Source organism: Coregonus clupeaformis, chromosome 37, assembly GCF_020615455.1.
Source record: "Coregonus clupeaformis isolate EN_2021a chromosome 37, ASM2061545v1, whole genome shotgun sequence".
Classification (NCBI taxonomy): Eukaryota; Metazoa; Chordata; class Actinopteri; order Salmoniformes; family Salmonidae; genus Coregonus; species Coregonus clupeaformis.
The window spans coordinates 22,161,966-22,306,144 of record NC_059228.1 but is presented as its reverse complement, the minus strand read 5'-3'; the positions used below and the strand labels follow the sequence as shown (position 1 = coordinate 22,306,144).

The following is a 144,179-nucleotide window of genomic DNA, read 5'->3' as shown; positions in this document are numbered from 1 at the left end:
AGGGGAACCGGCCCGGCAGAGACAGCAAGGGCTGTTCGTTGCTCCAGCCTTTCCGTTCACCTTCACACTCCTGGGCCAGACTACACTCAATCATATGACCTACTGAAGAGATAAGTCTTCAGTAAAGACTTAAAGGTTGAGACCGAGTCTGCGTCTCTCACATGGGTAGGCAGACTGTTCCATAAAAATGGAGATCTATAGGAGAAAGCCCTGCCTCCCGCTGTTTGCTTAGAAATTCTAGGGACAATTAGGAGGCCTGCGTCTTGTGACCGTAGCGTACGTATTGGTATGTACGGCAGGACCAACTCGGAAAGATAGGTAGGAGCAAGCCCATGTAACGCTTTATAGGTTAACAGTAAAACCTTGAAATCAGCCCTTGCCTTAACAGGAAGCCAGTGTAGGGAAGCTAGCACTGGAGTAATATGATCAAATTTCTTGGTTCTAGTCAGGATTCTAGCAGCCGTATTTAGCACTAACTGAAGTTTATTTAGTGCTTTATTTGCTGTGCTCACTTGAACAGGAAGGTGGCGCAGCGGTCCTACCTGTGGGCAAATTCTGTCATGAAACTTTGTCATCAAAGTCTGGCATTCTCTAGATTTATGGTGCTTTCAAGACAACTGGGAACTCTGAAAAAAACAAGGTTGAATCATGACGTCAGTGATCTTCAGGTCAGCGCTCTAGAAAGAGGCCAGAGTTCCCGACTTGGAATTTGGAGTTGGATTACCGTTCAAAACGTATTTTCCCAGTCGGAGCTCGTTTTGTCTTGGACTCACTGAAGTCTGAGATTTCCCAGTTCAGAGTTTCCAGTTGTTTTGAACATGGCAGAAATCATGCTGGATTGACAGCATGGCCAATGTATTAAACATTTTCTGGCCCATGGTGTTGAGTGTGAATGTTGATACTTTTAAGCTTAGAAAAATGACCCTTAAACCCAGACTTTGACCACACACCCTCTCCACCAAATACCAGGCAGGGGAAGAAAAATTGTGATTGCTTTGCAACGCTTGCAGTTATCCAGGGATTCCTTCCAAACCACTCATTGTTGAATTTGCGATTTCCAACTTGTTGTGTAATGTTTATGTCCAATGGCCGATGAACCCTGATTCGTTTTAGCTATAATTTCTCTTCATATGACAAGAATTGAAAGGGATTTGCCAGTAGATTGTCGACGTGATTACCACTGAAAACACTGCTACTCCTACTGCTCTCTCCTTGTCTGACCATGTGTTCTCGCATACCCCGAGAGATTCTGGTCAGCGGGGTGGTGGCACAGGAATCCTCATCTCTCCCAAGTGGACATTCCCTCTTTTTCCCCTGACCCATCTGTCTATCTCCTCATTTGAATTCCATGCTGTCACAGTCACTAGCCCATTCAAGCTTAACATCCTTGTCATTTATCGCCCTCCAGGTTCCCTTGGAGAATTCATCAATGAGCTTGACGCCTTGATAAGTTCCTTTCCTGAGGATGGCTCACCCCTCACAGTTCTGGGTGACTTCATCTCCCTACGTCTACCTTTGACTCATTTCTCTCTGCCTCCTGCTTTCCACTCCTCTCCTCTTTTGACCTCACCCTCTCACCGTCCCCCCCTACTCACAAGGCAGGCAATACGCTTGACCTCATCTTTACTAGATGCTGTTCTTCTACTAATCTCACTGCAACTCCCCTCCATGTCTCCGACCACTACTTTGTATCCTTTTCTCTCTCGCTCTCCTCCAACACTACTCACTCTGCCCCTACTCAGATGGTAATGCGCCATCGCAACCTTCGCTCTCTCTCTCCCGCTACTCTCTCCTCTTCCATCCTATCATCTCTTCCCTCTACTCAATCCTTCTCCCTCCAATCTCCTGATTCTGCCTCCTCAACCCTCCTCTCCTCCCTTTCTGCATCCTTTGACTCTCTATGTCCCCTATCCTCCCGGCCGGCTCGGTCCTCCCCTCCTGCTCCGTGACTTGATGACTCATTGCGAGCTCACAGAACAGGGCTCCGGGCAGCCGAGCGGAAATGGAGGAAAACTAGACTCCCTGCAGACCTGGCATCTTTTTACTCCCTCCTCTCTACATTTTCTTCATCTGTTTCTGCTGCTAAAGCCACTTTCTACCACTCTAAATTCCAAGCATCTGCCTCTAACCCTAGGAAGCTCTTTGCCACCTTCTCCTCCCTGCTGAATCTTCCTCCCCCTCCCCCCTCCCCCCTCTCTGTGGATGACTTCGTCAACCATTTTGAAAAGAAGGTTGACGACATCCGATCCTCATTTGTTAAGTCAAATGACACTGCTGGTCCTGCTCACATTGCCCTACCCTATGCTTTGACTTATTTCTCCCCTCTCTCTCCAGATAAAATCTTGCGACTTGTGATGGCCGGCCGCCCAACAACCTGCCCGCTTGACCCTATCCCCTCCTCTCTTCTCAAGACTATCTCCGGTGACTTTCTCCCTTACCTCACCTCGCTCATCAATTCATCCTTGACCGCTGGCTATGTCCCTTCCGTCTTCAAGAGAGCGAGAGTTGCACCCCTTCTCAAAAAAACAACACTCGATCCCTCTGATGTCAACAACTACAGACCAGTATCCCTTCTTTCTTTTCTCTCCAAAACTCTTGAGCGTGTCGTCTTTAGCCAACTCTCTTGCTATCTCTCTCAGAATTACCTTCTTGATCCAAACCAGTCAGGTTTCAAGACTGGTCATTCAACTGAGACTGTTCTTCTCTGTGTCACGGAGGCTCTCCGCACTGCTAAAGCTAACTCTCTCTCCTCTGCTCTTGTCCTTCTAGACCTGTCTGCTGCCTTTGATACTGTGAACCATCAGATCCTCCTCTCCACCCTCTCCGAGCTGGGCATCTCCGATGCGGCTCACTCTTGGATTGCGTCCTACCTGACCGGTCGCTCCTACCAAGTGGCGTGGCAAGAATCTGTCTCCGCACCACGTGCTCTCACCACTGGTGTCCCCCAGGGCTCAGTTCTAGGCTCTCTCCTATTCTCGCTATACACCAACTCACTTGGCTCTGTCATATTCTCACATGGCCTCTCCTATCATTGCTACGCAGACGACATACAACTAATCTTCTCCTTTCCCCCTTCTGATAACCAGGTGGCGAATCGCATCTCTGCATGTCTGGCAGACATATCAGTGTGGATGACGGATCACCACCTCAAGCTGAACCTTGGCAAGACGGAGCTGCTCTTCCTTCCGGGGAAGGACTGCCCGTTCCATGATCTCGCCATCACGGTTGACAACTCCGTTGTGTCCTCCTCCCAGAGTGCGAAGAGCCTTGGCATGACCCTGGACAACACCCTGTCATTCTCCGCTAACATCAAGGCGGTGACCCGATCCTGTACGTTCATGCTCTACAACATTCGGAGAGTACGACCCTGCCTTACACAGAAAGTGTTACAGGTCCTAATCCAGGCACTTGTCATCTCCCGTCTGGATTACGGCAACTCGCTGTTGGCTGGGCTCCCTGCCTGTGCCATTAAACCCCTACAACTCATCCAGAATGCCGCAGCCCATCTGGTGTTCAACCTTCCCAACTTCTCTCACGTCACCCCGCTCCTCCGCACACTCCACTGGCTTCCAGTTGAAGCTCGCATCTGCTACAAGACAATGGTGCTTGCCTACGGAGCTGTGAGGGGAACGGCACCTCCGTACCTTCAGGCTCTGATCAGTCCCTACACCCAAACGAGGGCATTGCGTTCATCCACCTCTGGCCTGCTGGCCCCCCTACCTCTGCGGAAGCACAGTTCCCGCTCAGCCCAGTCAAAACTGTTCGCTGCTCTGGCACCCCAATGGTGGAATAAGCTTCCTCACGACGCCAGGACAGTGGAGTCACTCACCACCTTCCGGAGACACTTGAAACCCCACTTCTTTAAGGAATACCTGGGATAGGATAAAGTAATCCTTCTAACCCCCCCTTACCCCCCCAAAAAAAAACTTTACAAAAAAAAACTTTTAAAAATAATAAATATATACATATTGTAAAGTGGTTATCCCACTGGCTATAAGGTGAATGCACCAATTTGTAAGTCGCTCTGGATAAGAGCGTCTGCTAAATGACGTAAATGTAAATGTAAATGTAAATGTGATTCATGATGATGACTGCTTGCTAGCTAAGATTTTGAAAGTATGATGTTGACATGATCAGTCCAATCAAAGTTACGGGAGATATAACATGATTTGACATAATTGTATCTGTGGCCAATGACATTGAGCCTTCTTGGATGGGCAATTCTAATGTAAATCTATGGCAGCACCCAACGGGGCTTGAACTTTCTAGCTCTCCCTGTAGATTTTGCGGTGATGTAGTGTCCCCATGAGTGACAGAACACTGAGCCAATCACAGCACAACTAAAGATTACCAACTTTGAGTGGAAATGTTCCCACGCATGGTTTACGCACAGATTTGTGCCTACGCATGATTCATAAATGAGGCCCCAGGGCTTTCTTGATCAGAGGATCTTTAGGGCAACCTTCAGGCTGATGTGCTTCGTCGAGCCCCTGCTGCTTCAGTTGGATGGTAAGGTTGTCAAACTGGGCATGGGTAACTGAGATGTCTCCAGAAGGTGTGGTCATCCGTTTGCAGCAAGACTATGCTGTCCCAGTTTTCAGTACCTGTGGAATGCTAGATCTCAGTTGGAAGGCTATTGCATTCCTAAGGGTAATTAAAGGGCAGTTTCAGTGAAGACATGCATTTTGAGACTGGTTTTTAGGCTTTAAAATGTATGAATTTGAATTGTTTAGTAATTACAAGTACATGTATCATGTCAGAGAATGACAGTAATCATGACATAGGCCAATTGGATGAAATATAAATGATACAGATGTAGCCTAATCCTATTAATAAAATGTCACTGCAGTAGGCCCAGAAGTGGCTGCAATAGAGGCAGCCCCAAGGGCCAGCAGAGGGCGCTATTATTCCTATTACGTCAAGCATTCCGTTCCCATAAGCATTATTTGGCGATTGGCTGTGTAGGCTATTTGGCGCGCATTCAGTTAAGCCCTAAAGTTTAGGTTTATCCACTAATACCAGATAGCCTAAATGAATGAAACCTCAATGTAGCCAATATAAATTGCACAATAATTATACATTTATGGATTTATAAGGTATTGTTTCTCTTTATACAACCCGCACTTCAAAAATATAAACGCAGCCATTTCAAAAACTTTAATGAGTTACAGAACATAAAAGGAAATCAGTAAATTGAAATAAATTAATTAGGCAATAATCTATGGATTTCACATGACTGGAAATACAGATATGCATCTGTTGGTCAAAGATACCTTAAAAAAAGGTAGGGGCGTGGATCCGAATACCGGTCAGTATCTGGTGTGACCATCATTTGCCTCATGCAGGGCGACACATCTCCTTCGCATAGAGTTGATCAGGCTGTTGATGGTGGCATGTGGAATGTTGTCCCACTCCTCTTCAATGGCTATGCGAAGTTGCTGGATATTGGCGGGAACTGGAACACGCTGTCGTACACGTTGATCCAGAACATCCCTAACATGTCAATGGGTGACATGTCTGGTGAGTATGCAGGTGGTGGAAGAACTCGGACATTTTCAGCTTCCAGGAATTGTGTACAGATCCTTGCAACATGGGGCCGTACATTATCATGCTGAAACATGAGGTGATGGCTGCGGATGAATGGCAGGACAATAGCCCTCAGGATCTCGTCATGGTATCTCTGTGCTTTCAAATTGCCATTGTTGTCCGTAGCTTATGCCTGCCTATAACATAACCCCACCGCCACCATGGGGCACTCTATTCACAAACTGCTCGCCCACATGATACATACATGTGGTCCTCTGTAGCTCAATTGGTAGAGCATGGCGCTTGTAACACCAGGGTAGTGGGTTCGATCCCCGGGACCACCCATACGTAAAAATGTATGCACACATGACTGTAAGTCGTTTGGATAAAAGCATCTGCTAAATGGCATATTATTATTATTATCATTATTATGCTGTCTGCCATCTGCCCGGTACAGTTGAAACCAGGATGCATCCGTGAAGTGCACACTTCTCCAGCATGGCAGTGGCCATCGAAGGTGAGCATTTGCCCACTGAAGTCAGTTACAATGCTGAAGTGCAGTCAGGTGAAGACCCTGGTGAGGACGATGAGCACGTAGATGAGCTTCCCTGAGACGGTTTCTGACAGTTCGTGCAGAAATTATTCGGTTGTGCAAACCTACAGTTTCATCAGCTGTCTGGCTGGCACGTCTCAGACGATCCCACAGGTGAAGAAGCCGGATGTGGAGGTCCTGGGCTGGTGTGGTTACATGTGGTCTGTGGTTGTCAGGCCGGTTGGAAGTACTGCCAAATTCTCTAAAACGACTTTGGAGGTGGCTTATGGTAGAGAAATTAACATTCAGTTATCTGGCAACAGCTATGTAGACATTCCTGCAGTGGGAATATTTTGCGCCCCTGCCTTTGACAAAGTGGGCACTGAGTATCACAGGGCGGCATCAGCGCACACCTAAAAAGCCCATATGCCACTGGTTGAGAGAAATTGTCATTGTTTTGGGGCAGAATTATGTGAGGTTTTATGTGTTGTTGTTGGAGGTGCGTCCTGGTCAGTTTAGCTCAGAAAATGCCGCCCTAATCCTGCCTAATGAGCGGGCCGGCCCTGGTTGTACTGACCCATTTGATCAGTGAACTGTATTGCTGTGCCAAAATACTACATGTAGACAGTGAAAAGTGTACCTCATACCGGCAACTTTTTATCACTATTACAGAGTCCCTGACACACCTGTTCACATGGTGAGGAAGTACATTGTGTACGAAGACTGTCTGCTGCAGCTTTTCCCCTCCTGTCCGGTTTGCACCAGAACATGCAACGTCACAAAGTGGTTCAAAGGCACCCTGATTGTCATTTTCCAGATACAGTGCCTTCAGAAAGTATTCAGACCCCTTGACTTTTCCACATTTTGTTATGTTACAGCCTTATTCTAAAATGGATTAAATAGTTTTTCACATCAATCTACACACAATATCCCATAATGACAAAGACATTTTTTGAAATGTATAGTAAAAAAAAAAGCAAAAGCTAAAACACTGAAATATTACATTTACATAAGTATTCAGACCCTTTACTCAGTACTTTGTTGAAGCACATTTAGCAACGATTACAGCCTCGAGTCTTCTTGGGTATGACGCTACAAGCTTGGCACACCTGTATTTAGTGAGTTTCTCCCATTATTCTCTGCACATCCTCTCAAGCTCTGTCAGGTTGGATGGGGAGCGTCGCTGCACAGCTATTTTCAGGTCTCTCCAGAGATCGGGTTCAAGTCCGGGCTCTGGCCGGGCCACTCAAGGACATTCAGAGACTTGTCCTGAAGCCACTCCTGCATTGTCACCGGCTGTGTGCTTAGGGTTGTTGTCCTGTTGGAAGGTGTACGTTCGCCCCAGTCTGAGGTCCTGGGCACTCTGGAGCAGGTTTTCATCAAGGATCTCTCTGTACTTTGATCCGTTCATCTTTTCCTCGATCCTGACTAGTCTCCCAGTCCCTGCCGCTGAAAAACATCCCCACAGCATGATGCTGCCGCCACCATGCTTCACCGTAGGGATGGTGCCAGGTTTCCTCCTGACGTGACGCTTGGCATTCAGGCCAAAGAGTTCAATCTTGGTTTCATCAGACCAGAGAATCTTGTTTCTCATGGTCTGAGAACCTTTTGGCAAACTCCAAGCGGGCTGTCATGTGCCTTTTACTGAGGAGTGGCTTCCGTCTGACCACTCTACCATAAAGGCCTGATTGGTGGAGTGTTGCAGAGATGGTTGTCCTTCTGGAAGGTTCTCCCATCTCCACAGAGGAACTCTGGAGCTCTGTCAGAGTGACCATCAGGTTCTTGGTCACCTCCTTGACCAAGACCCTTCTCCCCCTGATTGCTCAGTTTGGCCGGGCGGCCAGCTCTAGGAAGAATTGGTGGTTCCATACAACTTCCATTTAAGAATAATGGAGGCCACTGTGTTCTTGGGGACCTTCAATGCTGCAGAAATTTTTTGGTACCCTTCCCCAGATCTGTGCCTTGACACAATCCTGTCTCTGAGCTCTACGGACAATTCTTTCGACCTCATGGCTTGGTTTTTGTTCTGACATGCATTGTCAACTGTGGGACCTTATATAGACAGATGTGTGCCTTTCCAAATCATGTCCAATCAATTGAATTTACCACAGGTGGACTCCAATCAAGTTGTAGAAACATCTCAAGGATGATCAATGGAAACAGGATGCACCTGAGCTCAATTTCGAGTCTCATAGCAAAAGGTCTGAATACTTATGTAAATAAGGTATTTCAGTTTTTTATGTTTTATAAATTAGCACACATTTCTAAAAACCTGTTTTCATTTTGTAATTATAGGGTATTGTGTGGAGATTGTGTGGTCCTCTGTAGCTCAGCTGGTAGAGCACGGCACTTGTAACGCCAAGGTAGTGGGTTCGATCCCCGGGACCACCCATACACAAAAAAAATGTATGCACGCATGACTGTAAGTCGCTTTGGATAAAAGCGTCTGCTAAATGGCATATTATTATTATTATTATTATTATTTATTATTAGATTGATGAGGAAAAAAATAGAATTTAATCAATTTTAGAATAAGGCTGTAACGTAACAAAATGTGGAAAAAGTCAAGGGGTCTGAATACTTTCCGAAGGCACTGTATGTCCTCACTGCGACCACACCAAGACGTGGAAGGGTCAGCCGTATGTGTCGAAAACCCCTGCAGACAACCTCCACCAGACTGCAGCTATTGCTTTCACCCGGCTCGTATGTTGTCTGATCAAAAGATGTTATAGTGTTATCTAAAACCTTTTAAATGTAAGTGCATAATGCTGAACTACTTTTTTTGTGCTTCATTTCTGTTTGTTCTTGAATGCACTAAAAGTGCAGACACTGTCTGAATCGACCTTCTACAGTCATCAGAAAACAGTCCTGCTTCCAACCATATACTGGGAGTGGAAGTCAGAGCAGAGTCGTTCTCCAGCGGTCTGTCGGGAACCTGTGGATCTTTGAGGGGATATGAGAGCAGACACGCCTGGCCACTGTGCAAAATTTGCTTCCTAAAATGTATTTGCATTCTGTTCACTTTTGAATTCCATGTGGAGAAAGGCCCACATGCTTGCAAATTTGACCATACCCATGCCAGTGGTTGTCACTGCCGTTTAAGATGAGGGAGGATGATAATTTTTTGTTGAGCAGCTCAATGTATCATCGTTAAGTTTAGGCTACTTTATTATACTCAAATTTTCCCTGCACCCATCATGAGATTTCTACAACCTAGCCTATGAATGAAAGTTTACAACGTAGAGAATTTTTAGTAATCAAGGTGACAGACAGTGACACATTCAATACTGCCTTGTACACTTTTACCTGCATCTAGCTGATCTAGGGAGTAATCAGTAGTCCAACAGTTGCAAATGGAATTTCTGTTGGACAAATTCAGGTATTTTTATCTTCGTTTCATTCCGTTTGCTTCCGTTTATGAAACGTTTTTCAACAGAATCTGCAGAATGAATACATCCCTGGTCACACACAAGCACAGTTCACTTTCATAGCAGCCACATAAAAACAGATTGATCAATTTGCTTGTTGTATATGTAATTCCTTCTTGCAACTACAGTGCCTTGCAAAAGTATTCATCCCCCTTGGCGTTTTTCTATTTTTTTTGCATTACAACCTGTAATTTAGTGAATAGTTATGCACCCTCAAGCTTTCTGTTTTTTTGTCTTATTCCTTGTTTGATTCACCCTAAAAAATATTTTGCATCTTCAAAGTGATAGGCATGTTGTGTAAATCAAATGAATCAAACACCCAAAAAATCCATTTTAATTCCAGGTTGTAAGGCAACAAAATAGGAAAAATGCCAAGGGGGGTGAATACTTTCGCAAGCCACTGTATATACGCGCTCTCATCCTCTCACCTTTTCCCTTCGCTTGTGGACTTCAGGGCACGACACATCAGTCTGTGACCAGCCGAAAAAACCTTTCCAAGCCAAACCTTCACATCATGACCGCTAACCACACACAGCCTACATCGTTGTCACGTCATAGTCAACATAGCTACTAGAACTAACGCATTAGTAAACCCGCTAGCTACAATCATACAGTGTACAGTCAGAAAGCAGTTTAGCAGTTACACCGGTGGCAATAGATTAATTAAACCAAAAGCTTACCTTGACTTAGAAGAGTTCCAGTGTTGGATAGCCATAGCCAGCTAGCTAACATAGCATCCCTCTCTGTTTGAGCCAGGTGTTTGAGTAGGCTAAACTAGCTAGCTGCATGTTCTAGCTAAATGAAAGTTTTTTTAAAAGCTAGCTCTCCATCTCTTGCATCTCCTTAATTTTGGAAGAAATTAATTTGTTCAAAACTGTTCATATATTGTTTTTCTCTCTCTTTGAGTCAACTACTCACCACATATTATGCACTGCAGTGCTAGCTAGCTGTAGCTTATCCTTTCAGTAATAGATTCATTCTCTGATATTTTGATTGGGTGGACAACATATCAGTTCATGCTGCAAGAGCTCTGATAGGTTGGAGGACGTCCTCTGGAAGTTGTTATAATTACTGTGTAAGTCTATGGAAGGGGGTGAGAACCATGAGCCTCCTAGGTTTTGTATTGAAGTCAATGTACCCAGAGGAGGACAGAAGCTAGCTGTCCTCCAGCTACACCATGGTGCTAACCTACAGAGTGCTGATGAGGCTACTGTAGAACTTCATTGCAAAACAGTGTTATTTGGTGACGTGAATATATTTAGTATAGTTTTATCTAAAAAGGATAACTTTTTTAATGTTTCACTATTTTTATGAAATTCACAGAGGACAATGCCAGTAGAAATGCCAGCAGAAACAATGCCAGTAGAAATCTTGAGGTGCCATTAAAAAAGAGTGGATTGAGATTGAATAAATTATATGTGCCTGATAGTGAGGTTTGTTATCCATGGCAGCAGATAATTATCTGAATATGCTTCACCTCATGCTCTTAACTACCAACTTCTAGAGCTGTCATTAATTGTGACTCCAATGTTGGCTAATAATTTACTGAATACTTTAACTCCACAGATACGCTACATCTCATTCCAAAATCATAGGCATTAATATGGCGTTGGTACCTCCTTTGCTGCTATAACAGCCTCCACTCTTCTGGGAAGGCTTTCCACTAGATGTTGGAACATTGCTGCGGGGACTTGCTTCCATTCAGCCACAAGAGCATTAGTGAGGTCAGGCACTGATGTTGGGCAATTAGGCCTGGCTCGCAGTCGGCGTTCCAATTCAACCCAAAGGTGTTCGATGGGGTTGAGGTCAGGGTTCTGTGCAGGGCAGTCAAGTTCTTCCACACCGATCTCGACAAACCATTTCTGTATGGACTTCGCTTTGTGCACGGGGGCATTGTCATGCTGAAACAGGAAAGGGCCTTCCCCAAACTGTTACCACAAAGTTGGAAGCACAGAATCGTCTAGAATGTCATTATATGCTGTAGCGTTAAGATTTCCCTTCACTGGAACTAAGGGGCCTAGCCCGAACCATGATAAACAGCCCCAGACCATTATTCCTCCTCCACCAAACTTTACAGTTGGCACTATGCATTGGGGCAGGTAGCGTTCTCCTGGGGTCCGCCAAACTCAGATTCGTCCGTCTGACTGCCAGATGGTGAAGTGTGATTCATCACTCCAGAGAACGCATTTCCACTGCTCCAGAGTCCAATGGCGTCAAACTTTACATCACTCCTGCCGACGCTTGGCATTGCGCATGGTGATTTTAGGCTTGTGCTTTGCCATGGGAACCCATTTTATGAAGCTCCCGACGAACAGTTCTGGTGCTGACGTTGCTCCCAGAGGCAGTTTGGAACTCGGTACTGAGTGTTGCAACTGAGGACAGATGATTTTTACTCGCTTCAAATGTTTGCCCAAATTTGTTTACATCCCTGTTATTGAGCATTTCTCCTTTGCCAAGATAATCCATCTACCTGACAGGTGTGGCATATTAAGAAGCTGATTAAACAGCATTATCGTTACACAGATGCACCTTGTGCTGGGGACAATAAAAGGCCACTCTAAAATGTGCCGTTTTTTCACACAACACAATGCCACGTCTCAAGTTTTGAAGGAGCGTGCAATTAGCAGCAATGTCCACCAGAGCTGTTGCCAGAAAATGTAATGTTTTTCTCTACTCGTTTTAGAGAATTTGGCAGTACGTCCAACCGGCCTCACAACCGCAGACCACGTGTAACCACACCAGCCCAGGACCTCCACATCCGGCTTCTTCATCTGTGGGATCATCTGAGACCAGCCACCTGGACAGCTGATGAAACTGAGGAGTATTTCTGTCTGTAATAAAGCCCTTTTGTGGGGAAAACTCATTCTGATTGGCAGGTCCTAGCTCCTCAGTGGCTGCACCCCTGCCCAGTCAAATCAAATCAAATTTTATTTGCCACATGCACCGAATACAACAGGTGTAGACCTTACAGTGAAATGCTTACTTACAGCCCTTAACCAACAATATAGTTTAAGAAAATAAAAAAAGTGTTAAGTAAAAAATAGAAATAAGTAAAAAATAAAGAGCAGCAGTAAAATAAAATAACAGTAGGGAAGCTATATACAGGGGGGTACCGGTACACAGTCAATGTTATGACTGGGTTCATAAAGGTGGTGTGTATACCCCCTTCAAATAAAGTCTTAACTTAAAATGAATAAATAATATCTACCTGTTAACATGTATTACAAGCTTGACCAGCAGAGCAGCTTAGAACGAAACATGCAGCTATGAGAGAACATCCGATTTTATTATGTTAAAAGAAACAGACATTGAATTAATGGCCCATTTATCTGTAACAGTCTGGATAACGTAAGTATAATGTGATTTGGTCAATAAAGGTGGATGTAATAACTGCTATCACTTCAGAAATGAGGTATGTAGTATCATAATTATAATGTACTCAACCCTTTTTACCAGTCCCAAGAGCACCCAATGAAAGAACAATACGACTGATTTGTCACTGATGCATCAATGTCCTAAGTGATGCTAAACCAGGCCTGAAAGTTTCCTATGCTTAATTTTCACAAGATTCGTTTAACTTACTTTCTATGCCAGTAACCCATTTTTAGTCCCCAATTCAACTGCCTGCGGCCATGTAACAAAACACCTCCTTTCCTAACTATTTGCACTGATCTGAGATCACAAAGATAGTCCCTCAGCCAGTTTTTTCCTTGACTGCCTTTAGTCCTGTCCTTCTCTTCAGATTGGTGAAGAGTAGCAAAAAGTTAACCACATAAGTTGAGACGCAGACCACGCAGAAATCTCCCAGAATGAAGGCAAGCACTCCGGCTAGGTAGAGCGATCCAGCCATGGACACCCAGGAGGACAAGACCAGAAGGAATGCTGCCCTACTGGACACAGACTGACCTGCAAGCAAAAGAGACAGTATGTGTCCCAAATGGTAGCCTATTCTCTATATAGTGCACCATTTTTGACCAGAGCCCTATGGGCCCCCATAGGCCTTTGGTCAAAAGTAGTGCAAAACGGGAATAGGGTGCCATTTGGGATGCACCCAGTGAGTAAGGAGACAGTATAGCATCCCTGCATAACATAAAATAATCCGAATGGGGAACTGTCATGGGTGTCTGAAATGTTGTATAATCGTATATGCCAGGGCTGGGGTTAATTCCACTAATTCAATTCTAATTCAATTCCCTGTAAATTCCATTTAAATTCCAGGTCAGTCTTTGAATTCAGAGATAATAAAATTCCTCTCAACTCCAACGTTAGGTAAACTCCTGAAATTAAATTCCACAAATTCAAATTCAATTCCCCCGGGCTTTCAGGCTGATCATGTCACTGTTCAGACAGCCTAGTTATACTGGAAATACAAGTTGAAAGAATTTATTACAAATCCTTCAGTCCATTTTTTTTATACTAAGTGCAATAATTCCATTCAATGGGAAATGTACAAATATTGATTTCCAATAAAATTCCAAATACTCTTTTTTTTTTTTTACAAATTAAATTCCAATTCTATCAGTCTAAGCAGATTAAATTCCAATTCCATCATTTGAAGATTCTAGAAATTCTAATTGAACTCAACGTAAATTCTCTGCTTAATGAGCAAATTCAAGAATTGAATTGGAATTGACCCCAACCCTGGTATATGCATACTAGATAGCACTTGATAAGAATTTATCACGTACGGCCTAGTGATAATTCCATATAATCAACCACTATAGAATATATATGGACACCAACCCAGGCAGATTAGCCCAGTAAAATTAGTTGTCATCATGGTGTCAGCTAATCCAAATAAAGATCAGATGATATAACAGTAGAGGGTAGTGTTAAGGGGGGTGACAATAGGTCAGTTGAGCTGTATTGTGTTGGTCAAAAGATAGTCTAAACTGATCAGAAAACAGACATAGAGTATTTGACCTACCCAGAGCCAGTTGCAATGTGTAGAAAATGATCCCCAACAGACTGTTTGGTTGATTCAATGCACTGTCTTTAGCAACGAAGAATTGCACAAGCCCAAACCCACGTCCCCATCTGACAAAAAAAAGAGGCAAAACAACGCTTTGTCATGCATTATGTGATTATAAGTATGATACAAGCATGTCATTATGTGGCATCAGTACGGCTTTTAAATTAAAATGTATTGTTGTGACCGTGTAGGCCTATATTTATAAATACTATAATGCACTGTATCCTATCTGTCATGTGTGAATTATTTGTCTAATCTGAATGCCACAATTTAATTCAAGATGATACCAAAGACACATTCTATAACCACACACCCAGGCTATAGAATAGAATAACTATGCCATAAAAATGATAGGAAAATGGACTGTCTTTGGTATCGTCTTGACTAAGATCCACCTAACAAAAATAAACATGTTAATCATTTAAAAGACAGAACGTGTTGCAGGTCATCAAAATAAATACAAACTAAAAAACTGATAAGGACCTGTGCAGTGCAGTCAGTGCTTCTCAGATTGTTTTAGGCTGTACGTGGCATTGAGAGGGGGTAGAGATTCTAGAAGAGAGGCGAAGCGAGAGGTTTTACTCCGGCCAAAATCTGTCCACGAAAATAACCACGAGCTGAGGAACTTTTGTATGGATGTTAGTATGGATGAGTGTCGAATTTAGTAAACAACTCATGTAATTGCTAATTTGCTACGTGAGGCTTATTTTATCGAATAGAAGGTTCGTAATGGTTAGGTTGTTACGAATGCACTGATAAGTGGACGCACGTGGCATTTCGGCAACTTAAAACATCTACTTTATATCAGAGTTGTGCCTGTTGTTCACACACGTATCTGCACTCTCATTGGCTAGAATGGTCCCGCCTGATCTCTCCTCCCAACTGCCTTCCATCTTTGAGGACATGTATTTCTATTGTTAGAGTGGTCACTCGACTATCTTTGAAATATAATAGATCATCTTTACCTAGGAATTCTAGGAACAACGTTGTCTATTCGTATGCAACGGAACATTTCATTTAGGCTACAGCAATAATTCAGTTTAGTAAACTGGTTGGGTTATAGAAGTGCGTTAATTGCCCAACAGGCCTAGGCTACTAATACATCTGGAAACGGCTTCAAAGCACAGCAATAAACTATAGGCCTATGTATGAAGAAAATACATTCTCCACTATTTTACCTTGAGGTGAAAACTTTAGAGCAGCTCACAGAATCTCCCAGGTCACACATCGCCCGATACTCTGGGTCCTTCTCTCGCGAAATCTCAACGTGCAGAGCATAGAATGACAAAAACAAACCGAAGATACAAAGAAACAAACGTGTTCTTCTTTCCCATTTGGGAACTCCACTGCAACTATTCAATGCCATATTCTATTGTCTTTCAATTAAGTTATTATAGCCTAATACGGACAACCTTTTCAATCCCGCCTGGTCGCCAGTCACAGAGTCGACGTGTGTGTCGTGAACAACATTCGTGTGAGCAACAATATTGGAGACGGCGGTTCGCCTTCAAAATAAATATCCTCCATTGAAACTGATGTAAACGGATAATAGTAGAATCATGCCACAATTGGACTTGATAAATCCTAAACAATGTTGTAATGCTGTTATATATAAAAAATAAATAAAAAATACAATTATTAGTTAATTAGACCAAGACAATCTGTTGAAATCGCACGGTGGATAGGTCGTTAACAGCTATGCTAGTCCATCATTGTTTACATTGTGTCTTTGAAGCAGTTGGATTTTCAACTAAAGTATACTATGGAATGGCATTTTATTTCACACTGGAAACAAACAGGATAAGCAAAAAAAAAAAGTGTTAAGGTGTTTTTCCAACTGATATTCAACACAATTGTACATTCATTAAAATTCCTTCAATAAGATCTAGCTATGGTGCTAATATTTGTGTAAACTCTATAAACACTGAACCAAAATATAAACGCAACATGTAAAGTGTTGATCCCATGTTTCATGAGCTGAACTAAAAGATCCCAGAAATGTAAAATGTAAATGTTCCATACGCACAACAAGCTTATTTCTCTCAAATGTTATGCACACATTTGTTTACTTCTCTGTTAGTGAGCATTTCTCCTTTACCAAGATAATCTATCCACCTGACAGGTGTGGCATATCAAGAAGCTGATTAAACAGCATGATCGTTACACATGTGCACGTTGTGCTAGGGACAATAAAAGGCCACTCTAAAATACCACAGATGCCTCAAGTTTTGAGGGAGCGTGCAATTGGCATGCTGACTGCAGGAATGTCCACCAGGGCTGTTGCCAGAGTATTTAATTTTAATTTCTCTAGCATAAGCCGCCTCCAACGTCATTTTAGAGAATTTGGCAGTACGTCCAACCTGCCTCACAACCGCAGACCAAGAGTATGGTGTAGTGTGGGCGAGCGGTTTTCTGATTTCAACGTTGTGAACAGAGTGCCCCATGGTGTGGTCCTCTGTAGCTCAGCTGGTAGAGCACGGCGCTTGTAACGCCAAGGTAGTGGGTTCGATCCCCGGGACCACCCATACACAAAAATGTATGCACGCATGACTGTAAGTCGCTTTGGATAAAAGCGTCTGCTAAATGGCATATTATATTATTATTATGGTGGTGGTGGGGTTATGGTATGGGCAGGCATAAGCTACGGACAACAAACACAATTGCATTTTACCGTGATGAGATCCTGAGGCCCATTGTCAGGCCCATTTTTTTAATAGTATCTGTGACCAACAGATGCATATCTGTATTTCCCAGTAATGTGTAATCCATAGATTAGGGCCTAATTTATTTATTTAAATTGACTGATTTCCTCATATGAACTGTAACTCAGTCAAATCAATGAAATTGTTGCATGTTGCGTTTATATTTTTGTTCAGTATAGTTGTGTTCTGTGGGTGTCACTGATACCCCATTTCATGGATACACAATCTATATGTTGGGCTGTATTGTGAATATAAGTATGCCCCCAATGCAATTCTGACTTCACATATACTGAACAAAAATATAAACACAACATGCAACAATTTCAAAGATTTTACTGAGTTTCAGTTCACATAAGGAAATCAGTCAATTGAAATAAATAAATTAGGCCGTAATCTATGGATTTCACGACTGGAAATACAGATATGCATCTGCTGGTCACAGATGCCTTTAACAAAAAGGTAGGGGCGTGGATCAGAAAACCAGTCAGTATCTGGTGTGACCACCATTTGCATCATGAACCGAGACACATCTCCTTTACATAGTGTTGATCAGGCTGTTGATTGTGGCCTGTGGAATGTTGTCCCACTCCTCTTCAATGGCTGTGCGAAGTTGCTGGATATTGGCGGGAACTGGAACATGCTGTTGTACACGTCAATCCAAAGCATTCCCAACATGCTCAATGGGTGACATGTCTGGTGAGTATGCAGGCGATGGAAGAACTGGGAAATGTTTTGCTTCCAGGAATTGTGTACAGATCCTTGCGACATGGGGCCGTGCATTATCATGCTGAAACATGAGGTGATGGCGGTGGATGAATGGCAAGAAAATGGGCCTCAGGCTCTCATCACGGTCTCTGTGCATTCAAATTGCCATCGATAAAATGAAATTGTGTTCGTTGTCCGTAGCTTATGCCTGCCCATACCATAACTCCACCGCCACCATGGGGCACTTTGTTCACAACGTTGGCATCAGCAAATTGCTCGCCCACACGACAACATACACATGGTCTGCGGTTGTGAGGCCAGTTGGACGTACTGCCAAATTCTCTAAAACGACGTTGGAGGCAACTTATGGTATAGAAATGAACATTACATTCTCTGGCAACAGCTCTGGTGGACATTCCTGCAGTCAACATGCCAATTGCATGCTTCCTCAAAACTTCAGACATCTGTGGAATTGTGTTGTGTGACAAAAGTGCTAATTTTAGAGTGGCCTTTTATTGTCCCCAGCACAAGGTGCACCTGTGTAATGATCATGCTGTTTAATCAGATTCTTGATATGCCACACCAGTCAGGTGGATGGATTATCTTGGCAAAGGAGAAATGCTCACTAACAGGGATGTAAACAAATTTGTGCACAAAATCTGAGAAAAATCAGCTTTTTGTGCATATGGAACATTTTTGGGATCTTTTATTTCAGCTCATGAAACATGGGACCAACACTTTACATGTTGTGTTTATATTTTTGTTCAGTGTATTTGTGTAAACTCTACATAGTTGTGTTCTGTGGGTGTCACTGAGTAGGCTGATATCCCGATTCATGGGTGCACAATCCATAGGGCAGCTGTCTAGGCCCCTTACTTTTTTCAATCTTTACTAACGACATGCCACTCACTGGCTTTGAGTAAAGCCAGTGTGTCTATGTATGCGGATGACTCAACACTATACACGTCAGCTACTACAGCGACTGAAATTACTGCAACACTTAACAAAGAGCTGCAGTTAGTTTCAGAATGGGTGGCAAGGAATAAGTTAGTCCTAAATATTTAAAAAACTAAAAGCATTGTATTTGGGACAAATCATTCACAAAACACTAAACCTCAACTAAATATTGTAATAAATAATGTGGAAATTGAGCAAGTTGAGGTGACTAAACTGCTTGGAGTAACCCTGGATTGTAAACTGTCAGGGTCAAAACATATTGATACAACAGTAGCTAAAATGGGGAGAAGTCTAGCCATAATAAAGCACTGCTCTACCTTCTTAACAGCACTATCAACAAGGCAAGTCCTACAGGCTCTAGTTTTGTCGCACCTGGACTACTGTTCAGTTGTGTGGTTAGGTGCCACAAAGAGGGACTTAGGACAATTGCAATTGTCTCAGAACGGGGCAGCACGGCTGGCCCTTAGATGTACACAGAGAGCAAACATTAATAATATTCATGTCAATCTCTCCTGGCTCAAAGTGGAGGAGAGATTGACTTCATCATTAGTTGTATTTGTGAGAGGTATTGACATGTTGAAAGCACCGAGCTGTCTGTTTAAACGACTAGCACACAGCTCAGACACCCATGCATACCCCACAAGACATGCCACCAGAGGTCTCTACACAGTCCCCAAGTCCAGAACAGACTATGGGAGGCGCACAGTACTACATAGAGTCATGACTACATGGAACTCTATTCCACATCAGGTAACTGATGCAAGCAGTAGAATCAGATTTAAAAAACATAAAAATACACCTTATGGAACAGCGGGGACTGTGAAGCAACACAAACATAGGCACAGACACATGCATACACACACATGATAACATACGCTCTATACACACACGTACACATGGATTTTGTGTTGTAGATATGTGGTAGTGGAGTAGGGGCCTGAGGGCACACACTTAGTGTGTTGTCAAATCTGTTATGAATGTATTGTAATGTTTTTAAAATTGTATAACTGCCTTAATTTTGCCAGACCCCAGGAAGAGTAGCTGCTGACTTGGCAGCAGCTAATGGGGATCCATAATAAATACAAATATGTTAGGCTGTACATTGCAATATGAATGTTCAATATACAGGTTGACTGGTAAGCTTAATGTTGCTCATTTCAGTGATTTTAGAGTCCCAAAATCAGAGCTAAGGCGCTAATATTTGTGTAAACTCTACACAGTTTTGTTCTGTGAGTGTCACTGAGTAGGCTGACACCCCATTTCATGGGTGCACAATCCATAGGTTAGGCTGTACAGCCTGTAAGTATGCCCCCAATGCAATTCTGTGCGATTTCAACTGATTTTTACTTTTTGGGGGGTCAAATTAACTAATATTTGTCTTGTTGAATTGATATAACATCTAGTCCAATTGTGGCATGATTATGCTATTATTATCCGTTTGCATCAGTTTCAATGGGGACTTTTATTTTAAAGGCGAACCGCCGATTCCACTATTGTTGCTCATGCTAATGTGTTCACAACACACTGGTCGATTGGACGGCTATGCAGATGATACGCCAGATGTTACGCCAGAGGTGGTACATAATTCCACGAAGAAAAAAACACATTCGCATGCCATTGATTCCAGGATGCGGACTTTGATAGCTGTAGCAGAGATGGGGGGGGTTGCGTATGAGTGGACACAGCAATGCCTGCTCTTTTTTTCAGGCACAAAATCATTGAATGGCTATTTCGACCTTTTGTTTTCATGTGATTGATCACACTAGTGAGTAAATAAGCTTTAGCCTACTATGCCAATGCGCTGTTTATTGTGAGCCCAAGATAGCCGAGTGCGCATTTTTGTGGAAGTGATGATGCTGCCTCAGAGGTAGAAAGAGAGTTGTGCCTGTGTTGTATATGGCATGATATACTGTGTCTGTAGTTGACGCAGTAGCAGCGGTGCATGGGTAAAATCACTGAGGAAGCCAAACCAGGAAAAAAAGCCTTATTACAACCTGTGTTGTGATAATTACATTGTTTGCGCTATAACCTGTTAGTTCATATGCCTTGACACCGTGATATATAGGCCTAAGGCCGAGACAATAAGAAGACACAGTGGCAGAATAAATTCAACCACAGCTTTGTTTCTTCACAAAACTGGAGAGCAACATCTGTCGGTGAAGTCCACAAGACATATTTAATGTAACAAACAGTTTACATGACCTCAGTGGCGACCCTACATTCAGGGCAGATAGGGCTGAGCCCCACCTGTTTTGAACCCCCACATTTTTAGCGACAAAAAAAACTAAAACCAATATATATATATATATATATATATATATATATATATATATATATATATATATATATATATATATATATATATATAAGTGGGGAGAACAAGTATTTGATACACTGCCGATTTTGCAGGTTTTCCTACTTACAAAGCATGTAGAGGTCTGTAATTTTTATCATAGGTACACTTCAACTGTGAGATACGGAATCTAAAACAAAAATCCAGAAAGTCACATTGTATGATTTTTCAGTAATTAATTTGCATTTTATTGAAAGAAAAACTAACAGGTCTGTGAGAGCCAGAATTCTTACTGGTTGGTAGGTGATAAAAATCATACAATGTGATTTTCTGGATTTTTGTTTTAGATTCCGCCTCTCACAGTTGAAGTGTACATATGATAAAAATTACAGACCTCTACATGCTTTGTAAGTAGGAAAACCTGCAAAATCGGCAGTGTATCAAATACTTGTTCTCCCCACTGTATATACACTACCCGTCAAAAGTTTTAGAACACCTACTCATTCAAGGGTTTTTCTTTATTTTAACTATTTTCTACATTGTAGAATAATAGTGAAGACATCAAAACTATGAAATAACACATATGGAATCATGTAGTAACCAAAAAGTGTTAAACAAATCAAAATATATTTTATATTTGAGATTCTTCAAATAGCCACCTTTTGCCATGATGACAGCTTTGCACACTCTTGGCATTCTCTCAACCAGCTTCACCTGGAATGCTTTTCCAACAGTCTTGAAGGAGTTCCCACAAATGCTGAGCACTTGTTGGCTACTTTTCCTTCACTCTGCGGTTCGACACATCCCAAACCATCTCAATTTGGTTGAGGTCGGGGGATTGTGGAGGTCAGGGGATTGTGGAGGCCAGGTCATCTGATGCAGCACTCCATCACTCCCCTTCTAAGTAAAATAGCCCTTACACAGCCTGGAGGTGTGTTGGGTCATTGTCCTGTTGAAAAACAAATTATAGTCCCACTAAGCCCAAACCAGATGGGATGGCGTATCGCTGCAGAATGCCATTTACCCACACCGCATCTCACAAAGACACGGCGGTTGGAACCAAAAATCTCAAATTTGGACTCCAGATCAAAGGACACATTTCCACCGGTCTGTTTCTTGGCCCAAGCAAGTCTCTTCTTCTTATTGGTGTCCTTTAGTAGTGGTTTCTTTGCAGCAATTCGACCATGAAGGCCTGATTCACACAGTCTCCTCTGAACAGTTGATGTTGAGATGTGTTTGTTACTTGAACTCTGTGAAGCTTTTATTTCGGCTGCAATTTCTGAGGCTGGTAACTCAAATGAACTTATCCTCTGCAGCAGAGGTAACTCTGGGTCTTCCATTCCTGTGGCGGTCCTCATGAGAGACAGTTTCATCATAGCACTTGATGGTTTTTGCGACTGCACTTGAAGAAACTTTCAAAGTTCTTGAAATGTTCCGTATTGACTGTCATTTCTCTTTGGTTATTTGTGCTGTTCATGCCATAATATGGACTTGGTCTTTTACCAAATAGGGCTATCTTCTTCTTCTAGTTGCGCCGTGATTAGCTCAGTGTTCTGTCACTCGTGGGGACAGTAGTCACCACCAAGTCTAAGGGTAGAGCTTGAAAATTCAAGCCCCTTGGGTGCTGCCATAGAGTTACATTAGAAGTCCCCATCCAAGAAGGCTCAAGGTCATTGGCCACAGATAAAATTATGTCAAATCACGTTACATCTACAGTAGCTTTGATTGGACTGATCATGTCAACATCATACTTTCAAAATCTTAACTAGCAGTCATCATCACGAATCAAGTCGACAATCTACTGGCAAATCCTTTATAATCCTTGTCATATGAAGAGAAATTATAGATAAAACGTATCGGTGCTCATCGGCCATTGGACATAAACATTACACAACAAGTAGGAAATCGCAAATTCAACAATGAGTGGTTTGGAAGGAATCAGTGGCTAACTGCAAGCATTGCAAAGCAACCACTAGCCTGCTATTCAGTGGAGTGGCTGTGTGTTAACAAATCAAGTTTAAAATGATAAACATTCAACATTGGCCATGCTGTCAATGAAGCATGATTGGTGCAGCGCTCAAAACAACTGTTGACTCGGAACTGCGAAAACTTGACTTCAGTGAGTTCAAGACAACTTGGGAACTCGGGGAAAAAACGAGCTCCGACTGGGAAAATATGTTTTGAACAGTCACCCAATTCGGAATTGTAAATCTGGAACTCGGGCCTCTTTCTAGAGCTATGACCTGAAGATCAATGACGTCATCATGATTCGAGCTTGTTTTTTTCAGAGTTCCCAGTTGTCTTGAAAGCACCATAAATCCAGAGAACACCAGACTTTGATGACAAAATTTACAGACAAAGGACCGCCGCGCCACCTTCCTGTTCAAGTGAGCACAGCACAACAAATGTATTTTATGCTGCTGCATAAATGATGTGATATGCCAGGGATATATATATACTGTAGCTAGGAAAGTAATACTAAGTGTATGTTGTGTAGTAAGCTGTTAGTAGCCCATGTGCCTCACCCTAATAATTGTGTTTATTTTCCAGTCTTAATTTCGCCTACTGTTCTGACTTGGTGGTGCACATGTAGCCTGTAACCTGTTTTAGAGAAATGTAATCATCGAATATTGTAAGAGCTTTCATTGCCTGCTCATATGCCCCCTTTATTTATCCTACGGTTCTGACATGGTGTACAGGGAGAATACTGTAAGAACGGCACATGTTCTGAATTCTGTCGCTGTACATTTCAAGAGTGCTAAACAAATAGTTATATTGACTGAACTGTTTGATATGATATGAAAGATACATTATTTTATGTTATTTTTCTTGGTAATTTTTTTGGGCCATTCATGAATACACGCCACTGAGTTGGTGTGACGATAATTAGGTCAGGCAAGTTTGTCAAAGGAGCTGCGAGCGTCGTTTAGCGGGAAATTATGCTGAAGGTTTGACCATTGATATAAAGTGTTTCGCTTTGCAAAAAATAAACGCTTTTCTGATTTTGGCCGCTAGATGGGGTATAAAATCCATGTTTAACATACAGTAGCAGCCTAAGTTTAGTATGCTAGCTACGTCTGTTACACAGGGAGGGAACTCAACCAACCCCAGCACGAGGATATACACTGAATCAATGAGCTCCTGCGTGAAGACGAATTGAGTAAGTTGCATTGGTTGCAAGCCGCCAAATATACATGTAAAATTTATTCGAGACTGAAGTATTGGTAGCTAGCTAGCTATAGTAAAAGCCTCGACGTGAAGCTGGCTAACATTTGAAGTGCGTTTTGAACGTCCCATATGTTGTTAGCTAACGTTTACCTCTTCTTATCCGTAGCAGTTAGCGTCTCTGAATGAGTAACGTTAGCTATGTAAATTGACTAACTAGATCTAGCTGTCAGAGCTCATTCTGTGCCAGGCTAGTAACATTAACTTTTAATAAACGTTTAATCAATCTCTGTGTTCAACAAATTTACCAACTTTTTAGTTTTGTCCTCACTCATCTTTTTTCGTTAAACTTTTTCACCCCGGACGTTTTATCCCGAGACAGAAGAGTCATTTTCCTGTGCGTTTTAGCTGCCAACTTTACTTTATTTTCCTTTTTTCCATCGCAACTTTTTTCCCTTATTCAACTTTTTCACTCCGGACGCTTTATCTGGACATGGTTCGTCAACATCTTCAACAGCCGAAGCTAAGTAGTAACATTAACATGATGTCTTCTAATTGCAGTCGCTGTACTCATAATATACAGGAGAACGATCGCCTTACGGCGAGAATAGCTGTGCTACAAGCCCAGCTTCAGACGCAATCGTTAGGCAAGGGTAATTTCAGTGTAGGAAAGGAAGAAACAGCGTCTGTGCCACCAGTAAGTACAGACAGTAACGTTAGTATAAATCCCCCGCACAGTCCCCCGCAGCCGGACAACTTTCTCATGGCTTCTGGAGGGAAATACTGTTGGAATGCTCAACCGGTGTCGCTCATTCAGCCGACAGAAACCTTCAACCGGTTTTCCCCATTATGTAGCGAGTCGGAGTCTGAGTCTGAGTCTTCTCTTGTCTCTACTCCTCCCGTTACGGGGTCTGAGACGCCGAAGGCTCCCACCATTAGCTCTGACAAATTGAAAACCCTAGTCATTGGCGACTCCATTACCCGCAGTATTAGACTTAAAACGAATCACCCAGCGATCATACACTGTTTACCAGGGGGCAGGGCTACCGACGTTAAGGCTAATCTAAAGATGGTGCTGGCTAAAGCTAAAACTGGCGAGTGTAGAGAGTATAGAGATATTGTTATCCACGTCGGCACCAACGATGTTAGGATGAAACAGTCAGAGGTCACCAAGTGCAACATAGCTTCAGCGTGTAAATCGGCTAGAAAGATGTGTCGGCATCGAGTAATTGTCTCTGGCCCCCTCCCAGTTAGGGGAAGTGACGAGCTCTACAGCAGAGTCTCAGCACTCAATCGCTGGTTGAAAACTGTTTTCTGCCCCTCCCAAAAGATAACATTTGTGGATAATTGGCCCTCTTTCTGGGACTCACCCACAAACAGGACCAAGCCTGACCTGCTGAGGAGTGACGGACTCCATCCTAGCTGGAGGGGTGCTCTCCTCTTACCTACCAACATAGATAGGGCTCTAACTCCTCTAGCCCCACAGTGAAATAGGGTGCAGGCCAGGCAGCAGGCTGTTAGCCAACCTGCCAGCTTAGTGGAGTCTGCCAATAGCATAGTCAGTGTAGTCAGCTCAGCCATACCCATTGAGACTGTGTCTGTGCCTCGACCTAGGTTGGGCAAAACTAAACATGGCGGTGTTCACCCTAGCAATCTTATTAGGATAAAGACCTCCTCCATTCCTGCCATTATTGAAAGAGATCGTGATACCTCACATCTCAAAATAGGGTTACTTAATGTTAGATCCCTCACTTCAAAGGCAGTCATAGTCAATGAACTAATCACTGATCATAATCTTGATGTGATTGGCCTGACTGAAACATGGCTTAAGCCTGATGAATTTGCTGTGTTAAATGAGGCCTCACCTCCTGGTTACACTAGTGACCATATTCCCCGTGCATCCCGCAAAGGCGGAGGTGTTGCTAACATTTACGATAGCAAATTTCAATTTACAAAAAAAAAAATGGCGTTTTCATCTTTTGAGCTTCTAGTCATGAAATCTATGCAGCCTACTCAATCACTTTTTATAGCTACTGTTTACAGGCCTCCTGGGCCATATACAGCGTTCCTCTCTGAGTTTCCTGAATTCCTATCAGACCTTGTAGTCATAGCAGATCATATTCTAATTTTTGGTGATTTTAATATTCACATGGAGAAGTCCACAGACCCACTCCAAAAGTCTTTCGGAGCCATCATCGACTCAGTGGGTTTTGTCCAACATGTCTCTGGACCTACTCACTGCCACAGTCATACTCTGGACCTAGTTTTGTCCCATGGAATAAATGTTGTAGATCTTAATGTTTTTCCACAAAATCCTGGACTATCGGACCACCATTTTATTACGTTTGCAATCGCAACAAATAATCTGCTCAGACCCCAACCAAGGAGCATCAAAAGTCGTGCTATAAATTCTCAGACAACACAAAAATTCCTTGATGCCCTTCCAGACTCCTTCTGCCTACCCAAGGACGTCAGAGGACAAAAATCAGTTAACCACTTAACTGAGGAACTCAATTTAACCTTGCGCAATACCCTAGATGCAGTTGCACCCCTAAAAACGAAAAAACATTTGTCATAAGAAACTAGCTCCCTGGTATACAGAAAATACCCGAGCTTTGAAGCAAGCTTCCAGGAAATTGGAACGGAAATGGCGCCACACCAAACTGGAAGTCTTCCGACTAGCTTGGAAAGACAGTACCGTGCAGTACCGAAGAGCCCTCACTGCTGCTCGATCATCCTACTTTTCCAACTTAATCGAGGAAAATAAGAATAATCCAAAATTTCTTTTTGATACTGTTGCAAAGCTAACTAAAAAGCAGCATTCCCCAAGAGAGGATGGCTTTCACTTCAGCAGTAATAAATTCATGAACTTCTTTGAGGAAAAGATCATGACCATTAGAAAGCAAATTACGGACTCCTCTTTGAATCTGCGTATTCCTCCAGGGCTTAGCTGTCCTGGATCTGCACAGCTCTGCGAGGGCCTGGGATCGGGAGAGACACTTAAGTGTTTTAGTACTATATCTCCTGACACAATGATGAAAATAATCATGGCCTCTAAACCTTCAAGCTGCATACTGGATCCTATTCCTACTAAACTGCTGAAGGAGCTGCTTCCCTGTGCTTGGCCCTCCTATGTTGAACATAATAAACAGCTCTCTATCCACCGGATGTGTACCAAACTCACTAAAAGTGGCAGTGATAAAGCCTCTCTTGAAAAAGCCAAACCTTGACCCGGAAAATATAAAAAACTATCGGCCTATATCGAATCTTCCATTCCTCTCAAAAATTTTAGAAAAAGCTGTTGCGCAGCAACTCACTGCCTTTCTGAAGACAAACAATGTATACGAAATGCTTCAGTCTGGTTTTAGACCCCATCATAGCACTGAGACTGCACTTGTGAAGGTGGTAAATGACCTTTTAATGGCGTCAGACCGAGGCTCTGCATCTGTCCTCGTGCTACTAGACCTTAGTGCTGCCTTTGACACCATCGATCACCACATTCTTTTGGAGAGACTGGAAACCCAAATTGGTCTACACGGACAAGTTCTGGCCTGGTTTAGATCTTACCTGTCGGAAAGATATCAGTTTGTCTCTGTAAATGGTCTGTCCTCCGACAAATCAACTGTACATTTCGGTGTTCCTCAAGGTTCCGTTTTTAGGACCACTATTGTTTTCACTATATATTTTACCTCTCGGGGATGTTATTCGAAAACATAATGTTAACTTTCACTGCTATGCGGATGACACACAGCTGTACATTTCAATGAAACATGGTGAAGCCCCAAAATTGCCCTCGCTAGAAGCCTGTGTTTCAGACATAAGGAAGTGGATGGCTGAAAACTTTTTACTTTTTAAACTCGGACAAAACAAAGATGCTTGTTCTAGGTCCCAAGAAACAAAGAGATCTTCTGTTAAATCTGACAATTCACCTTGATGGTTGTAAAGTCGTCTCAAATAAAACTGTGAAGGACCTCGGCGTTACTCTTGACCCTGATCTCTCTTTTGACGAACATATCAAGACTGTTTCAAGGACAGCTTTTTTCCATCTACGTAACATTGCAAAAATTAGAAATTTTCTGTCCAAAAATGATGCAGAAAAATTAATCCATGCATTTGTTACTTCTAGGTTAGACTACTGCAATGCTCTATTTTCCGGCTACCCGGATAAAGCACTAAATAAACTTCAGTTAGTGCTAAATACGGCTGCTAGAATCCTGACTAGAACCAATAAATTTGATCATATTACTCCAGTGCTAGCTTCCCTACACTGGCTTCCTGTTAAGGCAAGGGCTGATTTCAAGGTTTTACTGTTAACCTATAAAGCGTTACATGGGCTTGCTCCTACCTATCTTTCCGAGTTGGTCCTGCCGTACATACCAATACGTACGCTACGGTCGCAAGACGCAGGCCTCCTAATTGTCCCTAGAATTTCTAAGCAAACAGCGGGAGGCAGGGCTTTCTCCTATAGATCTCCATTTTTATGGAACAGTCTGCCTACCCATGTGAGAGACGCAGACTCGGTCTCAACCTTTAAGTCTTTACTGAAGACTTATCTCTTCAGTAGGTCATATGATTGAGTGTAGTCTGGCCCAGGAGTGTGAAGGTGAACGGAAAGGCTCTGGAATAACGAACAGCCCTTGCTGTCTCTGCCGGGCCGGTTCCCCTCTCCACTGGGGTTCTCTGCCTCTAACCCTGTTGCAGGGGCTGAGTCACTGGCTTGCTGGTGCTCTTTCATGCCGTCCCTGGGAGGGGTGCGTCACTTGAGTGGGTTGAGTTACTGACGTGATCTTCCTGTCTGGGTTGGCGCCCCCCTTGGTTTGTGCTGTGGTGGAGACCTCTGTGGGCTATACACGGCCTTGTCTCAGGATTGTAAGTTGGTGGTTGAGGATATCCCTCTAGTGGTGCGGGGGCTGTGCTTTGGCAGAGTGGGTGGGGTTATATCCTTCCTGTTTGGCCCTGTCCGGGGTTTCTTCGGATGGGGCCACAGTGTCTCCGGACCGCTCCTGTCTCAGCCTCCAGTATTTATGCTGCAGTAGTTTATGTGTCGGGGGGCTGGGGTTAGTTGGTTATACCTGGAGTACTTCTCCTGTCTTATCTAGTGTCCTGTGTGAATTTAAGTATGCTCTCTCTAATTCTCTCGTTCTCTCTTTCTCTCTGAGAACCTGAGCCCTAGGACCATACGTCAGGACTACCGGGCATGATGACACCTTGCTGTCCCCAGTCCGCCTGGCCTTGCTGCTATTCCAGTTTCAACTGTTCTGCCTGCGGTTACGAAACCCCTACCTGTCCCAGACCTGCTGTTTTCAACTCTTAATGATCGGCTATGAAAAGCCAACTGAGAGACCTGAGCCCTAGGACCATACGTCGGGACTACCGGCCGTGGTGACTCCTTGCTGTCCCCAGTCCGCCTGGCCTTGCTGCTATTCCAGTTTCAACTGTTCTGCCTGCGGTTATGGAACCCCTACCTGTCCCAGACCTGCTGTTTTCAACTCTTAATGATCGGCTATGAAAAGCCAACTGAGATTTATTCCTGATTATTATTTGACCATGCTTGTCACTTATGAACATTTTTGAACATCTTGGCATGGTTCTGTTATAATCTTCACCCGGCACAGCCAGAAGAGGACTGGCCACCCCTCATAGCCTGGTTCCTCTCTAGGTTTCTTCCTAGGTTTTCGCCTTTCTAGGGAGTTTTTCCTAGCCACCGTGCTTTTACACCTGTATTACTAGCTGTTTGGGGTTTTAGGCTGGGTTTCTGTACAGCACTTCGAGATATTAGCTGATGTAAGAAGGGCTATATAAAATAAAATTGATTGAATTGATTGAACTAGCTACGTTAGTGAAGAAGAAAAAAGTCAGTCCGCTGCATTCTTTGCAAACTTGGTTTGTTGTAGTTTGCAAAGTAGAACTACCACTACATGAGGTGTGTTGTTTTTAGCTGTCAAGCTAGGGCTAACTAGCCATCTAGTTCCTAAATATAAGCAGCAATTACTTACGTTTGTTTAACCAAACTACTACTACTTCTTCGGTGGGGTTTATTTGTGGTTGGCATCCAACGTTATGGTGCATTACCGCCACCTAATGTACTGGAGTGTGGGCCAGAGACGGGGAGATACTAAATCCAACCTGCCAGCCCCATTTCTCTTAAAAAATATAACAAAATATTTGAAACTGTATCTAATGACGTTCTACTCAATATTTACCTTTATACAAGTGGTGGGTCTAATCCTGAATGCTGATTGGTTAAAACCGCATTCCAGCTGGTGTCTATTCCACAAGTTACCACTTGCTAAATCTATGATGTTAAAATGCCTATTTACTCTGTTCCATCTGACTGCTCAACCCACTGTCTCATCAGCCCAGCCAGGCACTTTATAAACTTGATCTCCACTATAAAAATAATCTAGACATTATCTCACATTTCTTTTAGACTAACATTTAGTTTTCAACAGCGGAGATTTGTATAAACTTTGCTGTCTGTCTCTCCGACATTTGCAACATTGTTTCAATATTCAAATTCAATCTCCAGCTGTCCCATAGTAATGATCATGAATCAGCTGGCATCATTTTTATGGCTATATATATATATATAAATGTCAATTGAAAAAAGGTACAACTGCAACTAGTTTGCAGTCTTTCCAGCTTCAGTTTGAAGTGATTGTGTTAGCTGTGTTATTGGCTAGCTCCTCTGAACAACAGTGTCCTGTCAAGTGAGCACATTTTCTATGCCAGGTGAAATTGTGCCTCATTAGCTCATTGTTATGGATGTAACCAAATATGTCACTAGAAAACAGCTTATGCAAATGCAGCTTCTTTGCTGTTATGCTGGCTGCACTTTTTGACGTGACTGTAAGTTAGCCGTAGTTGGCTAGCGAGCATGGGATAAGAACGTTGCGGCTGGCAATGGAACATTTAGAACGAACGACTGGGTCACCTCTCTAGCAACCGAACCGATTGTGTCGAGATTTGTGTCGGGACTATATCTTGTGGAAGGATGAAATAGTATGAATTAATTCATCAAAATAACGTTTTTAATGAACATATGTCAATCATTATTTGAATATGTTGGTAACCGTTGTATAAAAGTCATAATGCCCTCGAAGCCGGTGTTTGGAGGATATATTGGCACGGTTTGCCAGCCCTCGACTTTGTCTCGGGCCTAACAACACCCGTGCCAATATATCCTCAAACACCGGTTTCGAGGGCATTATGACTTAATAAACAAATGTCCTGTAAACCCATCTCCCTCATACTGGATCTTAGCCTCTATTTCCCTCTCATACTGCCCACACAGTACATGCTCCACTGTCTCTGTTTCCTGGAAATAAACACACTTTCCTGTTGTATGTTTTCCTATAACATTTAAAGTCTTATTCAACCGGCAATGTCCCACCCTTAGTCTTGTAAAAATAGCCTACTCTCTTCTGTCCCTTCCTGTCGTCCTCCCCTCCCTGACTTTCCTCTGTATTTGGAATAGATGCCTGCCCTTAGTGTCCCTATTCCACTGCTCCTGCCATCTCTGCACCACCACAGTCCATATCAGGCTTTTTGCCTCTGCCTTGCTCATTGAAATTACAACATCAACATCCCCACTACTAAGTGCTTGTTTAGCCTGTACACCAGCTGCCTCGTTCCCCTCCACACCCACATGGGCTGGGACCCAAGAAAATCTTGTCTGCATACCTATCTGTCTAACCCTGCCATGGGTTTGTAGCACCTCATACAGCAGGCCTTGTCTGCTACGTGAGCTAAAGGACTGCAGACTCATCAACACTGCACATGAGTCAGAGCAAATAACTACTGTCTGGCTTGACTTCCTCCACCCACTGCAAGGCCAACAGTACACCCATCAGCTTCACCGTATATACAGCCAGGTGATCTGTAATACATTTCCTGACTGCCACCTCACATTCCTGCACTACAAATGCTGACCCAGTACGTCCTGTCCTTGGATCTTTTGTGCAAGTGGCCACAAAGTCCTGATATACAGTATCCAGACGTCTATTAAACAAATCAGATGGATCAACACCCTCCCTATTTTCCGTAGTCTCTCCAATACTTCTAGATCAACTACTGGAGGCGGGAGTAGCCATGGTGGGTTCACAGGAATAGCTACCATGGGGCTAAACTCCCTTCCATGCAGTCCCATCTCCCTTGCCTGGGTATTACCCATCCACCCAAAGCTTAGGAGACAGCAGCTTCCTAAACCCACTCTGATGTGGCGGTACTAGCCCTCTGCTCTCCAGGAAGTAAATTAGCCTCTCTGTAATTATACGTTCCATAATCTTACATAAATGTGATGTTAAAGCTATTGGCCGATAGCTTGTTGGCCTAGTTGGGTCCTTCCCTGGCTTCCGGATTGGTACCACTACCGCCTCTTTCCAGCTGCCTGGTAGTTTCCCCTCCTCCCACTCTCTGTTGTACAACCCCAAACCTTATCCAGTGCCTCATCACAAAGATGGGTTAACATGACATAGCACACCTCATTTTCCCCCAGGTGAAGTTAACCCAGCCTTGCCTATTGCCCTCTTAATCTCTGCCATGGTAAATGGTGCATTCAACGCATCATTTACATCCTCCCTAATATCCTCCAGGGTACTCCTTTCTCATTCTCTCTCTCCCCCTCTTCCCCTCCTCTGACAGATTAGCTAAGGTATGCATTGGACAAACGTTTTGGCCATTATCTCTGCCTTCTCATCTGTTACTGCCATATCCTCCCTACTCAATAAGAGCACTTCCTCCCAGTTGCCCACTGCACTGAGGCTAGGAAACACTATCACCACCGATAAATCTACAATAATCGAGAATTTCAACAAGCATTTTGCTACAGCTGGCCATGCTTTCCATCTGGCTACCACTACCCCGGCCACCAACTCTGCACCCTCCGCTGCAACTTGCCCATGCCCCCCCCGCTTCTCCTTCACACAAATTCAGACAGCTGATGTTCTGAAAGAGCTGCAAAATCTGGACCCCTACAAATCAGCTGGGCTAGACAATCTGGACCCTTTCTTTCTAAAACTAGCCGCCGAAATTGTCGCAACCCCTATTACTAGCCTGTTCAACCTCTCTTTCATAACGTCTGAGATCCCCAGAGATTGGAAAGCTGCCGCGGTCATCCCCCTCTTCAAAGGGGGTGACACTCTAGATCCAAACTGCTACAGACCTATATCCATCCTGCCCTGCCTTTCGAAAGTATTTGAAAGCCAAGTTAACAAACAGATCACCGACCATTTCGAATACCACCGTACCTTCTCCGCTATGCAATCCGGTTTCCGAGCTGGTCATGGGTGCACTTCAGCCACATTCAAGGTCCTAAACAATATTATAACCGCGATTGATAATAGACAGTACTGTGCAGCCGTCTTCATCGACCTGGCCAAAGCTTTCGACTCTGTCAACCACCGCATTCTTATTGGCAGACTAAATAGCCTTGGTTTCTCAAATGACTGCCTCGCCTGGTTCACCAACTACTTCTCAGATAGAGTTCAGTGTGTCAAATCGGAGGGCCTGTTGTCTGGACCTATGGCAGTCTCTATGGGGGTGCCACAGGGTTCAATTCTTGGGCCGACACTTTTCTCCGTGTATATCAATGATGTCGCTCTTGCTGCTGGTGACTCTCAGATCCACCTCTACGCAGACGACACCATTTTGTATACATCTGGCCCTTCATTGGACACTGTGTTAACAAACCTCCAAACGAGCTTCAATGCCATACAACACTCCTTCAGTAGCCTCCAACTGCTCTTAAACACTAGTAAAACTAAATGCATGCTTTTCAATCGAACGCTGCTGGCACCCGCCCACCCGACTAGAATCACCACTCTCGACCGGGTCTGACCTAGAGTATGTGGACAACTACAAATACCTAGGTGTCTGGTTAGACTGTAAACTCTCCTTTCAGACTCACATTAAGAATCTCCAATCCAAAGTTAAATCTAGAATCGGCTTCCTATTTCGCAACAAAGCCTCCTTCACTCATGCTGCCAAACATGCCCTCGTAAAACTGACTATCCTACCGATCCTTGACTTCGGCGATGTCATTTACAAAATAGCCTCCAACACTCTACTCAGCAAACTGGATGTAGTCTATCACAGTGCCATCCGTTTTGTCTCCAAAGCCCCATACACTACCCACCACTGTGACCTGTACGCTCTTGTTGGCTGGTCCTCACTACATGTTCGTCGTCAAACCCACTGGCTCCAGGCCATCTATAAATCACTGCTAGGCAAATCCCCGCCTTATCTTAGCTCATTGGTCACCATAGCAGCACCCACCCGTAGTCTGCGCTCCAGCAGGTATATCTCACTGGTCATTCCCAAAGCCAACACCTCCTTTGGCCACCATTCCTTCCAGTTCTCTGCTGCCAATGACTGGAACGAATTGCAAAAATCTCTGAAGCTGGAGACTCTTATCTCCCTCACTAACTTTAAGCATCAGTTGTCAGAGCACCTTACCGATCACTGCACCTGTACACAGCCCATCTGAAATTATCCCACCCAACTACCTCATCCCTATATTGTTATTTATTTTGCTCTTTTGCACCCCAGTATCTCTATTTGCACATAATCTCTTGCACATCTAGCATTCCAGTGTTAATACTATTGTAATTATTTTGCACTATAGCCTATTTATTGCTTTACCTCCATAACTTGCTACATTTGCACCAATGTATATATATTTTCTGTTGTATTTTTGACTTTATGTTTTTTTACCCCATATGTAACTCTGTGTTGTTTTTATCGCACTGCTTTGCTTTATCTTGGCCAGGTCGCAGTTGTAAATGAGAACTTGTTCTCAACTGGCTTACCTGGTTAAATAAAGGTGAAATAAATAAATAAATAAACTCATCAACACTGGATAATCCCACTCCCTTCTTACACCACTCATCCTCTTGATCATCCCCCACAGGTGTGGCCCTTCCAATGGTGTCACAGAACTGACGCCAACATGACCTCTTTGCCTGATGGATAGTTCTCCTCACCAGGGCCTGGGCCTGCTTATACTGAATCGGATGCTGGAAGTTATGTGACCTTTTCAGTACTCTAAATGCCCTGTTCCTACTGTTCACTGATGCCCCACACTCCTCCGCCCACCATGGGACTGCTTTCCTCCTTCTCCTCCCTGAACTCTTAGGTATAGCCTCAGTAGCTGCCCCCACTAATGATGTTCTCACCCAGTTATTCATACTATCCACATCCCCTCTCATATCCACCCGAGCCATCACCTGCTCACTCAGCTGAAACTGATCCCACTTTGCCCTTCCAAACACCCACCTGCCTACTCCATCCACCGACACCTCTTCCTCTCTCCGGCCCACTGTACATACTATGGGGTAATGATCACTCCCTACTGTCGACTCCTCCCATACCTCCCACTCACAGATTCCTGCCATCGCACTAGATACCAGACTGAGGTCCAAGGCAGACGCATTCCCTGTGGCTACTTCCATCCTGGTCACTCGGCCATCATTCAGGCACACCAGATCTTTGATTTCTGTTCCTACCCCCCAGAGTGTGTTGTGGGCATTACAATCCCCACACCACATTACCTTACTTCTCTCCTGGCCCTCCACCCTCTCTATCTGATTATAGTAGTACACTACCACTAGCACACCTCTCAGCCTAGCATCCTGTAAGGAAGTCCTTGCTTTTGAATGTGGCGCTCTACTATTGATAGCTCCCTGCTATGAACGTCACCAGCTTTCTCTTGTCTATGTATATCATGCCTCCACCCACCTGCCCCGTAAACCCCGATCTACACAGAACAAAAATATAAATGCAACAATTTCAAAGATTTTACAGAGTTTCAGTTCATATAACGAAATCAGTCAATTGAAATAAATTAATTAGGCCCTAATCTATGGATTTCACATGACTGGGAATACAGATATGCATCTGTTGGTCACAGATACCTTTAAAAGAAAAGGTAGGGGCGTGGATCAAAAAACCAGTCCATATCTGGTGTGACCATTTGCCTCATGCAGTGCGACACATCTCCTTCGCATAGAGTTGATCAGGCTGAGTTGATCAGGCTGTTGATTGAGGCCTGTGGAATGTTGTCCCACTCCTCATCAATGGCTGTGCGAAGTTGCTGGATATTGGCGGGAACTGGAACACGCTGTCGTACACGTAGATCCAGAGCATCCCAAACATGCTCAATGGTTGACATGTCTGGTGAGTATGCAGGCCATGGAAGAACTGGGACATTATCAGCTTCCAGGAATTGTGTACAGATCCGTGCTGAAACATGAGGTGATGGCGGCTGATGAATGGCACGACAATGGGCCTCAGGATCTCATCACGGTATCTCTGTGCATTCAAATTGCCATCGATAAAATGCAATTGTATTCGTTGTCCGTAGTTTATGCCTGCCCATACCATAACCCCACTGCCACTATGGGGCACTCTGTTCACAACGTTGACATCAGCAAACCGCTCGCCCACACGACACCATACACCTGGTCTGCGGTTGTGAGGCCGGTTGGACGTACTGCCAAATTCTCTAAAATTAGGTTGGATGCGGCTTATGGTAGAGAAATGAACATTCAATTATCTGGCTACAGCTCTGGTGGACATTCCTGCAGTCAGCATGCCAGTTGCACACTCCCTCAACTTGAGACGTGGTGTTAGTGGCCTGTGTAATGATCATGCTTTTTAATCAGCTTCTTGATATGCCACACCTGTCAGGTGGATGGATTATCTTGGCAAATGAGAAATGGTCACTAACAGAGATGTAAACAAATCTGTGCACAACATTTTAGAGAATGGAACGTTTCTGGGATCTTTTATTTCAGCTCATTAAACATGGGACCAACACTTTACATGTTGCATTTTATATTTTTGTTCAGTATAGATGCTCCTACCCGTCTCTCCCTTGAACCTGGATCTCCCTGGATGTGGACCACCCTCACTGCCTCAGCATATGACACCCTTCTCTCCACTCTCACTTGTTGCACCTCTACTGCCTCTTTCATTGCCTCACACCCACCATATGCCACTCCATGAGCACCCCCACAGCTGCAGCACTTTGGTTGTATGCCATCCCCACACTTCCCATACTCATGCTCCACTCCACACCTGGCACACCTCTTTTTCTCTTTACAGGCTGCTGCCACATGCCCAAACCTCTGGCAGTTATAACATCTTAAAGGCTTCGGTACATAAGCCCTCATTTAATAACTAATATCCTATGGTTACTTTATTTGGCAGTACCCTGTCCTTGAAGTGTAGTAGAAAAGACGGGCTATCTACCCCCACTCCATCCCTTGTTCCTTGCAATCTTTGAGCATTCACTAGAACGCCTCCTGTTTTTGAGTGCACTTGAAATCTGAAGCATGCAATACGAATTGTCTTGATCGTATGAAGAGGTAACTCCGTTGACCATCAGCTAGGACTTGACATTGTTTAATCAAATCTCCTGATTATTGCTCAATTTTGCATGCCTTCTCAAACCGCTACAACAGTATATGCATTCGCACATCAAGTCTTCTCTTGAGTTGGGCTCGGGGATGGAACAACTGTTGAACATCTGAGCTTGTGGTTGTTTGTGGGGGAAGGGTGGTGAGTGTGTTTGTATGTATCCCACATCTGTTGCAATGGGGTAATGATGTTAGGAACAATACAGGATGAATCACAATTGTTTGCCAAAATAATAATTGCGTGCCAAAAATGTAGTTTTTGTAATGCCAATCCTGGTTATAGGTAACAATCCTTCTTATGAACTGCCCACATTTATTACGCATAATATTAGTTAATTAGGGAAATAAATAAAGATTTGCAAGATTTTTTAATATACACTACCGGTCAAAGATTTAGAACACCTACTCATTCAAGGGTTTTTCTTTATTTTTACTATTTTCTACACTGTAAAATAATAGTGAAGACATCAAAACTATGAAATAACACATATGGAATCATGTAGTAACCAAAAAAGTGTTAAACAAATCAAAATATTTTTGAGATTCTTCAAATAGCCACCCTTTGCCTTGATGCCAGCTTTGCACACTCTTGGCATTCTCTCAACCAGCTTCACCTGGAATGCTTTTCCAACAGTCTTGAATGACTTCCCACATATGCTGAGCACTTGTTGGCTGCTTTTCGTTCACTCTGCGGTCCGGATTGTGGAGGCCAGGTCATCTGATGCAGCACTCCATCACTCTCCTTCTTGGTAAAATAGCCCTTACACAGCCTGGAGGTGTGTTGGGTCATTGTCCTGTTGAAAAACAAATGATAGTCCCACTAAGCCCAAACCAGATGGGATGGCGAATCACTGCTGAATGCTGTGGTAGCGATGCTGGTTATGTGTGAATTCTAAATAAATCACAGACAGTGTCACAAGCAAAGCACCCCCACACCATAACACCACCTCCTCCATGCTTTACGGTGGTAAATAAACTTGCGGAGATCAACCGTTCACCCACACCGCGTCTCACAAAGACACAGTGGTTGGAACCAACAATCTCAAATTTGGACTCCAGACCAAAGGACACATTTCCACCGGTCTAATGTCCATTGCCTGTCTTCTTATTGGTGTCCTTTAGTAGTGGTTTCTTTGCAGCAATTCAACCATGAAGGCCTGATTCATGCAGTCCCCTCTGAACAGTTGATGTTGAGATGTGTCTGTGACTTGAACTCTGTGAAGCTTTTATTTGGGCTGCAATTTCTGAGGCTGGTAACTCAAATGAACTTATCCTCTGCAGCAGAGGTAACTCTGGGTCTTCCATTCCTGTGGCGGTCCTCATGAGAGCCAGTTTCATCATAGCTCTTGATGGTTTTTGCGACTGCACTTGAAGAAACTTCCAATGTTCTTGAAATGTTCCGTATTGACTGACCTTCATGTATTAAAGTAATGATGGACTGTTGTTTCTCTTTGCTTATTTGAGCTGTTCTTGCCATAATATGGACTTGGTATTTTACCAATTAGGGTTATCTTCTGTATACCCTGTATATATCATGCTTTCTGGCACCAAAAGTTTAAAAAGTGTTGATGGGGGGCAATGCGGTCTGACCATCAAAGAATTGGCATATACATTACTCTTACAGAATTTCCAGGTGGGTGAGAATATTGGACATTTAATCAAAGCCTATTGGATGACAACTTGTTTTTAAGCAGAATAATTTATAACTTACTTTTTTCCGACCATATAGGTAGAGCAGATCCCCTTATTGTATGGGACACTTTTAAATGTGCCTTTAGAGGCCATGCAATTCAATACTCATCTTTAAAACAAACGTAATGTAGGTCAAAGTAATTCATATTAACAAAGGAAATAGAGGGACTAACAGTACAGATTTTGTATTGGGTACATTTTGTTTTGAAGCTCATTTCCTGCAAGTTTACATAATTTAACAAGACTTGTGACATCTTTTAGGTATTTACAGTTTTTTTTCAATTGCTTACACACTAACATTAACTTTCCCACAATTAGCAAAACGTTACACTCAAGGTGCAAAACACCGGCCTAGATTTGCACAACTGTAAGCACATTGTCAGCTTCACACTTTTTTGCAAAACATTACTACACACAGTGATTTGCAAAACACTAAACACACTTGTAAGCATTTGACACAGAAATGTATCATGATGTCATTTCCTTGCAATTTCAAAGCAAAGGCTTTCAAATGGACACACCCATGAACCAATTGGTTAAACACAGCCACCAGGTGTGCACACCCTCTGGTGCTTAATTGTAGACACACCAATCAGGTTTAAGCACTATAAAAAGGCAACAGGTAAGTTCACCTGTCTTTAAAAAAAAATGGACGGTGTCAGAGGAAGAGGAAGAGGGAGAGGAAGACCTGGAGGAGGGGTAGGACATGCACAAAGAAGAAGACAACCAAATCTGTGTAACGAAATTCGTGCTACAATTATGGACCATGTAATAAGCCACGGACTAACACTGAGGGAGGCTGGACTGAGAGTACAGCCAACCTAAGCAGGTACACGGTGGCATCAATAGTTCAGACATTTCGTCAAGAGCACAGGTGATAAACGTATCTTCTGTCAACAGAAAATCCATAGCTTACTGCATGTACTATATCAACAGTTTTGGTATCTATTCCTGTATCATTTTACAGTAAGCTACATGTATTTTGTTTGGCCAACATAGGATTGAACATCGAGAACACCAAGGAGGGAGGGGCCCCATATTCACACAGGAGCAAGAGAGAGATCATAAACCTAGTTTTGGCTAATAATGCAATCAGACTTAGAGAAATTCAAGCCCATATTGTAAATGATCACCAAATTTTCAATAATATCCAACAGGTCTCTCTGTCAACAATAGCCTGTATCCTTAAAAAACAAAGTTCTGATGAATCAACTGTATAAAGTGCCATTTGAAAGAAATTCAGACAGGGAGAAAGGCCTGCGGCGTGAATATGTGGTGGTACGTTTTGTTCACTGACTGTAGTATTGTGTACTGCACACACAACCTTTTTACTGTACATGTAATTTTACTGTATAGCAGACCTACAGTAAATTGATCTACACAATGTGATCTTTTGCTGTATTTCAGAGTTTTGCAAATGGATGCGGAGGAAGTCCCTCATGAGTTTATATACATTGATGAGGCTGGATTTAACCTGACAACAGTGAGAAGAAGGGGAAGAAACATCATTGGCCACAGGGCTATTGTCAATGTACCAGGGCAACGTGGGGGTAACATTACCCTTTGTGCTGCCATTACACAGAATGGGGTCCTCCACCTTTATGCCAATTTGGGTCCTTACAACACTGACCTCATTCTTACATTTTTAGACAGATTACACAATATTATCCCAGCAGCAAACAAAAGGGACCAGATGCAATACATTGTCGTCTGGGACAATGTAGCTTTCCATCGTTCTGCTCTGGTCCAAAACAGGTTTCATCAACACCCACAATTTACAGTTCAATACCTTCCACCATACTCCCCCTTCCTAAACCCCATCGAGGAGTTCTTCTCAGCATGGCGGTGGAAGGTTTATGATCTCCGGCCCTATGTCCAGATGGCCCTCATTCAAGCTATGGTGGAAGCATGTGATCAAATTTAAAGCAGCATCCATACAAGGGTGGATTCGTCACTCCAAAAGATTCTTCCCACGTTGCCTTGCAAATGAAAATATAGCCTGTGATGTTGACGAGGCCCTGTGGCCAGATCCAGCTAGGCGGAGAGATGTTTAGGTTATTTTATCTTTTTTTATTCGGCACTGAACTGGATATGTAATTTGTTACAGTATTACTGTAAGCTTACAGTACAATGGTACGTTCAGTAATACTGTATGAAAACTGGAAAATGTTTTGTTGAAATGTTCAGTATTGACTGACTTGAGTACATGGAAAAATGAATGCATATTTTCATTAGTCTGCACAATTGGTGTGTTGGTGAATTTATTTTTACACTTTCTCTATGTAAATGCTAAAAGTGTTTTAGGTTGAGCACAGGAGTGTTTAACTGATTCAACCAGAATCAGACCATATGATGGTTGGGTTTATGTTATGACAACAAAATAAGGTTTTTATAAGACATTGTATAGTTTTGACAAAAGTGTTCCATTTTGCAAATTATCTGAGGTGTTGTGCTAATTGTGTGAAGGGGTTTGAAAAACCGGGCCCTGTTTTCAAAATTGTGCTTAAGCAATTTTTAAAAAACGGTAATAATAATTCTAGACCCAATTTTTCCCCAAATCTTACCAAATATGTGTTATGATAATTTATATGAACCATCAATTTAATTATACATATTGTTTTTTCATAGAAAGTGAATAGGCCTAGATCAATTGATAGCGACAGAGTCAAACATTGTGTAAGATTACTTCCCAAGCAAAGTCCAATTTCTCTGACTCCTTGACTTTAGAAGGTTGTAGCTCAGAGAGAACCAAAGATATTCCCATGTGCATCAGTCGCGTCTTCCTCTGGCATTTTACCGCTTGTTTCTAGCCTAAAGCATCACGTACAGTGGGGAAAAAAAGTATTTAGTCAGCCACCAATTGTGCAAGTTCTCCCACTTAAAAAGATGAGAGAGGCCTGTAATTTTCATCATAGGTACAAGTTAACTATGACAGACAAATTGAGGAAAAAAAATCCAGAAAATCACATTGTAGGATTATTAATGAATTTATTTGCAAATTATGGTGGAAAATAAGTATTTGGTCACCTAGAAACAAGCAAGATTTCTGGCTCTCACAGACCTGTAACTTCTTCTTTAAGAGGCTCCTCTGTCCTCCACTCGTTACCTGTATTAATGGCACCTGTTTGAACTTGTTATCAGTATAAAAGACACCTGTCCACAACCTCAAACAGTCACACTCCAAACTCCACTATGGCCAAGACCAAAGAGCTGTCAAAGGACACCAGAAACAAAATTGTAGACCTGCACCAGGCTGGGAAGACTGAATCTGCAATAGGTAAGCAGCTTTGTTTGAAGAAATCAACTGTGGGAGCAATTATTAGGAAATGGAAGACATACAAGACCACTGATAATCTCCCTCGATCTGGGGCTCCACGCAAGATCTCACCCCGTGGGGTCAAAATGATCACAAGAACGGTGAGCAAAAATCCCAGAACCACACGGGGGGACCTAGTGAATGACCTGCAGAGAGCTGGGACCAAAGTAACAAAGCCTACCATCAGTAACACACTACGCCGCCAGGGACTCAAATCCTGCAGTGCATAGACGTGTCCCCCTGCTTAAGCCAGTACATGTCCAGGCCCGTCTGAAGTTTGCTAGAGTGCATTTGGATGATCCAGAAGAGGATTGGGAGAATGTCATATGGTCAGATGAAACCAAAATAGAACTTTTTGGTAAAAACTCAACTCGTCGTGTTTGGAGGACAAAGAATGCTGAGTTGCATCCAAAGAACACCATACCTACTGTGAAGCATGGGGGTGGAAACATCATGCTTTGGGGCTGTTTTTCTGCAAAGGGACCAGGACGACTGATCCGTGTAAAGGAAAGAATGAATGGGGTCATGTATCGTGAGATTTTGAGTCAAAACCTCCTTCCATCAGCAAGGGCATTGAAGATGAAACGTGGCTGGGTCTTTCAGCATGACAATGATCCCAAACACACCGCCCGGGCAACGAAGGAGTGGCTTTGTAAGAAGCATTTCAAGGTCCTGGAGTGGCCTAGCCAGTCTCCAGATCTCAACCCCATAGAAAATCTTTGGAGGGAGTTGAAAGTCCGTGTTGCCCAGCGACAGCCCCAAAACATCACTGCTCTAGAGGAGATCTGCATGGAGGAATGGGCCAAAATACCAGCAACAGTGTGTGAAAACCTTGTGAAGACTTACAGAAAACGTTTGACCTGTGTCATTGCCAACAAAGGGTATATAACAAAGTATTGACAAAACTTTTGTTATTGACCAAATACTTATTTTCCACCATAATTTGCAAATAAATTCATTAAAAATCCTACAATGTGATTTTCTTGATTTTTTTTCTCATTTTGTCTGTCATAGTTGACGTGTACCTATGATGAAAATTACAGGCCTCTCTCATCTTTTTAAGTGGGAGAACTTTTCCCCACTGTATTTATGCGTTGTTTTAGATCGGTATCAAAGTTTTTATGACATTTTTACCCCTCAAATCAAGGAAACCCGTGGACTAGTCTATCCTCACTGATCACTGATCTTAACAAACTCAAAGCAGAATCTAATTTGTCCTACTCTAACTAGTGTAGAATGTTTAGATGATAGTCGCACAAAGTTAATTTTCACCCTCCCTTAGTCATGATGACACAGTAGGTAGCCATTGTTCTTCATCACAAGCCCCCTCCATCCACTTCACTCCCTTACTGTTTCTGTCATTCTGCTGTCTCACTTCCCCAACGATATCTCCCTCTTATCTCCCTCCCTCTCTACCCCTCTCCTTTTGTGCTGTTTTATTGCCCAGCCGTTGGTTGCCAGTGGTGGACAAAGCCGTTCTCTCACATTATACGAGGAGTGAATGTGGACACTGATGTTTGAGTTGGGACCAAGCCCAGAGTCCATGGTCCGCTTCACACCCCCCTTCTGACCGTCTCTTGTTTGACCTTTCTAACCTGGTGTTTCTGTAGTCTGTCGCTTGCCCTCTTCTCTGTCTGTTTTTGAGCACTCTCTCTTCACACATGGAAAGCCTACTCTCTATGTTGCCTGACAGTCAAAGTGTCAGTTGGAGTTATAGGCCTCACATGTTGCAATACTATTGAAATCTCCCCATGAGAAACTTATGGGACTCTTGTGTAAGTGTGTGTACGTACACATGCACCAGCCACTGACCAAGAAACATCTTCTGGCTAGTCTGACACTCGCCTTCATACACTCTTTCAAATCAATGTTTAGGATCAGCCCTGACAGTGTTCCGTCAAGCGTCTGTGTCTACGGAATGACTCCAGTGGATGCGGGGGCTAGCCCTGATGTCGTCACCCCTTTGCACAACAAGCAGGCCTTTTGTCCCAGCTTTACCCCTATCCTCCCACACAATGCTCATAATGTCCCGGCCTCTTTATCTGAGGCAAAGGTAGGGAGAGAAAGAGGGTCCTTTGTCGTGGACTCAAAGGTCTGTTAATAACTCCAATTACTTCAGTCGGAAATTATGACAGCTTCACCATGCTACAGCAATGTATACAGTATTACGCCCCCACACAAGTTTTACATTGAACTGCATGTCTTAATCTTTCACTAGTCTTTGAGTTGGCGAGCTGAAATCCGTATTACAATTTTAACCACCAGGAGATGTCAGTGAGTTAGTTTGCTGGCTGCTTGGTCTTTGGGTTAAATATTGCTCACCCCAGCTCCTCAGAGTATCTGGTTGTTGTGTTGATGACTGAGCTCTAGGTCTGTACTGTAAATTAAACCGTGTTCTGAGTGGGGTAACTTCTGTGAAATGAATGAATAACTTAAGTAGGGCTAATAATTCTCAGCTCTGAGTTTGTGGAGGCAAAAGAAAGAAAGGCTTGGGAAAATGGCAGAGGCTTACCAGATGTGAATGAAGAGCGAGGGAGGAGAAAAAAGGAGGGAGAGGGGGATGGTAGAGTGGGTGACAGAGGGAAACTGATCAGATGGAAAGGGATAAAGGAGGCAGGGTTGAAGTTTGTCAAACAATCCCGAGTGTAGCGAGTACCAGGTAGCAGAGAGACAGGAAAGGCTTTCTAACACTACACTGCAACTCTTCATTACCCCCTCTCTCCTCCCTCCAGGCTGTCCTCCATCTATCCCCTTCCCCTCCTCCTCTGTCCCGGCCCCTGGGCCAGGGAATGTGCCGGATTGGAGATGCCTTACGTGGATCGGCAGAACCGGATCTGTGGCTTCCTGGACATCGAGGAAAACGAGAGCAGTGGGAAGTTCCTGCGCCGCTACTTCATCCTAGACACCCAGCCGGGCAGCCTGGTGTGGTACATGGACAACCCTCAGGTAACACAGTAGGACTGATGGCTAGCATTAGCTTGGTCATTCTCACAAAACTGACATTTTACAAAATAATTCTCGTGTCATTTTTCACAATGTCCTCTTGGATCACTGAGATTAGCATATGTACTTATCTATTTCATAATTATTATGTTTTTTGATCAGATATTATTTGACCACAATTTCCACAAAATTATCATTCCCTGCAGCAGTCAAAAAAAGTAATAAACAAATCAATTTAAAATATTTTTTTACATTGCTCCCGTAATGAAAAGGCCTGAGTTAAACATAAAACCAAATAAAATTAAAAACATTATTATAACATTACATTCCCCAACTTTAGCTTTTTTGCCATTTCGGTAATGAGAAGGCCAAGTGGGGTAAAGGGGGTGTTTGAGAATAAGAACCTAATTCTGAAGGCATAAAAGCGAATAAAATAACTTCTACTACTCCTCTAGATCAGTGTTTCCCAAACTCAGTCCTCGGGACCCCAAGGGGTGCACAGTTTGGTTTTTGCCCAAGCACTACACAGATGATTCAACTAATCATCAAGCTTTGACTAGTTGAATCAGCTGTGTAGTGCTAGGGCAGAAACCTAAATGTGCACCAATTGGGGTCCCCAGGACCGAGTTTGGAAACGCTGCTCTAGATGATGCATCATGGGTGAATAAAACTTTATTTAAAAACTGATTGGCATTTTTACAGGAACTTGAAAAAGTGTTACGGTAATGAGACATGTCCTCAGACAGTGTTTGTACCAGGGTTTCCATTAGCCGGTAATAAAAATGATAACCAATAAATAAAACTGCCGCCGGCCAATTGTCCGCTAGAAGGAAAAAAATCCCATTGCAAAATAATGTTTTTTAGCCTATTCATTGATGGAAATACCAGTCGATGGAAATACATTTGACCGGTCATGCTTATCTGTCTATAGGTTAATTTGCATAATTTCATGGAATTAAATTGGCACGTGTGTATTTTCGTTAGTCATTATGTTTATCACACGCCCATAGCATACAGATACAGAGTCAATGAGCGGAAAATTGCAGACAGCGAGAAAGCTGCTGCTACAGCTTCTCAAACAGCTCATTTGTTGCTGCTGGAGTGAAACTCACTTTTAAAAGCCCGATCATTGCGTAACAATTCTAAATGCAATTGCGTGTTAAAAACAGTTTTGATGGCCACGATTTAGAAAGAGCTACTATTTTTTTTTCTCAATTGGTAGGCTAATTGAAGCGCGCTTCCCATTTGCCATTCAAGTGCATATAGGCAACGTTAGGCAGCATTCAGCGCATCACACACCACTTTGCATTGAGCTGGAGGCAGTATGCATTTTGAAAAAATATACTTAATTGTCTGAAACCTGAACGTTTTACTTCATTTTATGAGATTTGTCTTACCTTACTTCAACGTAAAACCGACCATAGAAATATGGAGGCAATTATTTTATAAAGATTTCCTTCCACATGCCATTGAAACCAGTAGCCTATTTCTCTCAATCCTAGTCATATTAGCAACCCATGCTAGTTGTTGCGTCTTTAGATCTCCCCTCTTTCTACATTTCTAACAGATATTTTCATCTCTGTCACATGAAACCGCTTATATGTGCAGTGTGCTTTTGACAACAGTGTTTTCCTGCTAATTGCATTATGGAAGGAACATTCACACATAGTCTACTGCCTTGTGCTCATTGCTGTGCTTATAACGTGAAGAAATAAGTTGATCAACATTTTCAGCAAAACGTGCTGATCTGTTGCATCAGCCTCATTGCTTTTTAAAGTTTGTTTTTGATGTAGCCTAGGCCTACTGCTTGTATGAATATGGGATCTATCGTCCCACAACTGTCCCAGAGTCTGTTTGGAATAAGTTATTTATTTCTTGCACAGATTGACAAGGTACACTTTTCTACTATGGGGGATTGACATAGGCTAGTGATTTTGCTGTTTATTACTTGTCTTGTTGGCTGAGGAAAAGTAAATGTGGCAGTTATTCTAACATCTTCAAAGTGCGCAATGGAATTCGGAAAGAAGGACGCACGCAGTTGCATCCTCGAATTGCATGTTCTGTTAAGATGAATAACCATAATCTAAATGTGATTTCTGTCAGTTTGAGCACTGTGGGTGGATGCATATGCATATTTCCATTGCACTGACACTCCACAAACAATAAACACATCTTAGAGTTTAAAATTCTGTTAGTGCTTATAAATTGAACCTGCTAAAAAATGTTGTACTTGTATTAGATTATTAACAATGGAATAGGAACCTTGAATTGATTACTCGAGTACTCGCGCCCATCCCTAGTTACTGGTGTGGTACATGGACAACCCTCAGGTGACAGATGCGGATGTGTAAGGTCTGACCACTATGTTTTTACTCAAACCTAAAACCACTCTTGTTCTCATTATCAGTTGAAGTCCCCCCCCACCAAGTGTTTCTTCTTTAGAATACCCCAAATACATAATATGAGAACACCCCGCATATTATAAGGTCATGGTTTGCAACAATGGACAATATTCAATGATATCTAATAGTTCATCACCCACATTTTTCCCTTGTAGAACCTGCCCATCAGTGCGGACTGTGTTGGCTCACTCAAACTCACCTACATCTCCAAGGTAAGAGATTTGCTGAAGAATTTGCATATAATTGATTTTATACTGCGTCTCGGTAGGTGCTTGTTGAAAAAGGGATATTAAGTACATTCACTGTGAGTGATCATTAACTGTGGTTTTTGTACTTGTCTTGCCTCGTAGGTCAGCGATGCCACTAAGCAGAGACCAAAGGCAGAGTTTTGCTTCGGTAAGATTGAGGACAACTATTCTCTTTCCTCTCAGTTCCTCTGCTCAATTAATATGGAAATGGTTGTAACTTGGCTCCACTTTTCAAGACCTTCAGTATTTATAAACTAATTCTGAACCACAGCTATAGATATACAGAGTTCGGCAAACTTAGTTTCTAGATTTAGAATGTTAGTGGACACCAAAAGTTCCATTATTTATATGGACATGGGCTATTTTTCCCAGTTGCATGAGCTGAATTGGCTAAATGACTAAATAATATGGGGGTAGGTGAGTCCATGTTTCTGTCCAGCAATAAATCCAGCTTTTTTTCAGGATTGACATGACAGTGACATCTCAAAGAGCCAGAATTTCTCAGTTCAAGGTCTGCCCTGACAGATGCCACCATGTACACAAGGCTGGGGTGTTTAGATTGACTTGAACCTGAGGGAGGAATGCATCCTTCTTGCCCTTCTCTTACCTCTATCACCTCAGCTTGCTTTTCCAGTGGCTAGTCTCCATGCTATGGACAACCCTGCATAGCTTCAGCTGTTTGGCCAACAGAGACATGCAGGGTAGCAGCTGATCAGGATACTGTACATCAGGGGTCAGCAACAGGCGTAGTTGTTGGTTAAAAAAGACAGGAAAATCACCAGGAATTCAGCCAGAAATTAGTTAAATTTAGGAAATCTGTTCCCAAGTACTCCCGCAAACAAAAAACAGACATAGGCCTATGTGATCATGTCTCAATGTAATAAAAGGTATGAAATTATTATTTTCAAATACAATCTCTTTTTGGGCTTAGCTGTGTGTGTGTCAACATTCCCCCCTTTGCCCTCAATAGCAGGAAACACTAGTGTGTGACAGGTCTGCCCCCATCATCACCACACCGTGTGTGTTGGGGTTTTGACAGGATGCTGGCATCCAAATCGGAACCCATTCTGGGGTATTTTTAAACCACTGTTTGCATGCCATGTTTAGTTGATTTCCACATTTATTACCATTGCACCCCTTCCTAACTCCCATGTCTTTAAAAGTAGCTCTTAATTGGTGTTTTCAGGAAAAGCCATTTGGGAAAGGCTGTCATACTTCCAGATGGGCTTACAGTAAAACAAGGATCAGAGTGGCAAGCAATGATTCATGTCCGTGTGTGTGTGGCTCTGATGCTGCTGCCCAGCTGTGTGACTCAACACACATGTTTTGTGTGTGATCGCAGCTGTGAGTCAGATCTTAGATATCCCCCTCCCAGCTTATTATTCACTTCCTTTGAAAGCCCCCACCACTCTTGGTCTACACACCCCTTCAGCCAGACTGTGATACAGTTTATAGTGGGGTAAATTGTACGTGCTAACGTGGCATACACTCCCGTTAGATAATACGATTTTGGTTTCTTCTGGTTTCACTGCTGTCACTTTTGGATTCATTTATAGCTTCATCTTTATTTTTTCCATGATCTCATTGTCTCAGTATGTTTAACAAAATGCCCATGGCATGCCTGCCTCTTACTGATCATCTCCCACTCATTGAGTCACTCATTCATTCCACACCATTAATGTTCAATCAATGGTCAGGATCCATCTGCTTTCAGTTTCCATCACTGTGGTTTTTGTGTGGTCAGAACAAGTGGCACTTAGGGATGGACATGGTTATTCGAATATCCGAACTGACGTTGGTATTCGAATACTTGCAAGAGTATTAATTTCTGAAGAAAAAAACCTCAAAGGCCTATTTTAACAATGAAAAGGCTTTGTCTAAATTAAATGATCTATGTGACATTGCTACACACAATGATATACCATGACATTTGAAATTCTTAATTCAATAAAACAAACTTTAGAATGTAGTTTTTATGACATGCGCCCCATAAAAAGACATAAGCCTACCAGAGTAGCCTACACCGGTTTCACACGTTTGTTGTTATTGTCGGCCAATAAAAATGACGCTGTCTACTGTCAGTGGCTCTGTGTAGCAAGCAACGTGGTAGATCTCTAATTAATAGTCTAATAAAAAGCATGAGCTGGCGCACACCCAGAGAACGTAGAGGTGCTGACCAACGGAGAATAAACTGTAAGCTATAAAAACAAATAAAGAGAGTCGCACACTCTATGTATAAACTCCCAGTAATTGATTGGGTAAGAAAGCACCTGTGACTTCTTCAGGTTTCTTACCCAATAAATTACTGGGAGTTTATACATAGTGTGCGACTCTCTTTATTTGTTTTTATAGCTCTCTAATTAATGCAAGAAGGAATACAAATTACGGAATTAAATGAGTTATATAAGAAGGAGTAGGCTACAACGAGGAACCATCAGGTAGGCTGTTTAATTTGAATGGAATTGTTGTAGACAAGGACGGGAAGCGCAGCACAATACCCTCAATTAGCCTAGGTAGCGAGCTAGCTAGCTGGCTAACATAGCTGTTTATCTTATCTAGCTTCTTTACATCGATTTGATGCGGTCAAGACAGGCACTACCAGATGGAATGACAACCTATGGCATGTACAAGTTTGTCTAGCTAGCGCGAGTCTGTTTTGCCCCTGTGGTCACTTGTGCAAGCAACACACATACACATGCACACGCACATATAGAAACTTAGAAGAATTATGGCCATTGTCACAAAGTTCTAGTGCTTAAAGCTATTTGCTGCACCACCACCCAGGCTATAATGTAATTTAACCCAATGATCTGAAAGGGAGAGCAGGAAAGTAAAGTAAAGGAAGGGAGGGATGAAATAATTAAGAGACAAAGAAAGATGGCGACAGGAGCACTCTCCATGCCAGAATCACTGGTTCAGAGCTAATCAGGCTTTGACCTAAAACCTCTGTGTTTGGTGTGTGTAATTTGTAATAGCCTTGAGCCCCTTTTTGTTAACATATTGGTGGAAGGTCACTAGAATGGGCTGCTGATTGCCTTGATGCAATTATCCACTCTCATATAATGGACCCAATGCTCCTGCTACGCCTCCCGAGTGGTGCAGTGGTCTAAGGCACTGCATCGCAGTGCTAGCTGTGCCACTAGAGATCCTGGTTAGAATCCAGGCTCTGTCGTAGCTGGCCGCGACCGGGAGACCCATGGGGCGGCGCACAATTGGCCCAGCGTCGTCCAGGGTAGGGGAGGGAATGGCCGGCAGGAATGTAGCTCAGTTGGTAGAGCATGGCGTTTGCAACGCCAGGGTTGTGGGTTCGATTCCCACGGGGAGCCAGTATGAAAAAAAATATATAATAATAATAATGTATGCACTCACTAACTGTAAGTCGCTCTGGATAAGAGCGTCTGCTAAATGACGTAAATGTAAATGTATGCCTTGTCCGATTAGTAACAGCAGACTATCCAACCTAGTCTCAGAGCATTTCCTATTATTTTTGCTATATATTTTTTTCTCTTTGAATTGGGTCACTCACCATTAGGCCTATTTTCGATGTCTTCCATCTTCTCTTTATTGGTCTTCCTCTTTCTCAGTCATCAACGCTGGCATGAGGAAATTCTTCCTCCAGGCCAATGATCAGCAGGACCTGGTGGACTGGGTGAACGCTCTCAACAAGGCCACCAAAATCACTGTGAGTCTCACTAAATGCTGCACTGTCTTTTATTACTGAGGACCTGTTTCACACACCAGAAGACATAGCCTAGTCCTCTTTAGAAAACGATGACTTCCTGTTAATGACAGAAATATTTCCTGGTAAAGTCTCAAGATTTCACTCGTGTGTGTGAGTCAAGAGGGTGACTGGCAGGGTGGTTATTGCTAGGAGAGACCTTTCTGGGCGTCCGGTAGCCTAGTGGTTAGAACGTTGGGCAAGTAACCGAAAGGTCGCGAATACCCGAGCCGACAAGGTGAAATATCTGCCGCTGTGCCCTTGAGCAAGGCACTTAACCCTAATTTGCTCCAGGGGCGCAGTAAACAACAACAAATTTCACTGCATGTGAAAATGTATGTGACAACAAAACATCTTATTTATTTTTGCCCTTGGTCTAGGGGAGCTGTGGAGTACTCCCACTCAACTCTTGGGATCCCTGCTAACCCACACACTCCAACCTCAGAAAGGGCTAGAAACAGGAGTAATCGGTAAAAGTAGTCAAACAGGAGGAATCAAGGTCTCCTGTACATGTTATGAATGTTTTTCACACCATTGTCTCTTGCAGGTGCCAAAGTCCTGTGATGGCCAACAGAATGTGGAGACCCAGAAAGCCCTTCTGGACAACCTGGGACCCAAGAAGCAGGTCTCATACAGGACTGACATCATCGGGGGAGTTCCCATCATAACCCAGATGCAGGTAGCCAAGGCTAGCCCCTCTACCTATCCCTAACCCTAGCTAGTTCATTGTCAGTAGAGTTGCAGTTGATAGTTTGAGCATCTACAGAGCATTTTTAGGGGACTACACAACTCCGGTGTACTTCCCCACAGCAGGAAAGGGGAGAGAGCCAGGAGGGTTCAGAGCGAGAGTTGCTGCAGAGATCCCACAACCAGCTGCCATACTTCCTGGGCAGGCCAACCCAGGACAAGACGGTCATCAAGTCTGGCTATTGTGTCAAGCAGGGAGCTGTGGTGAGTGCAGGGGACTATGGTGGGTTACAGTAGGGGGGCTCTTAGTTTGAGGTTTGGTGTGTTACACTAGGGGGGCAGTAGCATGAAGAAGTAATGTGGGTTTTTTTGTGTTTTTTTTTTTATGCTATTTTCTTTTCCCCAGATGAGGAATTGGAAAAGGAGATATTTCTTACTGGAGGAGAACTCCATGAGTTACTTCAAATCAGATCTGGTAAGTCCTTTTCATCAACACTGGAAAGCATACTGGAATTACTTATTACTCATACACACACTCACATGTCCTGGCATGCTCCACCTCATGTTCCTGGAATCTTGTGCCTCTGCTACACATGTCCTAGCATGTCCCTGTCTCTGTGCCCTACCACACACAGTCCACGAAGAACTTCCATGCTTGCCCATATTTTTCACCAGCATGTGTCTATTTAGCATCAACAGTGCCCAAGGACGGTCTTTCTCCCTTGTCTTCTTTGTGTTCCAAATATACTCTATCAATAAGGCCTTGAAAGTTGGTTTTGCTCAACAGAAAGTAGCCCGAAAGACCAGTGCAGTCATTTACCTGTGGCGCTGCGCCACGGCAAACTCATTGCCGCCACGCCCCAAAAAATATGGACCATAAACAAATATTTCTGCCTAGGCGCACTTTGAAGATGCTGGAACAGTCCACATTTACTTTTTCTTTGCAAACAAAACGAGTAGGCTAATGAATAGGAAAATCAGACAACCCCGTAGTCAGCTTGTTGTGTCTTCTACGCGAGAGAAATATTCCTCTCGAGGGACATTCAAGTTATGAGTGCCACAGGGAGGGAATTCCCAGAATCAAATATAGGCTGCAAAAATAGGCTACATTTATTTAGTAGGCTGCTCAAATTTTTACCAGCCGCACCGGTTTACACTTTATATGGGCTGAATTAATGTAATAATTAACTGTTTAACTGAATTATCGAAAACAAATAGGCCTACATGCTTGCACTTTGTGCAGGCTGTGTATCCATCTACTGTGTTCAGGGCTCTAAATTAAAAAATGTCATTGGTAGCACTGGTGCTCTAAACTTAGAAAAGTTAGGAGCACCACATTACATTTAGGAGCACCAGAAAATACGATTTTAAAAAATTGAGATACAGCTTATATTGGGCCTAAAATGATTTCTAGCTAATTTGGAAACTCATATTGTTCCCTAAAAACAAATATGTAACACTATAAATACATTAGTTAAAATGTTGATTGAGTGTGTGTGTGTGTGTGTGTTACGAACACCTGTCATTGAAATTACAAAGTCATTTGTGGAATATTAGGTTTCTACATTGTGTAAAAGCACTATTTTCCTATTGACATGAATTACATTGAAAATGGTACACTGTCTCTTTAAAAACGTCAGGTTTGTTATGAGGACATGCTAGAGATCTGTAATTCATTAATTGCTATGATTATTGATCTCCTGAAGAAGATCCCTTTTCCTTTCTTTCTGTGCCCCCAAATGTTTGGATATACTGGTAAAGTTAACAAGTTGTTGGTTAGCTAGCCAATGATGTAACATGGCTGAAAAAAGCGTAAACAAATGGCTAATGAAGTCGACACGACACGTTTTATGAATGTAACATGCGGTCCCAGCGATATGCTATAGGAAGATAAAAATGTTGCGCCGTTAATATGGGTCAGATCTTTTGACCTGGTTAGACTAGAAGCAATCCGTTTCTGATGTAGTAATGGTTGCAACCATGACGCTAACGAATCTGTGCTTGTTTCTCTAGGGCAATCTGAAACAACTGTACAGCGAAGCCTTATCATTACAAAAAATATTATCGGAAATCATAGTCGCACAGTGCTCCCAAAATAAAACTACTGGTCGCACTGTAAAATATTTTGTCGCATATTCGACCAAATTGGTCGCACTTTAGGGCCCTTACCGGTGTTGTCCTTCCATACTGCGCAGCACCTATTTCCACGATTATGTTGTAGCCTATTCCCTTATCATAACCTTTCTTTATATTTCTCCGGTTAGGCCTACTTAAGCCATTTTCGCATGAGCTAGGCTATCCAGGGAAAGTAAACTTGGCAAAGTGTCGTATGCTCACGTGGGGAGAGGGACAATAAGCTCTGCGCGTGGCAAATTAGAACGTTTTAGCACCACACAAGTAAGGGAAAGTTCCCGGCTCTCAATGTGTGCATGGCTGGTAGCCTTATGTCTACCTCGCCGCTCACATAATATAATTCACAACACAATGCTACACAACCAGCTCCAGGGTTTAAAAAAAAGTGTATTATCGTGATTTTAAATATTTCCGACCCGCAATGTAACTGTTCTGAACCGCGAGCCGACCTACGGGTTGAAATAATGTTTTCATTCCACCCGCCAGCTGATTTATTTTTGTTTTTTTATTGGCTCACTCACGGGAACCTGGGTCTCCAACCAGATGCAGGACTCTACTAATGATTAGCCCAATAGGGTAAATGCAGATAGGCAACCCCATGCTTCAACTTATTTATTTATAGCCACTATGCTACATTAGCTGGGCTACAGGTGATAATGCTTATTGCTAATAGCATACCTGATTATATGGACCATGCTTAGGCTATATGCATGGTCCAATATGTAAAAATGATTTTACCAATATGTTATTTAGCTCATTTTTACATTTTAGTTTGTGTCAGCATTTCATTCATTTTGGAGTAGAATGTCCTTTTTAAGAAGTCACAAGAACTGAGCTATAGCACGCGTTATAGCAATTTGTTATATATTTTTGGGCTCTTAAAATCTAATGTTATTTCTTCTCTTTCTCTTGACCTCCCCTCCCCCCTCCTCCTCTCTTCAGGAGAAGGTCCCTCTGAAAATGATTCCATTGAAGGAGGTCCACAAAGTTCAGGAGTGCAAACAGAGGTACTGCACACCTCAGCATTCTCATGGTTGAAGGAAGCCTCTACATCCACATACAGTGGGGAGAACAAGTATTTGATACACTGCCGGTTTTGCAGGTTTTCCTACTTACAAAGCATGTAGAGGTCTGTAATTTTTATCATAGGTACACTTCAACTGTGAGAGACGGCATCTAAAACAAAAATCCAGAAAATCACATTGTATGATTTTTAAGTAATTAATTTGCATTTTTTTGCATGACATAAGTATTTGATACATCAGAAAAGCAGAACTTAATATTTGGTACAGAAACCTTTGTTTGCAATTACAGAGATCATAAGTTTCCTGTAGGTCTTGACCAGGTTTGCACACACTGCAGCAGGGATTTTGGCCCACTCCTCCATACAGACCTTCTCCAGATCCTTCAGGTTTCGGGGCTGTCGCTGGGCAATACGGACTTTCAACTCCCTCCGAAGATGTTCTATTGGGTTCAGGTCTGGAGACTGGCTAGGCCACTCCAGGACCTTGAGATGCTTCTTATGGAGCCACTCCTTAGTTGCCCTGGCTGTGTGTTTCGGGTCGTTGTCATGCTGGAAGACCCAGCCACGACCCATCTTCAATGCTCTTACTGAGGGAAGGAGGTTGTTGGCCAAGATCTCGCGATACATGGCCCCATCCATCCTCCCCTCAATACGGTGCAGTCATCCTGTCCCCTTTGCAGAAAAGCATCCCCAAAGAATGATGTTTCCACCTCCATGCTTCACGGTTGGGATGGTGTTCTTGGGGTTGTACTCATCCTTCTTCTTCCTCCAAACACGGTGAGTGGAGTTTAGACCAAAAGCTATATTTTTGTCTCATCAGACCACATGACCTTCTCCCATTCCTCCTCTGGATCATCCAGATGGTCATTGGCAAACTTCAGACGGGCCTGGACATGCGCTGGCTTGAGCAGGGGGACCTTGCGTGCGCTGCAGGATTTTAATCCATGACGGCGTAGTGTGTTACTAATGGTTTTCTTTGAGACTGTGGTCCCAGCTCTCTTCAGGTCATTGACCAGGTCCTGCCGTGTAGTTCTGGGCTGATCCCTCACCTTCCTCATGATCATTGATGCCCCACGAGGTGAGATCTTGCATGGAGCCCCAAACCGAGGGTGATTGACCGTCATCTTGAACTTCTTCCATTTTCTAATAATTGCGCCAACAGTTGTTGCCTTTTCACCAAGCTGCTTGCCTATTGTCCTGTAGCCCATCCCAGCCTTGTGCAGGTCTGCAATTTTATCCCTGATGTCCTTACACAGCTCTCTGGTCTTGGCCATTGTGGAGAGGTTGGAGTCTGTTTGATTGAGTGTGTGGACAGGTGTCTTTTATACAGGTAACGAGTTCAAACAGGTGCAGTTAATACAGGTAATGAGTGGAGAACAGGAGGGCTTCTTAAAGAAAAACTAACAGGTCTGTGAGAGCCGGAATTCTTACTGGTTGGTAGGTGATCAAATACTTATGTCATGCAATAAAATGCAAATTAATTACTTAAAAATCATACAATGTGATTTTCTGGATTTTTGTTTTAGATTCCGTCTCTCACAGTTGAAGTGTACCTATGATAAAAAGACCTCTACATGCTTTGTAAGTAGGAAAACCTGCAAAATCAGCAGTGTATCAAATACTTGTTCTCCCCACTGTATATCGCATGCAAATTTGATTTTGTTTACTTATCTTTGTATATCCAGTGACATCATGATGAGGGATAATCTCTTTGAGGTCGTCACCACTTCTAGGACCTTTTACATTCAGGTGAGAATATTCCATATAATGTCTAGATTCATTTTAAGAATTATCCCTCTCAGTATATGTATTTCCCTCACCTCTGAATCTCCCCCTTTACAATTTGCCCCCTACCCCCACTCTCTCTCCCCCTTCCCCTCCCTCTATCCCCCTGCCTCATTGTCCCCTGTATCCTCTCTCCCTGCAGGCTGACAGTCCAGAGGAGATGCACAGCTGGATCAAGGCTGTCTCTGGGTCCATCATAGCACTGCGGGGACCTGGGAGATCTGCAGCCACAGTACGTAACCACCCACCAGGCCACTGGGATGATAGGGCTACTGCATGCCCTCTGGCTCTTCTGTTCAGTCTCCTGTCTGTCTAGTCCTTAGTAACAACACAAATTGATCTGTTCTCTATTTGTCACGTGTTCATGGCAGCCCAACACACACATATACACACACAAACAATGAGGATGCAGGAAGGAGTGAAAAGTACGTGTCACATTCTGTACTCACTACAGAGGGTAGAGGTTGGTCCCCCTCCTACTGTAGCTGTTAGCCCTCTTTCTGAGAGTGGCATTGCATAGGCAGTCGCCACATGTCTACTCTTTTCTCTTTCTACCACTCCCTCTCTTTCCCCCCTGTACTGTGGGCTAGCCTGGCCCTTCCCAGCCTGCTCTAATCCAGCTGTCCACTGTCTTTTCCCCCTGTACTGTGGGCTAGGCTGGCCCTTCCCAGCCTGCTCTAATCCAGCTGTCCACTCTCTCTTTCCCCCCTGTACTGTGGGCTAGCCTGGCCCTTCCCAGCCTGCTCTAATCCAGCTGTCCACTGTCTTTTCCCCCTGTACTGTGGGCTAGGCTGGCCCTTCCCAGCCTGCTCTAATCCAGCTGTCCACTCTCTCTTTCCCCCTGTACTGTGGGCTAGCCTGGCCCTTCCCAGCCTGCTCTAATCCAGCTGTCCACTGTCTTTTCCCCCTGTACTGTGGGCTAGGCTGGCCCTTCCCAGCCTGCTCTAATCCAGCTGTCCACTCTCTCTTTCCCCCCTGTACTGTGGGCTAGCCTGGCCCTTCCCAGCCTGCTCTAATCCAGCTGTCCACTATCTTTTCCCCCTGTACTGTGGGCTAGGCTGGCCCTTCCCAGCCTGCTCTAATCCAGCTGTCCACTGTTGTTGCAGATGCGGCAAGCCAGATGGCTGTCGAACCCCTATATACAGAGGTATACGGCCCGAATCGGGGAGTGCAGCACGTATGTCAGCTCCTGTTCCCCAAAGCTCCTTCTCTGTGCTGTTGTTTTTCACTAACCTTTGGTTTTTGATGTCATGGAGTGGACTGGAGAGTCACCAATCTGCCTCCCTAAAAAACAAACTGTAAATGTCCCTCCCTGTGTGGGCTCTAACCCTTCCACCCCGCTGCCCATCCCATAACTGCAACTCAGTCCTTCTCTCCTCTACCTGTGCTTCTTTGCTTTTCCTGTCATTCTGTTCATGCTCTACCTCAGCTCTGGGGTTAGTCCCATAAACTCATTCCCTTGACTTAATGTAGCTTAAAGGGATACAGCGGGATTCTGGCATTTAGAGTCTGATGAAGTCGTTGATACCATTTTTATAGCTCTGCGTGCTGTATAAAGGAAGTTAGTGGTAGTTTTGCAAGCCGTTAGTGCAATGACTGGAAGATTACAGGTACAGTAGCAAAGCTAGTTAGCATTGGCTCGCAATATTACCGCTAACTTCCTTTATACAGCATGCAGAGACATGAACTAGTGGATACCATTTTTATCTGACTCTGAGTAAGTGCCAGAATCTTGCAGTATCCCTTTAACTTCCCTGGACCTCTGCAGCCAGTCACTGCCTCCCATTCACTTCCACACCCACTCATCCCGCTCTTAACTGCAGGTAGCCCAGGGGTTAAGAGCGTTGGGCCAGTAACCGAAAGGTCGCTGGTTTGAATCCCGAGCCTACTAGGTGAAAAATCTGTCGGTGCCCTTGAGCAAGGCACCTTAACCATAATTGCTCCTGTAAGTCGCTCTGGATAAGAGTGTCTGCTAAATGAATAATATGTAAATGTAACTTGCTATTGAGGCCCTGTTGTCACCATTGAAGATGTAACTTTTTAAACATCCCTCTGCAACTTTGAAACTCTTACCACACTCACACACACACATTTGCAATCTGTACTAACGCATCTCTGGTACAAACACAATTTACAAAAAGTATAAAATCACTGGTTTCCCCTTTCAATGGTCTTCGTATTGATTGTCCAATGGGTGTATAATGGAGCCAGCCTGATTTGAGTCTTACCTTAGTGTGCACTTGTTCACTTCCCTTAATGGATTTAAAAGTAAAGGACAATATGGTGGAAAAACACCCAATGTTTTTAAATGCATCGTGGGGAGGGAGTGTATGAATGCAAACTTCAGGAGAATTGGGACGCAACCTTAGGCTACCTCTCTAAGATGTGCTGCAGTGTTGTGTAAAAAATGTTGTACAGACCTGTTTCCTGTTTCTGTCTATATCACTTCATATGTGTCTCACACTCTCCTTGTCTCTCTCTCTGTGTCTCTCTCTGTGTCTCTCTGTGTCTCTCTCTGTGTCTCTGTGTGTGTCTCTGCAGTCTCCTGCAGCTGTGTACCTGTCTTAGATGTCTCACATCCTGCCTGTCTCTAGTTCCACCTCCTGTCCACTGCCTGTATGACTGTTTACTCTCTCACACACCCTCAACTTACATAATAATATGCCATTTAGCAGACGCTTTTATCCAAAGCGACTTACAGTCATGCGTGCATACATTTTTGTGTATGGGTGGTCCCGGGGATCGAACCCACTACCTTGGCGTTACAAGCGCCGTGCTCTACCAGCTGAGCTACAGAGGACTACACCCAGTTAATTTCTCATTTTCTAAACAAAGACACGTTTTGAATTAACTTTATCTTTGGGAGCTAAACCACAGTCTTCTTCACATAAATAACTGTTTAGCTGTTTTATGTTTGTGTTGTGTATGTTTGTTTGATGACTTCTTCTGTACATGTACACTCGGAAGCTCTTGAACTAACCGACCTAACATACCTGAAGAATCACATAGCCCTTTGTTTGCTCACACATGGGCCGTTATGGTGTAGGTGTTTCTGTTGCATGGTCTGCTTCAAGTCATCCAATTAAACTGCACATATGTTTTTGACAAATGTTCTCTGTCCGGCTGCATGTTTGAATGCATGGTACAGAATTATGAAGACTTTGGTGAAACAAACACCAACCGGTCACTGACATGTTCTTTCTTTATTCCTCACCCCCTCTTGTTTTTACAGAGCGTGAAATCTGACAGTGAAATACTAACTTTCAAAAACACGACCACTACTACTACTGCTTGCACTACCACTGCAACTGTCACGGCTTTCCCAGCACTTCTACTGTCCGCTACTACTACTACTACTACTACTTCTACTACTACTACTACTACTACTTCTACTACTACTTCTACTTCTACTACTACCACTGCTGCTGCATCAGCCGCTGCACCACAAGTCTGGCACTGACTCTATTCACAACTCACTATGTTTTCCAAATTAGACTCGTCATTGCCCTTGGTCCCTGTCTGACTGTGATTTTGTGGGACACGCCCCTCTCTCAGCAGGAGCACTGTGGCCGTTCCTTCCCTTCCACATTCTACCACAGCCACCCGGGGCCCCCCGTCCCTCGCTCGCCCATATCTGCAGTGCCACCCTACCCAGGGTGCCCTACTGTCGCGGGCGGCGCACGCCCGGAGCCTGGCGTGGGACAGCGAGCATTTCATGAGCCTCCTGCCACGACCCAGCCACGCCCGACTGTCACTGCAGGAGACACTCCTGTCCAAGTGACTGCCGCCACCGCCCTCGAGTCGCCATGGAGAAGGCGCAGCACCTTTGAGGGCTACCCACCAGAATCCCCCCTTGACCTGGAAGCTGCCGACCTGCCGGTTAGTGAAGTCTGACCCCTACCCACAAACTACCCCCTAACCTGGCAGAGGGGCTGGGCTACAGAGGAGAGGAGATGCTGTGTGACAACAGTGATAATGGGAGAAATGAGAGGAACAGGGTTGACAGTTTCATCTTAAATCAACCATAAGTCCCATTTTGACTGGGGGGAATGAAAGCTTGTTGTGTGCAAAAGGGAGTGGCAATTGAATGGGAGTTTCACAAAATATATATATATCTCAACATTTCTAGCCTGTCTATCTATGGGTAACAGGGTTGACATGTTATGCTCGACCTGCTCAGTTTTCCACCAGAAAATGGCCAAAAAGAGTAGAACCAGCACACCTGTTTTTACACTGATTTTACTATTAGATGTTCAATGTTTCTTTTGAAACAAATATTTTTAAAAGTAATAGTTTCACCATATTAAATTGAGAGTTCAATTCATGTAACAGGGTCAGGTTTAAGTAGGTTGGTAGTTGTGATTAAGGAGAGTGAGAACAGGTGTTGAGGCTGATTAGCACTTAGTAAATGAATCACTAATCACATGAAATAAATAATAATCTTCAGAAATTACTTTGTCAAAGCAATAACATAACTAGGGCTTTACAATTATGGTGAAAACCTGGAGAAATGTTGGTTAAGTGGGTTAGAATCTTCCTAGAAGTCACAGAGAATGCACGGAGGAACATGTCAAAATTCTGAATTTAATTCCATCTTTATTCAGATAAAAAAAAATCTGATTTTATTGAATTCTCCATGTGGTGTATATTAAAGGGTACTTCATTTAATATAACAGATGCAAAAAAAATGAAATTGGTGCTCAATTTTTACTTAACATATCGAAGGGAAGCAAAAGGCACTAATTTCGTGGAACGATCCATGGATGTTTGCCTAATCCTGCAGGGTACTGTCTTGGGGTTATCTTGTACCAATAGGAGTTCAGTGGGGGAGTGAGTTGAGCGAGGTGGCTTCAGTACGGGACCAAAGTCAACAGCAGTTACTACTAGGGTAGGGATGGTCAGAGTGGCCACCAAACCTGCCTGACCTCTTTATACCTGTTTCCTGTACAGTGGCTTCAACCAATTTAGTGACTGCTGACCTATTTGTTGAGTTATGACAATGACTGCTGCTGTTTTGTACGTGTGAAAACATTGGTTTTCTTTGGTGACAGTTTTGTTGTATGGGATTGTTTTATTTTGTTATATTGCAAAATTATGTGGGAAGATGTATATTTCTGTTTGAACTTCCCTGTGCCTGTTTTGCCAGGTAGTGGAGGTTAACCCAACAATACTACTCAAAGGTCTTATTTCAATAGCTCTCAGTAGTGGTTCTGCAAAACCATATAGCCGGTAAAGTGCCTGCATACATTTTATTTAAAAAACAAAAGCTATTGTGTACTAGATTTTAATTGTGTTGCTATTTATTACGTGGATGACTTGAAAGACATAAAGACTTTGAAAATGTGTGTTGATTTAATTATTGCAATTCAGTTCAATCTAGATGAGCAGCAGCTCATGATCTGCTCAGCGAACTCTCCCACTAGCCATTAATTAACACATTTAGAAATAAAATCAAGGACTAAATCCAGATAAACCAGACAATTCTATGAATGCATAAAGAACTGAAATAAACTATGCTAAATACTAAGAAATGGTTCAACCTCTCTTACATAGCCTCACACTTATGTATGACTACTCTGCCCCCTGGTGGTGAAATGTAAACTTAACTTTCTTCCCAGGGTAGAAATGTCACAATCCATTTGACTCACTCCTATACATACTGACCTTTTGTAATGGTGGTCAGTTAGCAGTCAGCATTAGTTGGGTGTCCAATCATTGACCTGTCAAATCTGAGCAGGGTGTGGCGGTATGAGTTGTGTTTAGTCGAATGGAGGTCCACAGTGACCAATGATGATGTCATACGGTTGCTTGTGGAAAACAAAAACATCTACATCTGGATTGACTTGGGGCCAGTAAGAAGTGGGTGAGGCTGACAGCTCTCAGTGCCTGAGGTAGCCCAGTCTATCTATGCCTTTATTGGCCTGCAACAGTGACTTTTGTTGGGCTTCTGAGAGAATAATAAAGCAGCAGTTTGGCCCTAGAGAGACCTCTGCATGTGCTCATGCCAAATGATACAGATCACACCAACAATGGGTTCAAGTTGAGGAGATTTGTCTTGTTTTCTTTAACTTATTAGGGTGTAACCTAAAGTAGGTTGATTTCATCAATATGTTTTAATGGGTTGCCTTGATGTTTGCATAGTCACTTTAATAACTCTACCTACATGTACAGATGAAGTCGGAAGTTTACATACACTTAGGTTGGACTCATTAAAACTAGTTTTTCAACCACTCCACAAATGTCTTGTTAACAAACCATAGTTTTGGCAAGTCAGTTAGGACATCTACTTTGTGCATGACACAAGTAATTTTTCCAACAATTGTTTACAGACAGATTATTTCACTTATAATTCACTGTATCACAATTCCAGTGGGTCAGAGGTTTACATACACTAAGTTGACTGTGCCTTTAAACAGCTTGGAAAAATCCAGAAAATTATGTCATGGCTTCAGAAGCTTCTGATAGGCTAATTGACATCATTTGGATAAGAGCGTCTGCTAAATGACTAAAATGTAATGTAAATATAATTGGAGGTGTACCTGTGGATGTATTTCAAGGCCTACCTTCAAACTCAGTGCCTCTTTGCTTGACATCATGGGAAAATCAAAAGAAATCAGCCAAGACCTCAGAAAAAAAATTGTAGACCTCCACAAGTCTGGTTCATCCTTGGGAGCAATGTCCAAACGCCTGAAGGTACCACGTTCATCTGTACAAACAATAGTACGCAAGTGACCGGGAGACCCATGGCGGCGCACAATTGGTCCAGCATCGTCCAAGGTAGGGGAGGGTTTGGCCGGCAGGGATGTGGGTTCGTTTCCCACGGGGGAAAAAAAAAGAAGGAAAAAACCCATGTATGCATTCACTACCTTTAGCGTCTGCTAAATGACTAACATGTAAATGTATAAGCACCATGGTACCACGCAGCCGTCATACCGCTCAGGAAGGAGACGCGTTCTGTCTCCTAGAGATGAACGTACTTTGGTGCAAAAAGTGCAAATAAATCCCAGAACAACAGCAAAGGTCCTTGTGAAGACTGGAGGAAACAGGTACAAAAGTATCTATATCCACAGTAAAACGAGTCCTATATCGACATAACCTGAAAGGCCGCTCAGCAAGGAAGAAGCCACAGCTCCAAAACCGCCATAAAAAAGCCAGACTACAGTTTGCAACTGCACATGGGGACAAAGATCGTACTTTTTGGAGAAATGTCCTCTGGTCTGATGAAACAAAAATAGAACTGTTTGGCCATAATGACCATCGTTATGTTTGGAGGAGAAAGGGGGTGGCTTCCAAGCCGAAGAACACCATCCCAACCGTGAAGCACGGGGGTGGCAGCATCATGCTGTGGGGGTGCTTTGCTGCAGGAGGGACTGGTGCACTTCACAAAATAGATGGCATCATGAGGAAGGAAAATGATGTGGATATATTGAAGCAACATCTCAAGACATCAGTCAGGGAGTTAAAGCTTGGTCGCAAATGGGTCTTCCGAATGGACAATGACCCCAAGCATACTTCCAAAGTTGTGGCAAAATGGCTTAAGGACAACCAAGTCAAGGTATTGGAGTGGCCATCACAAAGCCCTGACCTCAATCCTATAGAAAATGTGTGGGCAGAACTGAAAAAGTATGTGCGAGCAAGGTGGCTTACAAATCTGACTCAGTTACACCAGCTCTGTCAGGAGGAATGGGCCAAAATTCACCCAACTTATTGTGGGAAGCTTGTGGAAGGCTACCCGAAACGTTTGACCCAAGTTAAACAATTTAAAGGCAATGCTACCAAATACTAATTGAGTGTATGTCAACTTCTGACCCACTGGGAATGTGATGAAAGAAATAAAAGCTGAAATAAATCATTCTCTCTACAATTATTCTGACATTTCACATTCTTAAAATAAAGTGGTGATCCTAACTGACCTAAGACAGGGATTTTTTACTAGGATTAAATATCAGGAATTGTGAAAAACTGAGTTTAAATGTGTGTGTAAACTTCCGACTTCAACTGTACATATTACCTCAATTCCCTCAACTAACCGATGCCCCCGCACATTGACTCGGTACCGGTACCCCCTGTATATAGCCTCACTATTGTTATTTTACTGCTGTTCTTGAATTATTTGTTACTTTTATTTATTCTTCTTTGGTATTCTTTCTTAAAACTGCATTGTTGGTTAAGGGCTTGTAAGTAAACATTTCACTGTAAGGTCTACACCTGTTGTATTCGTCGCATGTGACAAATAACATTTGATTTGATTTGATTAAAGGTTGCCATGTCATTTTCCCAACATGCAATTGTCCTCCAAAGCTATAAGTTCAAATGGAAAGTGTTTACAACACCAAACCTCATGAACTCCAGTGTCACTTTTGTCCCACATAGCCTCACCCCCTTCAATGCAAGACAACATGAGAACCATTATGAAAACAGGACCCTCTCCATCCCTGTGCTTCCCTCAATAAGTACCCCTTTGGTTATGGCAGCAGCACTCCATAGCACCACAGGCAACCTCCATCTCAATGCCTGGGCCCTGAGTATTGGTCCAACCACCTCATTAAACCATAGTCATTAAAATATCCCTGGCCCTTCACCAATCATATAGTATGTGAGAGCGGTTTATGGCAGTGATTCATTGGTCCACTGTTTACTGGATCTTTTACAGCCCACCACAGGCATCCAACTTGACAGAGATTTGTTGTTTGCTGTATAAGCCACTAGCTATAACATTGGAATTTATGCTTTTGACACTAGCAATTGACCTATATTTCTTCTAATACTAGCGATTTGTTTAGTCTTTAATTTGTACAACTTCAGGAAACAGTTTGGCTTTCGGTTAGAATACCACAAAAAGCAGTTTGCTAATGATCATATGATCAATGTTGGTTGAATGAAAAAGCTTTGAATGTTAGCTTTGCTTACAAAATTGGTCATGATTCATCCCCACCCAAGTTCCCCTCAAATATTGGTTTCTGTTGTTTGTTTAGTTTCTGACCACATATTATTAATGAATGGACATAAGATTTAGTTAAGTAATTATTTTGTAAATGGCTTATAATCCACAGCAATCATAGAACCCCTCGCACCCTCACTCTCTGTTGTGTTTGTAGGCCAATTATATGAGTTGAGTAAGTTGCCAAGAGTGACTAAGTCATTAAGGGAACAGTAAAAACAGCAAGTTTAGGGCTGAAAATCCAGAATCCAGAATTATACATGCTTCATGAACTCTCCTGTGATTTATTCTGTTGTAGGCAGTCTATATGTATAGCTTCCTATTGATTGGGGAATTATCATATTAGTTAATTGTGAGCAATGTTATGATGGCACCACACCCGTCGCTATGGGCGGGCCATAGGGGGCCGGGCCCGCCCCCAAAAATGCTTGTGCCCCCCCCCCCACTTGAGGGAATTTATTATTAAATATACGTACTGTAGGCTAATAATAATTGTGCCCTGCCCTCCCATGCATTTCATATGCCCCCCTTAAGACTGAGGTCTGGCGACGGGTCTGGCACACATATGTGAATGGATTATCTAAACAGCTGCATTTCAATGTTTAGAGATATAATATCAAGGCACACATCTTTATTTGTTTTGTTACAGGTACATTATCCACTTCAAATGATACATTTATAAAATATGTACCCGTAGGCTGCCAAGAAATACATACAGAGTTTAACAGGTGACATCAATAAGGGATCATAGCTTTCACCTGGATTCACCTGGTCAGTCTATGGTGTTCATAATGTTTTGTACACTCAGTGTATACTGTATATGTTTTGTATGTAATGTATGTGTCGGGCTTTAGCTGAGATTAGTCTTTACAGAGTCAAGTATATTTGTCAAGGCCTCAAATGTTCCTTGACTAGCACCATTCATTCTCACTTTGATCATTCTTATGTTATAACTTCTTCTTGAAAGGAGTAGTCTGAAAAAAAGTGTTTGTTTTTTGTGTCATTAACAACTTTTCCAATTATGATATCTTCTTTAATTGTGATTTATTCAGTAATTGAATTGTTTTTAATTAAACATTTAATGGCTTCCCATAAAATCACATTTTGATTAGTCCATCCATGATAGGCCTATTCCAAAAGTGTAGCATATTCTAAGTTTAGTCTATTTCAAAATCAAATTCATTCAAATAGGCCTAATGAAAAAATTAATTAATAAATATCAAAGCTCTTCCCTTTAGGATGTGACACACACTCCAACCATAGAAATGCGTATTTTTATTGCCTAGAAAGTGTGCTGGGTCATGTGGAGTTGAGTAGGCTTTTATATAAATGCAGTGCCAGCAAAAAAACGCAGTTGCGTATTGGTGCGTAGTGGAAGTGGAGCTTTTCTAAATCCCTTACATCAACTACTCTGCTCTACACTCCTCAGCTCACATGTACCAAAGTACTGCAAGTTTAGAGAAGCCCGGACACTTTTTGTTTACTTTCCCATATTTTGACAACTGTGTTTCACAGTAAACCACAATGTTTTGGTCACTATTGTGCTTAACAGTTTGCTTGGCATCCCTACCTGCCGAAGCACAGACCTCCAATAGGTACGTTATCGGCTGTCCCAGTCGTTGTCACAAGGCGATGTGTCCCCGAATGCCAGCGGAGTGCTTAGCAGGACAAGTCCTGGACCACTGTAACTGCTGCCCGGTGTGTGCCTCTGGAGAGGGCGAAGCGTGCGGTGGCAATGGAAAGCTTGGAGACCCGGTGTGCGAAGAGGGGTTGGAGTGTTCGGTGTCCGGCGGAGTGGGGTACTCTGCCACGGTTAGAAGAAGAGGGAAGAGCGGCGTTTGCGCCTGCAAAACTACCGACCCTGTATGTGGTAGCGACGGTGTATCCTACCGTAACATCTGCGAGCTCAAGAGAGTCAGCAACCGGGCACTGAAACTTCAGCAGCCACCTGTTCTGGTCATTCAACGGGGAGCATGTGGGAAAGGTAAAGGCTTTGAAGAATATTATACATATAATTCCCATTTCACCGTCTTGAATGTGCTATTTGTGTGTATTTCATATTTATTCTTTCTGGTGGGTTCCTTACTTTAAATCAGTGAGCATAACTCGATTACAACTTTTCCATTCAATCGATGCTTTACGCGAAAATCCAATCTATATCAAATAAAGATTCAGCCTTGCTGAGATTTAGAGTCATGAATTCTCGTCAGAAAGGAATCAGTGTGTGACAGACTGGTGACAACGGCATCCAGATGTGACAGCTGGTTATGTATCCCAGGGGCACAAACATCAAGTGTCCTTTGACAGCAAAACAAAGACTACCATTGAAATGCGTTGGTTTTTGTTTTTGTTAATTCACTCAGACTATCAGTAATCCTTGCTTAGTTTTGCTTGTTTGAAATAAGTCACTAATTCTATTAACTTGTTATAAACGGTATGGATTAGCTCTGGTATGCATACAGTCACATGGGAATAACCCTCCAAATTAATTTGTCTAAAGTAGCATAATTAATGCAATAGGTCATTGTTGCTGACTTCACCACATCAAAACTATGAAATAACACATATGGAATCATGTAGTAACCAAAAAAGTGTTAAACAAATCAAAATATATTTTAGATTTAAATTCTTCAAATAGCTTTGCCTGGATGACAGCTTTGCACATTCTTGGCATTCTCTCAACCAGCTTCATGAGGTAGTCACCTGGAATGCATTTCAATTAACAGGTGTGCCTTTTAAAAAGTTAATTTGTGGAATTTCTTTCCTTCTTAATGCGTTTGAGCCAATCAGTTGTGTTGTGATAAGGTAGGAGGGGGTATACAGAAGATAGCCCTATTTGGTAAAAGACCAAGTCCATATTATGGCAAGAACAGCTCAAATAAGCAAAGAGAAACAACAGTCCATCATTACTTTAAGACATGAAGGACAGTCAATACGGAAAATGTAAAGAACTTTGAACGTTTCTTCAAGTGCAGTCGCAAAAACCATCAAGCGCTATGATGAAACTGGCTCTCATGAGGACCGCCACAGGAATGGAAGACCCAGAGTTACCTCTGCTGCAGAGGATAAGTTCATTAGAGTTACCAGCCTCAGAAATTGCAGCCCAAATAAATGCTTCACAGAGTTAAAGTAACACACACATCTCAACATCAACTATTCAGTGGGAACTGTGTGAATCAGGCCTTCATGGTCAAATTGCTGCAAAGAAACCACTACTAAAGGACACCAATAAGAAGAAGAGACCTGCTTGGGACAAGAAACACGAGCAATGGACATTAGACCGGTGGAAATTTGTCCTTTGGTCTGGAGTCCAAATTGGAGATTTTTGGTTCCAACCACCGTGTCTTTGTGAGACGCTGTGTGGGTGAACAGATGATCTCTGCATGTGTATTTCCAACCGTAAAGCAGGGAGGAGGAGGTGTGATGGTGTTGGGGTGCTTTGCTGGTGACACTGTCTGTGATTTATTTAGAATTCAAGGCACACTTATCCAGCATGGCTACCACAGCATTCTGCAGCGATACGCCATCCCATCTGGTTTGCGCTTAGTAGGACGATCATTTGTTTTTCAACAGGACAATGACCCAACACACCTCCGGGCTGTTTAAGGGCTATTTTACCAAGAAGGAGAGTGATGGAGTGCTGCATCAGATGACCTGGCCTCCACAATCCCCAGACCTCAACCCAATTGAGATGGTTTGGGATGAGTCGACCGCAGAGTGAAGGAAAAGCAGGCAACAAGTTCGCATCATATGTGGGAACTCCTTCAAGACTGTTGGAAAAGCATTCCAGGTGAAGCTGGTTGAGAGAATGCCAAGAGTGTGCAAAGCTGTCATCAAGGCAAAGGGTAGCTATTTGAAGAATCTCAAATATAAAATATTTGTTTAACACTTTCTTGTTTACTACATGATTCCATATGTGTTATTTCATAGTTTTGTCTTCACTATTATTTTACAATGTAAAAATAGAGAAAAACCCTTGAACTTTTGACTGGTAGTGTATATATATATGTAGTCACCCCTTCAAATTAGTGGATTCGGCTATTTCAGCCACACCCGTTGCTGACAGGTGTATAAAATCGAGCACACAGCCATGCGATCTCCATAGACAAACATTGGCAGTGGAATGGCCTTACTGAAGAGCTCAGTGACTTTCAACGTGGCACCGTCATAGGATGCCACCTTTCCAACAAGTCAGTTCGTCAAATTTCTGCCCTTCTAGAGCTGCCCCGGTCAACTGTAAGTGCTGTTATTGTGAAGTGGAAACGTCTAGGAGCAACAACGGCTCAGCCGCGAAGTGGTAGGCCACACAAGCTCACAGAATGGGACCGCCGAATGCTGAAGCGCGTAGCGCGTAAAAATCGCCTGTCCTCGGTTGCAACACTCACTACCGAGTTCCAAACCGCCTCTGGAAGCAACGTCAGCACAAGAACTGTTCGTCGGGAGCTTCATGAAATGGGTTTCCATGGCCGAGCAGCCGCACACAAGCCTAAGATCACCATGCGCAATGCCAAGCGTAGGCTGGAGTGGTGTAAAGCTTGCCGCCATTGGACTCTGGAGCAGTGGAAACACATTCCCTGGAGTGATGAATCACACTTCACCATCTGGCAGTCCAACGGACAAATCTGGGTTTGGCGGATGCCAGGTGAACGCTACCTGCCCCAATTCATATTGCCAACTGTAAAGTTTGGTGGAAGAGGAATAATTGTCTGGGGCTGTTTTTCATGGTTCGGGCTAGGCCCCTTAGTTCCAGTTAAGGTAAATATTAACGCTACAGCATACAATGACATTCTAGATGATTCTGTGCTTCCAACTTTGCGGCAGCAGTTTGGGGAAGGCCCTTTCCTGTTTCAGCATGACAATGCCCGTGTGCACATAGCGAGGTCCATACAGAAATGGTTTGTCGAGATCGGTGTGGAAGAGCCTTGATCTCAACCCCATAGAACACCTTTGGGATGAATTGGAACACCGACTACAAGTCAGGCCTAATCATGCCCGACCTCACAAATGCTAATTTGGCTGAATGGAAGCAATTCCCCGCAGCAATGTTCCAATATCTAGTGGAAAGCCTCGCAGAAGAGTGGAGGCTGTTATAGCAGCAAAGGGGGGACCAACTCCATATTAATGGCCATGATTTTGGAATGAGATGTTCGACGAGCAGGTGTCCACATACTTTTGGTCATGTCATGTAGAATAAATGAAGGTGAGGCGGAGGTATGTCTACAGATATGCTGTATTCTGACCTTGACTTAATTCCACCACCTTTACGCACGAGGAAACCATGAATAAGGTCTAGCGAGAGTGGAAAAGGCATCTACAGAATTGTTTTCCCGATAGAAATAACAACATTCTCCATGCACTGTAATTTACAACTTGATAAGAGCTATTGATAAGAGCTAGGTCAATGAGTAATCCGTTTGACACTTGTTTTAGATATATTTAACCTTATAATTGCTGGAGACAAATGTGAAACTAGTCATATTGCAGCAAACTGAAGCATATCAACTTCCCACAGTAAAGTTTATGAAATGCTGTGCCATTGTGCAGAATTTAAATTGTACAACCTTTTAACTTGCAGGGATGGGCATTCTCAAATATTTTAACACTCTCGAATATCTTAATTATATGCTACCCAGACTTTCTCTGTTTCCTATTTCTATCATGTTAAATATTAGCCACTATCAGTATCGACCATCAGTAGGCCTAATAACCACATATATTCAACTGCCAATTTACTGTTAGTTCCCTTCAGTTGGTATAGCCTACATTATCATCCATTTAATTCCATTGTTTAGTTTACCTTCATTTGCTTCCTCTGTAAACGCTGTCACGTGCATGTGGTTGTTGCTGAGGATTATTAGTAACAGTTGATTTTAAAAAAAGACATGAAGGCTAATTAAATCGTTATGGAGCGGAGCTCAGACCAAGCCGTAACAGTTTGAACCCGACGCCTGGCGCAATACTTGGCCATGTCATCGCAATGTTCCATGGTTAGTGCAGGCAATAGACAAGGGTATAGCCTACTATTGTACACTATTCTCCCTATTATAATTATATGTACACTAGTCTTCCAACATTACCATGGGTTAAAGAACTGAATGTGGGAATTTTCAGAATGAATCAAAACACTATTTCCTTTCTTTCATGTGCAAAGACTCTCCAAACCAGTTTTTTATGATTCATAAATACTTTCCTAACCCTAAATAATCGACAAGATAAGAGTATTTTTAAAGCTACCAATTGGTGCTGAAACAAAGACGAATATGCATATACTGTTTTTAGATGGCTTTCTATAATTGATCGCTAATATTCTGAACCTGTTCTCTCGATATATTCTATTGAGTCTGTCGACAAAATTCAAATTAAAAGGTACACTGTATTTAAAGGGATGGCTTAAGATAAATGTACTGAAAACCCTATTGAATGAAAATCTGTTGTCCAACAAGTGGGAGGGTTTGCAGCAGTTGAATTTAATTTATTCAGCATGCGGAAGGGAATCACCCCTGCAAAGCCCTTTATGCAACTTCATAAGGTTAGTCTGAATACCAACTAGTGAGAAGTGCTTAGGAAAGGCGTGTGTAAGAAAGGCCTAATTTCCTAAGTTAGAATCGGGCCCCATGTGTTTAGTTCATAGTTGGACCGCAAGGGTTCAAAATAGTTATTCGGCTGTCCCCATTGGATAACCCTTTTTGGTTCCAGGTAGAACCCTTTTGGGTTGCACATAGAACCCTCTGTGGAAAACGTTCTACCTGGAACCCAAAGGGGTTCTCCTATGGGGACAGCTGAAGAACCCTTTTAGGTTCTAGATAGCACCTTTTTTTCTAAGAGTGTAGGCATGGAAACTTTCACTTCGCCAGCTACTGTGTGTGTGCTCATGCTCAATGCGTATCACAGTACTTCGGAAACGCTGATTCATTGTCAGACAGTTCATGTATGTGTACTGTATGTGCATGGCAGTAGGCTATCTATTTTTAATGTCTTCATGTGTATACCTTTTCCAACACAAGGACACACAAGGCATGCCAAAGTTATGTCAGAGAGTGTCTCCTCAGTGATTTTGCAAACATTTGGGATGCAAACACTTGATCCAGCTCCTCTCCAGCTCCAGCCAGCCTAAGAAAACAGAGTGCAGCTCTGTGCCAAGCTACATGAAGGCCCCTGGCCAAGTAAAGAGAGGCTCCGGACCACTGGCCTCAATGGCCTCTCTTAAAGCAAACACATGAAATTACACTTGGTGCATGATGTCATTTGCATCTGGTTTCTGAAGTTGTCGATTATGCAAGTTGTTTGAACTGGCACAGGATTTAGGTCAAATGTTGCTGTCCTGTGGGCCCGTTGTGTGTTTTCTTAAATAACTAATTTAGTCACAGAATGGCATATATGGCCTGCAGAAACAAGTTTGAGATGTATTGATAAGAGGTAAGAGAATAAACACGACTTTAGGATGTTGAGAACAACCTTTTCATGCATTTCTTTTCAATGCACACCTAAAGGAATAGCAACATAATGCACAGCTCTAGTGAGTGATTGGGGCTTGCTATCTTTACATTGGCAAGCTGTGTTGGTGTACAGTTAGAGAATGGAGAATGTGAGTTGTCTGTGACTATGCTTGGTGGATCATGTACAGTACACTGATCGTGCACATATTTTCTCCCAGCCTTCTCGTCTCTGCCTCTTTCTTGCCACTCTCCCCTTCATCACTCTGTTTCTCTCTCTCTCTCTCTCTCTCTCTCTCTCTCTCTCTCTCTCTCTCTCTCTCTCTCTCTCTCTCTCTCTCTCTCTCTTTCTGTCTGTCTGTCTGTCTGTCTGTCTGTCTGTCTGTCTGTCTGTCTGTCTGTCTGTCTGTCTGTCTGTCTGTCTGTCTGTCTGTCTGTCTGTCTGTCTGTCTGTCTGTCTGTCTGTCTTTCTTTCTTTCTTTCTTTCTTTCTTTCTTTCTTTCTTTCTTTCTTTCTTTCTTTCTTTCTTTCTTTCTTTCTTTCTTTCTTTCTTTCTTTCTTTCTTTCTTTCTTTCTTTCTTTCTTTCTTTCTTTCTTTCTTTCTTTCTTTCTTTCTTTCTCTATTTCTTTCTCTCTCCCCCTCTCCCCTTCCTCTGCTTTCTCATTCTCCATATTCCTTTCCCTATTCCTTTCCCACTCTGAGATCCCACATATAAGGCACACTCACAGACCTTAGGTTACTACCCAGTCCTCTAGACTATACACTTTCTCTCATCAGCAGGGTTATCACGAAACAATGGTCTAGGGATTGAATTGGGATTGGGCTTTTCTGTGTATGTTCACACGGCTCAGGGAATATGTTTAATGTGACTTAGGGACGCTTTCAAAGACTTAGTGAGTGTGTATTTGCTGCACCACAGCTTTGCAGCAAGGTACCTGGATTACAGTGATACTGCAGAGGGAATACAACCCCACTGACACTGCAACCCAATCCCTCTGCCCGTAGGATGGGTTACAGGAAGAGCAGCTTCCTTATGGAAAAACTCATAAAGCAGCAACAGTGTGGACAGGCAGGCAGACCGTTGTGTGTTGGGGAGTTCTTGATACAAGAATCAGGTTTGGTTTCTTGGAGAGGTCAGTGAGTTTGTATAGCAGACGTATGGGAAGTATAGGGAGATGGACAGAGTGTGTCTAATAGAGGGAGAGATACATACCAGGGGTGGAATGTCTCTTTGACAGGAGGTTACTGAGCTGGCCCATGGAGATCATGACTAGTTAAACAAGTTAATTGTTTCATTACATTTGTACAGTTGAGTCATTTAGCAGATGTTCTTATCCATAGTGACATACAGGAGCAATTAGGGTTAAGTGCCTTGCTCTAGGGCACATCAACAGATTTTTTACCTAGTCAGCTCGAGGAGTCGAACCAGCGACCTTACGGTTAGCCTACTGGCTCAACGCTCTTAACCGCTAAGCTACCTGCCGCATGAGCTTATGAGTGGTTTTGTGTGTTGCTACATGTTGCATAGACGTAACGAGACAAGTCAAGAGAAAATGTGGCGCCACAGAACCATTTGGAATAACTATACTACCTCCATCCTCCTCCACTCTTTCGTCCGGTTCCCCCACCTCTGAGGAGGTGAAGTTGAGGGCTACAGGAGCACGGCTAGGACAACATGGATGTTTCAGGGAGCCACAATAGACAGGCTACATCTACACCTTGACATGATGATCGGTTTTGATTTATTTAATCAATATGACATTGTTCAATTAGAAGTGAGACCTGAAGCCTGTTGCTTGAATACCTTAAATATAGCTTGTATAGCTGTTTAAGAGGGTCTCCCATGGTCCTCCTCTCTCTCCTCTCTCTCAGTCTGTATTGAAGCATGCCTGCCTGGGGTCAGAACACTTAAATCAAAAATCCATTATCTCGGTTTAACTGTGTGTGTGTGTGTGTGTGTGTGTGTGTGTGTGTGTGTGCGTGTGCGTGTGTGTATAGGATATCTTTAAGTATATTTTATTTGACTCTGTCAATTGCTGGCAGACAGTACATGTGGGTCGACTCAACATACTGTATGTATATCATTCTGTAAGGAGGCTTATGCAGATGTCCTCCATAATTTCAGAACAGTAAAAACTGATAGTTATTAAAACCCCTTTTCAAAGGCATTCCAATGATTCAGGATTTTGGATGGAGTTGACGTTCAAGTAGATGCTCTCATCCTTGGTCCATATGCTTTTCTATTTGTCTAGCGGTCAATTTTATTCCAGCAGTTGTTGACCTGATCTGAGCCCCAGCTCCTCAGACAGAGTGTCTCATTAAGAAATATCCTGTCACGGTCTACAGACGAGGCAACACTGGCAACAGTAACCTGCTCGGCTATGGAAGGAGCACACACAGACTACATCTGGTTTGTGATTTTCCCAAATCAGCAAGAAAGGTTTCGTCATCAACTGGCCCAAACCCACTCTCCTTCATTTCCAATGCAGTGATGTGTCTGTGGAAACAAATCAGTCTGTCTGTGTCAAGAGGATGGGCCAAATATCATCATAACATAGAAAAATGAAGAGGTCAAGTGCTAAAGGATGACCTCTTTAGATACTTCAGACTGATCTCAGGTCTAGATACCGGAGCAGGCCCACGGACCGATGCACTCATATCTGCACTCATACCCATGGATGGCGCACAATTGGTCCAGCGTCGTCCAAGGTAGGAGAGGGTTTGGCCGGCAGGGATGTGGGTTCGTTTCCCACGGGGGCCCAGTATGAAAAAAAAAATGTATGTATACATTCACTAACTGTAAGTTGCTCTGGATAAGAGCGTCTGCTAAATGACTAAAATGTATATAAAAAAATATCTTAAACATTTGAAGCAGGGACATATGCCATCATACTATTCCCATATCTTGGGGCAAATTACAGCTATCCTGAAGATATGGAATATGAATGCCATCACGGAATTTCTCCTCTTACACAGGAAAGAAATGGGGTATTCTGAACTTATAATTAAGTAGGATACAGTATGCCAAGACTGTGCTCATTTTACTCTTGTGTTGGTTTAACTGTGCCTCAAGTAAAACGTTTTCTTTTTTCACAACCCATCACAGTAACATTAAAGTTAGAATAAAGAGATTTCAGAATAACTTCTAATCATTGGTAGACACATTCTTCTAAGCTTATGGGCGCCTCTTTGCTGTTGGGTGGCACGTAAAATAATTGAACTAAACAACCTTTATAAACTACAGCAAGGTGTAGGATTGTATGACAAAACCTCTATATTTTAAACATAATGACTTGATGGGGGTGTGGAAAGATGAAGGAGATAAAGCATGATTATCTTGTTTTTACTTAAAAAGCAAGATGTCTATGATAATCTTCAGAGAAGACTTACAGTAATTCACAGCCTGGAAAAATACTTGTATGCCTTCTCAGTATGATGTAATTACATGGTAAGTCATCAACATTTTCTGACTTATCTTCTTACGGAAGAATCAAAGGCACTTACAGACAGAGAGAAGCACGGGATAGACTCTGTCTATGCCACAAACTGACTGTCATCTTTTCCATTTCTCTTTTAGACCAGTTTCATATACTGGGCTTATTCTTGCATTGCTGTTACATCATTTCATTGTATTTGTGTTTGTGGTTGTGTTTGAGTAAATTTTTATCCCAACGTCCTGTCTCTGTTGTTGTATTTCTAGCCCAGGACAACCCAAACAGTCTGAGACACAAATACAACTTTATCGCTGACGTGGTGGAGACGATCGCCCCGGCCGTCGTTCACATTGAACTCTACCGCAAGTAAGAGCGGCACCTGTGTGTATGTGTGCGTGTGTGTGTGTGCGTGTGCACTTGTTTTCCTAAATGATCTGGACCCCAGTGTCCTAACATTTGACCTTAATGTCCTGGAAAGGTAGGAAAACAATTACTTTTTTCAGTTCCTGAATTTGTTCAAATGCTATTTTAAACTTAAGGGTTAGGTTTAGGATTTTGGGGTTAGGTTTATGTTTATGGGTTTTTGGGGTTAGGGTTAGGTTTAGGGTTAGGGAAAATAGGATTTATGGTAAAAACATTTTACACTCCAAAAAGTCCTGAAATGTGTATGTGTGTGTGTGTGTGTGTGTGTACGTCCTTGAATATCTGTAGACACATACCAGAGTTTACTTTACAGCCCACCTGGATGTGAGCCTACACTAGTTGGGAAAACACTTAAGTCAAAACCCTCCCTTTTAACATATTTCTCCTTCTGCTTCTCATCCTCTTTCCCTGTCTTCATCTCTCCATCCCTGTCTTCTCTTCCCTATTTCTATTAATCTCTCCCTTTCTCTCTATAAATGTATCTATCTCTTTCTCTCCCTCTCTCCCCCTCCCTCTCTCTCAGGATGGCGTATTCTAAGCGGGAGGTGGCGGTGTCCAGTGGCTCAGGGTTCGTGGTGTCAGAGGATGGACAGATCGTGACCAACGCCCACGTTGTGGCCAATAAGCATCGAGTAAAGGTGGAGCTGAAGAGCGGCGCCACCTACGACGCCAAGATCAAAGACGTGGACGAGAAGTCCGACATCGCACTCCTCAAGATCGACTCACCGGTAAGAGGGGACACCAGAGGTCACAGACATAGCTCATCAGTTCAAAATCTAGTTCAAATGACTTTATTCGAACAACTTAACCCATCAATAACTGACAAAGGAGACAAACGGACACATAGGGAAGAAGTTTACACTTAGAAACAGTTGCAATATTGTGGTAGATCGCTTGTGTTGTGTGCTACCCACTCCATCACAAAGACCAATTTTCAAGTTTTATTACCACGTGCACAAGTACAGTGAAATGTATTTCTTGAAAGTTCTTTCACAACAATGCAGTAATCAATATCAGTAGTACTATTAAAGAAAGTAATGTAGGACAAAAACACATAATAAATCAAATAAGATAAATAGAAATAAGAACACGAGAAAGTAAGGAAGCTGTATACAGGGCCAGTTCCAGGGTCAGTGCCAATACCATATTTACAATGTGCAGGTATACTGGAGTGGTAGGGGTAGATATAGGGTTAAGGTGGCTAGGCATCAGGATATATGATAAACAGTTGCAGCAGAGTAAATTATGATCGTATGTGAGTGTGTGTGTTTGTGTAGAGTCAGTATGAATGTGTGTGCATGTTATGTGTGTGAGCAAATTAAGTGTGTGAGTGTGTGAGTGTGAGTGTGTGAGTGTGTGTGTGTGTGTGTGTGTTTGTGTGTTTGTGTGTGTGTGTGTGTGTGTGTGTGTGTGTGTGTGTGTGTGTGTGTGTGTGTGTGTGTGTGTGTGTGTGTGTGTGTGTGTGTGTGTGTGTGTGTGTGTGTGAGGGAGGGAGGTGTTCAGTCCCAGGGTCCCAAGCTTGGTGACGAGCTTGGAGGGGACTATGGTGTTGAACGCTGAGCTGTAGTCAATGAACAGCGTTCTCACATAGCCTCTTATCTAGGTGGGTGAGGGCAGTGTGGAATACCATTGAGATTGCGTCGTCTATGGATCTGTTGGGGCAGTATGCAAATTGGAGTGGGTCTAGGGTGTCTGGGATGATGGAGTTAATGTGTGCCATAACCAGCCTTTCAAAGCACTTCATGATTACAGATGTGAGTGCTACAGGTCGGTAGTCATTGTGCCAGGTAGTCTTAGAGTTCTTGGGAACAGGAATGATGGGGTCAGCTTGAGACGTGGGGATTACAGACTGGGAAAAGGTTGAAAATGACCGTGAATATGCCTGCCAGCTGTTCTGTGCATGCTCTGAGAATGCGCCCTGGAATACCATCCGGCCCCATGGCCTTGCAAGTGTTGACCTGATTAAAAACCTTACATCGGACTAGGAAAGCGAGATCACCCAGGCCTCTGGGTCGGCGGGGGCCCTCATTCACGACTCTGTGTTGTTTTCCGTTGGGCAGATTACAGCTGGGTTTTCCTTTGTAATCCGTAATGGACTGTAGCCACTACCACATGCTGCAGGTGGCGGAGCCTGTATAATAGGATTCCACTTTCCTATATTGTCCTTTTGCTTGTTTGATGGTGTGATGAGTGTGATGGAAGGAGTCAGGCGCAGGAGGGTAATCACAGAATACAGAGTTTATTCCGTCTTTACACAGAATGCGCTGGATAGCGACAAACGAAACAGGCACAGGGGAAACTATCTACCCTGGCAATACACTGTAATGGTAGCTCCAACAATAAATAGGCACAGGGGAAAATATCTACCCCGGCAACAAATAGGTATGACGAATGCCGAAGCTTGCCCGAACAAGGAGGGGAGGCAGCCTCGGCGGAAGTCGTGACAGATGGCTCTGCGGAGGTCGTAGCAGGACTTGTTGTACTTAGCTGTGTCTTCAGCCATAGCCTCGGGGTTGGCTGTGATAGCCCTGTGTGTGGTAGCCCTGTCCTTTAGTTTAGCGCCAACCTCGGTGTTAATCCAGGGCTTTTGATTGTGGAAGCAGCGAACCTTCACTGTGGGACAACATCGGTGATGCATTTCCTGATGAAGCCAGTGACGGAGGTGGTTAGCTCGTCAATGCTATCAGCCCTAGCAAAGGAGTCCTGTAGCATAGCCTCCGATTCGGAGGACCATTTCCCTATGGAACATGTCACGGGTACTTCCTGTTTGAGCTTCTGCTTGTAGAGAGGAAGCAGGAGTATAGAGTCATGATCTGATTTGATGAAAGGTGGGACAAGGGAGGGCCTTGTATGCGTGCTTGTGGGCAGAGTAACAGTGGTCTAGGACTTTATCGCCCCAAGTGGTGAAGGAGACGTGTTGAGGGAAGTTGGGCATCACGTGTCTTAATAACGCGGAATTAAAATCAACGGCAACCAGAAAAACAGCCTCCGGGTGCAGTTCCAGCTCGTAGTTTTTCTTGTCCTGAGGTGGAATATATACAGCAGTCACGATAACAGCTGACAAATCTCTCGGGAGGTAGAAGGGTCAGCATTTGACCATTAGGTATTCCAAGACAGATGAACAACAGGTCAAAACTTCAGCAAACCATTTGCTGTTGATGAAGAGTCATACCCCTCCCCCTCTCGATCTCCCTGAATTCATTGTTCTGTCCGCTCGGTGAATGGAGAATCCATTGAGTTGGATAGCCATGGGGGGCATTTTGTCTGAATGCCATGTTTCAGAAAAGCAGAGAATATTGCAGTTACGAGAGTCCCATTGATAGCAAATTCGCAATCGGAGGTCATCCATCTTATTATCAAGTGATTGGCCAATAGAATGGAGGGAAGAGGTGGCCGGTTTTCCCTTTGCCTTAATCTCGCCTGGACTCCCCCTCTCCTGCCTATTTTTTGCTGGCGTTTTCTCTTGGGTAGCCCGGAATTAAAGAAAGAGCCCATGGCAGATGAGTCGAAGTTGAAGCCGGAATTGAGGTTAGTAACTGCCAATCTTCACAATATTCCTTAAAATTGAAATTTTATGGAATATTATAAGTGGCACAAATAAGAGGGTTTGAGGAGTGTGGCCCATGCTTCAGTGCTATTTAATCCCTGCCTATGAGCGTGAGTGGGAATGACATTGAGTTTCAACTCCCCGGAGGCAGATTGGATTTTAAGTACAGCCTTCCAGGCCAACAGCAGCCATCTTGGTGCAGTACTTTCCTATATCTTACAACTGCAAATCTAGACAACATTAGCAAAGTGAGCAACAATTTAACAACAACAATTACTTAATATTATTCCCTATTAAACATCAGCGGAGTCGGAATTACAAGATGGTTATTGGTAGAAAGGTGTTGTTCAGCTTGATAACACAGCTGATTGTTTGAGAGGTGCCAACCCGTGCAACCAAATGGTCCTTGTTAACGCTGGCATTATACACATAGTTAATGTTGGCATTCAGATAAAAATACTTCAGAAACAACAGTCATTAGGAAACGATTCTCTGAAATAAACTTGGAATACATTCTGCAAAGACTCATTACCAGCAGAGGAAACCCATTTCATGCTCCAATGAGCAAATAGTTTTGATAGCAAAAGATTAAATGGCATGGAGGTAGGCCATGTAAGGTTTTTGCCGTGGGAGCGTACAGTAACATAGAGAGATTGTTGCTTTGTGGACTAGCGGGATACACATCACACATTAATCATATTCGACAGCCATATGAAGGAATGCCTGGCACCCATTCAAAGCCACAGGCTAGGAGTAACTGCACCGCAGAATGCCTCGCAGAGCATTCCCTCGCGTCAATGCACAGCTGAAAAGACACTCACGACAAGGACTGCATCGGCCCAAAATGCCAAGACAAGCACAAGGTTATGTTTTCTTTTATGCGGCCTACAGTGGTTCCCCATACTGACTGACCCTGGAAGACCACTGTGCTATACACTCTGGTCTACATTTAAGGCACATACTAGACAACTGGAAGGTGATATCAGACCCAAAGCAGTGATCCATGAACATCTGATGAAAAGATTATGGATGGAAAATACTTTATTACTTCTCAAAAACTAGTTTCAAGACACTGAAAAGTCTAATGATTTGTGCCATGGTGGTAAAGACTACCATCCAACTACTGGTTGACCATGACAGCCCAGTACCTGACTGTGGATTGAACATATACCCTGTGCCCCACTCTGGCTACATAGCTAAGACAGCTGTTGAAATCTTTGCCCCAGTTTTCTCTTCTGTGTGAGAAAGTGTCTACCCAGTCTGTCCAGTAGGCACAGTCCCAGTTCCATGACTAACAACCACAGTGGGACAGGACAGAGGCTACAGGCTAGGGGGAGAGGGGAGGGGGTCTGACTCATGACATCCCAGCTAATGAGACAGTGGGTACGGGTAGGGAAAGGTGGATGTGAGGGAAAGAGTCAGTGAGAGAGAAATTAGAGGATGAGAGAGGGAGGGAGATAATTAGAGGCCAAAATAAAGGAAAAGTTTGAATTTCCTAATTTGAATGAAAAATACAGTCAGTTGTCACAGCTCTGTCCTCAGGGCTTCGGGTCTGTACTCTTTTAAGTATTTATTTATTTCCCTCTTTTCCCCGCTCTCCCTCCTTCTGTCCCTCTCTTGCCTCAAGGAGGAGTCATTATGAGTATGGGTCACTTTTGTCAAACTTTGTATTTCACATAAGCACACTGAGAGAGAATCGATCACACATGTTTATGACTGTGAGCTTTGAAAGTTGACTCTTTGAATGTAGAATACCCTCTCTTCCCCCTCAGTTTACTGACGGCTGGGTCAGTCCGTTCCTGGGCTGCGATGTGGTGTACCCACGTCTCTGGGGAAGACATTACACATCTGCAGTTACATTAGTCTGTCTGCAGCATTTGTGACTTCAGAGGACGGGAAGGAGAAAGGGAAAAAGTGCTACTTGTTTCTGACAGAGAGAGAATGGGATGGAGAGGCAGGGAAAAACAGAGGGGATGAGGTCAAGGCCTGGAAAACGGATCCATATGTCTGCAAAGCTAAGGGATCTAATAGGCTAATGAGATGGCTGTGTGATGTGGTGCTGGGAAGATAAAAATAGAAGTCATCATGCGTGGGAAAGAGCAGTTTGTTAACCATTTCCACTCACTCGCTCACTGCCTCAACTGTCTGTGGTGCAAAGTAGCGCACTGACGGTGTCCTCAATTTTGAATATTTGAGATGATTTTGTTTATGGAAGACTGATGGCAGTTAAACATACCCAACCAAAAGAGGACACCACATCCTCATCAATAAATACATTGAGTATATGTGTCTCAGTACCCAACCACAATATTAGTCTGTATGCTACCCATGTCGTCCACCTCCTAAAAGGGGGTAGGATGACTGGTGCTGGCTAGACCGACCAAGGCTCTTATTGGTCCCCGTTCAGGAGACATCCAGGACATGCTCTGTTTCTCAGTGGAAAGAGTGGTGTCCTTCAGAAAGAAGCAGAGGGAAAATTAATCACATCCTTGTCTCATCCTCCATTTCACTCGCTCTCCCACAATCGCTCCCATCCTTGTGGATGTCGGGACAAGGGCCAAGGGAAGCAGACTGGCCTTGCTCTTCTATTCGATGCTACAGACTTAGCCTAGTTTGTAGGTGGTTGTTTCCCAGGTCAGCGATGCAGGGGAAGAGAGACCCAAACATCCCAACCGCATCTTGTCAGATCTGCATGGCCCACAGATTAAAGGCGTGTGGTGTCTAGCTGCCCGTTGGTGAGATGCCATCCAGTCTTCCAGGGTGTCTGTAAATCATGCTGGAAACACAGAGGGAGCTTTCGACCATGTGTTTGCTGTTGTGTTGGCTGTGACATTCACAACAACATGTGTGCACCATATTGGTTTCCGTCCAATATCAGTAAAGTTTAGGTTACCCAGTATGGTTGAAAGGTGTTTATATTAACTAGCCTATGCTATTAAATATTGTCAATATGGTTAGCAATCAGTGAGGGAAGGGACATTTATTTTCTTTATAAGGCATATACTTTTCCCAGCTCCTGTGGGCTGTTATGTTGATCTCTCTCTCTCTCTCTCTCTCCCTCTCTCTCTCTCTCTCTCTCTCTCTCTCTCTCTCTCTCTCTCTCTCTCTCTCTCTCTCTCTCTCACACACACACACACACACACACACACACACACACACACACAGAACAAGTTTCTGCCACCCCTCAGCCACTGCTGATCCCCAGAGCTGATGGTTCAACAGGTATGAACATGTGGGATCAAGCTCCTCTTTATCCACTGTGGCACAACCCTTGGGACAAAATGTAATGTGTAGCCATAGTAGCGTTCACCCATGCACAGTCACACCACTTGCTAATGGCCCCATGAAATGTATGATCTTTGCATGGTAGCACAGGACTAAGAAGTTAACATAATACCTACAGATGTGCTGTTTTATGTTGACCCTGCTTCTTACAGCAGGAAAATAATCCTGCAGCAACAGGAAATGTGAATTATTATGTGGATTATAATACATTTTAAGGGGTTGATACATTTTTTGATACATTCTTTGTTTCAGCAAATCAAGTCTGACATTTTTAAGCGGAAATGACAAACTGTAGAAAAAAAAATTATACCTTGAATACACTACAATTTGCATGCTGCCTTGAAGTCCCCCATAGGAAAAGCACAGTAGTTACCACAGTAAAGACTCTAGAAGTTGTCATAGGTTTAATCACCAAACAGTGTGTTTCACTGGCATGCATGTGCACGGATGCCAGCTGTTTACAGTTGTCTTTTTGTTGGGGTTCATGTAAAATGAACCCTTTTTCTCAGGTTTGCATACGCCTTCGAAACTATTAGCGACAGTCCATCACACCGTGAGGCTTGACAAAAAACTGGTTTGCACCTGCGATCAAGTCATAAAAGTTAATCTAATGGGTTTTTAAGTGATTCCAAACTGCCAAAGCTGTAATATGAAACAAAGACTTGTCTATGGCAACAAAGGAGGCATTTTCCTTGTTGGTCCTTCCACCATCTGCCATGGCAGACACTCTAGATGTACAGCTCCATTTTGGTTGAGATGATAGGATAAAGCCTGAATGTCTGGAATGCTTACCACCACCTCTAAGTGCCTCTGACATGCAACTGTTTTTCTGGATGGCTGATAGTAAATACTGGTGCTTTCTGTTGAAGTTTATCTGTCACTATCTCAGCCTCTATTGAAATGATATTGTGTCATTGTCAGTTATCTTCTGTATGAGCCAGTGGAGAGCTTGGAAAATAGCTATTTCTTATCAATAGAAAGGTTGAAATTTCAACTGAAAGTTTGAACTTAAGATCTAGTAGAGCATTTAACTGAAAGCATCTCACATGATGTTAGGGATGGCCAATGCAGGAGAGTGTTGCCTCTTCTTCTCCCTCTAACCACCTCTCCTTAATGAGGTCAATGTCATGGGATGACAGGGTTCGATACTGTGACCAAAACAGTCGCTTTTGCAAATGTTTGACTTGGCAGTGTGACACACATGTTTAATTGGTCGCAAGGGTGCCAGTGAAACAAATGTACCTGGTCATGTACATTTTTGGTTCACAGTTATCATCATGATTTATTGAAACAGTAATGTGCAATTGACCAAAAATAAATAAGAGGCAACAATGGCACGGGAATGCCCCTGTCGCTGTGTGTCAGGGCTCGACATGCAGGGGAGGTTTTGGAAACCCTCCATACCAGTCGATCATCCCTGTCAGTGGCCCGATTGGGCAAGTGAAAAAATTAGGCCATTATAATAATCCCCCCGCACTAAGAACAGCGTCAATTCATCGGGGCATGGACTCTACAAGGTGTCGAAAGCGTTCCACACGGATGCTGGCCCGTGTTGACGCCAATGCTTCCCACAGCTGTGTCAAGTTGGCTGGATGTCCTTTGGGTGTTGGACCATTCTTGATACACACAGGAAACTGTTGAGCGTGAAAAACCCAGCAGCGTTACAGTTCTTGACACAAACCGGTGCGCCTGGCACCTACTGCCATACCCTTTCAAAGGCACATAAATATTTTGTCTTGCCCATTCACCCTCTGAATAGCACACATACATACACAATCCACGTCTCAATTGTCTCAAGCCTTAAAAATCCCTCTTTAACCTCTCTCCTCCCCTTCATCTACACTGATTGAAGTGGATTTAACAGGTGACATCAATAAGGGATCATAGCGTTCACCTGGATTCAACTGGTCAGTCTATGTCATGGAAAGAGCAGGTGTCCTTAAACTTTTGTGCACTCAGTGTATTTTAGAATCAAAAAATATTGTGCATGTCAATGCTTAATGCCATTGGGTAGGCTTATAAAAAAAATCATTATTCTTAAAGTGTTAATATGTTTTTACATACATTTTTGTTTTGGGGGGTGTTCTGTAGGCTTTTTTTGTACAGTACCAGTCAAAAGTTTGGATACACCTACTCATTCAAGGGTTTTATCTTTATTTTTACTATTTTCTACATGGTAGAATAATAGTGAAGACATCAAAACTATGTCATTTACAAAATAGCCTCCAACACTCTACTCAGCAAATTGGATATAGTCTATCACAGTGCCATCCGTTTTGTCACAAAAGCCCCATATACTACCCACCACTGTGACCTGTACGCTCTTGTTGGCTGGTCCTCACTACATATTCGTCGCCAAACCCACTGGCTCCAGGCCATCTATAAATCACTGCTAGGCAAATCCCCGCCTTATCTTAGCTCATTAGTCACCATAGCAACACCCACCCGTAGTATGCGCTCCAGCAGGTATATCTCACTGGTCATCCCCAAAGCCAACACCTCCTTTGGCCGCCATTCCTTCCAGTTCTCTTGCTGCCAATGACTGGAACAAACTGCAAAAATCTCTGAAGCTGGAGACACTTATCTCCCTCACTAACTTTAAGCATCAGTTGTCAGAGTACCTTACCGATCACTGCACCTGTACACAGCCCATCTGAAATTAGCCCACCCAACTACCTCATCCCCATATTGTTATTTATTTTGCTAATTTGCACATCATCTCTTGCACATCTATCATTCCAGTGTTAATACTAATTGTCATTATTTTGCACTATGGCCTATTTATTGCCTTACCTCCATAACTTGCTACATTTGCACACACTGTATATATATTTTCTGTTGTATTTTTGACTTTATGTTTTGTTTTACCCCATATGTAACTCTGTGTTGTTGTTTTTATCGCACTGCTTTGCTTTATCTTGGCCAGGTCGCAGTTGTAAATGAGAACTTGTTCTCAACTGGCTTACCTGGTTAAATAAAGGTGAAATAAATAAATGAAATAAATAAATTATAATAAAAAATTAAATAACAGATGGAATCATGTAGTAACCAAAAAAGTGTTAAACAAATCAAAATGTATTTTATATTTGAGAATCTTCAAAATAGCCACCCTTTCCCTTTATGACAGCTTTGCACACTCTTGGCATTCTCTCAACCAGCTTCACCTGGGATGCTTTTCCAACAGTCTTGAAGGAGTTCCCACATATGCTGAGCACTTGTTGGCTGCTGTTCCTTCACTCTGCCGTCCGACTCATCCCAAACCATCTCAATTGGGTTGAGGTCAGGGGATTGTGGAGGCCAGGTCATCTGCTGCAGCACTCCATCACTCTCCTTCTTGGTAAAATAGCCCGTATACAGCCTGGAGGTGTGTTGGGTCATTGTCCTGTTGAAAAACAAATGATAGTCCCACTAAGCCCAAACCAGATGGGATGGTGTATCGCTGCAGAATGCTGTGGTAGCCATGCTGGTTAAGTGTGCCTTGAATTCTAAATAAATCACAGACAGTGTCACCAGCAAAGCACCCCCACACCATAACACCTCCTCCTCCATGCTTTACGGTGGGAACTACACATGCGGAGATCATCCGTTCACCCACACCAAGTATCACAAAGACACACCGGTTGGAACCAAAAATCTCAAATTTGGACACCAGATCAAAGGACACATTTCCACGGGTCTAATGTCAATTGCTCATGTTTCTTGGCCCAAGCAAGTCTCTTCTTCTTATTGGTGTCCTTTAGTAGTGGTTTCTTTGCAGCAATTCGACCATGAAGGCCTGATTCACACAGTCTCCTCTGAACAGTTGATGTTGAGATGTGTTTGTTACTTGAACTCTGTGAAGCATTTATTTGGGCTGCAATTTCTGAGGCTGGTAACTCTAATGAACTTATCCTCTGCAGCAGAGGTAACTCTGGGTCTTCCATTCCTGTAGCCGTCCTCATGAGAGCCAGTTTCATCATAGCTCTTGATGGTTTTTGCGACTGCACTTGAAGAAACTTTAAATGTTATTGAAATGTTCCGTATTGACTGACCTTCACGTCTTAAAGTAAGAAGGCACACCTGTTAATTGAAATGCATTCCAGGTGACTTCCTCATGAAGCTGATTGAGAGAATGCCAAGAGTGTGCAAAGCTGTCATCAAGGCAAAGGGTGGCTATTTGATTCTACATGATTCCATATGTGTTATTTCATAGTTTTGATGTCTTCACTAATATTCTACAATGTATAAAAAAATAGTTTAAAAAATGGACTGGTAGTGTATGAAAGATCAAATCACCTGCTATTCAAATGATGCACGCATCATTCGTTTTCCTGTCAAGTCTTGACCTGGGCCAGTATTTTTGCTCCTTCGGGCCAATAGCTTTCCGTTGCAGGGCACTGGCCCTGTGTAGGCCTACTACTGGCAAATGTAACTGAATGTTGAGCCCTGCTGTGTGCGGTGCGCATAGCTGTGGGGCCTATATGTCTACCACTGTGTGTATCCATTAGCAATGCTAATGATAGCCTAACTGTTTTTGGATTAGATGGAAAGGCAATTAAAAGGTAACTACAAAGTAGCCTATGCCTAACTGGCAGAATCATGATTATTTGCATCAATCCAGTGGCCATTTGTTTTGAAAACTCCATCACAAGTACACTACAAAAACACTGCTAGCCAAACACAACTGTCTGGCTGGTGTGCGCCTGAATTAAAGGGTAACTACACAAAAAAATTCTACATTTCTCACATTATATCCAGACCTCCAAAAATGGTTCCCTGATTTGGTTTAAGCATTGTTGTTGACATAGAACATCCAATTTGGTTGTTTTTCTATAAAAAAGTGTGCTTTTGAGAGCAAAACATGTGGGAAATTACAGTCCTTCTCCCCGCTTTCTTATTTGTTTGCCGTGGCATCGTTTTGGTATCAAGTATAATTTTTTTATAATTTGCCCTCTAGAAGGTTTCATAGAACATTTTGCACAGTCTCTTTTCTTTGCTGTTACAGTAAATCTACCCAAATCAAAGAACACAAGGGCATGCTAATTTAAAAGATGGCTAGTCATTACTAGCCTGGTTCTGTATGGAATGCAGGTACATTATGGGACACAGGCCAGGTCAATTATAATTTTATAAATAAAAGATAGTGTGACCAAATCATGTGCTGGTACCACCAACTGAAACAGTTTGGCGCACCAGTGCCACCAGTGGAAAAAGTTAGTGTAGAACCCTGGATGAGTGTTAATGCATTAAGGCCAGCCCATGGTCCAAAATAACCTGGTGAGTCAGTTATGGTCAAGAGAAAGAAATACATATATTCCACACGGAATCCACAAGGACAAAAAGTCTCTGAGTACAAGTAGTTAGTAGGTGATAGCTAGACAGTCCTCACACATGAATAGTCATGCCATTTGATGTTTGCTTTATTCCTATTCACACCTAGACACTCCCACCCTCAAGGGCTCATATCAGCTAGCCTAGGCATTCACAGTGTATGAGTTAATGTGCATGACCGTACCACCCACAAGACAGTGGCAGCATTGTGTGTAAGTAGATGGATATGTGCAGGTGTGTGTCAAGTTGTGTTTTTCATTATTCACTTGGCTGAGAAATTTCAATAAGCGACAGGTCGACTTTATAATGATCACTCTGTTATTACCAGTATCACCACAGCAAGCGGTTGGTAGACAACCATTCCTGACCGTCTCAGTGTTAGTGATTCAGATCGGGCTGACTTCTCTCACTTCCTCCCTCCATCTGCTTATCCCCTTAACTCAGTGGGGTCAAGGTACGGGGTGGTGTGTGTGTGTGAGGGTGGGGAGTCACAGACTGGATAGCAGTTCACAGACTGCTATTCCGGTGTCAAGTCTGGATGAAGGAAATTAGAGGGAGGGGTGGGGGGGTTACTCACTCTCATCTTCTAACTGTCATCTTCTATTAATACCTAGGCTACACCTCAGGGGTCAAGTTCGCACTGAGTTCCCGCAACCCAAAAAGCTAAAATGGCGTCTTATAATTGACATCCATTTTAGATGGATTTGTACTATACTGTATTTAGACCTATTCAGCTATTGTTGGCAACGGTCAGCAGTCAAAAGTGGCCCTTATGTTGTGCCGTCACTCCTCAGAGATGACAATCAACATGTAATAACCTAGTGTGTACACTATATTGAAAAGGAAAATGTAATGTTATCATATTTCATGATGGCACTACACTATGAATATCCCTGGGTAGTTGATTACAGGACGTGTTTCTGTGTTTGGATACAGAGACTTTTGTCTGTGTGTATCTTTGGCTTGTTGGCCAGTCAGTTTCAGTTACCTTAGCTTCCACACTGTGACTCTATTTATAACCCAGGGTAAACAAAATGGATACAGGGGAACAACCGGGAAAGGTCTCTCAAGATTGTGCTGTTGTCAGGGAGTTTGTTGGGTGGTGTGTTGGGCACCACAGACTCAACGTGATGTGGCGACGCGTGGGCTATGCCCATACACTCATTGACTATGACTGGACAGAACTAAGATGATTTCATGCAGACAGGGAAACTGTGGATGGATAAATATACCCTCTGTCTGTCTGCCTGTCTAGGCACTGTCTCTGGCTCATGGTTGCCTTGCCATGGAGTCTCAGTTGTTCATAAATTTAAGTTGAACATAAATGGATTTGTACTGTTTCATGAGGTACTGGCCAGTGGCCACTAATAAAATTGATGCACTGTGATAGGAGAAAACTGAGGATGGATCAACCACATTGTAGTTACTCCACAATACTAACATAATTGACAGAATGAAAATAAGGATGCCAGTACAGAATAAAAATATTCCAAAGCATGCGTCCTGTTTCCAACAAGGCACTAAAGTAATACTGCAAAAAATTTGGCAAAGCAATTAACTTTTTGTCCTGAATACAAAGTGTTATGTTTGGGGCAAATCCAATACAACACATTACTGAGTACCACTCTATATTTTCAAGCATAGTGGTGGCTGCATCATGTTATGGGTATGCTTGTAATTATTAAAGACTGGGGAGTTTTTCAGGATAAAAAAGAAACGGAATGGAGTTAAGCTCAGGCAAAATCCTAGAGGAAAACCACCAGACCATGGGAGATGAATTCACCTTTCAGCAGGACAATAACATAAAACACAAGGCCAAATCTACACTGGAGTTGCTTCCCAAGAAGACAGTGAATGTTCCTGAGTGGCCGAGTTACAAGTTTGACTTGGTTTGACTTGGATATATGGTGGTGTGATAGTGTTATATGATGTACTGTTTTATATTTTGTTTTATGTGTAATGTAAGTGCCTTAACGTGTTTGGACCCCAGGAAGTGTAGCTGCTCCCTTGGCAGCAGTTAATGGGGATCCCTAATAAATACAAATACAAATACTTAAATCTGCTTGAAAATCTATGGCAGGAACTGAAAATGGTTGTATAGCAATGACCAACAACCAATTTGACAGAGCTTGAATAATTTTTTAAAGAATAATGGCCAAATGTTGCACAATCCAGACGTGGAAAGCTCTTAGAGACTTACCCAGAAAGACTCACAGCTGTAATCGCTGCCAAAGGTGATTCTAACATGTATTGACTCAGGGGGTTGAATACTTATCTAATCAAGATATATTAGTGTTTCTTTTATTTGTTATTTTACAAATGTTCTAATGTGTCTTCCACTTTGACATCACAGCGTATTTTGTGTAGATCGTTGACAAAACATGACAATTAAATCAATTTTAATCCCACAAAATGTAGAAAAAGTCAAGGGTTGTGAATACTTTCTGAAGGCACTGTATGTATGTGGGGCAGGATAGTCTTAAGGCCCACAGTTTCTAGTGCTGCTGCTTAAATATAACTCAATGTTACTGAGGGATGTGTACCACTTAAATATCTCCCCCCTAACCTGTACCCCCTACAGATCAAGCTTCCTGTGCTGATGTTGGGGCGTTCGTCCGACCTGAGGCCTGGGGAGTTTGTTGTGGCCATCGGAAGCCCCTTCTCCCTCCAGAACACAGTTACTACAGGGATAGTCAGCACAACCCAACGAGGGGGCAAGGAGCTGGGCCTACGCAACTCTGAAATGGAATACATTCAGACAGATGCTATTATCAACGTGAGTCTGTGAACACATGCACGCACATACACACACATCACAAAGGATTGTGGACTGAGAACTGAAGTGATGTCCTTTTCTGTTTACAGTATGGTAATTCAGGAGGCCCTCTGGTGAATCTGGTGAGAATACTGTTGTTTATTGACAGCTATTCAGTGGTTCTACATGTCTAATAGACAGCAGACTATGTGTCTGAATGATGGCACATTATAGTTGGAGACTGTATGCAAATGTATGATGGTGTGTAGGAGTGTTACAGTGTTATTAGTGTGTCACTTTGTTTCATTATGAGTGATTTTGGTCAGTCTGGTTGTCAGACACTACATTAATGACTTTATTATTGATTGTGTTATTGAAGGATGGTGAGGTGATTGGGATCAACACTCTGAAAGTGACGGCTGGTATCTCATTCGCCATCCCCTCCGACAAGATCCGAGAGTTCTTGACTGAATCCTACGACAGACAGTCCCGAGGTAGGACGTTAAATCCCTATGGTCGTCCTGTGTGTAGCATCTAAATATCTCCCGCTAGTGTAAGGTCCTGTCTACACTCTTATCCACATGTTTTGAGGATAACCATAAACACTTACAGACATTTTGATTCAAACCTCTTTATAGCTAATCTTAACCTATGGCCAAGCTTCAGAATTACTTAAATATTCTCCAAGTCAAAAGGTATACCCCGTTTCAAACCTGATGTTTTTCTTCTTATTGTGTTTCCTTAGGAAGAGCTGGGGCAAAGAAGAGATACATTGGTGTGAGGATGATGACACTCACCCCAGCGTAAGTAGATCCTTAGTGACTGGTTATACTTGTAAGGAAAAGGATAAAGATGGGACTTTTCTTCTCTAGAAGGCCTGTCAACTCCCGATAAATGCAATGAAAGACTTGAGACTGTGAATGCGTGCACTAAACTGGAAAAAGCAGTTATTCAAAGCTGTCAAAAAGAATGTATTTGAACTGGGCCTGGTAAACTGCATTTCAGTTGGATACGGAAAACGGAGCACTTCTTCTTAAAACGGAGCACTTTTCTTCCCCGTCACTGTAGGTTAACCAAGGAGCTGAAGGTGCGACACAAAGACTTCCCTGATGTCACCTCTGGAGCGTACGTCATGGAGGTGATATCTAAAACGCCGGCCGCGGTGTAAGTAGAAAACTAACAGGGAAAGTAGAAATGCACTCCATCTCACCAGCAGTCGTGGTTTCTTATAAGTGTGAGGACAAGTTGTCTGATTTGTTCTGTGCTAAGGGATATTGTCTTTGGCTCCTTCCACTGACTGTACACATGTTTCAAATGTATATAGACCCTCAACGCCCAACTTTCCTAACACAAATTCACTCACATTCACACACACACTCGCTCTCCAGTTTTCACGTGCACATATGCAAACGCACGCACGCATACACACACACACGCACACACAAACCCCTTAGTAAAACATTGCTGAGACTCGCTTTAAAATTCTTGTTCACCCACTCAAGAATCCCCCCCCCCCGACCACAGTTCTACCAGAGAGGGGTTGGGGTTGGGGAGACACTGAGGTCAGCCATTCCCTTCCTCCCTCAAGCAGCAAGGGGTATGCTGTGGTTTTCCTGGGCCCACTCACCCAACCCTAGTACTCTCTGTGTGTCTCATTAGAGGTATAAGTGTTAGTCGTGTTTTCCTGAGTAGTATGAGGGGAATGTGGAAGTGTGGCTGTATTATAGGTGGTGGTTGTGGCCCCTGTTCACATGTGAGTGTGATTAGAGAGTAGTTGTGTGAAAAGTGGAGGCCTTGATATCACTTCTGGTAACCGCTCCGGTCTGTGTAATTTCGTTTTACTAGATTTCTATTCTGGGTGTGTTCGGTCTATGGGAGTGTGTTGCACAAAGCACTCTCCACCTGACTTACTGTCATTATTGTGGTCTTGATGAAGGATAAGTGAAAGGAGACAATTTGTTTTCATTTCAGTTCATTGTAGCACTACAAAGTAAGGCATCATAGAATGTGTGAAAGGCATTTACCTTCTAACAAGAAATGTAAATGCAACAAGGCCAATGGAATCCATTCTTAGCTGATTGTCAGTGAAATAAAGACCAATATTGAGTCTATACCTTACAACCTGTAATTTAAATGGATTTTTATTTGGATTTCATGTAATGGACATACACAAAATAGTCCAAATTGGTGGTGAAATGAAAAAAATTACTTGTTTCAAAACTTTGAACATCCCACGGAGCACCATTAAATCCATTATAAAAAAATTGAAAGAATATGGCACCACAACAAACCTGCCAAGATAGGGCCGCCCTACAAAACACACGGACCAGGCAAGGAGAGCATTAATCAGAGAGGCAACAAAGAGACCAAAGATAACCCTGAAGGAGCTGCAAAGCTCCACAGCGGAGATTGGAGTATCTGTCCATAGGACCACTTTAAGCCGTACACTCCACAGAGCTGGACTTTACGGAAGAGTGGCCAGAAAAAAGCCATTGCTTAAAGAAAAAAGTAAGCAAACACGTTTGGGGTTCGCCAAAAGTCATGTGGGAGACTCCCCAAACATATGGAAGAAGGTACTCTGGTCAGATGAGACTAAAATTGAGCTTTTTGGCCATCAAGGAAAACGCTATGTGAATAGTTATGCACGCTCAAGTTCTGTTTTTTTGTCTTATTTCTTGTTTGTTTCACACAAAAAAAATATTTTGCATCTTCAAAGTCAAATCAAATCAAATGTTATTTGCCACATGCACCGAATACAACAGGTGTAGACATTACAGTGAAGTGCTTACTTACAAGCCCTTAACCAACAATGCATTTTTTAAAGATTTTTTATTTTTAAAGTGTTAAGTAAAAAAAAAAAAAGCAAATAACTAAAGAGCAGCAGTAAAATAAAATAACAGTAGGGAGGCTATATACAGGGGGGTACCGGTGCAGAGTCATGTTGGTAGGCATGTTGTGTAAATCAAATGATGCAAACCCCCAAAATTTTTATTTTAATTCCAGGTTGTAAGGCAACAAAATAGGAAAAATGCCAAGGGGGGTGAATACTTCCGCAAGCCACTGTATATATAGGGTGTCCACCATCTCTGCCCAGAGTGGTTGAAAACGTACTTTGGTGATGACATTTCCCTTCCTTATGTTATAGAATGCTTGTGGAATGGTCCCCTGTAGCTCAGTTGGTAGAGCATGGTGCTTGCAACGCCAGGGTTGTGGGTTCGTTTCCCACGGGGGGCGAGTATGAAAATGTATGCACTCACTAACTGTAAGTCGCTCTGGATAAGAGCGTCTGCTAAATGACTAAAATGTAATAGAATACATTTTACCAAGACAAATATGATTCTTCATGTTCTGAATCGTTCAGTGGGGTCTTCTTCTAACATACATTAAGATTATATCCATAAGTCGGATTTCATATCCTAATACATCCCATAATAAGCACCTAGCTCTGTTGACAGAGCGATGCAGCTTTCTTGCCGAAACATTTGAGGATTTTACATTTTGTGGTCGCCATCTTCCAAGTTGTTTCCGCAGGTCGCAAATAGCAAAATTAGCATGACAAGCTGAATTAAATGTAAAAGGCTTTGAAAATAAAAAGCTTGCGGTACGCTCATTGCTCCGTTTACATTTCACAGAGATACGCTTGTTTTGTGAGAAGTCTTTGAAAAAGAACAGGAACTTCAAATGAATATGAACAGCGTAAACTAAAATATGGAAATACTACATCATGTCTCAAAATTTGACATCTATCTTACCTTTATATTGTTTTAATTGTGCTTTCAAGGCAACTGGGAACTCTGAAAATAATGAGGTCGAATCATGACATCAGTGATCTTCAGGTCGGAAAATCGGAGCTCTAGAAAGATGCCAGAGTTTCTGACTTGGAATTCCGAGTTGGATGACAGCTCAAAATGATTTTTCCCCATCAGAGCTAGTTTGTCCAGTTGTTCCCAGTTGTCTTGAACGTACTGAAGTCGGTGGTCAGAGATTTCCTAGTTCCCAGTTCCCAGTTGTTTTGAACGTGGCATATGTCCTCCGGATTTGAGAAGAAAGATGCCAAGTTCAATGGTAAACCTGTCAACTGGGAACTCTGAAATAAACAAGCTCCGACTGGGAAAAATTGTTTTGAACGGTCATCCAACTCGGATTTCCAAGTTGGAAACTCTGGCATCTTTCTAGAGCGCCGACTTTCCGACCTGCAGATCACTGACATCATGATTTGACCTAAAAATGCCAATAAATGTTGTTCTGATTATGAGAGAGACATGAGTTTTGGACCATTGGTTTTCTTAGAGGATTATCCACAATTAACATATTATTTTACCCATTGGTCAAAATATGCATTTTTGATTGGACACCCTACTATATAACGGTATTGATGCATGGACCGGTTTGGGTTTTTACTTAACCTTCTATAATGGTATTTCAATGTTTGGTTTGTTAAATGTGATACACAACTCTGGTGTGACCCTGTCACTCAAGGAGAGAGCAGTTGCTCCACCAGAGTCGCAAGCATTTTCTTGCTGTTCACTCTGCAGTCTGCATGATAACAAGATGTTGGTGACATGCTGCTTTCCACAAGCATTCTATAATTACACTATTAGTTTGTGTATCTTACTGTCTACAAAAAAGTTTGTCTTTCTTAGCAAGTTGTGGCTAAAATAAAGCTTGTTAGCCGCTATTGCAAATTGCTAGTTAGCTGGCTAGCTAGGTTGCTAAATGTACAGTATTAAGAGCAGTGGTGTAGTGAGTGGTATACGTAGGTATACACCTTATACCCGTATACTCACTTCTTAATTACCACGATGTGTATCAACGTAGTATAGTGGAGGTATACGCCATATCAATTAATACGTCTGATGGAACAGATCAGAATGTTTAGCTTAAAATGTTATTATTATTATTTGTAATTATTTTTATATTAACACATACAATCGACTTGCAGTGAAGCCGCTCAACATTTACATTATATTCAGTCATCTAACAGACTCCCATCCAGAGCGACCCACAGAAGCAACCAGGGTCAACGCCCTGCTCAAGGACACGTCAGCCACCGGCCCAAGCTCCCAACCGCCAGGCCACCAGCCCTCCAAGATCCCCCCCACTGTTCCCAGAGAGCTGCCCCTCAACCATCCGAGGCCTATGCACAAATGTTCCAAAATGAAATTAGCGGGAAAACACTGTTCTAAAATGCACACCGCACATGCAAGCGGCTTCATGGACAGAGATGTAAATATGATATCCATTAGAACTATAATGGGTTGCATTATGACTAGGATAATGCCTTTGGCTGCTAGACAATGAAAGAAAGTTGAAAGAAAAACAATAGAACAGGAGAATAAGTATTTATTAAAGAATTGCCTCCACGTTTCTATGGTGGGACTTTGGCTATAGGCTACTTTGAAGCCAGGTAAGACATGCCTCATAATATGAAGTAAAACGTCCAGCTTTCAAAAAATTAAGGAACAGGAAAAATATAACGATGCTAATGATAGGCCTAACCGTCTTCTGGTAGATGGAAAGGCTTTCCCCAAAACCTTCTCTATTAAATGTTAACTAGCTACAAAGTAGCCTATTCCTACCGGACAGAATGATATCATGATTATTTGCATCAATCCAGTAGCCATTTGTTTTGCAAACTCCATCTAATGTGCTACAGAAACACTGCTAACCAAACAACAGTGCTAGGTGCCTACTCACTTGAATTAAAGGGTGACTACACAAAAAAATCTAAATCTATTAGATTATTTTCCAGATGTCAAAAGTGGTCTCCTGAGTTGGTTTAAGCGTTGTTGTGGACTTCGAACATTACATTTAGTTGTTTTTCGATAAAAAAAAGTGTGACTTTGTGAGCAAAACCCATATCATGCAGCGCTGTGTGGCACAGTGTGGAAATGATAACAAAAGTGCATTTCGGCAGGTAGCTTAGTGGTTAAGAGTGTTGTGCCAGTAACCAAAAGGTCGCTGGTTCTAATCCCTGAGCCGACTAGGTGAAAAATCTGTCGATGTGCCCTTGAGCAAGGCACTTAACCCTAATTGCTCTTGTAAGTCGCTCTGGATAAGAGCGTCTGCTAAATGACTAAAATGTAAATGCAGAAATTGATTAAACTGCTGAAAATATTTATTTTTTGGAAGTTGGATTGAACAGTATGAAACAATTAGAATGGAGAAAGTCCCATTGAAATCACGTATGATGTATGTGTTGCCGCTCTTGGGTCATGAACTACTCATAAAGCATATTTAGAACTTTTATTATTCAAAAACATAAAATACTGTCATACCGTAAAAAATGTGGAAAATATTGTCGTTTGATATTTTGGCCATATCGCCCAGCACTATAACAAACTGTTACATCCAGCATGTTTGTTTCTGTAGTTCTCATTCTGTTGTATCCTTCTCTTCTTAGTGGCGGTCTGAAGGAGCATGATGTCATCATCTCCATCAACGGCCAGCGGATCTCCTCTGCAACCGACGTCAGCACCATCATCAAGAAGGACGCCACGCTGCAGGTGGTGGTCCGCCGTGGTAACGAGGACGCCATCATCACCATTGTTCCCATGGAAATCGACCCCTGACCCCCCAGCCCCACCCATGAGCTGGTGCTCATTACCATCACCAATGGACCTTATATGGACGTGTGTTTTTAATCACGCCCAATGGAGTATCTGTGGCCTTTAGGGTTTTGTGGCGCCATGAATCCGGCCAGGTTAAGACCGCCTTGGAAAGGAACGGTTGTACATGTGTATTATTACACTTTTATTATTGTACGCTTCTACTACTGTTTACTGTTAAACACAAGTCAGTTGACCTGTGTACTCTTAAACACAAGCCAGTTGACCGGTTTACTGTTAAACACAAGCCAGTTGACCTGTTTACTGTTAAACACAAGTCAGTTGACCATTTTACTGTTAAACACAAGCCAGTTGACCTGTCGTGATCTGCTTGTTTTGTGGTTTTTTATACTGACTGATTGTTCAGATGGAGGCCCACCATGGCAATGTAAAAATATGTGGAGAGCAGCTCTGGGCGAGTTGTGCAATTATTGTTTTCTAAATTCCTTTTCTAAGTACTGTAGTTTTATGGTTTGTTGACATTTACAGAGAAGAGAATAAAGACTTGTAACATTGTTTTATGGTCGGAATTTTAATGTTGGAGATCAACATGAAGTGCTCACATCTCTCACTCACAATCTTTTTCAAGCGCTATCTCTCTTTTTCTCTGTATCTCTCTCACTTACACGCACACACACACACACACACACACACACACACACACACACACACATACACACACACACACACACACACACACATGTGATGGACTACATCCTGACTGAGATTAGGTTTACAATATTTTATTTGAGTGAGTATGAGCTTTGCCATGACACACACACTCACGAGGAAGACATAAAGTTGATGTGGGGCTGTTTTATATTTAGTTTTACTGCCTCCATAAGGGTTTGATACTGGCCTTGTGTGGCAGTTGGGCCAGGGGCCCTGGCTGTAGGCTGACCTCACAGGGAGGAGAATGGTCCACAAATGTGATCCAGATGAGGTCCTAAGGATGATGAGACACTCACATGAAGACACACTCTACCCAAGTCCTTTCCCCATACATCATGATGCACTCATACTATTAAAACTCCCTGCCATCACTTCATAGGCATAGCCTACAGGCATAACGTAATCATGTAAGAGGACTGGTACACATGGCAGGCAGGTTACGGGCAGGACATGATCACTTATAGTAAACTGGCCTATGTGTGCACTTTGTGTGTTATCATAAATACAAGAATGTATTGGGTATAGGGAACAACATGTTATACTATCCCAGAAAGTGCTGGTTTTCAGTTGATGTAGGCCTAGATTGTACCTGATTTCAGTGGATGAATAACATAAAAAATATGTATCCTTGGGCATAAATGACAGAGACCACTGGAGCCAACCTAGAGCAGTACAGATGTTGTGTCTCAGGATTGTAATCTTCTCAATGCAGTATTCACATGCTACACATCAGAGTAAAATGTATAGGAGAGCGGATCTAACATGATACATTAGATATGTATCAAGACAGTTTGGTAGTGCATTTGAAGAACAGTAAAAAGGAAATGCAGGTTAAGCAACTGCTGCCATCTCCTGGTTCTATGAAGCACCACATCCTTGTACACAGAACGAAAACACTTAATGGAGCAGTCAACGACTTTTTCTGTCTCCATCACACAGATGTTTCAAAGTGTTGCATTGATAGCCTTCACATCACTCTGCAAAAACATTGCTCCAGTGAGGTTGCTAACTGACAGTGACAACATCACGCACATGTGACTCCGTAAGTGTAGTGGTGTATTCAGCTGTGAAGGGCAGGGTGTGCCTATGTATGAAGTCAACTTATGCTCTGCCAGGGTTTGTGTCCAAACATTCAGTAATAAGGGCCATGACGGCATTAGCTCATGCCTCTAAGTCTTGTCTATTAGCCCTGCTGTGTCAGTATGTGTTAATTGGATTAGATTGGTTATAAACTCAGAGATGGATCTAGATAGAAAAGAATGGCCTAGACCTTCTAGTGTAAAAATGAGTATTTTAAATGTATCTACCTAGACTAAGCATTGTCCATGTCTAACCCAGAAATTGTTTCAGTTTGATCATATAGACCTCAGACTTGTTAGCCTGATGTAGTAGCCATAGGTCAGAGGAACTTATGCAAATACTTTTCTTTGGAGTCTGAAATGACTTTAGGTCAACCATCGCCATGTGATGTCATGCACATAGCTGAGGTAAACTGACTTCTAGGGGTTATGAGACCTGTGTTTTAGATTAGTCCCCTGGGAATCTCTCCCAGTCACAATGTTCTACACACAGGTGGCTGTTGGCACCTTAATTGGGTAGGTAGTAATGCCTGGAACGGAATAGATGGAATGGTATCGAACACATCAAACATGTGGTTTCCATGTATTTGATAACATTCCATTTACTCCATTCCAGTTTCTGTGATTGTACACAAGAGTCATTACAAAAAAAGCTGTCTTCTCCTTGCTCAGACATAGGCCTGCAGGCCATTCAATTGTTCCATGTACTTCAAGTCTGAGTAATAGCCAGTGATTCCAGTTTCATACAGTTGGGACCACCTGCCCCAGAGCTGTTCATGAAGCAGTGTTCATTTAAAAACATCTGGATCCCAGTTCAGTGCCAATGCTTATTTGTATTTTAAAATGCTTTTACACATGCTACAACTTTGTTTAGAATTTCACTCAGCGCACAACTATAGGCTGCAGTTGGTAGAACCTGATATTAACTTTATTCATGTTCAGCTTGTTTGCTAATTGTATAATTAATTGATCATATCATATGAATTTGTGAATTATGCATTCTTCTTGTTCTTGTTGCTTTGGTTGAAGAAAGTGCTGCTGTTTTTTAAATATTTGTATATATATATTAGTTTGTCCCCATAACAAGTGTTTTTCTTTTTCATTACCATCTTGTCCAAAGCTGTTCTACCAACTCAACCTATTCCCACCAGCTTGACTAAGGCTGTGTTTACACAGGCAGCCTAATTCTGACTTTTAAACAATGAGATCTGATCTTTTGCCATCGGGCAATTGGACAAAAGATCTGAATTGGGCTCTGGTCTAGTAACTCTCCAGCTCATTACCATCTTGACCAAGCTGGTCTACCAGCTTAACAAGGATAACCAGGCTGGTCAAACAGCTCAACCCAGCTTGTCAACAGTGGCGTGTATTCATGAATGCCAAGGGAGGCCAGGCTTCCTAATTTAAAAAAATTAAAAATAATAATAAGTTATCTTTCGTCTCTCTGTGTTTCATAATTTTCCTTCAATTCGCAAGAGGCTGAATGTATCTCACAGGAGAAAGCATCCGAGCGAGCAAAACAGTGCCCCTCTGTCTCTCTAGGTGTAGGCACACACTGGCTTCCAGTTGAAGCTCGCATCTACTACAAAACCATGGTGCTTGCCTACGGAGCTGTGAGGGGTACGGCACCTCCTTACCTTCAGGCTCTGATCAGACCCTACACCCAAACGAGGGCACTACGTTCATCCACCTCTGGCCTGCTAGCCCCCCTACCTCTACGGAAGCACAGTTCCCGCTCAGCCCAGTCAAAGCTATTCGCTGCTCTGGCACCCCAATGGTGGAACAAGCTCCCCCACGACGCCAGGACAGCGGAGTCACTGACCACCTTCCGGAGACACTTGAAACCCTACCTCTTTAAGGAATACCTGGAATAGTATAACAGTAATCCTTCTCCCCCACCCCCCCATAAAAAAAATACAAATAAAAAAGGGTGGTTGTCCCACTGGCTATCCTAAGTTGAATGCACCAATTTGTAAGTCGCTCTGGATAAGAGCGTCTGCTAAATGACTTAAATGTAAATGTAGGCCATCTATCTGATGCTGTCTGGTCCAAACGAGTATGACATTGTTGCCACCCATAGCATTGAATGCAAGGGAAGCCAGCGAGCATTTGGCCTCCCTTGACAAAAAAATTATACAAAATTAGCCAATCAGTGTTGAGCTAAATTGAGTGAGCTCAACTGTGAATGGTCCTGGCGCACCAAAAAAAAGTGTCAAGGGAAGCCAGTATGGATTTGGCGTCTCTCCTATCAAATCACATTGAGAGCAAAAGTCATTGACAGAAACAACTTGAATTATTGCATCTCGTTGTGTTGTTGTTCTCCGGTGGCTAGCTAGCTAGCCAGCTAAAATTGTCCCTTTCCTAAATTAGCCATGGACGGAGAAAGGGATTTGGACTTGTGGTATTACTTAATTTTCTGTACTGGCCAATGATTATATCTGCGATTCTGATCCAACAATTAATTCATACATTGTTGTGCCCCTGGCCTGAGAGGATGGAAGTTCAATATGCAGCTAGATGTAGAAGGCTAATGTTAACTAGCTAACATTGCCCATGAATGGAAGTTAGGCTAGCAAGGAAGCATTTTAGCCAGGTAGCCAAGGACAAAAAATAAATAAAAGCGTGTACTGTTTGACAGAGTGATAGACCATTTCATCAACATGAAAGAGAGGAGGATGGCATTGGCGTTTCTCTATAAGTAAGGTGAGTCAACATGTTTTTTAATTACACACACACTTGCACACAAAAATCAGAATCATGGACAGCCATTATATTTAGCTTACTTTGATTGGACTAAATTGTTTTTGGTATCTTTTAGTTGTCACTGTATTAGACTAAGCAGAGGTGATTTGATGATGTTGAAATGTTGAAGTTCAAATGGTGCTGGAATAGTGGAGGCACGCACCGCTACTGCTTGTCAACCAGGTCACCAAGCTCGTCATGTATGACCAAGCTGGTCAACCAGCTAAACTGGATTTTCCTGCAGTGGCAGATTTTTATTTAATCGTCTAAGAAGGACGTTATGATTTACAAACACTTATCTCAAAAGTCCGTTTTTATGATGTTACAGTAGTTGTGTGCTCATTCCACACTAGGGGCAGTATACTTCTGCAGTATACTTCTGCAGAAATGTAGTCGCAAACCCTCTCTTTGCACTCCATCGAAAACACTTTTCTGTAAGTTTTTATCCAATCACACACACGTTTACTGCCACAACTCGTCAAAGTCGCTTGGGTACTACAAAACATTCTATTCGATGATTGGTCAACGGCTATCTTGCGGAGAAGTGACGCAATTGTATTGGCGGCGTCCGAAGGAGGGTAAATTTTAGTGGCAGTCACTCGCACTATAAAATAAATGAAGTCCAGAATTCATAACAATTTCGGTTATCAATGTACCTCTTTAAACGCAGTTTTTTTCCCCTGCTACATTGCCTCGTATTTGTAAAATGTAGCTATCTTTGTTGCACGGAGTTAACGCTTGTTTTGTGTGATTACAGTACGCCGGAGTCAGACTAGGCCCAGCCGGGTTCAGAAGAAGCGCTCACACTGAGTTGAGAGAGGTGTGTTTTTTGGGTGTTTTAAAGCGCATTTCGGACCAGATCTTGTTTTAATATGTAGCTAGCTAGCTATCAATGCTAATTTTGAGAGATACCTTTCGCCACATTTTTGTTACAGAAAAGAACATCTCCAACGTTGCATTTTCAGGCTAGTAAACGTTAACCCGTTAGAAATGTAAACATAGTTAGCTAGCTAGCTACGGTTAACGGTAACTAGCTACTATAATGGCTAATGCTGGTTCTTCGCAGCTGTCCGGCCTTTTTCTACATTGGCCCAATCAACCAGTCAGCCGTGTCATGAGTTGAGCGTTGTTAGCTGACTACGCAACATCGAGCTTATGGTTCATTTCAATTTATAACTAGTTAGCTGGTTAGCTAGCTGTTACTAGTGCTAAAAAGATCATCATAGGTTGAGATCAGTGTTGAAAGGATAACGTTAGGTTGCTAACTAGAGCTGGGATAGCTAAATAGCCGACTAAACTCAACTTCTCGTTGAGCTTAGTCGGCTAACTAGATGCTGTAGGTAGATAACATGGTTTTATTGAATCCATCATTGCAATGACCCCCATCACACCTCAATTATTAGCAACATAATCTTGAACCTCAGCGGTAGAGCTAAAGCTGATAGTCGTTTGATTTAATCAGTTACTCAATTATAATCTGTATTCAGGGGAAAACATCTAATCTATTTTGCAGGTAGGCCTACACACCATCCACCAGCTTTGCATGAGATAAATATTGATCTAGCTAAATAACGTTATTGTTTTTTCGTGTTACACCCACAGAGAATATGTAACATACATCAACATGACATCCAGATTTGGTAAAACCTACAGCCGTAAGGGAGGGGAGGCCAACTCCAAATTTGACGAGGTCTTCTCCAACAAGAAGGCCACACTGAGCACCAAATGGGGAGAGACCACTTACAAGGCCCAACTGGGCTCCAAGCGGCCCCCTCTGAAGCCTGAGGTAGTCGAGTTACCCAAGAGGCCTCGGATTGAGGATGACGACAGCTCAGAGGATCCTTTTGGTTTTGACAGCGACGATGAGTCCAACCCTGTCACCTCCAACAGTGTGCCCCAGTCTGAACCAGCTGAAGGTGAGGCCAGTAATACGCCTTCTGCTACAGTCACAGTCCCAGTGGATAACAGTAGGAACTCCAACAGCACAGCATCAGGTAAGAACTGGATGGCAGATAACTGTGATGACTGACTTTGCTTTAAACATTACAGACATGTTTTCATGGGAGGAGGTGCTCGGAAGTCTAGCATGAACCTGTCTGTCTTAAAGTGGAAGTGTTTTGCAGCACCAACCACCTTCAGTAGAGCTGATGTGTGTCTGGTGGAAACATGTTTCCACAGGTGGTTGTAGAATAATTGTATGTATACATTAGCTAAAGAACATCATGCATGTCTCTTGTATTTCACTTTATTTATTTATTATGGAAGGAAAACTGCTTCTCATGATCCTGGTGATAATGGTTATGAGGAGAGCGGTGGTGTGTGGATATTTCTGGAGCAGATAAAATGAAGGGCTCCCTCGTGGGCTTTTTACTCTCTGCTGGCAGCTTCTGTATCAGCTTATCTCGTCTTTGTCCCTGACAGCTCTCTAAAGATAAATCAGGCTTTTACTGCAACACTATCATCTCAGTAGGCCTGTACCACTTTCATTTAGAATAAAACTGATTAGAAATTATACAAACCAAACAATGCTGAACAAAATCTGAAACTGTATTATTTTACAATGCTTGTGTAAAACTTATAATGCTTCCTTCTGTTAACTTGCTCTTTCATCTCCTTTGTGCTCACAGGCAAGCAAACATTGTCCAATGAGGGTGAAGAAAAGAGTAGCCAGTCCTTGTACAGAAATAAATTGGATGGTAACCAGAAGCCTATTGCTCAGTCCTCTGTTACAATGACTGTGCCCATGGACCCCTATGTGGAATGGAGCTTAATAGGGACCCAGAGGTCTTCTACCTCCTCTACTAGCATGGACCCTCTCCAGGAAAAAGACTCAGCTGAGACACCAGGGTTTAGCGGAGACTCCCAGTCCTTCTCTTCCCAGGATGGGCTCTCCTCAGGTGGGATGAGAAGTGCTCAACAGGAGGCCCCGGCCGAGCCTGTTGTTGACAACCTCCCCCCCTCCCCGTTCCTCCTCAGGCCCTCCAACACTAGGAAATACATCCGTCCCAAACCCAACAAGGCCTCTGATGTTCCAGATGCTTCTGCTGCTAGCGACGTCAAACTGCCCATAGCCGCCAGCGTTCTGGCTGCACTGAAGCCCAACAGTGTGTCCACTGCCAGTGGTAGCGGTGGTGTTAAAGCTAGCACAACGGCGGCCAAACCTGCTGGCAGGGGTCGGATACGGGACTATACGGTGCTGCATCCATCCTGCCTGTCGGTGTGTAACGTCACCATCCAGGACTCCATAGAGCGCAGCATGGACGAGCTCATCACCAGCACACCCCCTGCTGACCTGGGGGAGGCGGGACGGCTGAGGAAGAAGGCAGACGTACCACCAGCCAAACCCACCAGGTAAACGACTCCACTGGCTGTGGCCCAGACAGTACACTAACTCTTGCCTCCCACTGGTGCTTCATGCTTGATACTGCTTGCTTGATATTGTACAAATTTACATTTACCGTTGAGCACGTAATATCCCTTCTTATACTCACTTACTTTAGCTCGCCCCTATAATTGTTTTCTATATGTGGTTTACCAAATGTTTCTACTACACCGAGACCTAGGTCAATCTGTTCTCGATTAAGCACCACTTCTGTTTAAGAACACACTTGAATCCTTTTTCTATGTTTTCGTGTGTTCCACGGCAGCTGCTGATTTGAAATTAAATGATTCTCCTCTTGTAACCGTCAGGTTCCGAACCACCCAGAGTAAGTCCAAGAAGGAGACCAAGCTGGAGTTCTTCGGCTTCGAGGACAAGGGTGACCAGGAGGGGGAGGAGGGAGCGGACCCCGCGGCCGGCGGCAGCAGCAGCTACAAGATCAAGTACTTTGGCTTTGACGACCTCAGCGAGAGTGACAGTGACGAAGAGGAGGGCTCCCAGGCCAAAGAGAAGCGGAAGGCCAAGAAGGCTGCAGCAGCAGCCATGGCTGCTAGTGTGGACAGCCCCCAGCCCAGCGACTCTCAGGACAGCCAGAGCAGCAGCAATACAGGTGATATATACTGTTGATGTTTGTGTTCGTCTATAGGTAATAAAGATGTTAGCCTATCTCACCTGTTTTTCATACAGCTGTCTCATAGACAGTCAAAATATCAAATTGTATTTGTCACATGCTTCATAAACAACAGGTGTAGACTAACAGTGAAATGCTTACTTACGGGCCCTTCCCAACAATGCAGAGAGAAAAAAAGAAATTATAGAAAAATAATAAGAAGGAATAGATCCATAATGAGTAACGATAACTTAGCTATATACACGGGGTACCAGTACCGAGTCTATGTGCAGGGGTACGAGGTAATTGAGGTAGATATGTACATATACAGTGGCAAGAAAAAGTATGTGAACCCTTTGGAATTTCCCGGATTTCTGCATAAATTGGTCAGAGAGACAAACAGTCTGCTTAAACTAATAACACACAAACAATTATATGTTTTCATGTCTTTATTGAACACACTGTGTAAACATTCACAGTGCAGGGTGGAAAAAGTATGTGAACCCTTTGATTTAATAACTGGTTGACCCTCCTTTGGTAGCAATAACCTCAACCAAATGTTTTCTGTAGTTGCGGATCAGACCTGAACAACGGTCAGGAGGAATTTTGGACCATTCCTCTTTACAAAACTGTTTCAGTTAAGCAATATTCTTGGGATGTCTTGTGTGAACCGCTCTCTTGAGGTCATGCCACAGCATCTCAATCGGGTTGAGGTCAGGACTCTGACTGGGCCACTGCAGAAGTTGTATTTTTTTTGTTGAAGCCATTCTGTTGATTTACTTCTGTTTTGGGTTGTTGTCCTGTTGCATCACCCAACTTCTGAATTGGCAGACAGCCTTACATTCTCCTGCAAAATGTCTTGATAAACTTGGGAATTCAATTTTCCGTCGATGATAGCAAGCTGTCCAGGCCCTGAAGCAGCAAAACAGCCCCAAACCATGAAGCTCCCTCCACCAAACTTTACAGTTAGGATGAGGTTTTGATGTTGGTGTGCTGTGCCTTTTTTTCTCCACACAGTGTTGTATGTTCCTTCGAAACAACTCAACTTTAGTTTAATCTGTCCACAGAATATTTTGCCAGTAGCGCTGTGGAACATCCATGTGCTCTTTTGCAAACTTCAGACGTGCATCAATGTTTTTTTTTGTATAGCAGTGGCTTCTTCCATGGTGTCCTCTCATGAACACCATTCTTGTTTAGTGTTTTACGTATCGTAGACTCATCAACAGAGATGTTAGCATGTCCCAGAGATTTCTGTAAGTCTAGCTGACACTATAGGATTCTTCTTAACCTCATTGTGCATTCTGCACTGTGCTCTTGCAGTCATCTTTGCAGGATGGCCACTCCTAAGGAGAGTAGCAACAGTGCTGAACTTTCTCCATTTATAGACAATTTGTCGTACTGTGGACTGATGAACATCAAGGCTTTTAGAGATACTTTTGTAACCCTTTCCAGCTTTATGCAAGTCAACTATTCTTAATCTTAAGTCTTCTGAGATCTCTTTTGTTCAAGGCATGGTTCAAATCAGGCAATGCTTTTTGTGAATAGCAAACTCACATTTTGTGAGTTTTCTATAGGGCAGGGCAGCTCTAACCAACATCTCCAATCTCGTGTCATTGATTGGACTCCAGGTTAGCTGACACCTGACTCAAATTAGCTTTTGGAGAAGTCATTAGCCTAGGGGTTCACATACTTTTTCCAACCTACACTGTGAATGTTTAAATGATGTATTCAATATAGACAAGAAAAATACAATATTGTGTGTTATTAGTTTAAGCACACTGTGTTTATCTATTGTTGTGACTTAGATGAAGATCAGATCAAATTGTGACCAATTTATGCAGAAATCCAGGTAATTCCAACGGGTTCACATACCTTTTCTTGCCACTGTAGGTCGGGATAAAGTGAATAGACTGTTGGATAGCTAATAAACGGTAACAGCAGCGCATGTGATGAGTCAAAAGTTAGTGCAAACATGGTCAATGCAGATAGTTAAATAGTTCACCAATAGCTACCCCGGACTAACTATTTAGCAGTCTTATGGCTTGGGGGTAGAAGCTGTTCAGGGTCCTGTTGGTTCCAGACTTGGTGCATCGGTACCACCTGCCGTGCGATAGCAGAGAGAACAGTCTATGACTTGGGTGGCTGGAGCCTTGGACAATTTTTAGGGCTTTCCTCTGATACCGCCTGGTATAGAGGTCCTGGATGGCTGGGAGCTCTGCCCCAGTGATGTACTGGGCCGTACGCACTACCCTCTGTAGTTCCTTGCGGTCAGATGCCAAGCAGTTGCCATACCAAGCGGTGATGCAGCCAGTCAAGATGCTCTCAATGGTGCAGCTGTAGAACTTTTTGAGGATCTGAGGGCCTATGCTGAATCTTTTCAGCCTCCTGAGGGTGAAGAGGCGTTATCGTGCCCTCTTCACAACTTTGTTGTTGTGTGTGTGTGGACAATGGTAATTCCTTAGGCTCATGCTTTGCTTAGTCAGTTTGGCTACACCATGTCACTGGATTTCTATTGTACATCTATTTCCATCATGTTGATTCCACTGTTAACCTTATTGTGCTTTTTCCCCACTCTCAGATATTCTGGAGTTTTCTGATGACTCTAACCTTGGTGGGTCTGAAGAGCAGAAGGGTCGCTCAGGAAAACAGGGGGATACATCCAAGGAAATTTGCAGGAAGATCTTCAGTGGGCCCAAAAAGGTGAGGGAGTAGTGTTGCACATTTCCATCCATTTTGCTGTCAACTAACCTACCCTCATTAACCGGTCAACAAACAGTTACATTTTTTCCAAACAGTAAAATTAGGTGACCAACAGAAAATAGCCTACTATGCATGCATACAAGGAACGGATATTAGCAAGCCTATCGTCTTACAGTCAAAAGGCTATAACATATTATTGAACATTAAACTCTTGTAATGAAACGGCTAATAAAACGTAATTAAACATTTGCCAAAATGCAATTAGCGGGAAAACACAGTTCTAAACAGTGCACCTAATGCGAGTGTTAGAAACTTTAGAAAAATTGGGAATCTAATAGCAGCAACTACGATGGGTTGCTAATATGACTAGGATTGTGCCTTTGGCTTCTGGGCTAACGAAAGAAAGTTGATATGAAAACCAATATAACAGGAGAGAAATTATAATGGCATGAGGAGGTCTTGAGATATACAGTGGGGAGAACAAGTATTTGATACACTGCCGATTTTGAAGGTTTTCCTACTTATAAAGCATGTAGAGGTCTGGCATTTTTATCATAGGTACACTTCAACTGTGAGAGACGGAAACTAAAACAAAAATCCAGAAAATCACATTGTATGATTTTTAAGTAATCAATTTGCATTTTATTACATGACATAAGTATTTGATACATCAGAAAAGCAGAACTTAATATTTGGTACAGAAACCTTTGTTTGCAATTACAGAGATCATACGTTTCCTGTAGGTCTTGACCAGGTTTGCACACACTGCAGCAGGGATTTTGGCCCACTCCCTCCATACAGACCTTCTCCAGATCCTTCAGGTTTTGGGGCTGTCGCTGGACAATACGGACTTTCAGCTCCCTCCAAAGATGTTCTATTGGGTTCAGGTCTGGAGACTGGCTAGGCCACTCCAGGACCTTGAGATGCTTCTTACGGAGCCACTCCTTAGTTGCCCTGGCTGTGTGTTTCGGGTCGTTGTCATGCTGGAAGACCCAGCCACGACCCATCTTCAATGCTCTTACTGAGGGAAGGAGGTTGTTGGCCAAGATCTCGCGATACATGGCCCCATCCATCCTCCCCTCAATACAGTGCAGTCGTCCTGTCTCCTTTGCAGAAAAGCATCCCCAAAGAATGATGTTTCCACCTCCATGCTTCACGGTTGGGATGGTGTTCTTGGGGTTGTACTCATCCTTCTTCTTCCTCCAAACACGGCGAGCGGAGTTTAGACCAAAAAGCTCAATTTTTGTCTCATCAGACCACATGACCTTCTCCCATTCCTCCTCTGGATCATCCAGATGGTCATTGGCAAACTTCAGACGGGCCTGGACATGCGCTGGCTTGAGCAGGGGGACCTTGCGTGCGCTGCAGGATTTTAATCCATGATGGCGTAGTGTGTTACTAATGGTTTTCTTTGAGACTGTGGTCCCAGCTCTCTTCAGGTCATTGACCAGGTCCTGCCGTGTAGTTCTGGGCTGATCCCTCACCTTCCTCATGAGCATTGATGCCCCACGAGGTGAGATCTTGCATGGAGCCCCAGACCGAGGGTGATTGACCGTCATCTTGAACTTCTTCCATTTTCTAATAATTGCGCCAACAGTTGTTGCCTTCTCACCAAGATGCTTGCCTATTGTCCTGTAGCCCATCCCAGCCTTGTGCAGGTCTACAATTTTATCCCTGATGTCCTTACACAGCTCTCTGGTCTTGGCCATTGTGGAGAGGTTGGAGTCTGTTTGATTGAGTGTGTGGACAGGTGTATTTTATACAGGTAACGAGTTCAAACAGGTGCAGTTAATACAGGTAATGAGTGGAGAACAGGAGGGTTTCTTAAAGAAAAACTAACAGGTCTGTGAGAGCCGGAATTCTTACTGGTTGGTAGGTGATCAAATACTTATGTCATGTAATAAAATGCAAATTAATTACTTAAAAATCATACAATGTGATTTTCTGGATTTTTGTTTTAGATTCCGTCTCTCACAGTTGAAGTGTACCTATGATAAAGATTACAGACCTCTACATGCTTTGTAAGTAGGAAAACCTGCAAAATTGGCAGTGTATCAAATACTTGTTCTCCCCACTGTATATATGTATGTGTGTGTGTGTGTGTGTGTGTGTGTATGTGTGTGTGTGTATATATATATATATATATATATATATGAAAGTTGGATTTCGCTAGGCTACTTTGAAGCAAGGTAAGAAAGACATGCCTCATTATTTGAAGTAGAGTAAAACCATTCAGGTTTCAAACAATTATACTGCCTCAAGCCCATATTGCTAAGTGTTTGGTGACGCGTTTATAGCCTGCCTACCATTGATTATAGCCTATGCACTCTTAATGGCGAATGGGAGGCGCGCTTCAATTACGTTGAGATGATAAATATAGCTATTTTTAATCGTGGCCATCTGTTTTAAACACTCGATTGCATTTAGAATTGTTCTTATTGGTGCAATGACTGATGCTTAGAAAAGCAAATGGCAGCTTTTTAACCGCTACGGGATCGGTGTCTCGTATATGGGACGGTTGAGCTAATGTGCGCTAATGTGATTAGCATGACTGTTGTAAGTAACAGCAAACTTTCCAGGGCATAGACATGTCTTATATGGGCAGAAAGCTTACATTCTTGTTGATTTAACTGCACTATCCAATTTACAGTAGCTATTACAGTGAAAAAATACCATGCTATTGTTTGAGGAGAGTGCACAACAACAAAACTTATCACGGCATCTGGTTTGATACATTCACCTCTGAAGGTAAATAATGTACTTACATTCAGTAATATTGCTCTGATTTGTCATCCTAAGGGTCCCAGAGATAAAATGTAGCATAGTTTTGCGTGATAAAATCCATTTTTATATTCAAATGTAGGGTTCTACAGTTTGAACCCCTGCTGTCTCTGGCTCCACACCCACCTTGCCCGGCCATCTAAAGTTAGTGTATAAGCTAAATATCCATCATGTATGACGTTCCTGGGAGTGTGTAAACTTACATTTTGTTCTCTCTATAGTTATGTACTTGAAAATGTATCAATTGACCAATCTGGCACATTTGGGCAGACTTGATAGTCCAGTATTGCAATGCTTCACTGGATCAATCTGAAACTTTGCACACACTGCTGCCAGCTAGTGGCCAAAATCTAAATTGCGCCTAAACTGCAATATTTAAATTTTACATAATCATTTAGCAATATTATATTGTGGCCTTTCTCTTGCATTTCAAAGATGATGATGGGGGGGGAAGAAAATGCATGTTTTTTTTGTTTATATTATCTTTTACCAGATCTAATGTGTTATATTCTCCTACATTAATTTCACATTGCCACAAACTTCAAAGTGTTTCCTTTCAAATGGTAACACGTATCCTTGCTTCAGGTCTCGAGCTACAGGCAGATTTGGGTATGTCATTTTAGGTGAAAATTTGAAAAAAAAGGGTCCGAACCTTAAGAGGTTAAGGAGGTGCCCTGGCGCTGTCTGACAGGTGATGTGCCATTCCGCTCCTCAAACTAGGCTCTGTATGCTGTTAGCGTGTGATAAATAAGATACATGATGACTAACGAAAATACACACGAACCAATTTAATACTCATTTATGCAAATTAACCTATAGACCGATAAGCATGACCGGTCAAATGTATCTTCCACGGCTAACCGATTTTTAACAGTTAACCGTTAACATCCCTATGAGGGAGTTATGAAGTCTGTTTCTGTGTGTGGATTGGATGTGTGTGTGTGTGTGTGTGTGTGAGATGGCGATTGTGTATGGAAATAGTTTTTCAGTGTAGCTGTGCTCATGAGGTAACACTGATACGAGCTAGAATTGCTCTCACTAAGGGGAGTAGATGTTCAATATGTTTCAAGCACTCATTGGTGAGCAGCTAGATAACATTCTCTTTGAAGGGATAATTCTGCTGGAGTCAATAACAAGATCACGTCTGCTTTGCTTCACTGGATATATATAACACTGCTTTTTTGCAAGGCAGATGAATGGGATGGGCCTAATTACATGAATCTCCAGAAACATCACAAGAACCTCTCGCCTCAACTCAAGCATTTTACCAAATCAAGCGGAAAGTCACACCATTTTCAAAATCAGTGATTAAGCCAGTTAAGAGGACCAACAGATTGTTTTAATTCCAATAATAAGTAGTAACTGCACCCCTGACAGTAGCTGAGTCATTCAGCAAGTGTTTATTCTGCACTGTTGAGGAAGGGCTGCAAGTAAGCATTTCACTGTACCGTTTACACCTGCTGTATCCTGTGCATGTGATGAATAAACTTTGGTTTGAAGACCCTTTACTCTAGAGCCAGGATTCAAACCAATGCAGATTAATTACCTGTGCAATGCGATTGACTTTTTAAAAGCTACGGATGTCATCTCAACCATGAATCTCCTTTAAAAGTCAATTGCGTTCACACAGATGGTTTCTGTGTTTGTTTGAATCTTGTCCTGAAGCCACTCCTGCGTTGTTTTAGCTGTGTGCTTAGGGTCGTTGTCCTGTTGGAAAGTGAACCTTAGCCCCAGTCTGAGGTCCTGAGCTCTCTGGAGCAGGTTTTCGTCAAGGATCTCTCGGTACATTTCTCAGTTCATCTTTGCCTCGATCCTGACTAGTCTCCCAGTCCCTGTCGCTGTAAAACATCCCCACAGCATGATGCTGCCACCACCATGCTTCACCGTAGGGATGGTGCCAGGTTTCCTCCAGACGTGACTCTTGGCATTCAGGCCAAATGGTTCAATCTTGGTTTCATCAGACCAGATAATCTTGAGTCTTTAGGCCTTTTGGCAAACTCCAAGCAGGCTGTCATGTGCCTTTTACTGAGGAATGGCTTTCGTCTATCCACTCTACCATACAGGCCTGATTGTGCTGCAGAGATGGTTGTCCTTCTGGAAGGTTCTCCTATCTCCACAGAGGAACTCTAGAGCGCTGTCAGAGTGACCATCTTGTTCACCTCCCTGACCAAGGCCCTTCTCCCCCGATTGCTCAGTTTGGCCGGGCGGCCAGCTCTAGGAAGAGTCTTGGTGGTTCCAAACTTCTTCCATTTAAGAATGATGAAGGCCACTGTGTTCTTGGGGACCTTCAATGCTGCAGAATTTCTTTTGGTACCCTTCCCCAGATCTGTGCCTCGACACAATCCTGTCTCTGAGCTCTACGGACAGTTCCTTTGACCTCATGGCTTGGTTTTTGCTCTGACATGCACTGTCAACTGTGGGACCTTATATAGACAAGTGTGTGCCTTTTCAAAATCATGTCCAATCAATTGAATTTACCACAGGTGGACTCCAATCAAGTTGTAGAAACATCTCAAGGATGATCAATGGAAACAGGATGCACCTGAGCTCATTTTCTAGTCTCATAGCAAAGGGTCTGAATACTTATGTAAATAAGGTATTTTTGTCATTATGGGGTATTGTGTGTAGATTGCTGCAGATTTTTATTTATTTAATGCATTTTAGAATAAGGCTGTAACGTAACAAAGTGGGAAAAGTAAAGGGGTCTGAAGACATTTCGGTTATTCTATCAACAATTGTGCAAAAAAGTGTTTCGTCTGCCATTTGTCACATTATTTATTTCACAGACGACAATTTATCCACCCGTGTCTAGCGTATTTTGTTTGGTCGATATTTGGATGGTTTATAGACAAATTTGCTGTTTCCATCAGGCCCGTCATTAGTTTTTTGTTGTTGATCTGACATACAGTGCTATGAAAAGTGTTTGCCCCCTTTCTAATTTTCTCTACTTTTGCATATTTGTGATACTGAATGTTGTCAGATCTTCAACCAATACCTAATACTAGATAAAGGTATAAGTGAACAAATAACATAACAATTACATATTTATTTCATAAACAAAGTTATGCAACAACCAATTCCCCTGTGTGAAAAAGTAATTGCCCCCTTACACTCTAACTGGTTGTGCCACCTTTAGCTGCAATGACTCCAACCAAATGCTTCCTGTAGTTGTTGATCAGTCTCTCACATCGCTGTGGAGGAATTTTGGCCCACTCTTCCATGCAGAACTGCTTTAACTCAACAACGTGTGGGTTTTCAAGCATGAACTGCTCGTTTCAAGTCCTGCCACAACATCTCAATTGGGATTAGGTTTTGGATCATTGTCTTGCTGCATGACCCAGCTGCGCTTCAGCTCACAGACGAATGGTCTGACATTCTCCTGTAGAATTCTCTGATACAGAGCAGAATTCATGGTTCCTTCTATTAAGGCAAGTCATCCAGGTCCTGAGGCAGCAAAGCATCCCCAAACCATCACACCACCATGCTTGACCTTTGGTATGATGTTCTTACTGTGGAATGCAGTGTTTTGGTTTTCGCCAGGCATAATGGGACCCATCTCGTCCAAAAGTTGACTCAAGTTTGCCAAAAAGCACCTGGATGATCATCAAGACTCTTGGAAGAACGTTCTATGGACAGATGATTCAAAAGTATAACTGTTTGGACGACATGGTTCCAGTAATGCCTGGCGAAAACCAAACTCTGCATTCCACAGTAAGAACATCATACCAAAGGTCAAGCATGGTGGTGGTGGTGGTGTGATGGTTTGGGGATGCTTTGCTGCCTCAGGACCTGGACGACTTGCCTTAATAGAAGGAACCATGAATAATGCTCTGTATCAGAGAATTCTACAGGAGAATGTCAGACCATCCGTCTGTGAGCTGAAGCTGAAGCGCAGCTGGGTCATGCAGCAAGACAATGATCCAAAACACACAATCAAGTCTACATGAAAATTGCTAAAAAGCAACAAATTGGAAGTTTTGGAATGGCCTAGTCAAAGTCCAGACCTAATCCCAATTGAGATGTTGTGGCAGGACTTGAAACGAGCAGTTCATGCTTGAAAACCCACACGTTGCTGAGTTAAAGCAGTTCTGCATGGAAGAGTGGGCCAAAATTCCTCCACAGTGACGTGAGAGACTGATCAACAACTACATTTGCATTTGGTTGGAGTCATTGCAGCTAAAGGTGGCACAACCAGTTATTGAGTGTAAGGGGGCAATTACTTTTTCACACAGGGGAATTGGGTGTTGCATAACTTTGTTTATGAAATAAATATGTAATTGTTGTGTTATTTGTTCACTTATGTTACCTTTATCTAATATTAGGTTTTGGTTGAAGATCTGATAACATTCAGTATCACAAATATGCAAAAGTAGAGAAAATTAGAAAGGGGGCAAATACCCTTTCATAGCACTGTACTGTACTCACATACTTGTTGGATGGAAAAATGCAAAAATATGACTAGCTTATCGCAGCTCTGCCACAAAAATGGAATAGGCAATTACTCAAAAGAGAAAATAATTAATTATTATGTCTGCCGCCAATCAAAAACCATGCATGGCTTAAAATGACTAGTATAAATCATAAATGGTGTCAGTTTCACTTAAGGTTGAGAGGTTTGACAACATACCGCTTAAAATTCAAGGTAGTTGGGAACAGATTTGATGTCACAATATGAACTGATATACAAAATAACAATTGACCCATCAATCCGTTCTTTTCAATTTAAACTATAATATAAAATTCTCGCTACACAAAAAGAATGCTCAATGTATGGGGCATTGAACAGTTAGCCCTGTGAATACTGCAGTGAAGAAACAGAATCAATAGATCATCTCTTTTGGTACTGTCCTTCGGTGGCTCGCTTTTTCAGTCAGGTATAGCAGAGGTTGTTGGTGATGTCTGTGTTCAGATGGACCTACAAACAGTAATGTTAGGAAATCTGAAAAATCATGATCAATCAATGGAAAATATGATTATACTCTTAGGTAAAATATTTATTTGTAGGGCAATCTCTGTAGAAATGGTACAAATAGCATTTCCAGACCCTTGAGTGACCACTGTAAAATAGGATGTAGTACAATGGTAATATACTGGGAAAGATGGATTAGTCTGTGAACATTAGAGGGATTGGTTGATTTGACGATTCACTTGGAGTCCAGTACAAATAGGAGGAAACTATACCCTGAGTGTACAAAACATTATGAACACCTGCTCTTTCCATGACGTACTGACCAGGTGAATCCAGATGAAAGCTATGTTCCCTTATTGATGTCACTTGTTAAATCCACTCCAATCAGTATAAATGAAGTGGAGGAGACTGTTAAAGAAGGATCTTTAAGCCTTGAGACAATTGAGATATGGATTGCGTATATGTGGCATTCATAGGGTGAATGGGCAAGATAAAAAATATTTTATTACCTTTGAACGGGGTATGGTAGTAGGTGCCAGGTGCATCAGTTTGTGTCAAGAACTGCAATGCTGCTAGGTTTTTCATGCTCAACAGTTTCCCGTGTGTATCAAGAATGGTTCACTACCCAAAGGACATCCAGCCAACTTGACACAACTGTGGGACGCGTTGACGTCAACATGGGCCAGCATCCCTGTAGAACGATTTCGTCACCTTGTAGAGTCCACGCCCCGATGAATTGAGGCTGTTGTGAGGGCATGGGGGGGTTGCAACTCGATATTAGGAAGGTGTTCTTAATGTTTTGTACACTCAGTGCATGTGTATATACATTACCATTCAAAAGTTTTAGAACACCTACTCATTCAAGTGTTCTTTATTTTTACTGTTTTTTTACATTGTAGAATAATAGTGAAGACATCAAAGCTATTAAATAACACATATGGAATCATGTAGTAACCAAAAAAAGTGTTAAACAAATCAAAATATATTTTATATGTGAAATTCTTCAAATAGCCACCCTTTGCCTTGATGACAGCTTTTTACACTCTTTGCATTCTCTCAACCAGCTTCATGAGGTAGTCACCTGGAATGCATTTCAATTAACAGCTGTGCCTTCTTAAAAGTTAATTTGTGGAATTTCTTTCCTTCTTAATGCTATTGAGCCAATCAGTTGTGTTGTGACAAGGTAGGGGGGGTATACAGAAGATAGCCCTATTTGATAAAAGACAAAGTCCATATTATGGCAAGAACAGCTCAAATAAGCAAAGAGAAACGACAGTCAATACGGAACATTTCAAGAACTTTGAAAGTTTCTTCAAGTGCAGTCGCAGAAACCATCAAGCGCTGTGATGAAACTGGCTCTCATGAGGACCGCCACAGGAATGGAAGACCCAGAGTTACCTCTGCTGCAGAGGATACGTTCATTAGAGTTACCAGCCTCTGAAATTGCAGCCCGAATAAATGCTTCACGGAGTTCAAGTAACAGACACATCTCAACATCAACTGTTCAGAGGGGACTGTGTGAATCAGGCCTTCATGGTCGAATTGCTGGAATGAAACCACTACTAAAGGACACCAATAAGAAGAGACCTGCTTGGGCCAAGAAACACAAGCAATGGACGATAGACCGGTGGAAATGTGTCCTTTGGTCTGGAGTCCAACTTTGAGATTTTTGGTTACAACCGCCGTGTCTTTGTGAGACGCGGTGTAGGTGAACGGCTGATCTCCGCATGTGTATTTCCCACCATAAAGTATGGAGGAGGTGGTGTTATGGTGTGGGGGTGCTTTGCTGGTGACGCTGTCTGTGATTTATTTAGAATTCAATGCACACTTAACCAGCATGGCTACCACAGCATTCTGTAGTGATACGCCATCCCATCTGGTTTGGGCTTATTGGGGCTATCATTTGTTTTTCAACAGGACAATGACTGTGATACCTTAGAAACTCATCATAAAAGAATCAAGGATGCAAGGATATACTTAGACATTCTGTGGAGCTTTCATACCAAGTATTTATTGAATCACGAGCTCGTGGGTTCATCTAACCAACCGACATAGCTTTGCCCTTCGTCAGTTGAACTCTTGAACAAAGGAAACACTACCTTTTATACCCTTCTATTACCATCTTCCTGACATACATCTGGCAAGTCTCCATGGGCACTCTCTGTCTTTGATGTTCATCACTCTTTACCCCAGGTCACTATCCTAAACATCACTCATGCTATCCTAAACATCACTAATCTACCTTGACATAATGTTTTAAAAATGTATGCACTCACTAACTGTAAGTCGCTCTGGATAAGAGCGTCTGCTAAATGACTAAAATGTAAATGTAATAATGGAATGTAGACTTCATAGCCCCAAACCACTCATCGCTTAACTCTTCCTCTGTCCTCACAACACTATGACATGACATCATTACAATCAAACATTTTTTTGTGTGTTAAGTGACATGACTAAACCCAAACAATGCCCATATAACTTTATATAAAATACAATATTCTCCAATCAGTAGTACATACATCTCTGACTAGATCCTAAACTATGCTAGATAACTGAGAATTGACCCCTTCCACCTTTCATACCTGAATCCAACTCGATTCTCCATTTATTTCATCAACAAAGGTATAAATTCTCAGCCATCTATCTTATGTGATATCAAACCTCTCAAACCTCTATAAACTCAGTCAGAGTAAAATAAATGCATAATTAACTACTACATATTCATGCTAATCTATGTAGTCAAAACCATATATATATATATATATATATATATATGGAGAAAAAAATCCCACAGACATCCCCGCTTTTAAAATGACCCCTTTTTCTGAGCCATACAACCAAGAAAACATACGTAGAAATAAATTGTTACCATCATGACATCAACAATTATACATAACCATTACTAAGTTACATTAATATTATAATCTATACACATGAATATAAAAATAACAAAAACGTCCGTCTTCATCATTTCTGCGCTGTCAGAGGAACCCCAAGTTTTTCCTCGTCACAAGGGGCTCTATCTGATCCACTGAGATATTCATCTGTCCACATCTACGATCCTATAAACCTTAAATTCCATGTCATACAATTCCAACTTAACATTCCTTGTCCTCAATCAACATTATCAATGGAATCTGAACTGGAACAAGATGACAAAGAATAATTATTCCTTTCCCTCCTTGCATTAACATTAACTGACACATCTCTAACTGTAATCACAGGCATGTTAATAATCGTTTGTACAGATCTTAAAATCAATCCCCAAAATTTAAAACAACCCCCTAACTATTGCTACAATAATTACTATGACCACTATAGGACCTAGAATGCTTGCCATCCATGTTCCTATGGAATTACCACTAAAAAACTTTGAAAAAACTTCAACAGCATTCAAATTACCATATCATCTTAATATAATAGCATCCAATGCCATGTGATTATCAATTACACATTCTAATGATTAACATCTCAGACCCAATTCTTAAAAACCCATGATTGTTAAAATATACAATGTTCAACTCCGACTTTGTTCTCCTATTATTCCTGATATAACATACACATTATAACACTCTATTATCACTCCCTGTTAAATCATTACATCCCTAAACTATTCCTGCTTTAATAATTCAACCAAATTCAGATCATATGAAAATATCATAACCCCATGATAATAACCAATTAAGTACTTGCCTATCAACATAAATATTTACTACTCTAAACATTCATATCAATATCACCCAATACGCCAAATCTATATAATTACTAATATGTTAATACTTTAACCAAATTAATCAACATCTTCATGATTTCATTCACAATCCTCACCTTAACTTCCATTACAACTTTCAGAATGTATACTTATATTATCATACATTATAAACATCCATAATTCAATTATGACCTTCCTCATCCTGATAATAAATACAGATCATTATCTCAATGCATTCTTAATACTATTAATTTAGCAGTGTGTATATACCTACTACCCAAATTATCCAATTTAGATCAATCCAATTTTTTTATCAACAAGCAACCCCTTTATTCCACCCAGCACTTACATCTTCTGGCGTCTCTTCATTATGTTCTTCAGACAGCTTCATATTTCAAAATGACTTGCCCATTACAATGTCACAACTATGTCTCATTCGATTCACCACCAACTCCACAATTTCAATGTCATGTCCATTTGCCAACCATTATACCAACAACATGAGAAATGTTGCATTTGAACAGATCTTTCTCCATTCTCACTCAATTGTGAACTCCTTTCCCACTCCTTCGATATAAAAACATGAGAAAATCCTTTATCTTTGATTGGTTGTTGTAGACCAGTTGCATGTAGAAGTGGTATTTTACAAAAACGTCTTCAACGCCTCTTATATTCATCTTCAGCCGGTTCATAGTTTGTTACTTTTACTTATTTAGGTTCAAACCATGCTATGCCAAATTATTCCTTATTATGCATCAAGATACCCTCTGTATTTACCTCACTAGAAGACAAAAACACAACAATTTAATTGATTTCATTCCTAAACCAATACATCCATACAAACATTCACCATATGACAAATTATCATGCTTTAACAATTATTCCTAATACCAATTCCTAATATACTTCCCAATTTCTATTAGATAAACCTTTTAAATACATATAACCGAATAGAATGACAGCCAGTTGATTCCTGAAAATCTTGAAATTATTGGAGGTCTATAGCTCTGTTCCTCCACTGAGGTAATCAGCCATAACCCACATCTCATCAGTATCATTCCTCAAACATCGTCCTCCATCACCTGATAATTGTCATCAACAGTATCCTCATCTCTAATCGTCAGTTTCCTCGTAGCCATTGGTTGACCTGATACCTGTTCAATCTCCCCTCTATCCATACCTCCGTTGGTGTAGACGGTGTGATGATGCATGAACCTTCTTCCTTCACTAGTTCTATGATCATGCAGAGTCCTTCTCCATTTATCACCATCTCTCTGTTGTGTCCTTCAATCAGCGTACCAATATTCCCTGCTTCCAAAAACACAAACAAAACAAAGCTCAGCCGAAGCGGTGCCATCTTCCTCCTCTGCGTTAGAAAAGTCCTACAATGGTACATACAGATCTAGGAATCTCTCTCTCTTACTTGCCCCTCCAAGGTAGCCATCAACACCTATTACTAACCTTCCCACTTGGGTGTTGTCCATCAATGACTTCATTAATCCTTTACCACCACATAGTCTCCAAGTTGCAAAAAATGTCCAGATTCTCCTGGTAGGTCTGTCAGAGAAGCCTTCACCTTTTCGAAAGAAAGTCTGCATAACATTGTTAGTTGAGACACTGCATGATACTTCATCCTTTCTTCTTATCATTCCTGATAAGCCTTTTAGATTAGGAAGTGCACATTCTTGCAGCGTGTTATAGTCACTAATGTTATAGAAAGGCCTCCTCTAAATTCTGCCTTATACCACAAATACATTTCCCCCTAAAACATTTAATCTAACACATTACTTACTACTGCTCATATTCTTAATACAATATGCAAATATACCAATAAATCCTCATACCATCAATACTACCCCCTTTTCTGAACACATGAGTCACGTGATTCATGCTTTCAAAAACAAAACACCAACATTGTTTATTAAACCCTAATAAAAATGAAATTAAAATGACAACTTTGGATAATACCTCAACTTACTTCTATCCCGTAAAGTAATCCAAGATTAGTACACTTAACTATCAACAGGTATCACTCATTCAGGATAGCTCCCTCTCTCTGTAGTTATTTTATGGTTCGATTCATATATTATTACCAAATTATAAACTTCTTCACAATTATTCTTATCATAACTAACCCCCCAATTCAGAATGCCTCAAGTATTTACAGTGCGGGTGATCAAGTCACACTATAAAGCCAGGACAGATTGCAGAGGTCATTGAAATCATTCAATGAATTGTTCCATGAAATAGTATACAGTGAGGGGGGGAAAAATATTTGATCCCCTGCTGATTTTGTACGTTTGCCCACTGACAAAGAAATTATCAGTCTATAATTTTAATGGTAGGTTTATTTGAACAGTGAGAGACAGAATAACAACAACAAAATCCAGAAAAGCGCATGTCAAAAATGTTATAAATTGATTTGCATTTTAATGAGGGAAATAATTATTTGACCCCCTCTCAATCAGAAAGATTTCTGGCTCCCAGGTGTCTTTTATACAGGTAACAAGCTGAGATTAGGAGCACACTCTTAAAGGGAGTGCTCCTAATCTATTTGTTACCTGTATAAAAGACACCTGTCCACAGAAGCAATCAATCAGATTCCAAACTCTCCACCATGGCCAAGACCAAAGAGCTCTCCAAGGATGTCAGGGACAAGATTGTAGAGGCTGGAATGGGCTACAAGACCATCGCCAAGCAGCTTGGTGAGAAGTTGACAACAGTTGGTGCAATTATTCGCAAATGGAAGAAACACAAAATAACTGTCAATCTCCCTCGGCCTGGGGCTCCATGCAAGATCTCACCTCGTGGAGTTGCAATGATCATGAGAACGGTGAGGAATCAGCCCAGAACTACACAGGAGGATCTTGTCAATGATCTCAAGGCAGCTGGGACCATAGTCACCAAGAAAACAATTGGTAACACACTACGCCGTGAAGGACTGAAATCCTGCAGCGCCCGCAAGGTCCCCCTGCTCAAGAAAGCACATATACAGGCCCGTCTGAAGTTTGCCAATGAACATCTGAATGATTCAGAGGAGAACTGGGTGACAGTGTTGTTGTCAGATGAGACTACAATCGAGCTCTTTGGCATCAACTCAACTCGCCGTGTTTGGAGGAGGAGGAATGCTGCCTATGACTCCAAGAACACCTTCCCCACCGTCAAACATGGAGGTGGAAACATTATGCTTTGGGGGTGTTTTTCTGCTAAGGGGACAGGACAACTTCACTGTATCAAAGGGACGATGGACGGGGCCATCAAATCTTGGGTGAGAACCGCCTACCCTCAGCCAGGGCATTGAAAATGGGTCGTGGATGGGTATTCCAGCATGACAATGACCCAAAACACACGGCCAAGGCAACAAAGGAGTGGCTCAAGAAGAAGCACATTAAGGTCCTGGAGTGGCCTAGCCAGTCTCCAGACCTTAATCCAATAGAAAATCTGTGGAGGGAGCTGAAGGTTCGAGTTGCCAAACGTCAGCCTCAAAACCTTAATGACTTGGAGAAGATCTGCAAAGAGGAGTGGGACAAAATCCCTCCTGAGATGTGTGCAAACCTGGTGGCCAACTACAAGAAACGTCTGACCTCTGTGATTGCCAACAAGGGTTTTGCCACCAAGTACTAAGTCATGTTTTGCAGAGGGGTCAAATACTTATTTCCCTAATTTAAAATGAAAATCAATTTATAACATTTTTGACATGCGTTTTTCTGGATTTTTGTTGTTGTTATTCTGTCTCTCGCTGTTCAAATAAACCTACCATTAAAATTTGACTGATCATGTCTTTGTCAGTGGGCAAACGTACAAAATCAGCAGGGGATCAAATACTTTCTTCCCTCACTGTACTAATCATTACCAACATTCAAAACATCTAATAAATGTTATGTACCCCAAGTGTACATTAAATCCTCATGACATTTATTCTCATAAGAAATCATGTATACCCAAAACTCAGTCAAAAAATCATAAAATTCACTGTGTGTGCTCCTTTAAGACTTATCACCTTTGACCTGTTGAAAACCCTCTTAAATCAAAATAACCTTTTATAACATCATACTAGGTGTGTTGTGTGTTTATTTGAAAAACCCATTTGGAAAACAAATAACAAAAAACATGGCCAGGCCTTATTTAATTTAGTAGCTCCCTATGACAACCTAAAAATAAGACTACTTAATTTTACTAACTAGTCCACCTAGCCTACAGACTTTTGAAACATCCCAATGAGATATAAAGAAATCCCCAAGTTCCTGGAAGAGAAATTTATACATTTCGTTAACATATAATCAACAATCCAAAGATGGTAATTACACACAAAACCTGATACATATATCCACAGTCCTATCTCATCAATAATCATTTGTATCAATCTAACTCCTCATAACTACTCCATAAAAAGATTATATAAAACCTTTCACAAAATTAAAACCACTCAAAATTCCTCTGAGTTTACAATGATTATGTTGAATTGATTACCCTTCAGATCATATCCTCTTTAAATCTCACCATGATTATTTAACCCCTACATCTGCTCCTTTTGGTCCCATATCAACTAATCCATTATCTTTTACATAATCAACAACAAAATAAAATCCATGTCCTTTGCCATTGTTCCTGTCACCCCTTTTAAATGTCATATTTCATTCATTAGCCAATACCCTCACTTACTTTGTGTAAGACTTGATATTTTATCCCAGGCATCTATTTAAAATTTGTTCGCTACGTTGTCTCCTATTCTCCCTTTATCATAATGCTATAGGAGACTTCCATCAATCCTGGAGAGAAAAAAACGCCCCCTCACAAAACACTGGATAATTCCACGTTTATTAAGTTAACTACACCTTCTACTATAAACCTATAACCCCTTTCTAGTAATTTAATCATTGCAAACTGTTGCATTGATGTTTTTAAAAAATATAAACTTATTGTTTCATAATCCAAAACCCACAAAAAGATGTCCCCTTAATCCATCAGGCCAACAGCAACAACTATCTCCCATCGTTCAACGTACTATAAACAGATGATCGGTGTCAGAATTAATGAACCGTCTGCATAACTCACTGTTGTTTAAACAAACAATATAATGTAATAATAATAATTACCAGTGATTAAATAACGTTCCATATTCAACTATCTAGACGTGCTCACCATTACCCTCTGCATCCTGTACATCTCAATATAACCCAACTATCACCACTTTCTTTTTCATCCTCTTACTAAATCATGTCATTAGTAAATTCTATCCACAAACCACTACTACTTATAAACATATGTTCATTCACCTACTAGAAAGCATTACTTTAATACCACTCTACTCAAACCATCCAATTCAACATTTCTCATCTCCCAATTAACCTACTTTCCTTCTTCAAACCATCCAATTCAACATTTCAACATGTCTCATCACCCAATGAACTTACTTACTTTTTAAACCCTCTACAATATCTATCATACTCTACCGCTAACTTTCCTTATAACGGTACCTCAACAGATGACAAATTACTCTGAAGTTATAGTCAAAACAAATAAAACATCCAATTCAAAGCTATGCAACTTTAATTACTATGTTATACTATTTACTATGTGTCGGTAAGACAATCCCTTTCACAAAATGTTTATCAAGTCACTTATTAATCTATGTCAATATCCACCATGTAAAAGTTTTGCTTTCTATCCCTCTCTGGGTTTGAACCAGGGACCCTCTACACATATCGACAACATTCACCATCGACACACCATACAAAATCCGCTATCCTTGCAAAGCAACTACTTCCAGTTCATAGAGCAAGTGACGTCACCTAATGAAAACCGCACTAGCTCTCACCGCTAACAGGCTAGCCATTTCCTGCCGATAATATTCAACCCCCTATGAAAAAATACGCGATCCTTGTACACCTAACGTAACCCATAATGTCCCTTACAGCGCTCTCACGTTTCAGCAAGCCCCAATGGTTAACACCTGCAGACAAAAATGGAAATTCTTCCATTTTTACTAGCAGACCTAATAAAACACACTTTCAAACAGCGTTCTGCATTTACCGCTATCATAGGGTTTAGAAACGACCTTAACAACATTAACCATCCTAAATTGCCATAGTAACGTCATGTTTGGTTCAGTTTATCTATTACGATCTAAGACATTCACTTCTCCATGCGTCGTAAACTATATCCTATTTCTCTTGTAATCAACTAAAATCATAGCCACGCAATGAAACCATCACTCCGCCATTATCAGAATGAATGAGATCTAGTCAACTATCCTTTCTAAGTAAGCTACAAGTAACACCAAACACTTGCTGTAGTTTACCATCATATATTGAAATCATCCATTTATCACGATCCAATTTATTTATAGACATATTCCACCATTCTCACTCGTTTAATCTAGCAAAACCTTATTCAATGGCCAAAAAATTACTACCACGCACTCTTCTCTCCATACCCGTTAACATTTTTACATTTTAGTCATTTAGCTGACGCTCCTATCCCGAGCGACCCACAATTAGTGAACTCATACATTTTTTAAATAGTTATACTATCCCCCCTTGGGAATCGAACACACAATCCTGTAGATGCAAGCACCATTCTCCACCAAACGAGCTACAAGAGTCCTGCTATTTAAACCACCCACGCTTCAAATCATACATTCAACATCACCAAACCAAATACTCTGTCGTACCCATTCAATCAACACATCAGCAGTGGAATTTACACTCATAAATGCAGATTGTTACTCCATGCCATTGAAATGATAAATAAATTCCACAAATAGTGCCCTTACAATGATTTCTCATCTTACCCTCTGATATAAAATGAAGTTCCATCACTTTACTACGTTAGCTCTACCATGATAATTAGTTCAATGGAAACCCTCTATTGGCTTTGTACTATATTATACATTACGTCTAAAACAACATTACTTATGGTCAGTTTATTCCACTATCACATTATCCAAATACGGTACAAACTTAGAAAACCCATATTAATTACTTTTCTACCACGACGTACGTCTACGTTCGGATGAGCAAGTTTAATACAAACATGACACTCTAATTATGATTTTGTCATTACTATTTCCACATCTTCACAACTCCATATAGAACGTTAACTTATAGATACTCATATCAAATAATCCTTTAGTTAGTTTAACAATCCTCATTCAACCCAAATAGCCTCTCCTTCATTGTCTCAGCGGAACCAAAAACACAGACTGTAATTTCCATGGACACTGCCGTTCCTGTCCCAGAAAACACAGACTGTAATTTCCATGGACACTGCCGTTCCTGTCTCAGAAAAGACTTTCCACTACTCTCTAAAATAACATCAAGCTCTATTTACCCCTTTTAAGTACTCTCCTGAGGATATTCATTATCACCTCTATGCTTACCTATCACTATTATTATTTCATGCAATGTTAGTAACATTCAATGTTAGTAATTAAACACTGATTCAATATGTTACTTGTCATTGGCTCCCTCTCCTAGCCATTTTGAGTAATTCATTTGTCTAATTATCTTCTTATTTAATGATGTTTTTACCACATCACAAAGGTCCGTAACCTATTTCTCTCTTTACCTATTTACTCCTATGATGATACAACACATCAGTCTCTCTTTACCAATTTATGCTAATTACTGTTAACACACCTTGTTTTAAATCATAGCATCATGTCATTGTGCAATTTAATATTCCTCCTTACATCCCTTTACATAATTCAACACCACTCATCGTCCCCCTTTAAAATATAGAATTTTAAAGTTCGTTACAGTTCAGCTTTACCACAGATAAGCAGATTTTGACATAATTCAAAAAATGAAAGTCTGCTTACCTGTTAGTTGAGCTGTGAACTGCATCCTGTTCGTTTAGACGCCAATCTGTTATGAGTTTCTCAGGTATCAAAGATTCAAGGATGCAAGGATATACTTAGACATTCTGTGGAGATTTCATACCAAGTATTTATTGAATCACGAGCTCGTGGGTTCATCTAACCAACAGACATAGCTTTGCCCTTCGTCAGTTGAACTCTTGAACAAAGGAAACACTCTACCTTATATACCCTTCTATTACCATCTTCCTGACATACATCTGGCAAGTCTCCATGGGCACTCCCTGTCTTTGATGTTCATCACTCTTTACCCCAAGTCAGTACCCTAAACATCACTCATGCTATCCTAAACATCACTAATCTACCTTGACATAATGGAATGTAGACTTCATAGCCCCAAACCACTCATCTCTTAACTCTTCCTCTGTCCTCACAATACTATGACATGACATCATTACAATGACCCAACACACCTTCAGGCTGTGTAAGGGCTATTTTACCAAGAAGGAGAGTGATGGAGTGCTGCATCAGATGACCTGGCCTCCACAATCCCCCGACCTCAACCCAATTGAGATGGTTTGGGATGAGTCGGACCGCAGAGTGACGGAAAAGCAGCCAACAAGTGCTCAGCATATGTAGGAACTCTTTCAAGACTGTTGGAAAAGCATTCCAGGTGAAGCTGGTTGAGAGTATGCCAAGAGTGTGCAATGCTGTCATCAAGGCAAAGGGTGGCTATTTGAAGAATCTCTTTTTTGGTTACTACATGATTCCATATGTGTTATTTTATAGTTGTGATGTCTTCACTATTATTCTACAATGTAGAAAATAGTTAAAATAAAGAAAAAAAACTTGTATGTCAGGTCCTCCAACCAGGGGGAGAAGCAGAATCAATAGACTAATCTGTCTGCTAGTTTTATAGCAAAAAAAAAATGGTTTATGTGTGTTTATAATCACAACATCCTCTCAATATAGGCCAGTCATATTCAGGACTTGCGCTAGACCAAACCCGGCCCTGATTATGAGGCTAATAATACGTTGGATTTATCTAGTACCTATGTTCCCAAAACTGAGGACGTCAAGGTTTGTCTCGCTTTTGGTAATTCATCATGAATCCTTTCTAATACTACTGAAACCTGTACTGTAATGATTCCCAGTGCTACTGTACTTACCCTGGACCTGTGGTTGTGTGTTGTGTGCAGTCCCCTGCTAAAGCTGTGTACAATGCTCGCCACTGGAACCAGCCTGAGCCTGAGGAGATTCCCCCGCCACTCCTAGCCCGCGCACACACTGCTCCGGTGAGAACTACTCTAGGACACTGCCAGGGCTCTGCCTTACACTGGTCATACACACAAATGCACGCACACACACCATGTATTGAATTTGCGATCTCTAGTAAGAAGATAACAATGCGTTGTCCTAGAATAATGCATTGACCCAATAGCAGCCTCACCTACTTGAGATTTCAGAGTAGGAAATCTAAATCAATATTAGCTGTATTCTGCTTAGTCAAGACTTTGAAAATGTCCCAATAGGAGACAATTTAGATTGTCCAAGGGCACCTGGAACTAGTTGTTTGTCTCTAACTTTGCTTTTTGATTTATTCCCCTCTCCAGGCCAGCATATCGAGCGGAAGCAGCAAGGACACCAACTCCCACAAAGACGACGGTCTGTTCAAAGCTCCTCCCCCACCACCCAAAGTCATCAAGTCTGTGACCATCCCCACTCAGCCTTACCAGGACATCGTCACAGCTCTCAAATGCAGGAAGGAACACAAGGAGGTGAGCCGGTCATGCTGGCTGATGCGTCACGCCCTCAAGACAGTCGGCATGATCTTTGCACTGTTAACATCCCCCGACCGCTTATCTGCCATTTTTACAATTTGTGTTTGCGTGTTTAGACTGTTGATGTCCATTTAGAGCGCAGTGTAAAGCTTGTCTTTGTTAATTTTAAAACATAGTATGGGCAGGTGGGTGCCTGAGGAGCATGGTGTTTCATTAAGGCCTAGCCACAGCTAGCAGATTTGCCGCCTTCCTCTTGACCAGACAGTTGGCTGCACATTCCCCCTTACCAAGAGGGACTGAACCGAATCTATCTCGTTGGGCAGTGTCTTCGCCTTAGATAACCTCTGGTGCGCGTGCACACACACACAGTTATTGATAAGGGGGTATTATCCCAGTCAGCTAATGGAACTAATCGAGTGGCACCGCTTTGCAAGATGTGACTTTTCTTTCTTTCTCTGGACAGACACACATGCACACAGAGACACTTGCATTAGATAACAATTTTAAATATTACGGTTATTTTGCTCAATGTTCAGTGCCATTTGCTAGTGTAAATGTCACTCATCGTCTCATCTCTCCCCCTTGCAGCTGTACACGGTTGTGCATAATGTGAAGCACTTCAACGATGTGGTAGAGTTTGGTGAAAACCAGGAGTTCACTGATGACTTTGAGTACCTGGAGACAGGCCTTAAGAGCAGCCAGCCGCTCAACACACGATGCCTTAGGTAAGACAACCCCACGCAACATTGTCCACCATGGGGAAAAGAGCTCGCCTAATTTAACATAAGTTTCCAGCTATATATATGCTCAAGCCAAGAGGACAACATGGACCGATTTTAGAGTCTTTCATTATTTTTTACTCGTCCACTCAATCCTCTGTGCTCTTCTCCTCTGAACTTCTTCAAACACTCTCCCCCTCTTGCTCTCTCTCTCTCTCGCTCTCTCAAGTATAATCAGTTTAGCCGCAAGGTGTGCAATGCCCAGTTTCCGGATGCACCTACGGGCCAGAGGGAAGGTGGCTCAGGTCTTCAAGATGTTGAATGATGCCCCGCAGCATCCGGTAGGACTCTGTTCAAGTCTACAACCACAACTGACCCAAACTAACAACAGTAACTGACCCAAACTAACAACGGTAACTGACCCAAACTAACAACGGTAACTGACCCAAACTAACAACGATAACAAAACCAGTGGGTTTCAATAAACCTACCTCAGCTTACTTGTGTCGATTACCTGCTATTTGTCCTGTAGATACTTCACATTTTGCTATTGAACCTGAATTTGAGTAAACAAGGACAATATTTAAGGTCTTCCCCTGCCACCAGATGCTTTTGAATTGATTTTTGCCCCTCCCCGCTCTCCCTTCACTCATCTCCAGAACCTGGCCCTGTGTACGGCCTCTCTGATGTACATCCTAAGCAGAGACAGGTTGAACATGGACCTGGACCGGGCCAGTCTGGAGCTGATGATCAGACTGTTGGAGCTGGAGCACGACCACTCAGGCCACCACCAGGACCAGCTCACTGCCAAGGAGATGACCAAGGTCAAGGAGAAGATCCGCAAGCTGTGTGAGACGGTCCACAACAAGCACCTGGACCTGGAGAACATCACGGTACGCCGGGACAATTAGAATACTGATGTTTATATTGATGATGGTGGGTTGGAGTTCTATAGCACTTTATCTTGTTTGTTTTGCAGTCGTGTCACTTGGCCATGGAGACCCTGTTGTCTCTGACCTCGAAGAGGGCCGGTGACTGGTTCAAAGAGGAGCTGCGCTTACTGGGAGGCCTGGACCACATTGTAGATAAAGGTTGGTGTGTGCGCATGTTGCAAAGGTTTTGTCTTAAGGTTATTCTTTTGTTAGGGGTGCCAGGGTAGGTTGTGCCTACCAGATAAATGTTCGATTTCTCCTTTTTAGTTTGTGAGTTGGTCTCATCAAGCAGTCAAGTCTACACCAATACAAAGGACTGGTGTATTGGGAAATACACTTTTCATAAACCCTTAAACATTGAAATAAATAACTGCAAAAATTTGAATATTTTGAGTTTGTTGTATTATTCAACATAAATTATCACTCAAATAATAAAGGTCACAACAAATTCATAATATGTTCACTTAGGAAAGTCCTGTGTAAGTTGCATCTTATCTAGGTCATCTCACTTTGTTAGCACGTAGTAATTGGCATATATGTGAATTATTGTGTCTCCTGCAGTAAAAGAATGTGTCCAGAACCTGAGCCAAGAGGATGACAAGGAGAAGCTGGTGTCGTCGCTATGGGGGGCAGAGAGGTGTCTAAGAGTACTGGACAGCGTAAGTACAACATCAAGGAGTGTTGGCAGGCTCAGATGGCAGCCTCATCTGACCAGCTTTGATTTGACTATTTAAAAGGCATTTCAATATCAGTGTAGTGTGTCTTTCTGTCCTTCCATTGCAGGTGACTGTCCAAAACCCAGAGAACCAGGGCTACCTGATCGCCTACAAGGACTCTCAGCTCATCGTGTCCTCTGCCAGGTGAGAGAGACTGAAATGCATGCTAATCTTTTGACAACCTCTTTAGATGGTGAAAGAGCCCTGATCTTTCCCTCCACCTCTACTCCCTCTGCCCAGTCCCCACCTCTAGTATACTAGTATAGAGTCATGTCCTGCAAAGGGCTCAGGGATAAATCTCTGTGCTGTCACTTCTCCTGGAACTCAACGAGGCTCGCTCGCTCCGTCTCTCTCTTTCGCTCACTCCGTCTCGCTCGCTCCGTCTCTCTCTTGTTCGCTCGCCATCTCTCTCGCTCGCCATATCTCGCTCTCTTGCTTCATCTCGCTCTCTTGCTTCATCTCGCTCTCTTGCTTCATCTCTCGCTCTCAGAGGTTTGCGGTACTGTGAGGACATGATTCAGCGCTACAGCCGGGAGGTGAACAGCTCTCTGTGTTCGTCAGGCACGGCGCTGCCCCACTGCAGCTTCAGCAACGTGGGCAAGGCTGTTGAGGACTGCATGAGGGCCGTCATAGGGGTGTTGCTCAACCTCACCCATGACAATGGTAATATCCCTGCATCAACACGACTTCTACATTGAGCAACATTGTAACTAGCGCAATGCGTTCCCTAGCTAGTGCCTTGTTTCGCTGCTCTTCCTTGTCTCTTTGACTGCATCACAGCTGTGCTAGAGTCCTCATAACACACACCACAGCTGACTGCAGGGTGGAGGGAGAGTGTTAACTCTGGACTGTACTGTGGTTTTTAGAGTGGGGAAGTACTAAGACTGGAGAGCAAGACCAGCTCATCATCACAGCTCTCAACTGTGTCCTACGGGTCCCACGCTACATACCTCAGGAACAACGCTTTGACATCAGAGTCCTGGTGAGAGCACCTGTGTGTGTGTTGTAGGCATGCATGTAAATTACACAAGTCCAATTAACTGTATGATCTTTGAAACATTTGGGTCCTTTGTACCCACTTCGTTTGAAATGCCACTTAATGAATGCCTAGGTAATTATTAAAACTGAAGCTTCAATGTAGTAATTGCAGGTTGTTTGTACTCACACTTCATTAAGATCCATGATAAAACATTTCATGTCCTTGAGAGCCTTTCTAACATCTCTCCTCTCTCCTCCTGTGTGTGTGCTGGTACAGGGCTTGGGGCTGCTGATTAACCTGGTGGAGTACAGTGCCAGAAACCGCCACTGTCTGGTGGACATGGAGTTCAACACAACCAGCCCTGAAGGCAGCCAGGGAGAGGCAGGGGGATTAGAGACCCAGACCCCTGAAGGCAGCCAGGGAGAGGCAGGGGGAGAAGAGACCCAGACCCCTGAAGGCAGCCAGGGTGGGGCAGGGGGATTAGAGACCCAGACCCCTGAAGGCAGCCAGGGTGGGGCAGGGGGATTAGAGACCCAGACCCCTGAAGGCAGCCAGGGTGGGGCAGGGGGATTAGAGACCCAGACCCCTGAAGGCAGCCAGGGTGGGGCAGGGGGATTAGAGACCCAGACCCCTGAAGGCAGCCAGGGAGAGGCAGGGGGAGAAGAGACCCAGACCCCTGAAGGCAGCCAGGGAGAGGGAGGGGGAGAAGAGACCCAGACCCCTGAAGGCAGCCAGGGTGGGGCAGGGGGAGAAGAGACCCAGACCCCTGAAGGCAGCCAGGGAGAGGCAGGCGGATTAGAGACCCAGACCCCTGAAGGCAGCCAAGGAGAGGCAGGGGGATTAGAGACCCAGACCCCTGAAGGCAGCCAGGGAGAGGGAGGGGGAGAAGAGACCCAGACCCCTGAAGGCAGCCAGGGAGAGGCAGGCGGATTAGAGACCCAGACCCCTGAAGGCAGCCAGGGTGGGGCAGGGGGAGAAGAGACCCAGACCCCTAAACAAGTCCTAGCCTCCACAGTTCCAGCTATAGCAGCCCCTACAGAGGGTATGGCTGAGGAGAAGACCAAGGGCTCCTCTTCAAGTGCCCTGGCTGCTCTGGTGCAGGTAATAGTTCTGTTGTAGCTATATCACCACTTCAGAATAATTTTGATGGGAATTTGTAGTAAGAATATAGGAAAACACAGGTTATTGAGTTACTCTTGTTAATCTGTCTGCGTCTTCCACAGTACATAGTGTGGCCCCCGGCTGTTTTTTTTTGTTTTTTTTTGCCGAAGAAGCTCTATTGTGTTGGTCTCTGGTACAGTCTAATGTCTTGATTCCATCTGAAATACACAGCGAAATAATCTACTTTACCTCCCAGATTGGAACATTTTGTCGAAAGGCATTACTTTTCACAATTTAGATGACTGGAAATGTATGAATTCAGTGTGTGGTTAGTTATTTTGGATATCGTCTAGGCCTGTATGATCAGGACTATTTAGTAAGGTAAGATAACATTATACCTTTTTTTTTTTTTTTTACATTTAACCCGTCTTCTCTTGATTAGTCTTATTCACAGTTTTACTGCAAGATATGAATTGCCACAATGTTCTTCAAATTGTTTTTTATTTAAACAGAAAAATAGATTAATAGCCCACATTGTCTTGAAAAATAAATAAATGGCTAAATATATATTTTTAAAGGGTTATCAGTTTTAAGTGTTAAATCGTTCTGATTTTACATAGCCTAAATTCATATTTTTTTTTTTTGCCTGATCCCGTTTTTGTTCTTTCTCAAATTCAGTTTTCTCAGTTTTGTTTTTCCAGTTTCCCGTTTTTCTAGATTTTGTCAGGTTTTTGCTCTCAAATCACTTTTAATAGAAAAACAACAAAATGTGATGTTATAAGTCCACAACAATGCTTAAGCCACATCATGAGACTACTTTTGAGGTCTGGGAAAAATCTGAGATGTAGATTTTTGGGTGTGGTGGTTAACCTTTTATTCAAGTGGCTCCTAGCAAGAGGCTGTTGTTTATCTGTATTTTTGTAGCGCACGTGATAGTTTGCAAAACAAATACCCACTGGATTGATGAAAATAATCATATCATTCTGCCAGATAAGCATAGGCTACTTTGTAGTTAACATTTAATTGAGAAAGTTTTTGAAATGAAAAAACCTGAATGTGCCAGAACCATAATTAGGCTGTCGTGGATTTCAAGTAATTGTTACCCCTGACGTGCAGATTCACGTGCATTATGCTCTCTTCCTCCGTGTAAAGTTTTTGACTGCAACCAACCACAAGCGCACATTTACATTTTAGTCATTTAGCAGACGCTCTTATCCAGAGAGACTTGCAGTTTTAGTGAGTGCATACATTTTTCATACTGGCCCCCCGTGGGAATCGAACCCACAACCCTGGTGTTGCAAGTGCCATGCTCTACCAACTGAGCTAGAGGAGGCACACATTGCACATGGAGGCAGACTGCGTTTCCCTGTCATCGCTTGCTTTGTGACTGACAGGAGCCTATCCTATCAATAGATTGCTAGAAAGATGCATATTGTTCATCCTAGTTAATATGAAGTAGAAAAAGTAGCCTGCTGAAAATGAGTCTGTAACCTGATGATTAGCTGACGGCCGGAGTTTGACACTCTTTTCCTCCATCCGCAGTTCTTCCTGGAGCGGGAGCGAGCAGCCATATTGGCCGAGGCGCAGACTGATGACCTCATCAGCGAGGCGCCCAAGCCCCAGGACCAGAGCGGGGAGTGGCAGGAGACGTCGGGCGAGATCCAGTGGGTTGCTGCGGAAACCAACAACGACGAGAATGACAAGGAAAAGGACACAAAGAAAGAGGAGGAAGATGAGGAGCTAGATCTCAACAAAGGTGAAGATGTGTGTCTGTATAAAATCCTTTTTTGTAACAGTTTCCAATAGTATCACTGCTCCATGTTGAGTGTTCTCTCTCTCCTCTCTGTGGTGGTATAGCTCTGCAGCATGCTGGGAAGCACATGGAGGACAGCATCGTGGCTTCCTACACAGCTCTGCTCCTGGGTTGTCTGTGTCAGGGCAGTCAGGTAAGCTTCCAGAAAACTAGCGACAACTCTGTTCCTCAACCCTCGCACTGGGGGTGCAGGCTTTTGTTCCGTCCCATTACTAACACCTGTTTCAACTAATCAATAAAGGGCTTGATTGATGAGTGTGCAGTATTGAAGTGGAAATTACAAACTTCTGAAGCCTTTTTAAACCTCAAATACACTACAAGTTTTAAATGTCCTGCATTGCAGGAAAGTTCTCCTGCAACAGGGTGATCAAATGTAGATCCTACGTCTGTATAGGCTACTGCAAACCAGTGCCATTATTCTGTCTTGGTAGATCTCTTAGGGTGGCATTTTCCTTAACACTATTAGCAAAAACCTCTATCTGTGCAGTGCTGGTATTTTCCCCTTGCAAAATATCAGGAAGTAAAGTTGAATCTTGCCAAAGGCTATGGCAATATTATAATATACACACACACTACCAGTCAAAAGTTTGGACACACCTACTCATTCAAGGGTTTTTCTTAATTTTTACTATTTTTTACATTGTAGAATAATAGTGAAGACATCAAAACTATCAAATAAGGCCAAATTACAGATGAAGCCAAGAGTGTGCAAAGCTGTCATCAAGGCCAAGGGTGGCTACTTTGAAGAATCTGATTTGTTTGACACTTTTTTTGGTTACTACATGATTCCATATGTTATTCTGTAGTTTTGATGTCTTCACTATTATTCTACAATGTAGAAAATAGTAAAAAAATTAAGAAAAACCCTAGAATGAGTAGGTGTCCAAACGTTTGACTGGTACTGTGTGTGTGTATGCATGTATACATATACAGTGGGGAGAACAAGTATTTGATACACTGCCTATTTTGCAGGTTTTCCTACTTACAAAGCATGTAGAGGTCTGTAATTTTTATCATAGGTACACTTCAACTGTGAGAGACGGAATCTAAAACAAAAATCCAGAAAATCTGGATGATATGATTTTTAAGTAATTAATTTGCATTTTATTGCATGACATAAGTATTTGATCACCTACCAACCAGTAAGAATTCCGGCTCTCACAGACCTGTTAGTTTTTCTTTAAGAAGCCCTCCTGTTCTCCACTCATTACCTGTATTAACTGCACCTGTTTGAACTCGTTACCTGTATAAAAGACACCTGTCCACACACTCAATTAAACAGACTCCAACCTCTCCACAATGGCCAAGACCAGAGAGCTGTGTAAGGACATCAGGGATAAAATTGTAGACCTGCACAAGGCTGGGATGGGCTACAGGACAATAGGCAAGCAGCTTGGTGAGAAGGCAACAACTGTTGGCGCAATTATTAGAAAATGGAAGAAGTTCAAGATGACGGTCAATCAGCCTCGGTCTGGGGCTCCATGCAAGATCTCACCTTGTGGGGCATCAATGATCATGAGGAAGGTGAGGGATCAGCCCAGAACTACACGGCAGGACCTGGTCAATGACCTGAAGAGAGCTGGGACCACAGTCTCAAAGAAAACCATTAGTAACACACTACGCCATCATGGATGGATTAAAATCCTGCAGCGCACGCAAGGTCCCCCTGCTCAAGCCAGCGCATGTCCAGGCCCGTCTGAAGTTTGCCAATGACCATCTGGATGATCCAGAGGAGGAATGGGAGAAGGTCATGTGGTCTGATGAGACACAAATGTAGCTTTTTGGTCTAAACTCCACTCGCCGTGTTTGGAGGAAGAGAACACCATCCCAACCCTGAAGCATGGAGGTGGAAACATCATTCTTTGGGGATGCTTTTTTGCAAAGGGGACAGGACGACTGCACCGTATTGAGGGGAGGATGGATGGGGCCATGTATCGCGAGATCTTGGTCAACAACCTCCTTCCCTCAGTAAGAGCATTGAAGATGGGTCGTGGCTGGGTCTTCCAGCATGACAACGACCCGAAACACACAGCCAGGGCAACTAAGGAGTGGCTCCGTAAGAAGCATCTCAAGGTCCTGGAGCGGCCTAGCCAGTCTCCAGACCTGAACCCAATAGAAAATCTTTGGAGGGAGCTGAAAGTCCGTATTGCCCAGCGACAGCCCCGAAACCTGAAGGATCTGGAAAAGGTCTGTATGGAGGAGTGGACCAAAATCCCTGCTGCAGTGTGTGCAAACCTGGTCAAGACCTACAGGAAACGTATGATCTCTGTAATTGCAAACAAAGGTTTCTGTACCAAATATTAAGTTCTGCTTTTCTGATGTATCAAATACTTATGTCATGCAATAAAATGCTAATTAATTACTTAAAAATCATACAATGTGATTTTCTGGATTTTTGTTTTAGATTCCGTCTCTCACAGTTGAAGTGTACCTATGATAAAAATTACAGACCTACATGCTTTGTAAGTAGGAAAACCTGCAAAATCGTCAGTGTATCAAATACTTGTTCTCCCCACTGTATATGTGTGTGTAAAGTTATTAACAAGTAAGTGAAAAGTAAAGGCAACTGCAGTGCTGTACTTTTTTCATTGTGAATAAAAGAGAACCCGACCGTGGTCTAGCGGTCTAAGCCACTGCCTCCAGAACTCCTATACCGCTGCAGCATGCGTTCGAATCGGGACCACTTATTCAGCAACTCTCTCTCGTTCCCCTTTACCCCTGTCCTAGCTAATAAACAAATAACAATATGAGAGGAAACAGAGAAAAGATGACCTGATCACTGATTCAAGTTCAGTTGCTTAATTGATTTGCATAATGCTGCATCAGAATTCATTGAGAGCTTGAGTCTGTCAAAGTAGGCTATTAAACTGAACATGACACAATACAATTGCAGAATACATAAAAGCACAAAGGCTATTTTAGATAAATATCAAGAATAGGTAACATAAAAGCCTAGTTCGAAGCTTAAGAGTATCGTTGTAGCCCGTCGATTTAAATGGAAATACGTGTTAAAGCTAGTAGCCTTCTCCTGTAAAAAAAAAACCTCATGACAGTCATTTTCTGCTCCACCTACATCGGTGCAGAGTTGACCAAGATCTGTGCAGACGCACAGAAAGGTGAGCTGAAAATACCTTGTCATTGCTCAGGTTTTTTAGCTGGTTGCGAAAGGAAAACGCTGCCCTTAGTAATGTGTATTTGCTTCATTCTCTCTCATCAGGTTAATGTGACTACTGTGCGGGAAAACCTTCCCAAGGGAGATTTCTCCATCATGACGGAAATGCTTAAGAAGTTCCTGAATTTCATGAACCTTACTGTAAGTAGGCAACGTCTTTTGATAATGACCTAGCATCTCTTTTTCTCCCTTTACTTAAAAAATACTAGACACACGAACACAATAAAAGCTAACTTGCTTTCTCCCCGGTCTCTTTTTCAACAGTGTGCATTTGGCACCACAGGACATAAGTCCATCTCTCGTGTCATAGACTACCTGGACCACTGTTAGTGAACCCCTCTTTGCACTCTGACTGCACATAAGGGGACATCTTTCCAGATATGGCAACCCCATGAGGGTCCTTCCAGATCTGGCATCCCCAGCAGGACGGGCTGTACAGAAAATCCACCAGAGATAATCGGTGTTCCAACAGTGTCGACCAGCATTGCTTAAACATGCATCCTCATTCTGAAGAACAAGACACACACACACACACACATACAATGGCCTGTGATGGTTGTAGAAAAGGGAAGGTCAATGTTGAAAGCCCTCTCTAAATTTTAGCTCTGATGTCCATTATTTGCATAAGCTCGTGATCAAGTTGAGATCTTCTGGATTTTTTCTTCAGTGCATCATGCTTGTTTAAGTTCTTCTCACAAGGTCATGTAATGTAACATAATTCTAAAATAAGAAATCAGTAGGTCTGGATGACTGTTCATTTATTTAAAGTTTTGTTTTTAAATAATGGCACTTTAATGCTTTTTTGAATTGTTTTACCCATTGCCCTTTCCAATTTGACTTCACAGTAAAGAAAGAGTTTTGTGTTTTGTTTTAAATTTGCAATTCGGTCGTTTTTAATGATTGTGGGTATGTATTTATTTTAACATTTTATCCAGATCTGATGCTGTGTGAGATGCTTCAAGTCTCTACATTTCTTTACCTTTTAGATGTTCCACTTAACACATCACTTAATAACTGCTGTATGTACGGTTTTCATTAGACTCACAGAAACCCTGGTAAACCGGACTGACATTAATAATAACCAAACCTCAGCCAACTGGCATAATCCTCATTGAAAGTTATTGTTCCTTGCCTATAACATTGTTCTGTGGGCATCAGTGGTGGCTAGTGCCACTTTAAATGAGGACGTGCTCATAGTAATGGCTGGAACGGCAACATGTTTGATTCCATTCACTTCATCCATTACTATGAGCCGTTCTCCCCTCACCAGCCTCCTCTGGTGGGCATTGTATCTTACCACTTCAAGTAGCGCTGATCCAGAACCAACCCCAAGCCTAGGGTTCACCACCTGGTCCTGGACAGCTGCAGGGTGTGCAGGTTCCATCCATGCACACCTAGTACCCTGCGTTGGTGACTCCTGTCCTAACCCCAACCCCCTAGGCACACCAGGTCTGTGGGCACTGGATAGTAAAATGGTGACATTTCTACCTAGCCTATCAGAGGAAAAAGTGAAGTTACTACCATATTGCTTATACCTATAGTTTCCTCTGGACAGGGCTATAGCGTTTCTTTACTGCCCCTTGTCTTAAGTCGTCATGTTGGACACGACTTTCCTATTCTGAGCGGTGAACCAGAACCCCTAAACATCCTTTCAGCTACACTATAACTAGTCCTTTGCTCCAATAAGATACTTATTGAATGACAGCCATACAGATAGCCATTTCTTTTAATTTCCCTCTGATTTGTAGAGCTGCAATTGAACAGGCATGTTTCCTGCATGTTGAGTTGCAAATCTAGGATTTATTCATTATGACGATTCTGTTGCAAAACGTTTTTGCAACAGAAACCGTTTACTCCAAAAGGAAAATGATTTGCAAAGAAAACAAGGGTTTCTATTGGTCAAATTCAGGTAGGTCCATTTCGTTCCGTTTTTCTGTTTGCTTCCGTTTGGTTGTTAAATGGTTTCTGTAATTACTACAACCCTGGTCATTAAAGGAATTTCAGAATGTAAATAACACCTGTAAATAGTGGTTAATGGATGTTAGAATGCTAGACTACTTTTCTGAAGCTGATATTTTTATTTTATACAATATTTCTGAGTTGTCATTTGAAGTAAAAACAAAGAAAAATATTTAAAAAGCCAGCGGCGGGACAAAGTTTGTACCGGTTTCGAAGACATTGTCTTTGATTACATGTAAATAATTGTAACTCAAATAAAAAGTTGCTACTTTCTGTACACCACTGTATCTTTCTCATGTCTGGTATTGTTTGAGAAATACTTGTGTATTCATTCTGCTATTAACATACTGACTGGCTTAGCCTCAGGAGGCAAACACTTTATACGTAGTAGAACTTGCTATTGGTATTTGTGTAAAGAACAGACTGTATTCTATGTTGTTTATCCCCTATGAGGCCATGAGTGTGTGATGCTTCTCGCTCACTCTCTCTCCCCCCCCCCTCCCCCTTTCTTTCTTTGTTCATTCACCCTGACAGACTCAGACGGAGTGTTGTTGCACAATATAAACAAGCATTTTATACTTAAAGCACCACATATTGACAATTAGCAGACCGCTGTTCTTGCTTGACTTGCAGCTGTTTAATAGAGACGTGTTAATACCCCAGCCTCTTAAACCAACAAAACACTAAAAGAAGCCTTCGAGGACTTGTTTGAATATCTGCCAACTTGACAGTTATGACAGCGGTGTCTATCTGGGAGACCTACAGTACACATGATTATGTCTGAACCTGACAAGAAATGGCAGCATAAGCTGTGAAAATGTATGGTCGCAGTGCAATGTCAAGATGGACAGTATGTCTATGGAAGGGATTGACAGGAGTTCCAAGTGTTCTTTCTTTTCATAGCTCATTATGAATATGTTTGAATTCCATGAGAGTAAGGTCTACTCTGAATTCAGAAGCGACGGCTGCAGGTTACTTTCTTAATTAAGTGGATAAATATACATTTGAATGGAGTAAAGGGGGGGATGTATTTCCCAGAGGCTAATTGGATTGTAAAGTCCCACAATGAGCATGGAGATCCTGCTGGGAGAAGGAAGGGAAGGATGGAGCGAATAAAGGAACATCATCCTCTTCCCTCTCCGGTCGTTCTACCTTACTGTAATTCTCTCTGTAATTTCTCTATACTATGGATCTGTCGCTCCCATTCTGCCTGTCTTTCTC

At 42.5% G+C, this 144,179-nt stretch overlaps 4 protein-coding genes across 7 annotated transcripts; 3 read left to right on the top strand and 1 right to left on the bottom strand.

The window, feature by feature from the left end:
- Positions 1-12,751: 12,751 nt before the first annotated feature.
- Positions 12,752-15,931, bottom strand: vkorc1 (vitamin K epoxide reductase complex, subunit 1). Its single transcript, XM_041866654.2, has 3 exons — positions 15,637-15,931; positions 14,414-14,523; positions 12,752-13,392 (listed from the first exon to the last, which is right to left on the bottom strand). Exons 1-3 carry the CDS (start codon positions 15,822-15,824, stop codon positions 13,181-13,183), a joined length of 510 nt encoding a protein of 169 aa, XP_041722588.1. The 5' UTR covers positions 15,825-15,931; the 3' UTR covers positions 12,752-13,180.
- A 29,429-nt stretch (positions 15,932-45,360) lies between these two features.
- Positions 45,361-61,773, top strand: LOC121553618 (pleckstrin homology domain-containing family A member 1). Of its 3 annotated transcripts, XM_041866875.1 has the most exons (12): positions 45,361-45,652; positions 48,207-48,263; positions 48,402-48,447; positions 51,884-51,981; positions 52,565-52,696; positions 52,828-52,968; positions 53,111-53,179; positions 55,780-55,844; positions 57,547-57,610; positions 57,789-57,878; positions 58,753-58,823; positions 61,202-61,516. In XM_041866875.1, the coding sequence occupies exons 1-12, from the start codon at positions 45,512-45,514 to the stop codon at positions 61,425-61,427; spliced, it is 1,200 nt and encodes a 399-aa protein (XP_041722809.1). In that variant the 5' UTR covers positions 45,361-45,511; the 3' UTR covers positions 61,428-61,516. The 3 variants fall into 3 exon arrangements, with proteins under 3 accessions (XP_041722809.1, XP_041722808.1, XP_041722807.1); XM_041866874.1 differs by lacking the exon at positions 58,753-58,823 and having other exon boundaries at positions 52,831-52,968; positions 61,202-61,773; XM_041866873.1 differs by lacking the exon at positions 58,753-58,823 and having other exon boundaries at positions 61,202-61,773.
- Positions 61,774-67,953: 6,180 nt separating this feature from the next.
- LOC121553648 (serine protease HTRA1A) lies at positions 67,954-99,899 on the top strand. The gene is made up of 9 exons (XM_041866932.1): positions 67,954-68,571; positions 77,722-77,821; positions 78,402-78,606; positions 92,602-92,796; positions 92,886-92,918; positions 93,155-93,269; positions 93,521-93,578; positions 93,844-93,939; positions 99,179-99,899. The coding sequence occupies exons 1-9, from the start codon at positions 68,112-68,114 to the stop codon at positions 99,345-99,347; spliced, it is 1,431 nt and encodes a 476-aa protein (XP_041722866.1). The 5' UTR covers positions 67,954-68,111; the 3' UTR covers positions 99,348-99,899.
- A 4,476-nt stretch (positions 99,900-104,375) lies between these two features.
- LOC121553782 (wings apart-like protein homolog) lies at positions 104,376-143,235 on the top strand. 2 transcript variants are annotated; one of them, XM_041867172.1, is made up of 21 exons: positions 104,376-104,454; positions 104,634-104,696; positions 105,479-105,870; positions 106,504-107,227; positions 107,567-107,865; positions 110,444-110,565; positions 130,986-131,081; positions 131,400-131,564; positions 132,156-132,292; positions 132,516-132,627; positions 132,946-133,179; positions 133,266-133,377; positions 133,780-133,877; positions 134,002-134,078; positions 134,425-134,597; positions 134,801-134,916; positions 135,190-136,014; positions 137,557-137,770; positions 137,872-137,960; positions 141,045-141,140; positions 141,264-143,235. In XM_041867172.1, exons 3-21 carry the CDS (start codon positions 105,501-105,503, stop codon positions 141,327-141,329), a joined length of 4,125 nt encoding a protein of 1,374 aa, XP_041723106.1. In that variant the 5' UTR covers positions 104,376-104,454; positions 104,634-104,696; positions 105,479-105,500; the 3' UTR covers positions 141,330-143,235. The 2 variants fall into 2 exon arrangements, with proteins under 2 accessions (XP_041723106.1, XP_041723107.1); XM_041867173.1 differs by lacking the exon at positions 104,376-104,454 and having other exon boundaries at positions 104,461-104,696; positions 105,479-105,792.
- Positions 143,236-144,179: the final 944 nt, after the last annotated feature.

What these genes read in the sequence shown, in the direction of transcription:
- vkorc1 (XM_041866654.2), bottom strand. Translation starts at nt 15,824, where the DNA reads ATGGCATTGAATAGTTGCAGTGGAGTTCCCAAATGGGAAAGAAGAACA. An exon ending in TCTAAAGTTTTCACCTCAAG is followed by an intron (nt 14,524 to 15,636) that starts GTAAAATAGTGG and finishes TTTTTTTGTCAG; the next exon opens with ATGGGGACGTGGGTTTGGGC. An exon ending in CACATTGCAACTGGCTCTGG is followed by an intron (nt 13,393 to 14,413) that starts GTAGGTCAAATA and finishes TTTTGCTTGCAG; the next exon opens with GTCAGTCTGTGTCCAGTAGG.
- LOC121553618 (XM_041866873.1), top strand. Translation starts at nt 45,512, where the DNA reads ATGCCTTACGTGGATCGGCAGAACCGGATCTGTGGCTTCCTGGACATC. An exon ending in AAAGGCAGAGTTTTGCTTCG is followed by an intron (nt 48,448 to 51,883) that starts GTAAGATTGAGG and finishes CCTCTTTCTCAG; the next exon opens with TCATCAACGCTGGCATGAGG. An exon ending in CTGGGAGATCTGCAGCCACA is followed by an intron (nt 57,879 to 61,201) that starts GTACGTAACCAC and finishes CCCCTCTCTCAG; the next exon opens with CAGGAGCACTGTGGCCGTTC.
- LOC121553648 (XM_041866932.1), top strand. Translation starts at nt 68,112, where the DNA reads ATGTTTTGGTCACTATTGTGCTTAACAGTTTGCTTGGCATCCCTACCT. An exon ending in AGACAGATGCTATTATCAAC is followed by an intron (nt 92,797 to 92,885) that starts GTGAGTCTGTGA and finishes TTCTGTTTACAG; the next exon opens with TATGGTAATTCAGGAGGCCC. An exon ending in GAGGCCCTCTGGTGAATCTG is followed by an intron (nt 92,919 to 93,154) that starts GTGAGAATACTG and finishes GTGTTATTGAAG; the next exon opens with GATGGTGAGGTGATTGGGAT.
- LOC121553782 (XM_041867172.1), top strand. Translation starts at nt 105,501, where the DNA reads ATGACATCCAGATTTGGTAAAACCTACAGCCGTAAGGGAGGGGAGGCC. An exon ending in CCCGCGCACACACTGCTCCG is followed by an intron (nt 131,082 to 131,399) that starts GTGAGAACTACT and finishes TCCCCTCTCCAG; the next exon opens with GCCAGCATATCGAGCGGAAG. An exon ending in GCAGGAAGGAACACAAGGAG is followed by an intron (nt 131,565 to 132,155) that starts GTGAGCCGGTCA and finishes TCCCCCTTGCAG; the next exon opens with CTGTACACGGTTGTGCATAA.